Source organism: Chanos chanos, chromosome 1 (assembly GCF_902362185.1).
Source record: "Chanos chanos chromosome 1, fChaCha1.1, whole genome shotgun sequence".
Lineage (NCBI taxonomy): Eukaryota > Metazoa > Chordata > Actinopteri > Gonorynchiformes > Chanidae > Chanos > Chanos chanos.
This window is the reverse complement of record NC_044495.1, coordinates 50,903,660-51,027,688: the sequence shown is the minus strand read 5'-3', so window position 1 is coordinate 51,027,688 and position 124,029 is coordinate 50,903,660. Positions and strand designations below refer to the sequence as shown.

General features: G+C 41.0%; 3 protein-coding genes across 6 annotated transcripts; 1 reads left to right on the top strand and 2 right to left on the bottom strand.

Moving 5' to 3' along the window:
• Positions 1-10,981: 10,981 nt before the first annotated feature.
• On the bottom strand, positions 10,982-70,493 carry sema6a (sema domain, transmembrane domain (TM), and cytoplasmic domain, (semaphorin) 6A). 2 transcript variants are annotated; one of them, XM_030768179.1, is made up of 19 exons: positions 70,324-70,493; positions 43,469-43,615; positions 42,907-43,024; positions 38,012-38,072; positions 37,381-37,443; positions 36,689-36,790; positions 33,268-33,358; positions 32,339-32,458; positions 31,909-31,997; positions 30,478-30,695; positions 29,676-29,807; positions 28,650-28,805; positions 27,287-27,460; positions 26,252-26,392; positions 25,878-25,955; positions 23,734-23,792; positions 23,256-23,276; positions 19,816-19,971; positions 10,982-12,400 (listed from the first exon to the last, which is right to left on the bottom strand). In XM_030768179.1, the coding sequence occupies exons 2-19, from the start codon at positions 43,566-43,568 to the stop codon at positions 11,274-11,276; spliced, it is 3,006 nt and encodes a 1,001-aa protein (XP_030624039.1). In that variant the 5' UTR covers positions 43,569-43,615; positions 70,324-70,493; the 3' UTR covers positions 10,982-11,273. The 2 variants fall into 2 exon arrangements, with proteins under 2 accessions (XP_030624039.1, XP_030624047.1); XM_030768187.1 differs by lacking the exon at positions 19,816-19,971.
• Positions 70,494-80,374: 9,881 nt separating this feature from the next.
• Positions 80,375-110,615, top strand: dmxl1 (Dmx like 1). The gene is given in 44 exon segments (XM_030769356.1): positions 80,375-80,475; positions 81,000-81,125; positions 83,772-83,855; positions 83,960-84,026; positions 84,128-84,260; positions 84,391-84,457; positions 84,636-84,814; positions 85,104-85,308; positions 85,952-86,120; positions 87,525-87,731; positions 88,552-88,787; positions 89,174-89,843; positions 90,040-90,161; positions 90,255-90,344; positions 90,623-90,725; positions 90,847-90,972; positions 91,117-91,338; positions 91,568-93,229; positions 93,588-93,698; positions 93,939-94,108; positions 94,414-94,511; positions 94,627-94,792; positions 95,405-95,666; positions 95,946-96,976; positions 97,893-98,084; positions 98,302-98,378; positions 99,480-99,601; positions 100,646-100,888; positions 101,140-101,333; positions 101,625-101,773; positions 101,895-101,980; positions 102,280-102,481; positions 102,763-102,880; positions 103,694-103,756; positions 106,023-106,109; positions 106,238-106,359; positions 106,735-106,876; positions 107,312-107,372; positions 107,682-107,809; positions 108,108-108,185; positions 108,514-108,605; positions 108,939-108,991; positions 109,126-109,343; positions 109,779-110,615. Coding segments are annotated over 44 exon segments (9,045 nt in total). The 5' UTR covers positions 80,375-80,388; the 3' UTR covers positions 110,004-110,615.
• A 1,960-nt stretch (positions 110,616-112,575) lies between these two features.
• On the bottom strand, positions 112,576-123,776 carry hsd17b4 (hydroxysteroid (17-beta) dehydrogenase 4). 3 transcript variants are annotated; one of them, XM_030768375.1, is made up of 24 exons: positions 123,639-123,776; positions 122,922-122,975; positions 122,523-122,630; positions 122,170-122,229; positions 121,956-121,977; positions 121,806-121,852; positions 121,643-121,727; positions 121,137-121,324; positions 120,344-120,435; positions 120,227-120,251; positions 119,874-120,002; positions 119,098-119,204; positions 118,552-118,788; positions 118,211-118,262; positions 118,038-118,109; positions 116,933-117,036; positions 116,565-116,630; positions 114,969-115,038; positions 114,769-114,875; positions 114,484-114,570; positions 114,181-114,267; positions 113,902-114,040; positions 113,591-113,718; positions 112,576-113,420 (listed from the first exon to the last, which is right to left on the bottom strand). In XM_030768375.1, exons 1-24 carry the CDS (start codon positions 123,694-123,696, stop codon positions 113,331-113,333), a joined length of 2,214 nt encoding a protein of 737 aa, XP_030624235.1. In that variant the 5' UTR covers positions 123,697-123,776; the 3' UTR covers positions 112,576-113,330. The 3 variants fall into 3 exon arrangements, with proteins under 3 accessions (XP_030624235.1, XP_030624245.1, XP_030624253.1); XM_030768385.1 differs by having other exon boundaries at positions 118,552-118,782; XM_030768393.1 differs by lacking the exon at positions 122,922-122,975 and having other exon boundaries at positions 118,552-118,782.
• Positions 123,777-124,029: the final 253 nt, after the last annotated feature.

Sequence of the window (124,029 nt, the reverse complement as noted above, 5' to 3'; positions counted from 1 at the left end):
TGATCAGCTATTTTGTTGCACTGTCCTGATGTAGCCTTGATGTCATTAATGGACTCTCTCTTTGTTTCTGTATGTACAAGCTGTTCTGCTTTTCAGTAGCTGAAATGTCAGAGTCGAAACAGAAGTAATCTCATTCATATTTTACCACCGCGAAGAGACCCTAAAATTAGGACAGTCGCATAAATTCTTAAAAACTTGTGGAACCCATTTAATTCTCTAGATCCACATCCCTAATGCCCACCTCCCCTTCTTCACTCCTTCAACACACACACACACGCGCGCGCACACACACTCACACTCACTCACTCACACACACACACTCACATACTGCATGGCAAGGATACCCCTGCAGCACCCATATAATTACACACTAGTTAATCCTGTTTCACAAATCCAGCTACCTAGGGTTCCATGGAGAAAATCCCATTGCAGATACACAGTTCTCCATCTGTTTACCATGGAGACGTTCCTCATATAAGGAGATTCTTTGTCTTTCTCCAGATCCCATAAACACTTAGACAGTAACTGACCTCAAAAGCATTTTCACATCTTCACATAGTTTGTCTTATATGATAAGGAGTGCTTTTATTTGGACAACTGCTTTATCTAATCTCTCTCTCTCTGTCTCATGGTCTCTGTCCCTCTTTGGCCTTCTCTTTTCTCTGTGCTCTCCAGTAAATCTCTCTATTTGTTTGTTTTGGTTTGGTTCAAGTTTCTTATCAGGCTTTAAGCATTTGTTGAATGCCGTTACAACATGAAGACGATTTCCTATTCTCTGTGCATTTTTTCTAAAAGTTAAAAAAAAAAATCACTAAAAACAACGGATGCTAAATTTATTGAAGAGTAGGAAGATGAAAGCAACAAGATGTACCAACGAAAATGGTCCGTCCGTCCGTCCGTCCGTCCGTGTGTGTGTGTGTGTGTGTGGGTGGGATGAGGAGCGGATTAAGGGGGTGTGTCATTGCCTGTGAGCAGGGAAGTATGCTTGTGCATGTGCGTGATAATGAGATTGACTGAGCTGGTATGGAGGCGTGCTGCTTGCACGCTACCACACATGGCTACTCACCTCCTTTAGCTCTCCACTTAACTAACCTCCCTCTCTCTCTCTCTCTCTCTCTCTCTCTCCCTCTCTCCCTCCCTCTCTCTCTCTCTCTCTCGTCTCAGGTAAACTTGCTTCGCTCCCAATGGCGCTACACATTTAATTAGATTTGTAGCCATCCCGAGTCAGGTTGTGATTTGACGTAATTTATTTAAGGATCTGCAAATCAATTGTCAGTCATATAACTATAATGAAGTTGAAGCTCATTATCGTTCATTAACAGGTATGAACTCTGATTTATGTGCAGCGTACAGCTCTCTATAAAATTCGCCTCATACATCATCACTGTAGCTTCGGTTTTATATTAAGAGAACTCGCACCTAACTTCTTCCCCAAGGTTTGCATAACATCGACATAATTTGCATATTTAAACATGTTAGCCTGTTCAAAACCAATAAAATATTCAGTGACTTCTGCATAACAAATACATTGGCCAATAATCACTCCCTTGTTTTGCATGCGGTTGTAATGTTTGCGCTCGCTGAGGGCTTAACTAGGCCTGTTCTCCTCCGGCTAAAGTGGGTTTACATTCAACATATTGCATTATGGAAGCATAACAAACATCGAAAGACAAATTCATTACTCTGCGTTAAGAGATTTCAGTCGGTTGTGCCTCGGACCAAGACTGACATTTCCAGAGGTAACACCATGCTGTGCTCCATTGACATTAACGCAAAAAAGTTTGTCATTTAATAACGTGCTCGGCAGCAAACTGTCACCACCATGCACTACATCAGATTACACGATTTGACCGTGCATGATTATGACATATCATTTAAGAGGCTTCAATTACTTTAAAATTCAATACACCCCTCTTGTACTGATGTATTTATAAACCTCTGATGTATCACTTTGTAGTTAGATTCTGCGGTTACGTTTAACATGGAAATGGTTTTAGATTTCGTACCTTTTTCATCAAGTCAGATGAAAGGAGAACGTGCTGATACATTCCCAGACCAAAGCTTGGATTTCCACTGCCAAATTTGCTTGGAAATGAACATATCAAATTATTTTTACAAGCATCTTGTTTTGAAAATGATTATGTAAACAAATCGCCCTTTTAGACAGAGAACGCTAACGGGTGCACTCATCAATCTTCTCAATTTCAGAGTCATTAAAATGTACACCTCGGCTAATGTGACAGTTTAAATGTCTTAAACGTATGCTCAGTTAGGCCCCCCCCCCCCCCCCCCTCCAAGTCTGTCATCAGTTCTTCTGAACGCTCTAAGGATTTCTGTGTACTTTGGGAGGAAAAAAAGAATGTTTTCTTTTAAGATTAATAGTTGCGTATATATGCACTCTCAGAAACCAAGAAGTACAAATAGACGAACACAAGTGGGAATATTACACGGGGAATTAATCCCAGATTTACATAGATTGCTCTAGAGTTTGTGGGTGACAGTAGCCAGGAGCTTGGAATATGGAAAAATCAAGTCAAACAAGAGTCACATGTTCATGCATTTTTAATGTTTAAATTGAAGTTGTTTTCATTTATTTAGTTGTATTTGTGGGGCATTTCACCACTTCACCATCTGTAAGAGCAAAACATATTCTCAAGGGAACATCTATAGCAATTCTCCCCCTCCCCCCCCCCCCCCTCTCTTGAGCGCATGTATAGATTCCTTCACGTCAAAGTAGACTTGGTCATTGCTCACAAAGTACAACTGCTCTGCAATTTTTTTTTTTATTCCAATTTGCATAGCCTCGGAGAGCAGAAATTACATTAACTTCATTTTCAGGCCCCGCCTGTGGATAATGTGTAGGTCAGAGTTGAAACGTTCCGCTTCATTAGACTTCAGAGCTTGTGAAACTGGCACAGTAATGAGATATGTATCGGGGAGATATCCCTAAATACCTGTTCAAAAGCATGGGACTGACTCTATTAAGGAACCAGCTACCTTTAAAAAATGAAGTGCTTTACTGTGCCGAACGAAAGCGGGCAGGCTGGATGAGATAAGTGTCGTGAGTGTAAGTGAAGGGATTTTTTTTTTCTTTTTTCTTGTGCCTTTTTGCCTGTTCAAACCTCCTGCACTGTCAGCATGATTATTAAAAGTGGGTGGGATGCATGCAAATGGGGGCCCCTGCTTGTGAACAGCTGGGAAGATAGGGGAGGGCCCATGGGATACCTCTCCTCCCTCATCTATTATGGATGAAGGTGCTGGGACAAGAAGACTTGCAGCTGGGAACAAGCCTTGGTCTTGGATCCGCAACAAACCGTAGAACTGAATGGTCTTTTTTTTTTTGAGTCCATCGCCTAATACATCATCCATTTATTGGGTCATACTTTGTGTTCTGATGGATGAGAAATTATGGCTGTTCTTGGTTATTACCATGGCAACTTCACTAGTTTATTTGATGATGCAGGGCTAGAGAGCTATTGACATAAGAATTATGCATGTTCCCCCTACACATATTTTATGTTTATTTTGAATTACAATACAAATAAAATACACGACAGAAGGTTGTGACCTTACATTTTGGAGTTAATGAATAAAACATTGGCATCTGTGGTAATATTTTGTCGTTTCAACTGGTCACCAAAAGAGCAGCACTTTTGAAACATGTGTCTTTAAAACACGTTCGCAACCATAGTGATGTTTACGTTAAGTCGTCAAGTATTTCATGTGTCAGAGGCACAAATTGTGGGTTCCGTGCCCCTGGATTCTGTTATTTTTTTGTTTAGCTGTCACCTGAGTCCATTCCAACCTCCCAATCCATCCTCCGACGGACACTAAAGAGACCATCAATACTGGACGTCAAGTGTGATTGATGAATAGTTGAGTGTCTGTTTGAACCCTTGACCTTTGGCATAATGGGGTGAAATGAAATGCATTAAACACCGTTATCTGACATGCATTAGCACAGCTAAGATCGATGATAGGGTCAGCCAATTTGTACGTCTAATATGTATGAATGCATATACTATGAATGTCGTTTCATTTTTCCTTCGTCCTGAAATCCTCTCATCAGAAATGTAATGTTTATCCCGAATATGATATCCTCATTCTTTCTTTCTCAGTCATGTCTATGCTCAGTAATTGTCTTTTTTTTTAAATTTGTTTATGAGATTTTTTTGTTATGTCTAGTGCCATGTAACCGTAATTTCTCTTCCAAAGTCACTATTTAGTCCTATAAACATATCTCCAGTATGGGTTCTTCTCACTGTCCAAAAACAATCTGTTTTGCTTACTTTGAAATACTTTACAGGACACCAATTTTTTTTTACCTTAACATATCACATATTTTTTAGGATCTCTCTTGAACTGTTAAGAAATGATGCATGCAATCATTCAATAAAATGTATTTTCACCGCTGGACTTTCCCAAATTATTAACCTAGAAACATTCTTCTAATGTAAGAGGAGTTGATTTAATGTCTTTTTAAGATCAGAGCTACTTTGACGTTCGATAGCAATATCATCAATAATAATGTGTACAGTAATTATTGCCATGATACAGTGCAGTCCATCAGAACCTAAAATAATTTCCAACCTGACAGAAAATCAATCTAAGTGCTCCACACGGCGTCCATGTAATCAGACAGCCGAGATGGTGCGGGTGACCTTCAACATTTTAGAGAATTGTCGTTTAGCAGCAGTGATCTCGCCCATCCCTGCTGTGCTGGGTCACACCTGGGCCCCTCTTATTTAGAAAAGAAAGAGAGAAAAAAAAGGAGATGACAGCCACAACCATAGCCTCAGGATCAGTTGAAAGTGATGACAAAATGATGCTTGTCATGTCTCAGTGTTAATTTACAGTACGCGTTCCCTACAAAGACTGTCCCGGAAAATGCCTCAGATACGGTTGGCACAGAATTGACATTAGAAAAAAAAAACTCTGCAAAAAACTGTGCAAAATATATTATCTCGCAAATACAAAGTAAGGTTTTGCCAAGAACAGAACAGAACAGAACAGAACAGAACATTTTATCCACTTTGAGAAAATAAATATTCGGTTAGAAAAACAGGCCATGTGAATGGACAAACTTTGGATTAGAAATACCTGATACTCTGCCACTGGGCCATGAAAGCGGAGGAATGAATTCACGTTTTTGTCACAGAAATAGGATACACGCCAGCTAAGACAAAAGAACACCATGTCACAATAGCAACCATTTTAGGGCTTAAAAATTGTAGCTGAATTAAAAAGAAAGCTTTCTTCATAGCTGCCCCGGAGATGAGCACGCGACCTTGAGGACAGCGTACTGGGGGCTCACATCTCAGTCGAGCGAGAGCTATAACATGACCACAGGGCAACAGAGCGGGACGAAGGGCAGTCGCAACGGGCATCATCTGCCACACATACATAGGCATGCACACGCACTCACACACGCACGCACACTCACACACAGAAGAACGGCAGAGCGGAACAAGACGCCACAGTAGACCTCACACCGAAGGCACTGCTGCACGGTTTCATCATTGTGTACAATGATGCTGCAAACTCATACTGTGCTTGTCAAACACGGTCTGGAGCTGACTGGAGTGCTACTGGAACAGACAGAGGGATTCTTTTACCAGAATTTTACAGTACAGATTAATCTGATTGAATATGTACTCCAGAATATCAATATCCAATATCAAATTAATCATAGCATTACCTAACCACGTAGCACCTGTTTATGAATGAGCAAAAATAAATTTTCTGGGCACGTCATCATATTTTAACGATTAGCATCACTCCAAATTACCTGTGCGCAAACTGCAGTTGAATAACTGAATTGTCAGTGTTGTCATAATGTTATGCGATCCGCGAGTTCAACACTCATATTTTCATTATGTGGATTGAACACATGTTGCCGCTGATCAAAACTCTTTCAATAACATTGTTTAAAAAAATGTACATTCACTGAATATTTGAAATAAGGGATTAATTGAAATGAGGACACCATCGCATCCTGGCTCCTACAGTAAAATGATGCAACACTGGTCGCAAACATTGTACTCCCAGCTAAATCTTTGGCGTAGTAATATAGAGCTGCATAAATCAAAAACGTCATCACTCTAAAACGATCTGCATTCAGTAGATCTTTTGTTTCAAATTCCAGCCTTTTTTGATGAATAATTTGAAGGGGTACAATGAGGGTTGACAGCCTTTTATGCTAAACTCCTAACTGTCACTAAAAATTTACATAATAATTGTAGAAGTGTAGAAGTGCCAATTTATTCCTTAAACAAATTAAGCATTCAAAACAGCTAATACAAACATGTACCCAAGTTCTAAAAAAAAAAAAGAGAGAGAGAGAGAGCGAGAGAGAGACTGAATTGTTTTCTTTTCTCAGTTGGGGTTGTTTCTAAATGATTTAAATAAGTGTTAGTGACTTGTCTGCCACTGTTAGCAATTAAATTGAAATGAATTAGCATTAATGTGACTAATGCCTGATGGAGGGAGACAACTGGAGCATCTCCCAGTTCATTTTGGCTTGCCTCAGACCACCTGAGCACCGACTGGGACAGAAGATGAAAAGGGGGAACAGCTTAACTGCTGTGCTAGCAGCAGATTCTGTCATATCTTACTGTTTCCTCAGTTATGCCCAAGAGTTTACATGCAGTGCTCACTAGCTGAAGCAAAAAAGAAACATCTTTGTTTTGATCTTTGTGCCAGCATAGCCCTGCTCTCTTCTTTGTCCCTTTGCTCTTAAGATCTTTGCTTTAATGCTTTTCTTTTATACCCAATACCAACACAAAAACAGCTCCTTCTTTTCCTGGATTTGGAGTGTTGTAGGTGGTGATTCTTTTAGGGGACCGTGACTGTTTCTGTTTTTTTTTTTGTTTGTTTGTTTGTTTGCTTAGGGTACCAAATGCATTGTCAAATGTGTTGTCATGACACCATTTGGAGGTACATTGCTTTGTGCTAATGGTTAATACAGCGCTTCATCAATCAAAACACTTATAGATCAATGTTGAGAGGGAGATTAGCTGTTTAGAATTTTAAAATTCATACAATTTATTACAGGAATTTAGTTTAGAAAAGACACAAAAAGGGGATTAAACCCTTCAGTGGAGACGAAAACCACAGGTATTTCATCAAATTACCTGTCTGAGTCTAAACCTCGTAGCTGTATGGTAGGAAGGTAGGATAGGATGATGTTAAAAAAAATAATGTTTGGTTCTAACTTCAGTGGCTTACCGATGTTAATCTCCAGTACTGGCAAACAGACAATGGCTTAACCCACCTAATTCAAGTTCCATTACTAACTATGTCATAGTTTAGGATTTTCTATGCATGGTTTCTTGGCAACTGAAGGATCAAATGAATGAGATCCTCAGTCAACCTGGCCAGTGGCCAATAGCAAGCAAAAGCAACTACAATCATGCATTTTTGGACACATGTATGGCACAGAGGCAGGAAAAGTCACACATTATAAGATGATGGCTGTTATTACCTGATATCAGCTGTTCGTCTAGATGGCTGGAATAAGGGTCAGGGATTATTTGACTAAGCTTGTTTTGTCTGCAGACTGTGGTACATTCAGAATGAGGCTGGCCAAGAGATTAGCGATAGAAGCTGATGGGAACTGCTCCGAATATGTGGCGATGAGCTAGTAGTGGACGTAAACAACGCTGACCTTTTCGTTTTTTGTCTGTAGAAAAGGTCCCTAAAAGGTCATCTTCTAATTTGTGAGTAAAACAGTCATTTGGATTCAGCATCGTTTTGGCTGAGATTCAGTGCTAAGACGTAAACATTTCCACTGGTACATTAGCGACGCTGGTTTAAATCTATGTTCTGTGGTTTTATGCCAAACAAAGTCTGGGTATGGATTTCATTTCTCAGGACGGCTTTGAAGCATTTTTCTTCCAAGAGAACAAAGTTGAGGAAAGACAAAACAAAGCAAAAAAACCCCCAAAAAAACAGGTTATGCAGAGACAAGAAATCAACGCGCTCTTATATTTCTGAAAGTCTATATTCACGCTCTCACCTCACCTGCATAAGCGTGTCAACAAAGTGTCAACTGACTCCAACTGGTGCATCTGTGAGAGGCTCCAGACTGATTTTTATCTCACTGTTTATTCACAGTGAACAGGGCTGAACAACTCATAAACATGTCTGCGATCAAAATGTACTTTTGTTTGAGGCCGTCTCAACAATTGTTCCTTTGTCCTAAATTTATATCATCACCTGTAATCTCCCTCTAATCTTAATCTTGATAAGGAAACCAGTCATGGTGGTTTGAGACAGCAGTTTACAAACTGCCAACTTTTATCATCTACCATGACAGGCAAGGAGCCATCAATATGCTCTTTGTCTAAAGATACCTTTCCCAAAAAAATAAAAAATAGAGACACCTTCCCCCGAAAAATAAAAAAAGACATCATTTACAACACATCAAGAAACAACATGGCGCAATCATTGTGACAAGAACTGTAATTTTTTTTTATTACACTTTTTTTTCATTTATTAAAGAGAATTTCTTTACAACATACATTTAGTCGTGAATCAGTTGTTAAGGAGGTGAAGGGCAAGAGAAACCTTGTGACAACAATATCTTACAAGCTTACAAATATTTTTTTTTTTTTCGAAACGCTTTTGTTTGAGATTCTTGCCTCAGGTTTTGCAACTAACAGTGAATGGCAAAAAAGGGGCAGGGTTAAAGACAAAAGGCACACTGAAAAACAGCCCACTGTCCACAAATGCCATCAAAACTGTGGGCAGAGATGCACTAGGAGAGAGAGAGAAAGAGAGAGAGAGAGAGAGATAGAGAGAGAGAGAGAGAGAGAGAGAGACAGAATGACTGTCCATATACTGGACAGCACTTTGATCCATGACATGGTCAATGCAGTCTGGCCCTACAAGTATTTATGTACACGTTAGTCGAAGTTACCACATACTACAGTGTGCTCGGAGACTGGGCAAACCCCACACGGTATTCCCTTCACGCTGGCTGATGAAAATGACTGGTTGTTCGTCTGTGTTTTTCCTTTTTTTTTTGTTTTTTTTGTTTTTTGTTTGCTTGTTTTTTGAACAAAATAACTGCAAAAACATAGAACTCACCTATCTACACTGACAATACTACACAGGTGCTTGGTTCCTTTGGGGATGTGTGATCAATAAAAATATGTGAAGGAAAACAGCAAAAGAATCAAATTGGAAATTTCAACAATATTCCTTTAATTACAGACACAATTATATTTGCTGAAATTCTTCCATAGACACTGGAGTGTCAATGCGTTTGCTAATGATATTGAAGGGCTTCTCTTCAACAGGAACCAGCCTGCTTTCCCTGCGTAGAAACTGAGATTTAGTGAAAGCATTAATTTAAACCTGATTTATTTTAGGGGGATGCTGTCGCTGGATTGCTAACTGATTAGCTTATTCTTATTGCAGTGTACTAGTCAGAACCAAGGAGGCCTTTTCAAGAATATACATCACTCAATGGTCACCTAACAAACAAAAATATCATCAGGACTTTGTGAAGAGTAAAAAAAAAAAAAGTTCAAAAACAAAACAGAAAAAAATCCAACAACAACATTTTTCAACACAGCACAAAAAAAGGGCTGTTTTAAGCGTTATCATTGGCACAATCAGAAAAATGACCACAGAAAGAGAAGTTTGTAGGTTTTAGACTTTCCCACTTTGTCCAATATTCCAACAGACCAGTTACAACAAGAACACCTACATTCTTTAATTGTTTTTTTTTTTGTTTTTTTTAATCAAACAAGGGAAAAGTCAAAGTCAAATAAAAACTATATGGAAACAGTTAACAGCTAGAGAACTTGTCACTACTCAGGGGGGTGTAAGGCACAAATTTACACGTGGAAAAAAAAAAAGACAAAAATAAAAAAGAGAAACAGATGTAATCCAATAAAAGGACCTGTGTGATAAGACTAGAAAAATGATACGTTTCAAAACTTGCCAAAAATGAAGCTTTTTCCCCCTCCCATTTGTGGCAGGACTGCCAAATATCCACACATTTATCTCGTTGTGTGTGTGAAGTGTGGATTATCCTTTTTTTTTTTCTCGTTTTTGCATTCTGTCATGCAAAAGTGAGCCAGAGTGGCACGCGGTGAAGCGGTAGCCAATCGGCAGAGAGCTTTGCTGACACGGTCCACAGTGCTGGATGTAGATGCCTATGGAAAAGTGAGGGTGAGTTTCAGGAGTTCCAGTTTTTTTTTTTGTTTTTTTTTTTTTGTCCTTTTTCATTTTGTTCATTTTGTTTTTTCCCTCTGATTTGTTATCACAAGGAAGATTCGGTTCCATGTGCTGTAGGTCCAAGCTCTACCCTTTGAGCCCCTCTCTGGCACAGTTAAATAAATATCCCCCTCCTTATGGAGGTTTTTTAAATCTCTAAGAGTTCAGTTACCACAGTCCAAAGAGTTAGTGGACCTTTCTTTCTTTTCTTCTTGACAAAAAGTCGTACTGGCTCCAGTTTAATGACTTTAAATAATTTTTTTTCTCACACTCGATTAATTAAAATTAAAAAGGAGATCTCTTCTCTCTGAGCCTAAAAAGAGTCAGTCTTTCTTCGAAAGCACTTATTAAAAAATAAATACAACAAGCTATTAGTATTAACAGTCATGTGTTATTCAATAACCAGTACAGTAGAAGGTTTCAGGCCTTGTATGAGGCAGAATTTGATTGCTGTGTCCAGTAGCTATAACACTGAAGAGGTCTTTCACAGTTTTCCATTGTAAACTCCAGCTGTTGTTCCAGTCTGAGCTTTACTGTGTCCAAGTGCTTACTTTTCCTGGGTAAATCCCAGAGCAGACTATACAATTATCCCACTCCATGATGTGCTTTTGGCAGTCTGTTGAGAAAACCACAAAAAAAAAAACCAAAACAAAAACAAAAAAAACCAATCAAAACATTGGTCAATTCTCTGCACTCTCTGCTCGAAAAAAAGAAAAAAGAAAAAAAAAACCTCTCATCTTGAACGCTGTGTGATGATATGAGTCTTACTGATGAAATATTCAAGAGAGAGAGAGAAAGACAGAGGGACAGTCACGTTTTTTTGTCAGTAGCAGGTGTTCCACTTTTTGCTCGACCGGTAACTGGGTGTCGACCGCCTGAGCTCAACATATACATATATATGAAAACATCTGTTTGTTTTTGTTTGTGTGTTGGTTTTTTTTCCTTTTTTTTTTCTTTTTCTTTTGAAAGACGCATTTCCTGTACACAGATGTACAAAAGCAGATGCATTTGCGTTCCCCTTGTTATTCCCCCTGCGCGTGAGTCGATTATGTACACGAGTCGCTGGACTTGACTTTCGTGGAGAGAGACACAAGGGAAGGCTTGGGAGGAACGTCAGGCTTGAGGTGTTTGGATCCGCAGCGGGGCAGCGAGCCATAAGAACTCAGGCTGGGGTGACGGGAGAGCGAGACGCCCTGCACAGGTGACGTCACGTGCATTGAGTCTACCCTCTGAGGGGCAGGTGGCGGTGTCTCCACACGGCTGAAGCTGTGATTGCGGGCCAGGTGAGAGGAGTTGGAAGAATTGGTGTTGTGCTTCTTCAGGGCCGCCTGACCTTTGTGAGAGCTCATGGGATAACCGCGCTTGTACTCGTGGCCGTAGACGTCCAGGCGCTTGCCCATCTGCGGCACGGCTGGAGGGATGCTTAGCGACGCCTCTCGCTGGGGCACGCGGGGCGGCACCACCCCGTCATTCTCGGCCAGGCCCATCCCGTGACATGGGCTCTTCATCGCCTGGTACTCCAGCGTGGCTGCCTGGTCGTCAGGCATCCCTGGGCCCAGCTCCCCTGATCCTCTACGGTGAGGCTGCTCCACATACTCATGTTGGTAGGCCTGCTGGTGTTGGGGAAGGGGCAGCACCACGACACTGGGGATGTGACCCGGGGAAGCTCTCAGAGGCAGGTCTGTAGGGATGACTGGGGAGCCCATGGACGGTAGGTCTTTGGTGCAGGCGTTGATCAGGTTCTGGTTCCTTTCCCACTCGCGGCTGCCACGGCTGGGCTTGCGTCTGGGCTGCATGGGGGTAGACTCTGGGGTGGGCAGAGCAGCCAGGTCCAGGTGGTGCTGGTCCGCTTTGATCAGCATCTTGCCGTTAGCCAGCCGGCCGTTATGCATCAAGGGCGTGAGGATGGCCTCAGGCCGCCCATCTTTAGACTGGGTCTCAAACAGACCGGTCAGCTTGGTCACGCTATTCATAGAGCCGCGACGGGAGTTGACTGAGTCTTTGTCTTTGCGGCTGGACAGTTCAAAGTCACGGCGGCGGTGATCACACACGCAGTACACGATGATACCAGAGAAGACAGCACCCATGACAAAGGCCAGGATAACTGCTATGGCCAAGAGTGTGACAGGAACCATCTGATCGCGGCCTTTCTGGTAACTTTCACGAATCACCCCTGGAATGAGAGTTCAAACAACTTTATAAATGTTTCCATAGATATCAAGAAGTAAGCTAGAAAACAGGTAGCACTTAAAAGGTATCACTCTACTGCACATTTAACAATATCAATAGGTCAAATAATTAGATGTGTTACTGCTCCAAACTTGAGATCTCACATACTGTAAAATCAGAAATGACAAAGCACCCTTCTTGCATGGGTTAGTCCAAAATCCAAGCATAAATACAGTGATGCATGCACATTTGAGCTTTGCAATTGGTTAACCACATCTGCCAGCACCCAGACCAATAGATCTATGGCTCAAAATTCTTACCTAATTGCATAACCATTTGAGTGAATGACACTTGTAATTAACCAATTAAAGTGTTGCTACTACTGCTCTGTCAGTGGTAGCTGGAAAACCCCTGAGAATGTTTTATTGATGTAACATCCTCAATGATCATCAGCTGCAATTAAAAATTTTGCAGTGAACCACATAATTACATGGTTACGTTAAATTACAGAGCAAAATGATCTCAAATCATAAAAATGACACGATAATGCAAATCACTATACAGTGGGAAAACATTAGTGACACAAAGAAAGTAGGTTTTTGGATTTTATCTGTATTGAGGGTATAAATCCCAGCAGATACTGCGAGGAAGAGTAATCCCTGAGAGAGGTTTCAGATGTCCGTTAATATCAACAATGTAAAGGTAGAGATTCATCAATTTGCAGCGAGGATTAACCAAGTGGTTTTTATCCTCCATAAACACAATCTGTACTTTATAGCAAGTCGTAGTGAATGCACATTCTCATCTGACTTATGCTGTCCATTTAAATCTCCCTTGGTCATGTTTACATTGGAACTGTCGCTGTGATCCTTGACACAAGAGATACAATAGTCTTCCTTTTACTAAAAGAAACCCTGAAACCAGTGGCACTTCTGCCTGAGATTCCCCATAACCTCAGGTTTAGTCTGGAGTTCACGGTTAATTTACAACACTAGCCGCAAATTCTCCTTTTGTTGGTAAGAGCGTCCGTTTTTTTTTTTTTTTTTTTGGAGGCTAAAGGGAATCTCTGGCTTAATCTTGTGAAGTTTAGATGAATGGCTGCCATGTTCCCAGCATGACATCTCATGACAAAGTAACCTGTCTGATTTTCCTCTCTCACATCTGCTTCTCTTCTAATGGCAAGATCTAATGAGGATTTCCTTTTAACCACTGTGCCCCCCTTTTTCCCCCATCGGGATGAATCGTACCCCACGCCATTTGATGTGTTGGAAGAGTTGACTTTTACGGTATTATACTGCACATTATGGATTAAAGTGAAAGCTTGCTGAAGTTTTTTTTTTCCATCTGAGCCAAAATATGGACTGTGTCTCCAGAGAATCAAGTGAGCCAAGTTATGGAAACTTATTAAACGAATTAATTTGAAGGTAATGAGAGTCATTCTGGCTGCGCATCTTTCAGGTCCAAATTTTTAGTACATAATTCTGTACACAAAGAATCTTTCAAACTGCTTTTGGTTCTAAGGATTCTCAGCATGATCTTCACAGCAGGAAATTATAGTTGGCCTTAGAATAACAAACAGCTAAGCCTGAAGGCAGACACACCCAGGCTAGACTGAGGATAAGCAAAAACCACTGATCAATTACAGTTTATATTCGGTAACATTCTATTGCAACATTTACATGTTCACTGATTTGCTTGAACCAGAGTACAAAGGCTAATGGGGACAGCTCTGTATCACACATGGGTAAATACAGGACCTCGCTACTGTTACGGTGTATGAGCAAGACATTTTAAAACAATATGCTCCTTCTCCTGGGGCCTGTCTGATGGAGAGAAGATTGCTTGTTGGAAGCCAGGCTTTGGAACAGCCCCTTACCATGAACCCCATGGGGAAGAGAAAGGTTAAGGTCTTTCTCCCCATCCCATGACTGGGACACCCCTTAAACCGAGGCCCCCCCTCTCACTGTCCAAGATGATGGACGAGGAAAGGGGGATGGGGTCACTTAAATACAGCCTCTAGGCTTCACTGAACCTTTGAAGATTTTCGAACTTTCATGTATGAAGTCAATTGTTTCTCAACCCAACTTCAAAGCAAGGACAAAGTCATAAAAAAAAAAAAAAAAAAACCCCACAGACCATGGACAAACAGAACACAGTTAAGGGACCGAGACGGCCCCTTCTCTTCTTTCTTTTTTTCCTTTGCTTAAATAGAAAACTGCTTCAAATGTGACTGTCTTGATTAGTCTTAAATACTGGACTAAACCGCATCTGCTGCTCGCACGACCCTGTCAAATCACCTTGTAAAACTTATGGAAAGGAAACAAAATGATTTCTGACGGAACCTTTCCTCTCACAGGTTGTTAAAAGAAAGGCAGCCACGGGAACAAATCTCTGTGAGGTCGTTTAGCATTTGAATTTCATGAGGCATCGCTCCTTGACGTCTGGATGTTTTTCAAAAGATGCTTCGCTGCAGCCTATTTAGCTTACCTATGTTTGCAGGCGTTTGCACGTACCGGGGCGAAAAAAAAAAAAAACATCCTGTGTGAATGTGATGTGTGAATATTCTCACCAACACCTTTGTAAAATATAAAGAGCAATCTTTAAGGCCACAATACCAGCTCTGTTTTCTGTGACTTCAAAGCAAGCGGTGCATTTGGGCAAAGCTCTCAAGGGGTCTTTGGGAATCGCTGAAATCGAGGGCATTGTTTGATGGGGAAGAATAAGATTAAGGATCTTGTAATCAGACAAATACATGTGCATTCTGGTGGGAATGTCTCGCGAAGATATTAACACTAGTGTGGATTGCGAAGAGAGAGAGAGAGAGAAAAAATTGCAAATCCCTTAAGGTTCTAGTTCCAGTGACAAACTGATCCGATGATTCTATTCAAAGCATCTCCCTCGTGAAAACAACCACATCTTGTTTCATCACTTCAAAAAAAAAAAAAAAAATATCAGCACAATTGCTGACACTCGCACTGCGTGTTTAATTTCGTTTAGGTTTATTAGCACCGCTGCAGAAATGAAGACATGCATCAATATTATCCCTCACAACAGAGAGATGAGCAGCAAAAACAGAAGAAATAAAACTAAGCGAGACAAGAACAGTCTATGAAGTCTACGACATAATATCAAACATTAATAGGGAGTTCTATCATCTGTTTACACAAATTAAGAAGTCAAACTAAAAAAAGACACAGAGGACGTGACAGCTCAGCTTATGGGAATACTGCTGTTTCTTGCACTCTCTAAGCTAAGAGGGTGTTAAGAACATGTGCAGATGAATGTGAAGTGTTGTAACTGCCTCTTAAATGTTTCAACTGACGCTTCAGCCGCCCCACTCTCCAGAGGTGGGAGCAAGGTGATTTGGCACTATTTAATCAGACATTATACCCCCAATGCCCTTGAGAAAATAGGTGTCAACACTTCAGTCAGTTGTAGACATACCCATATTTTCCCCCCACATACGTGACATTATGCTTGCAACGCTTTGCAGTATGAACCCACGCTAGGCCTGCAACTACTACGAAGGTATAAATAAATAAAATCTAAATCTAAATTCTGTATTAATTAACTGCTTTTTTTTTTTTTTTTTTTAGTAAATCCTCTCTCCTTCTTAGTAAACCAAATACCAGTACAAACAAAACAACAACATTTCTCTGATAAGATTTCCAACCAAACTAGCGCACAAATTACTTATAAATCATTTATGCCTCATGCTATCATGCAGATATATTTGATTCAGTCCATCCTCTGTATTCCATTTCAGGATTTGATTAGAGCCACAGCTGAGAGAGGCTTTTGGCAGTCTAAGTCTCTTGACAGGACTCTCTAACCGGTTAATTGTACATTCGCCTGTCAGAGGCATGAATACCTGATTATGCACATGCCCTACATCTGGAGAACCCTTTAAAACGCTTTGTCCCCTCAAACATGATTGAGGTCATCATACACAGTGTCTGTTTGTGTGTGTGTGTGTGTTGGGGTGTGTTTATAGAGGGTGAGGTTGGGGGGAGGGGTGGAGGTGTTTACACCAGGCAATTTTTTTTTTTGGAGCAACAACATCTGAATCCTTATTTTCTATTAGTGCTGTTTACACATACTAACACATCAATAATATCAATAATTACATTGAGTAATTCAAAAGGAAAATGAGACTAATATATTACTGTTCTGTTTGATCCACTACTGTGCATTCTTTCCCATTTAACCAGACAGCCAGAGAACGTCATGAAAAGAAATGACATTTTTTAAAAAAAATTTGTTAAATATTTTAAAAAATTCTTTTTTTTTTTTTTTTATTTTGCAGTGTAACATTCTGACAACAGTTCTGCATTTTCATATCCATTAAAAACATCCATTTAAGAAACTAAGGAAAGCTATTAGGTAAAACCATTTCAGCTTGCTATGCGTATCAGAGTATCAGAGCAAAGGTGAAGGACAGCAGTTCCAGTGCTATCAAGACACCTTTGGTGGAAAATAGCAATTTAGTGAAGACAGTCATTTCTCTATAACTGTCACGGTGATGAAAGGCTGGGCTGAAAAATTATATCCGGTGTGCTATTAAGTGCTACTAATTTGATAATGAAACCTCTTTCCATCTTATTTACCCTTCTTCTAGGATTATAATGAAATCATACTATTATATTGTCATATTGAACTATTCAAATGAAATACCATCACCAAATGTATACACTGGCTGAATTCCAACCTTTACAATAAATTTAATCTATAGAGTGAAGGATGGATTCCCCCACAATAGGGCTGACCTTATCGAGCCAAGTCGTTAACCAGCCAGATACCATTTCCCGTTTTTTTTTTTTTCGTGGAAAGAGACACCTGCTGCGTAGCTGAGAGATGGTATTGTTACAGAACCAAACATTCAGTCATAACCAATTCATATTGCGGGTGCTGGCTATGCAACGCCCTGGAGAACAGCCAATCCAGGTTAGAGTTAATGGTGAACATACACCATGCAGTGAAGAGATACTAGGGGCAATGAAGACACCTGAGGCCTCGTAGAGAGAGTTCTCTCTCTCTCTCTCTCTCTCTCTCTCTCTCTTTCTCTCTCAGTCTCTGCTCATGTCTGCATTGCTTTTGTTATTGACCCATAAATCTGAAGACAGACTGCCACTGCTACAGGTTGGCAAAGGAAGGGTGTGAAGAAAGAGAAATAGAAAGAGAGGGAAAGAGAGAGAGAGAAAAAAAAGAGAGGGAGAGAGAGAGAGGGAGAGAGCAGAAGGAGGGGGGAGGAGAGGAGGTGAAAAAACCAATTCTCACAGACAAGGCAGAAGATATGATCTCCAATAGGGTTATTGGGACGCGCCGTAAACACTGTTAGTAATACAGATCTGTGCGACATTAGGTAAGAGCCTTGGAACATTCCATCTAGACAGATGAGGAGAGGTCCTGTGGAAGGGAGACTACTCACAATGGCAGCAGATGGTGGAAAGGGGGGGGGGGGGCATGGAGGAGAAGAGGAGGATCGTGGGGGTGGGTCACAGGAGAGGTGGGAATAGCACACAGACTGATGAGCCAAGACACACAACAAAAGTGCCTTCAAAATGTACTGAGAAAAAAAAAAAAAAAAAGCTTCGCAAACCAGCCAGCGTCGGCGCGAAACTGATAAATATTCCTATTTTGAATATTCATCATTCGTTTTTTTTTTTTTTTTTTTGAGTCGTGCTCCTGCGTTAACGCTCATGAATCCCGATGCAGAATTATCAGAGGATATGTGTATACAGCATTTGGTTGAAATGCCATAAACGGGGTCATGCATCTAATGCAGATGTATGACATGTGGTTTTACCCGAATATTTGTGTACTGTTTGCATATTAATGACCATCACGCTGCATTCTAGAATGTGTGAGGTGACAATTTCTGGAGCACTGTCTCTTTGTTTTTTTCTTTTTCAGAGTACATTGGACACTTCAAAATAATAACAGAAAACAGTAGGCATTCAGAGGACAGGGGAGAGGATTAAGTGTGGAAGGAATTCCAGGGAGACAAAAGCGGATGAATATTTATTATGGTGCTGTTAAAATTGTTAGGCAGATATGAATAATACTGCAATGAGAGAGAGGAAGAGAGAGAGAGAGAGAGAGAGAGAGAGAGAGAGAGAGGAAAATTCAGCAAATCTGCAAACAAAGTTTGGTTAAAAAGGAAACCAAAGCCACAGTGAACAAATAAAAACAAGCCATGCAACACCAAGTGAACTTATAAAAACAATACTGTCATTTGCATTTAATAAACATTGCTTAAAACTCATTTAAGAAAAGCTGCAAATGTCATAAAGAGAAAAAATAAATAAAAACAAGTAGAAGAAGCTGGATTTAAATGTATGCCTTTTGCCTCTACCATGAGCGCTTTGAATAAATCAGCACCTGGTAAAGGCAATGAAGACAACAACATTGCAGTGATGTCAAATAAGCATGCCTTACTCTGCTACCATTGTGTACAGACGTGCCGCTTCCAGTGACTCTTGAGAACAGTCATTCCCTAATACCTAATTTCTATTTTTAGCTAAAAGATATACTTCAGAGAGCCAGAGAGCCGGGGAGAGAGAGAGAGAGAGAGAGAGAGAGAGAGAGCTAGTTACAGGTGATGTGTGGACACACTTCATCTCTCTTAAGTCTATCACATTTTAGAGTATTTCACTTCACTATTACACTATTTCACTGATGTGTCTGCTATTCTACACTCTCTAGAGCATAGCGGAATACATTAAGACATAAATTTCAGCACTTTTACTTCAGAGTTTTTTTTGTAGCACACAGGAGCTCACGCTGTACTGCTTCAAATGTGTTGGAGAGGCAAGCAGTAATTTACCCATGATGATGATGATGATGATCATCATCATCATCATTGGTAAGCAGAATAAATTAAGATCAGTGCTTTTCTAACGAGTTTACTAATTGAATGTGTCTAAATTTCGTTAGGATCTGTTTATTGGGATTTACAGCGGTTATCCTGGTCAGTGAGACAGCATTGATCCGGCCTGCATAATAACTCCACTGTTGTTTATTGGTTTCTTCAGCATACATTACAGTGTTGCAAAGGACCTCTAGACTGGGCGTCGTTTCCTATCACAAAAGGGCGTTCAATGTCACATCTCGCCGTAAGATAATGACAGGGGGACCATCTTCTTCTGAGGAAATAAAAGCATCGCAATCTTCCGTTTTGGACGATGATAACCTGGATATTGCCTCTCCCCTGAGAAAGGGCAGGTCTTTAGTTTAATAAATCTCTCTCTCTCTGGCGCTGTGTAATTTGTTCTCTTGACAGTGTTACACTTTCTGGTCACCTGGAAGCAGCAGGTCTATTCTCCAACCCCCAACCTTCCACCCCTCCACACCACCACACCCCACTCCACCCCACCCTTCCTTCCACAGGATACTAGACTCCTCCATTCCAAGGCTTACCATTGGCGTCCTGCTGGTTTTGAGAGGACACAGCGATATAGGGATCCTTCTTATCGGTCGGCGCAGGGGGATCCTTCGGGTTGACCATGCGCCCTCGGCCCAAGGGACCTCCCGCGGGAGGCGCGGGCGAAGTGGGGAAGGGGAGGGTGGCATGGCCTGTCGGATACAGTGGGGGGTGGGGGGGTGGGGGATTAGAGAACTTTCTCAGAAGGTGCACAGGCAAGATGGGCAGTACCACTGTCCACTGCTTTGCTGTTTAAACGGCTGTCTGCAGCTCCTCTGGAAGCCTGACTTGTTAATTACTGCGGTCACAAGGACGAGAGCGGCGACCTCGCTATTTCTGGAAAAGACACTTTTCAAAATAAATTCCTACTGCGGGCAGACTTTAGAAATCGCCGGTCTGCCAAAAAAAAAAAAAAAAAAAGTCTCCTAAGAACAGCCCATAAAACCCATTGTTATAATCTACTGTTTTTTTTGTTTTTTTTTTATAAGCATGCAGTATTCTCATCAACACTCGACCTCCAGGAAGGTCATTTTCCACAGACTCAAAAAGACTAATGATGAAGAAATTAAAAAAAAACATGCTTTTATTCCAGGATCTCACACTGCTTCACGCATGCACCTGTTTACTGTTTGCTGTATTAGCGACACACACGCTGTCGAAATGACCTGAACAGAAGCTTCGAATGGAGGAGAGAAGAACGACAGGACAGACTGAGCTTTACTATAACTGTTCTGTCATTCACTGTTTGTATTCAGCGGCAGTGCATTAGCTACAATTAGCTGAGTATTTCAAAACAGCAACTACACCACACAATTAATCAGATGATGGGCCATTAAGATGATAAGTTATTAATCTCTCTGAACCCTGAATGAAATGTTTGATCACACCCTCTCTTCTCTGCTAAGTGGATCAAAGCAAAATCAATTACAAAATGGAAATTGATACCGACGCTGCACAAAGAACAGACCGTCTCAAAGAATCTGTTTCTCCTATTACTTCCAACATTTTTCCAACATTTTTTTTGCCTTCACACTGATTCTGTACATGATTTTAGCTGCTTTGTACTGGGATTAGTTTAAGACGCAGTGCTACAGGTGCATGAGTCATGGGAGACAGCAAACAGCCTAAGTCTGTTTTTGATCAAAACAGTGGACTTAAAAAAAATAAATAAATAAATAAAATAAAAAAGAGCTGAAGCGACACACACGGAGACTAACACCACAATAATTAACACATCTCATATCTCAGTCTAGCACTAAAAGCATCCTAAATGGCATTCTCCCACGCCTATAAGGAATATTTGGAGCTGGCACTGTTGCTATTGGTCTATCGTGCTGGCATCCCCCCCCACACACCCCCCCCCCCTCCCCCCCACCCACCACAACCTCTCCTTCCCTCAGTCTCCAAGTCACAATCATTAAAATGATTTATTTAACAATGCGCCGTAGGCTGAGAGATTAGTGTGACAGGGCCATTTTATAATTCATTTTCCACAGTGCAAGAAGTGCAGTCCAGGCAGATGACACACATACAAAATGGGGGGGGGGGGGGGGGGGTGGGGGGGGGGGGGCGATAGCTCCTATGGAAAAAAAATAATCTCTTAACTGCCAACTTGCACATCCCATTTAACTAAACTAATAGAATTTGAAAAAGAAATTCCAGAGAGAGAGACACTCCTTTTAAAACGAATGCTTATCCTGAGCTGAAATCTGGTGACTTATGTAGTTTAACCTCATAACACGTGTGGTCCTGGAAATGTACAGGTAATGGAGGTTTGAGAAATAAAATAAGTTTAATACATTATTTTTTTCATGTATCCATTACCGTACTATGCAAAATCAAAAATATTTCTGTACCTTTTAGTTTTATTGTCAGGAACGTTCATGTGCTATTGTTTATCTTTTTATTCAAATAAATGGACATTTTCCCATAAAGAGACATACGGTCAGTTTGCGCCCTAAAAAGGAGCTTTTAAGAAAAACAGTAATGTCAAGAGTCAATTCAGAAAAAAAAACCCGAATAACTAACATGGAAATAATATTGATCCATACACTGTTGATACTAGCTCTACCCATATGCTATGTCTCCAATAATACTCAAATCCACAAGCATCAGTTCGTCATTATCATAACCAGTCCACATTCTGTCCATATGTCTGAGTGATTTTTAGCAGCACGCAGGGAGGAACCAGAACAGTAGGGAGAAACAGGGGGGGAGCGAAAGAGAGAGAGAGAGAGAGAGAGAGAGAGGCGAAAATGGAAAGATAAGAGAGAAGCATTCTATTCCTGTCAGGAAAAAAAAATTGTGACTAAAAAATTGGCGCCTATCAAACTGGGGCGATGGTGAGCATGATATGTAGGACGCGAAGGCAGACGTTCTCACCCCCCCCCCCCCCCCCCCACCTCCCCAACCCCCCCCCCCCCACGGTAATCAGAACTGTTTAGAATTCCACCCTGTGCCAGAGGGCCAATAGCATCAATCAACCAGCACCAGCAAATTGGCATATACACACGTTGTGCGTATGTGTGTGTGTGTGTGCGCATGTGCATGTGTGTGTGCGCGTGCGTGTGTGTGTGTGTGTGTGTGTGTGTGTGTGTGAATGAGAGAATGATTTTTCATTTGGTTGAAAGAGAACGTGTGTGTATTTACGAATGTAGGAGGTTGGCTATGTGTGCATGCGTGTGTATTAGTGTGCGTGTGTGTGTGTGCACGCACGCACTGTCGATTCACGTCCGGATTGTATTTCATGAATAATTTGTGCGGGCTGGTGATGGTGAGAAGGAGCTTGGGTTTTATTCTCTGTAAACATCTTCTGTCATTTGCATTTTGCCACGTCTCTCACCCTCAAAGCCTTCTTCCATTAACAGCTAGATCCATCCAATTAGGAAATCAAAAGGTCAGGACAAATCAATGCAGCCCTCAAAGAAGGCTCAGAGGAGGGCTAGGGAGAGGGAGCGATAGAACACTAGAGAGAGAGAAAGAGAGTGAGAGAGAGAGGGAGAGAGGGAGAGAGAGAGGGAGAGAGAGAGGGGAGAGTAGCTGGTGGCAGGGGCCAGGGCTGTCTGAACTCTAATTGACAATTGAGGGAGAGGATTAGCACGGCTGGAGCTTCTACAGTCTACACTATTACACAGGGATGACTGAACTCCACACACAAAAGAGAAAAAAAAAAACATTGTATCAAACTGACCATGGGGAGTGTTCTGAGATATGTCAAGGCCATGCTGACTTGAATGTATCTCTATAAAGAAAAAAAAAAAAAAAAAAAAGCAATGCATGCAGGTAAATGGTAGGCTATATGGTTATTCAGCCAAAATGAATAATTAGCAAAGCTGATGGGTAAAAAGTGAAAGAAAGAAATAAGCCAACTCGGAGAGGGATGAGAGGAATAATGTTGAGTGAAAATCTCTTATGTTGCCTGTGTCTTGTCACTTACCATTTAGGGCCACATAGGAATCTGAAAAGAAAATCATTGTAACAAACATGTTAATGCTATGGCATGTATTAATGTAATGGCATTCCCTCTCTATTTGAACAGTTCAGCATCATATATATCCTCATACATATCCTCATACAAATCATCATATGCACAATATGTATTGTATCGGAAACCCGGTGATTTTAAATCAAGAACTACGATTCCAACATGGAGTTTTCTTCTAATTTAACTCAGTTGTGGTTTTCCTTTACGCCTGGCACATCACATGATTCAATATAATGCAAATGAGGCGATGAAAACAGGCTTTTGATTGGCCTTGGCATGGCCCACTGTCTGCTGCCACTTCAGTGTGGCAGTGAGTGTCATTTGGGGCCTGTGGGCATTAGGGTTGGGTCCAAACAGAGAAAAAGGGGAGCGGCTGCAGCATGACGGCCACGCCGAGCCCAGATAAACAGAGGGAAGAGGCCTTGCTTACTTTGGCAGTCGCCCAGTCCATCTGTGTTGCCCTGTTCCACGTCCTGCTCGAAGGACCATCTGCGGGAAAAAAACCGAACAGAGACATCGGTGTGAACGGCTGCAACCTTCCGCACGCACGAAAAAAAAAAAAAAAAGGAGGAACACACACACACTCAAGACCGTGACCAAACTAGGTCTAAGTGGTGAGAAGAAGAACCTGCATTTGATAGTAGATACCAATGGTTTCGGTATGATGTTCATTGCAATTAACAACATTTATCAACATACATTTACTGCAATACGCGCCAAAGAACCATACACGTAATTGCAATGTTACAGAATGAACTCTGTCAAGTCTTTGAATCAAAAAGTGCATTGGTGAACAAAGCCAGGTCGCATTGGAAAAACTTTCTACTGTCAAAACTTTTGATAGACACTATCAGAGTACTCTAAATAAGAACTCATTCTGTATCAGACACATCTGCTCTTTCCTGCCAAAGATTCACACGCAATTCACAATCAAATGGAGAAGAGAGGTGAGAGACGGATAGCAGAGGAATTCAAGGTTGCTATGAGAGACAGAAAGATCTGTTTTTAGTTTCAGGTTAGGCGTGATACTCCTGACAGACAGCAATCACACAATCAAACGAAACAACCAACCATCAGGGAGATTACATTCGCAGTCGTTACAGCTGAACGATCAGACGCCTAGTGCTACAGCTCACTACGGAGGTAAGACAGCGGAGAACGAAAAGTCTCCAAAACTATGGCAAAAATGATACTTTTCCACACGAATGAACCCATTTTCCCTGCCGAGAGCATATAGCAGAGACTTCTCAAACACAATGGTGCTCTTCAACTCACACTTCAATACACAGCAGATCCCATCTCTATGTGTATGTTTCTGTATCTTGTGATTCAACTGTCAGTTTGATGCATTGTACATCTACCTGGCTCACACAATACATGAAAGTGACCTGGCACCTCAATTCAGCTATCTCATCTCTATAAAGATACAGATAGGAAAATGTCAAAGCGCTATTATGAAATATTTCTTCCTGATCACAGAAACACAATGTGAGAAAAAAAAGTGATGAAACTTAAACGAAAGACAAAACTGGTTGTCACGCAAAGCCAACTAAAAGCCGACAAGTTTTGGATCCTGAGATTTAAGCGATTGAGCGATAAAGTCTTGTTCCATTGGGGTCATTTCAAACTTTGCGCTGTTCATTTTTCGTCTCATCACATGCTTACAAAGCTCTACTTAGTCCAAAGAATTCTCAACATATTCTCTATGGCCGAGAAAATGCTTTTGGTTTTGAGCTAGAATAATACATGACAAAGCATTCAGACAATATTACCCATGAATGCTTTACGAACTGAAGAGAGTGGAAGCGAACACATCATCCCCCAGAACCAGATGGTAATAAAGAGAGGGATAGAGAGAGAGAAAGGATCTGCGCTATCCTTCCTGGGCAAGATTGCAACAGAGCTTTTCATTAAACATAGGCAAATCTCAAGCCAAATGCTTTTAGTCGCTCACCACAAAAAAAAACAAAACAAAAAACAACAGATCATAACAGTGTAATCCTCACTCATTCACTTAGATGTATTGTACAGTAACAAAGTGAGGTCAGATGACCTCTGAATGCCTCTGTCTGCTCAATTTCCAAAGTGGAAACTCAATCAGAAACAGTCTGGGAGCTCAGTTATGGAAATCATCATAATAATAACAGGATACAAATAAAACAGCATGCGAAACTGATCGTTTTCGCTCAGATCAAATTCGCTTAGCCTCAGAATCCACAGCTTCATAATGATCTCATCTGTAAAATGCCTTATTCCTCGCCTCAAATGACACGTTGTTTGTTCGGCGTTCAACCACTGCTTTATGGTAAATACTGCTATGAATCATGGGAAATTCCCCAAACCCCTCACACTATCCTGCTAAATATCTGTTTTTTTTTCCCCTCTCTCTCAGCTTGTCCTACAACCTCATCCAGAATAAGAAAAAGGAAAAAAAAAACCCAAAGCAAACCACAATTAAACAAAGCAGTTAGACAGCACATGTGCTAAGGACAGACACTGGGCTGGCTTTCAGTCAGGGCTTGGCAAAGATTGACAGTGATTACAGTAGCCGGGGAAGAAGTATGATTAGCATACTTTGTGTTTGGCACCACCTCCTTGCAGGCACCCTCTGCCACCCAGCCACAGTAGGGGTCCCTGGAGGCAATGCAGGACCTGGGCAGAGAAGGACCAGAACATGAGTTGACACAATCAGTAGCTGGAAATGCACTGTAGCATATTTATTTTCCCTTAGTCTCTGTACTGTTTGCAGAATTTAGCGCATGATTATTTGCACTGATACAACTTAATGTGGTATAATTATGAATGCTACGAATAGAATATATATCAGAAACGGATTTTCAGGATTATATAACTAGAATAGTGCTTCTGATCAAATTTACTTTAGCTGTTTGGTTTGACAAAAAGCTAACAGAGGAAGAGGACAGTTGCTAGTTAACCGTGCAACGTACTTTTTGCATTTGCCGTGTCGTTCGCATCGTGACAGCGGCACTCTGACGACACACGAGGTGAACGCCACAAAGAGGGAGTGGCTCCGGCTGTCAATCTGCATACCGATGATGCGTTTGTCCTCCACGCCATCGATGCTGCACCTACACGGTTGTCAAGGACACACGCACAAACACAAGCAGTCACATTACACTCTGTCCAAGTGTCCGGATGGCACGGAAAGCCAGGCTAATCCCAAGCGATTCAGACATACTGGGTTGGGTGGGGGGGCGGGGCGGGGCGGGGCGGGGCCTGCCGTGTGGGTGGGGATTTACCTTAATGGAGCAGTCACTCTGCATTAGAGCTCTCAATTATGGCTTATGGTCCATCCATACTATGTAATACAGACAGGCTAGCCTTGCCCTGATCCTTCTCTGTAAAGTCACTTACGTTAACCGCTAAGCCGTATGGCTCCAAGCCAGAGAACTGCTTGGACAGTGACATGCGTGTGAGCGTGCGTGTGACTGTGTATTTGTGTGTGTGTGTGTGTGTGTGTGAGGGAGAGAGAGAGAGGGTTTGTGTGGTGTGTGGGGGAGCTATGTCATTTTTGCCAGCGGATGACAACTCCTGTCCAAACTCTCATTACCAATGACTTGCCTCCTTTCGCCTTTGTCCACCTATATATATATTCCTCTCGGTCAGAGAGAGGAACATGTTTTCTCGATTTATTCTCAACGCAGAGCGATCCAAACCCTCAACATGTATCAGAGAGGAATGGGAGGGTGGGTGGGTGTTCATCTAGTAACCTCATTCTGCCTTTCTTTTAATCATCCCCTGTCGTTTGGCTGTGCAGCCTTTGTGGTCTGAGCTGAAGCTACAGAAGTTCCATGCGCTCTCTTTAATTTGCTAACCACACTTGAGCAGAGTAACTGGAGAATAACTTTTTAAATAACAGAGCGGCAGCTCTGAGGGCTTGGATGGGGTTGCCAGTTGCATTAGAAGGGGGGTGGGGTGGGGGGCGGTTAGTCGTGGGTAGTGGGGTCTGATGAGGTACACACTTTTCGGGATTGTAGACGTTGAGCTCCTCCAGAAACAAGCTGTCATTAAGAAATCCGGTGCTCATCTTGGCCAGAAACTTGAGAATGATCCCTCTTTCCGACCCGAGGAAAACAACCGTGTGGTTGCGGTACGGTCCTGCCGCGTTGTCCACGGCAATACGTGTCAGCCGGTACCTGGAGTCAACAGAAGGAACGGAAAGAAATCTTCACTTCATAAAAAGAAACATAGAAGGAAAAAAAAAGACATTTGCCTACATTCCCTCTCCAGAAAAATGAGACCATTATCCAGCTAACTCAAGTTCCAATTAACATGGAAATCTTGCTGCTAATAGAATGTGTGTATAATTTTGCAAATCAGTATGCAAATACATTGCCAAGGTAATTAAAATGGGTAAGATGAAAACACTGAGATAAATAAATTATTCTGAAATTCTTTCATCTTTTTGACTCCCATGAGTCTTCAAGGGTGGGTGGGGGGGGACTACGGTTTAACGTGGGGAAACAAAGACATTAGACAAGTATTCAACAAATGTGCTTTCAATAATTCAGTACGTCTTAGACAAATTTACTCCTGGCCAAACAAACACTGATGAACAATATCACAGAAGCAACAAAGGAGTCCTCTCTTTTACGACACTCTTTTTTTTTTTTTTGTTCCGTGAAAGCTGAGGATATCTGTAAAATGAGATACTTTTTCTTTCAAAATAAGGCCAAGCTCAGCAGGCATGTCCTAGGATAGACGCGTCTCTTTATATGGTTATTGCCTTGTAGGAACGTATTCTTATGCTGCTAGAAAAAAGATCTCCACTGCTCCAATTTGTACCGAAAGGGAAAAAAAAATAGACTGGTTTCAAACATCTTCCCTTCAGGGTACAGCTAAGATTAAGTCTAAATGCGGACTAACTGGTTTCTAGTTGACTTCCTGCTGCAAGAGAACAGTGTGAATAGTAATTATGAAACAGATCTTTCCAAACTGCTTTTTGCCCCAGTTTTGTAATGAATCAATATGAGGCAGAGCTTAGTGTCTTTATCTGTATTCCACTTGCCACTGCTCTGCATTGAAAATAGCAGGAGCACATCTCGAAAATGTGCAACGACAAACCATTTGAAACGACATCATTTTCCCTCACCTTTCATTACAGACCTGTAGACTGCCACAACCAAATCAATTTTTAAAGTAACTGTGGTGTGACTTTTTATCCTTATTAAAGATGTGGTCAGGTCGGGCTTTTTTAGCCTAAGCTAACCATGCCGCTTTACTGAAACCTGGTTCAAATGATATTGCAACAGTACATGAAATGAGAGTGGTCTCCTTTTTGTTAAAGGGCGTCTAATGATATGCCCACACACAAATTGCACTCACCGAACCATCGTTTTGAGAAACCAGGGACGGTGGGCGATAGAGGGCACTGCTTCGTCCATCAGAGGGTGCATCTTGATAAAGTTCAAGGTGTCGTCAGGGAATTCGTTGGACACCTTGTATTTCTCTACTGACTGACCGCCAGCACAACAGCCTGGCCTGTGGATAAAGGAAACCAGGAGAATAAAAAATAAATGAATAGAAAGAACCTAAGATAACACAGCACCACACATGCCTCTTGACTGATGGGAGGCATTGGACAATGAGACTGTTAAAAAAAAAAAAAAACAAGGACAATGTACGTGTAGGTCGAACACTTAACACTTTGAACACCTCACTTTGCATTAGACATCAGACTGTTTATTCAGAGTTTCAGTGTTATAAAATGAAGAGAGCACTGTATGATTCAATAATGCCTTTGATTATTTAACTCCTTCAAACTGAATAACAAAAAAACTACATGAATGAGGAGACGCCACATGGTACGTCGGCAGCAGGAAAAGCCACACGCACCAACAATCTGACATCTCCCTTCTGTTTACGTGTGTGCATCTGAGTGTGTGTTTGTGTGTGAGTGTGTGTGTGTTTGTCTGTGTAATATGTTAGAAGAAATAAAAAATGAAATTATATAAAACAGTTGTGGATCTAATTAACACCTGACCTTGTTTTTTTTCCGCGGATACGCAATTTTATGCTAATCATTGCCGGGCGATATCTTGTCGCTACACGATTGCAACCCAGAACATATGGAGCCAGACGTCAACTTTAAATTATCCTCTGCTGGAGGAGCTTTGGTTTTGGAAAGCTACGTTCAAGAAGAGGGACCGTGCGACGAGATGCTTGTGAAGGATAATTAGGGATACTTCTGCAAAGATCGATCGGGCTGGCTGGGTAGTGTGAAATTAGTCAGCCATCTGGAAAATAATCAAACGCCCCATTTGCTGATATGCCTTTTTCCCCCTCCCCTTTTGTTCTTTCTTTGTTCTTTCAATTGTATAAATTAGCGTGGGTTTTCATACGTTACCCTACCTCGGTTTGGGAACTCTCTCCTCGGGAAATGGCGTCCAGGTGGAATCGGGCGACTTCTGTTCTTTGAAGCGACCAGTGAAGGCAGTTGCCACTTCTGCCATGTCGTAGGCGCAGACAGCCGAGCCGGGAATGCTAAAGCAATGCCAGAGTCACATATTTACTCCCTCAGATACCAGCTACTGTGTGCATAGCAATACTCTGAATCACTCGCTTCTCCTTAGCCCATCTCTTAATGGGCCTATTCCAGCCATTTTGGCTCTGATGGGAAGCAGATACAAGGACAGGATTGTGACAGCTACAGTGATGCGATTCTGTCAGACCTCAAGGCCAAAACTGTAAATCTCTTTAATAGGACAGAAATATATGGACTCTGAAGCCATGTTGTGTTGTGTCGAGACACTCGGTCAAAAAATGGGTGACTAATGCACCCCCATTGTACGGCTGCTGTCTGCAAGTCGATACTGCTTCATTTTCTTCGCTTACGATAATGGGAATATGTCTCTTATTGAAATTCTCATTGAAATTTCGAGTTGCCTCGCTGACTTTAATGCCCATTAACCAAGCTCAATTGCACTGTCACACGCAATTGCCTTATCTACTTAAACCGCCATAACATGGGAATTGTAAAATACGAAAGCTCAGCTGCCTTTTTGCGATTCTCATTTAGATTAAAAAAAATGAGCTCCTTAACATATTCTCAATTCTCCAGTATTAATACTCTGAAAGCAGAAAGCGAGATTAGGGTGAACTCATGAAATAGCTGCAAACTATGAATTGGATATTGCTCAGAGGTAGTATGGACCTGTTGTACGGCGTGGAGAAGGTCGCCATGACGACATCCCGTCCGTTGATGTGTATGACATCTGTGACGGCCTGCAGGATGTTGAAGTAGAAGTGGGAATCTCCAGGGATGGAGCAGTTGAGTCGTGTCTTCAGGAAGGAGGTCCACTGCTTCTCCAGCACACGGGGTGACCCACCCCTGTCGTTCTTACACACCCGCGCCACCCGAGGGAACACCACCTGACGGGTGGAGGCACATGTTCATTTGAATGCACGCATACACACACACACACACACACACACACACACACACACACACACATAAACACATATAAACACACCCAAACACCTATACACATACACACATGTGCGCACACACATGCACACACACACACAAACACATATACACATACACACATGCGCGCACAAACACCTATACACACACACACGCGCACACACACAAACACACACACAAACCTGTTGCTTTCCTGAATGTCCCACACATAATAAAAACCCCAACGCAAAGAACATTTCTCTTGCCAAATGCTCTGCTTTAATCTAGAGTCCTTGGTTATACGGGAGTTTGAGCTATAAAAGGGCCATTTGTGTGGATTGTACATCCAGAATGAACAAGAGGTTAAGATAATTATGTTTATTTTCCTCATTCAACCTTGGTTTGCCGTGAACACTGCTTTCTTAAGGGGATGCTCACTCCACAATTACAACTCAAATCACAGAGCAGGTTAAATGCGTGTGGTGCCACGTAGGAAGCCATTATCCAATATATGTGGCACAGAAGATGAAAGTGCCCTGGTGAATTGGGGAAAATTGCGCCAAAGAGCATTTACAAAATGTGTTTCTGTGTCACCTTTCCATTTCTTTTCAAATTCACTAATTTTATATTGTGTGGAGCAGGGAACGTAGCTGCGTCACACTCTGTAATGTGTAGCCTGTCTTTTTTTTTTTTTTTTTTGGAGGGGGGAAAAAGGTAATACCACACTGAGAAGAAATAAAACAATCAACCAACATAATTCAGCAAAATTATATCCCTTCTACTAACTCATCAAAGGGCACACTCATTTTTTCCCTATATTCTGTTTCCACGCTTCAGTTAAGAACGGAGGACATTGGGCACAATGTGAAAGGGCAGTGAATGTTCTATACTTGGAGTAGCAAAAAGTGAGGGGGAGTTGAGAATATTTTAAGACTTCCAGCTGAGGTCCCAGACAGCACCTATTGGCCTTTTGGAACTATTTTTAGAATCTACTTCCTGACTGTGCTTTCCTTTTTTTCGAAAACAGCTGACAAATGCCGTCTTCCTGACCTCTGTTTTAAGGTATTTCATACACCCACTTCCTGTTTACCTCCTAAACCACATCCTGTCTCGGGTCTTAAGTAGGTAGAGCTCCTTCGGCTAATCAGGAATAGCATTGGCGAAGAAACGTGGCCTCACCTTTCCCATACTGTTGTACTCCATGGCGATTTCCCGAAAGAAAAAGTAGATGAAATCCCCATAGTCCACTGCTTGTACAAAGTAAGGCTCTGGAAACAAGGTAGATGCACATCACAGCTGAACTTCACAGCTGGGCAAATAGTATTAATGTGTGTTGTATTACAACATTAATATGTCTTGTATTACAATGGATTTGTGATACAAAACATGTATGATATCTAGAGATGATACATTCTTATCATCTTGTAGAAGGAACACACGTGATAATATATGTAAGTGTAAATTTTGAGAAGTCAGTATAACTTAAACAATAAAAGGTTATGTTTTTTTTTCAGTAAGGTGGATAAGCAGAAGAAAATCTTACTTCAGATGGTCAAAACATCTCTGAGTTTTGACCTTTGAATGTGTATGAGTCGTATCCCTGTCTCACCTTTGAGCCATTTAGAGTCGTGCTTGACGGTGCGTAGTGTTGGACTGTCGCCCAGGCTACGATAAATGACAGCGTCAATTGCTAGGAAGTCTGTTACTGTAGCTGAGTAAAGCTTCCCGTCTGACAAAAAAGAAAAAGAAAAAGAAAAAGAAAGAAAAAGACAGAATCATAAACTCATTTCATCAATTAAGGCAACCAGCACACACAAAAACACTCATAATATCCCAGTCCCTAATGGCAAAATATCCTAATACTTCCAAAGAAACCCAAACCCTACAACTTGGATACATACAGAAAACCAGGCATACTGAAAGATTATTCAAGTATACTGTTAGCATGAGCCAACATATACCCACGGTTACAATCACACACACACACAAATACACGCAGAGAGTTGCAAGTTTCTTCTTTGGCAGAAGAGAAAATATGATTGCAGTAATAACACAATAAGATTTACTGGGACTATCAATGGAGAGAAATCACTTTAACAGCTCTCCAATTGGAAGCCTCGCAACCCACTAAACGGAGCAATGACTCACTCGGGTTTTCCATTTTGAAGTTATTTTTAATCCCCATATTTTGGAGAAGATTTCATGTTTTTTTTTCTTCCAAGCAATACCACAATAGCTTCATGTGTTTCCAAACTGGCCACAGCTACAGTCTGCCAAACAAGACACCCTTCCCAGTAACAAGGAACAACTGTTGCCGGGGACGTCTGTCTGCGTATTCTGTCTATGATACGGGGGGGGATCCTTGTATTCCTGGAATACTTCTGTAATGCTTAGAGTGTATCAAACAGCCACACTGCTCCGATTTCAAGGGTGTGAGCCCGGTTTTGTTTTTCAGACGCCATTATTAAAGCGTAAATTCTAAAGCTATGAAAACAAATTAGTAAAGTCATGTTTGTGTGCAGTATATTGGTAGCTTACCAGCAAACAAGGCAACATTGGCATGCTTTGCGTCATACGGGCAGCGCGCCATTCCGCTAATCTCCTCCCCAAGGGCATCCAGGGTGTCCATCTACAGTGAGAGATAGAGGGGAAAGGAAAAGGTCAGAGGTTAACCCCACCCACATAGCTGTAACCGATGCTTCCTCGCATCTCTCTGACTTCTGTAAATTCCACAGACAACTGGTTTACCGTGTGAATTCATGTAGAAAAAAAAACCAAAACATGTGTCTGACAGAGAAACTAATTGAAATACCCAATTTGTCCATGTAATAACCTGGTCTCCATTAAGGTTGTGTGTACACTTGTCTATATAAGGGAATGGTGCAGCATTGTTCTATTCAAGGAGTTGTTTCAAAAGCTCTCTCTCTCTCCCTCTCTCTCTCTCTTTCTCTCTCTCTTACTCATTCAACAAAAGCAGAGCCTTGCCAAGACGCATAACTGCTTATGCCACCATTTTTTTGGCTTCTAAACAGGTCATTTTGTTTTCTATTTCGATCTCAGCAGGAAAAAGCTATCATCTGCCCACTAAAAAGGTCACCCAAAGTCTCTCTGAATGCAGAATTTCTCCATTACAATATGAATTATTAGTAACTGACAACAAAAACCTCATTAACATTTCTCAAATAAGAATCAAAGCGGTGGAGAATAGGAAGGTTTCTCTTCTGAAAATGAATTGTATGGAGTTGCGTGTCATATAGCATCCGCAAGGCATTCACATTCTAAAAAAAAAAAAAATCACTTGATTCTCATGAGACCAAAATTCTAAGAGTAAGGACGGCCTACTTCTGTTTATTTCACCCTGGTAATGATCTTTGCCCTTAGTGGGTCTGGCTTTCTGTCATGGGTTTATTCTTGCCTTTTCAATGGGAGGAAGAGACTCCCAGACAATCTGGAGATATACGAGGTCAACCTTGTATCAAACAGCAAGGCAGGGAGTGAAAAAAAAAAAAAAAAACATTTCCCCAGTTGTTTTGTTCCTCTAGCTCCCTTTCTTTCAATTCCTCTTCTGGGGAGGACACTGACTGATTTAGTAATTAAATCCTTGCACCAGGGTGACATTTTTAGAAATGTGAAGACAAGTTCACACTGACCAGTTGAAAACATAGTTGAAAACTTGGAGGTCGGGTGGAGTGGGGTGACATACGATCTCTTCTCCCAAGGGTTACAGTATACATACAATTTTTTTTTTTTTTAACAGCTGCCATGTTAGACTTTTGTCTGAACTGCAGTAGCCACAATTTGAACTGTTTTAATCTCATTGCCTGTAGCTGCAGTTGCTGAGTCAGGGGTAAGCGACTTGAGGACTCTGAGACAGTTCGTCCCAAGTGTCATCTCATATACGTGCTTGTTAGAGTTATTACTCCTTATAATACTTCTGGAGAGCTCCACTTTGAACTGACTGTGGGAAACATCTCTGTTGTAAGACATTAGATGAGGATGTATGGCTTATCGGCATCACCTTCACCTGTGCCTTCCCTGCGGCGCTACCCCGCCCACCCCCAACTCCGCCTGGCAACAGGTGATGTAATCGACACCGGTCATATATCAGGCAGCTGAGAGAAAGGCGTTAATACAACAAAAGCTCTGCTCTGCTCCTTTCGGCTCTGCTCGGGGGACTGAGCCTTAAGCTGCCAAAGTGTCTGTCTGCGAGGCCCGGGAAACGCAAGTGTCGGCGCCGTCGATTGGAGGCCGACTACAGATGGGCCCGCGGGAGGAGTGAGGAGGGGGAAAAGGGGGAGTAGTTACTGCCGTTGACAAGAGCATTTGCACAGTGCCCCCCCCCCCCCCCCCCCCCAACCTCCAGCAAACACACACACACACACAGCCCTCCCACCCTCCCATTTTCCCCATTGCTCTGATTAATGTGGGATGAGTCTAGGCCCCCTGAAACAGTGGCTCTTTTCAGACCTGTCACACACAGGGGAGATGAAGAGACCGACTGGGGCCAAGGTGGAGATGCAAGTGTGCACATGCGCTGGCTCTCTCCTGGTCTACGTTTTTTTTTTTTTTTTTTTTTGAAGACACACCAGAATGGGCAACGCCTCAGGGGAGGGGGGAGCAGCAGCTTTTAGAGGCCAGAGAGCCGCAGGGGAAAAATCTGCCAGGGAGCTCTTCTGTACCCACTGTCAGAGCTAATGCCTTCGTCTCTTCTCCAACAGACAATTTCACAGTGTTATTACGAAGTCTTTAGGATGGACGCCTCCATCTACAGCTTAAGAAAAACTGCACATCACTGGAAGCATTTTTATATCAGCTTTGCTCATACTAGGACAAACAATTGGCTGAATATCTGCTAGTTATATATGTACCATCCTCTGTCACTGAAAACTGACAAAAATGTTGTGTTTGTCTGCTTTGCTCACATGGAAAACTGAATACTTGAATCTTTCCTCTAAATAGCCAATACAGATGCTACAGACAACCCAGATCTGTTGCTGTATGTTTTCAGAAAGATAAAAAGCATCAGTATGATGCTTTGATAATGCTTTTGTAATGATAATAGTCATTACAATCTTTCTCTTAATCTAGAAAACAAAATGACAAAATTATTTATTGTTTTGTTCTTAGTTTCTGTAGAAAATGTATTATGGTTTTGTTAAAATGTTCACTGGAGAGATGACATTGTGAGAGAGACCACAACGAAATCTAAAGGTTTCAAGGTTCAGTCCTTCAGTGCTGTCAACATACTTTGCTTCAGTAGGTCAGGACAATGTCTTTTAAAACATCCATTCAACGCTAACAAAAAGAGAGGCACTAGAGACATCTCAGTGACATCCACAGACGCGCAGGCTAAAAACCACATGTTACAAACATGCTCGTTAGCATTATGAGCTAATATGTGTGTCTCCTGACTGCTAAAACACACGCTGTGCAGAAAGTCATCAAGAGTATCTCTTTGTAAAAGCGGGGTGAGTCTCCTTTTTTGGGGGTCTCTAAGCTTTGAGTCCCTCCAAAACAGAAATGAGTCTCAACCACAACGCAGCAAAAACAGCACTTTCATCACAGAAAATGTTAAGTTTAACCCACTGAGCCAAAAAGAAAGAAAGAAAGAAAGAAACCAAACAAGCAAAGCCATACTTCTAGCAAAAACAAATCAACAAAACAAATCAATCTAGCAAAAACAAAAATCAAGTCAATGTACTCCTGTAGCATTACCATGAAAAGCATGCCATGAACCATTCACGCACAGCTGGAGTCTATGCTGTGAATCAAAAAACAAGAGCTCACACCTGCAAATCAGTCAGCGAGGTGCTGAAAAGTAATCCATCACTGTCCACAGCTCCTTGAGTTTTCTGCTACAGTATGTCATTTCTTTATTGAGCCGTATGCATTCCAAATATGCAACAGATCGTAGGAATGGAGAGTCAGGTCAGAAGTAATGGAAACTGAAGAGCCCTACCTTGTACGTTCTACAGGAAGGGTTGAAAGCATTTGTTCCACACACAAATAAGGTGTCATCATTTTGTTGAAGGAGGACCTTGATGAAATTGTGGCATTCATCCTTGAGAGGAAAAGGGAAAATAGGTTGAGTTTTTAGACACGCATGTAATTTTGACGGATGAGAAAACACGGGGAAAATATGATAAATCTGAATGCTATGGGTGAATTGAACTGACATTTTCAATGATTTCATATAACTGTGAGGTAATGTGAATTTGTCAGGCTTCTTATTGTACGGCTGTATCTCTGCAAGCCGACGTTCCAACCCTCCACACACGCACACACACACACACACACACGCACACACACACGCACACACACGCACGCACACACACACACACACTCACATACTCAGCAAACACATACCCCTTGAAGTCCCACCCTCCCTAAGGCTGTAGCATAAAATATCTCTCTCTATTAGATTTCAATCCATTATCATTTACATCATTACATTTCCAAATATACAACCAAAGTAACACAACACCATGCTGTCGGGACGCAAAACGACATTAGCTCAGAGTAGAAAGCCTTTATTAGATTTCATCAGCATTAGAATTCATAAATCTCTAAAAAAAAAGCCGTAGTTTAGCAAACAGGGGCAGCATAATGTGACAAGGCAGGCCCAGTGTAAAATGGATGTCGTCAGAATACCTTGTGTTTGCCTTTCATCCGACAGGTGTCCACGTCTGCCTGTCTGGACTTCCACGTCAGTTTCTGTGGAGTGGAAATCAATGGGTGAAATCAATGGTGATCTACTTAGTTACCGCAGTGAGGATATCTCTGTAGGGTTGAGGTATGGAGCAAAGGCACGTTTTACTAGATTAAAACTACCTACTACTGCCCTACAGGTCAACGTGATACCGTTGCTTGGAAAAGCTGCATAAGCAAGTCTTTACAGCTCTCTAACAAACTGGCTTCTGATTAAATGCTGCAGGTAATCAGTTCCCCTATTAATCAATCCTACAGCTGTAGTATTTTGATCAATTTTTCATATTTCATTCTTCAAAAGTGTTAGAGAGAGTGGAGATGGACAGTGGTCTACATGTGCATAAATTCCTGGATTCCAGCATGTTCCTCTTTTTCGAGGAAGATGACGCATGACGTTGATTCTGGATGGGATAATGCTCTTATCCCATCACAGAGTCAGAGCGATCTCTGGCCAACGTCCTGCTTCAGCTCTCAGAGCTGCCAAGCAATTAAGAGGCAAGCAAAGGTAGTTTCCAAGACAATGGAAAAAAACAAAAAAACAAAACAGTCAGGGCTTTCCTCAACAACCACTCACCTTGCTGAAAAAGATTTCCTCCGAGTTAGCTGTGTCAATGTCCACAGTGTATACATGATCCCTGCAAAATATAAGAGGGAAAGTCCATTCGGATTTGAAACTGATTTCAGTCCAATTTTGCACACTTTCATCTCCAACATGCAACAGCAAGCACCAGGACTATTTGTTCACTCTGACAGAAACAGTCAACAAAGCTTTTAAAGTTTTCTCTGTGTCAGACAAAGCTCTCTTTGTTCTGTTTAAAGGTTTGTTGGATGGGGGTGGTGGGGAGGGGTGCTGACTGGGGACATTGGGGGTAGTGACAAGTCATTCCGTGCTGTTCAGGTCAATTAAGCATGGTAGTCAACCACAGGAAATCTATACTAACAGTCATTAAAACGCAGACAAGATTCATGTGTTTCATTGCATGTTATGGACCAACCTTCTAGCATATGGTACACATAAAACTGGCAGTTAAACAGGCCCTCTTTGATGCCCTTGTGCAGTAATGCTGAAAAAAAAATAACCTGTTTGTCTCTTAAGGGAAGTAAAACAGCACAAAAATGTTGAAAAAGTGGTCATTTCATTTAAGATCACTTACAATATTTTGTAATCAGTGCCTTGCTGATGTCTTCTGAGTTTGGTTTAATTATATCTCACAACCTGCACGGTGGCTTATATCCTCATTAGCCAAATTTAATAAAGTCTGGAGGAGCACTTTTGAATTACATCTACTCTCCCCTAGGCTCTGTAATCTTCACCAATGATAAAACACTTTGGAATCATGTTATCAATCTTTGAGACGAAATTGAGCGATTAATCTTAAAAGCCGTAAAAATTTGGGAAATCCCTCTCGTCTCTTAGATGTCCTAAAGACGCAGATGTATGTTTACGCTTATCTACCCTGGTTGAAAATCGTAGGCAAAACCGTGAAAAGTTCCTGCCAACAAATAATCTCCTCAAAAGTGGTTTCATTATCCACAGCTCAAAAATGATTCACGTTCATCTCACTGGAAGGCAGCTGAGGAGGACACTACGCTGATTTTCTGCAGCTACAAAATTCATTTATCTTGCCTCCGCCAACAGTTGGGTAGAAAGAAATCCTCAAACCTGTTTACATGAATTATAATATCGCTCTTCAAAAACTGGCTCACCACAAATTCTTAATTTCCGAAACACTTATTGTGTAGGTATATTGCAGAGGATCAGACATTTAGTTTCTTACTGAACTAAGTAGGAAAAAGAAAGCAGTCAAGATTCCTGACACTTCCAAGATTGCTGTAAGTCAAACCTCATGTGACCCTGGATTGTGTTTCTTGAGAGTCATCTTGCTCTCTAATGAATTTCAATGAGGAAAGGTAAGGTGTCATCTCAGCTTACAGTCTGTGTGCATTAGTGGAATTCCAATTAATTAAATGACTGGCACGTTACATGAATCTTTGTTCTTTCTCACAAACATTGCTGGAAGGATGCTGTGATCTTATCTGTAGCAAATAAAAGGATAGATCAAAGTAATTTTATGCTGCTGTGGGTTTACCCTTACGTAGGAGTCTGTATTTTTTTTAAGTGTTTTTCATCTGGTCAAGATGACTTATTTGCACAAGAATCCAACCATTTTACAGCCACCTTCTCTGTTCAAACATGCTTGTGTTCGAGTAAAAGCAGAGATAAGATACTGCCCAGTGATGCATTGAACAAACATCCTGGCTGCACAACTCTGAGAGGTGACTGTGCAAACACGACCAGTCAAACATTATCAGCATCTGTGACCACGTCAAGGCAAGTCCAGACGTGTCTCTTCCTGGCGCAATCTCTCTCGTTTTTCCTGATGTTAGTGACCAGAAACATACATCTACACCTGTCGTGTGGCAAGTATAGGCTGGTGAGACACAAAATTGCTCGTCTGAATCTTAAAAGGGATGGTTTGAATACGGTTTGGATTTAAACTAATAGTAAATTTGTGCAGATATATCGTCATGTCCTTCTAGTCTAGACCATAACAGGCCCTTCTAACCACCACAAACTGGAGGTAATTAAAGATTGTTACTGAAGGTAACTTGGTGGGATGCTTCGCATACAAGTACATGCTTGGACCTAGATGTATGAGATTAGGAAGCACTTTGGAGGGTAGAGAAGGGAAGAGGACTTGGACATCAACCAAGGGAACAGAAAGGGCTTTGTGCTATGGAATGTCGTTTTCATAACACCCCATTTTCTTGTGGGGGTGACCGTGGGCCAGTGCGGTCCATCTGGTGGCCTTTTGTAAAACAATCTCTCGTCCGGGGACAGCAGAAAAGAGACCCGTCATTAGTATGCAACCCACACCTATGGGCCTCCAAAATAGGACAACTCTCACCCTCATCTCCCCTTTCCACATATTCCACCCTCTTCATAACTGGATCATGTATGGCCAGGGCCTCATTGTACATTGTTTGCTTGAAACTCACATGACCCACACTCACAGCGTTCTGTGAATGAATGATTTCTGATAAGAGAGATTTGAGCACCAGTCCACTGAGTATGGTAATGGAGCCTCGTCCAGTATTTTCTGGCTGTCTACCTCGCAAACACTCATTTCCATTTTTTTGTTGTATGGGTTACGCGAATGCAAACAGTGGCTGGGGCAAGACTGTCAATTGCTCACTGAGGGAGCAGAGGAAATGTAATCCGTGTCATTAGCGAGGCTTTAACTGGATTTGACGCGGACTGAATCATTGAGACTCATGTGCCTAAAGAGCAGCCCTTGTTTATTTCAGCAAGGACTCAAAGAAGGAATGGACATGTGTTCCCAACGTTCCAGCCCCAAACAACCCCTACCTCAACCCCCCCCCCCCCCCCACCCCCACCCAAACCCAACCCAAAGGGAAAAAAAAACTTCCATTGAGGGCTCGTAATGGTAACGGTTGGTGCCGTTGCCATGGTGAAGAACAGTTGGGGCAAGGGAATGTCGACAATGCCCTGCATGTGGAGTGACCTAGGGGTACCCGCTGGCTGATACCTATTGGCAGGCTGGCAGCGGCCGATTGGATCTCCCAGCGGGCAGACACCAGGAAAAAGCTTAACTCTGTTAAGCTGCAGTATCTGCTCTCTCTCTCTCTCGCTCTGTCTTTCTCTCTCTCTCCCTGATCAGAGTGTCTGACCTGGCGAGTCGGCAAAAACATAAGGAAAAACAACCCAAAGGATCTGGTCCCTGCTAGCTCGCACAGCCTAATTACAAGCGGATACTGGTCATCCCGTGCTAGCCACAACAAACAAAGCTAGAGGCACCGCTTATCGAACTGTTCACATCTAAGCCTTTCATGACAGGAAATACAACACTTCACGAACAATGCAAAGTCTTTCATGTGTAATTATTGTACACTGGTTGTACACTGATCTCTCGTGCTCTGTTGGAATCTATTGTAGTTTGTTTTCACTGTATAGATTGTAGGGGAGAGTACTGCAATTAAATCTGGGATCAATAACATAACATTGAAAGTCTTGTCATATGACCCATTCATTCCATTGTTCTTAAATATAATTAATCTACAATGAAACTTAAACAATTTTTTTTTTCCACAAGCATATCAATACTTTAGGACTCAACAGCAAATCTGAGAATAGATCTGTCCAGCCATGTAACACTAAGAGTTTTCTAGCAACTGAAAGCAACATACAGAAATAAATGCAAAACTTGAGTAGAATAATTGCCAGCATACTAATCAAATTCCCTGTAGACTTGACATAAACTTCATAATTACAAAACAGACCACTCATAGCTCTGTTGATATAATTACAACTGTGTAAGCCAAGCAATGATTCTAACCCACACACCTGTGTGTAAATTATACACTGTCTCATTCAAAAATCTGCTTTGCTTTGTCTGTCGATACCTCGACGCTGCACATCCTGTCAAGTTTTTTTCTGTCAGACTAAAACCAGTTTTGGAGGGTTTTGTCAAATAATACAACTGTGTCCTTCTGTGGGGCTGGCTTCACATTTCATCACTGGAGTTCAATAACAAGACAAAATATTGGGAGAGTCTATCCACTGTGCCTCTGTGAGCCGAACACAGTAAAACCGAACAGAAACAAAAAAAAAAACGAGACTTACATGATGAAAGTGGATATAAGGCATCAGACCATGTAAACCATGTGGTTCCAGGCTACAGCGGGCAGTCTGACAGACAACCCCTCTCTTTCTGATGAATATTCCTATCTTGTTAGCTAGATATCATCGGGGAAAAGCGCACCTGTATCAGCCTTCATATAAACTGCATATTTTGTTAATCATCTTAAGATGACCAATCAAATTGTAGTATGAGCCATCACAGAGTATCTCAGAGCTCCGGAACTAATACTGCTTCGGCTGTCTGTTTAAGCTGCTACGTGTCACTCCATACAAGAACAGCTGGGCAAGACATATTTGATTTGCTTCATTATTTCTGATGCTCTGGCCTCATGAAGCAGATACCAGGATAGAGGGCGATAGAAGATGAGCATTTGGTTTTCATTTTAGGGTCTGAATAACATTTGCTAATCCCTCATAATATTTATCACAAATCCATCCTTGTTTTCCATTACTAATACAAAATGACTGTATGTATTTTTTTCATATATTCTTTGTGGTATAGCTGTTATTATTACTATTCGAATCACTGTTCTCTAAGTATTTTAAAAGCCCTTAGTAGATACACAAGAACGATTTTGACATTCCGCCTTTTTTTGCAGCCTCATTGTGAATGTGTACTTCAGTCAATTGAGGAGGAGTGGCAGTAGCTATGGTTTTTTTGAGGAGGGGCCAAAGTTTTTCACTCAAGTACTACTGACTCTCTGGCTCAAAACAAAGCAACGTAACTAAAAAAAAAAGAAAGAATGAAACAAACAAAACAAAACAGAAACCCCCCCCCCCCCCCCAAAACAGGAAGTTGAACTGACCTTGCTGCAATGTAAAGGGTTCTGTTCATTATGATTATCAGCTGAATGTCCAGTTTGTGCCGTTGTGTGTTGTTTCTTCCTGGTTTGTGTCCAACAAATGCTGGGTACTGTTTCGTATCTAAGAGGTGGAAGAAACAAAAGAAAATTCACATGAGGACAAACTCACCAAATCCCCTGTTCAACAAAAGTTTTGCAAATGACGGGTAAAAAAAAAAAAAAAATCTGACAGGTGCGTATAGAAAAACTAAGTGAGTGGGAGTGAGTAAAGGGAAGCGTATACTGTATCTCTTTGCCACATGCTGTATTTAGCCTATCACACAAGGCTTTAAGCCCTGACAGGAAAATAAAGGATTATCCTTTGATGTGGGAAAGACTCCATTTCAAATATCATTTTTAAAGTTCACATTTTCTGTGTTTCCCTTGGCACCAAATCACATTTCACATTCCAGCAGCATACAGAAGACACAGAGAGAGAGAGAGAGAGAGAGAGAGAGAGAGAGAAAGAGACAAGAAAGAATAGAGAAAGAGAAGGGAAGCAGCGGTAGATGCTTAGGGTACTCACAGTTGCCATGTGAAATACTGATTGGCTCTGAGTCGTCCGGGAAGCCAGCCCCTGCGATCTGCAGCAGTGTGAAATACAGCAGCAAGGCCTCTGACCTCATTGTTACGCTGCCGGGTCCCTTCCTTGATTACTTCTCTTTACTTTCCCCTGCAACGCAATGAAAAATAGACCGAGAAATGTAACATTTTATCTGAATTACATTCATTTCGCAGCGGCTGCCCACAGCCATTGAATGCACTGGTCCTGAGTACAGGATCCTGCCTCACAAGTGAAACAAATTTAATTGGATTAGTGCTGGAATATGCGTCATAGATCGATGGCAGAGATTGAAGCAGACCTGTTGTGATTAGCTTGTTAGTGTTGTACATCTGACCAAGTGTTTACTAGCATGGACCACAGCCAATGAGCAATTTGAAAGGGGGAGGAAGGCTTCAATGCCCACAGCTGAAAGAATTAATAAGGAAAGAGCCCTGTTTGTTACATCATTGACCTGATCCGAGAACAATTTATACCCTTCCTTTTGCTGATTACAGTTATTTACGATGACCTCTGAACACACTTATGTTTTCATATCCCTTCAATGTCTCTCAAACAGTCTAGCAGCAAATGACCTCCACAAATCAAGAAGGATGTTTATTGTGATGCTAAAGTAATCAAAAATAATAATTCCTCTAACAGATTCTTCGTTCAATACGGAGCCACAGTGGGTACTTACAGAATTCTATATCAGAATTCTATATAGTCTTTATTACCTGCAACACAACCCTGAAAGCTGTTTAATGTAACCCACTGATAACCTCCACATTAGAACGACGGGGAGAGGAAAAAGGAAGAAAGAAAAAAGAATGGGGGAAAAAAAAGCAAGATGGAAGGATTCTCTCCATCGGTTTGTGAATCCCATTCAGAGGCCGAGCAAAGACTCTATTCAGGGTAAGATTCGCTTAATGTTGAAGGGCGGGCGAATGAAAACCTAGGAAACAACCTTGAATGGAGTGGGGTTAGGATTTCAGAATGCTATCAATGCACTTTCCATGTAGCTGTATGCATCCTCTGAGGCTAGAGGTTCACTGAAAAGAAGCCTGGTGATATGGGCCAAACATCCAAAGACAACCTCTGTGTGATGTATGATTCTCCTGCCCACACTGATTAGTGTAAACCAGTATGGTGTCAGTGAATGTTCTGTTTCCACAGTGGATGGTCTAGCTGAGGGCTTGATTGATGACCTGGATAAGGTACAAGGCATATCAGACCTCCAGCGGGACAGTTCACTGTAATTAAATCATGAGGAGGAGAGAGCAGGGATAACGCCAAAACAAGAAATAAAACGACACTCACTTGTTCTTAATCCTGACAAATATACAGGGACTCACAGATTCCCATCACTAGACGCATAACGGACTAACTGCGCTATATGGAGTCAATACTTGCGTAAATAATAGGGAAGCCTAGGGTATTTGAGTAGTCAACCCTCTGTGACATCTACTACTGTGCTGAAAACATGCTGGTACTTTACGCAATGTAATTACTATCTACACAAGATAATTATGCAGGGATAATGGCCTCCAAGATACATCTAACACACTCTAATTTAAGGCTACATTATGCTTCCTGCACAAAGGTAAAATAAAAAGTGTGTAAGCAGTTTCATCGTTTTCAGTCACAAAAGAGAGATAATTAGCTGATTTTTTTTTTTTTTTTTTTTAAAAAGGCAAAGAATCGTTTGGGCAGGAATGCAGTTGTCCAATATAGGGGCTTTTTTTGAGTGGTTATGTCCTTGTGTGAGCTGTGTGAGATACAATGTCACACTGTTGCCAGCTGATGAAAAAGATTAATGATTAAATGGAAGCCAACTCTGAGAGTGAATTACAACAGGGCCTGTCTTTGTGTCTACGTGTGTGCATGGGAGTGTGTATGTGTGTGTGTGTGTGTGTGTGTGTGTGTGTGCCTGGGGTGAGCTGGGGGGCAGGGAAAATGCTGGATTGGGGGTAGGGATATAAATCCCCTCTCAAAGATGGCTTCAAAAACAAACACAGAGGGGGTTGCCTTATCTAATATCATAGAAATATCGCGTTATCTTGTGCTACACTCAGGGCACCATTCTGCATCAGCACCAGCACACTAAGCAACGGGGCAAAATAATCACAGTCTTTGAGAATAAGCACGACTGACTGATTAGACAAGAAGAATCTCCAGTAGTCTGCAGCTGCATCATGTTGAGCGCACAGCATATGCAACACATTTGCACGGTTTACTTTAACATTGCATCAATAATCACCGTCTTTTCACAGATGTCATAAAATTAAACCTACACGATAAATCTCGCTCCACTGGATTTATAGCTCTGTTTTTTACGGAATTAAAACATTGTCTCAAGTGCAGTGGCTTTCTCTGCCAAAAGAGATACTGTTTGCTTCAAAACCGAGTGCAAATGAACTCCTGTTTATGCACAAAATAAATAAGGTTTGGTTAAGCTTCTCCAGATGCCAGCAGGAACAGCACAGCAGGTAATAAACTTAAGAGGAAATGACAAATCCCTGGGAAAAACCCAGGCTCACACCTATGAATGAGCTACAGATCTACCAATTGCCAAGTGGCATTTGTTCAGTCAAAGAGAACTGCAAAACCTCTGTACATAAACACGCTGACGTCATTCGACTGAAATGCCACAACAAGCTTAAGAATCCTGGAGTCTGGATTCATTCTAAACAAACCCCCCAACGAATTAGTGAAGTCTGACGAGTAGTCTCAGCGCCAGTGCGGCAGGTACCGAAGTGAACGACTGCAGTAAAGCCGAGTTTCTTTCACACGCTGCGTTTGAAGTCAGCGTGAGAGTACTCAGATGATAAACAACTCTCTGGTGACTGACGGTCACGTAATTTACAGCTCTGTCTGCAGTTTCGCTAGTGTGGGAATACGCTCGCACTATCCTGGCAAAGGCAAACCAGAACTTCTCTCAGAGAGAGGTGAAGTAACACTCACGTCCACACAAAACATCCTTCCAGACTGTCAGGGGTAGAAGCAGGGCCTACCTGCAGATTCATTGTGGATGCCAGAGCATCTTAATTATTTGGTTCATAATCAATCAGCGCACCAGAGGCTTTAAGGCAGGTGGGCGTGCCTAGTTCTTTCCAACAGGACCCCAGATTTAATTAAACTACCACTTGACTGTGGCCTGGTAATGAAATGTCAAATAAATTATACTTTATTTATTTATTTATGTTAACAAAAGGCAACTGACTCTCATTAACAGCATAAGACGCCGGTGAGCGTGGTTGCTTGCTTCATGAAATAAAAAAAAAAAAAAGTATTAACATAAAGTCAATTACCTTCCACAGGCTTTAGAACCGTTTTAAATGAAAAATGAAAAAAAAGAAAAAAAAAAAAAAGAACTACAAGTAATGCCAATTCATTTTTGTCTCCTCTCCTTTCCCCGTTATTTCACCCCACAGAATAATAAAATGCACTTCCCTACAAAAAAACCCCAAAAAAAACCCAGGGCCGGTTCTCTGCTTTGTCTGGAAAATCATTTGTGAGGGCCCCCGACCGGCACTGCTTATATATTGGAGCCCCTTGAATAGAATGAGGTCACATATTTAAATATTGGAACCTTTACCAGGGCCGTCAATCACGGGAAGGGATAGAGGCAACACGGCTTAATCAGTCTGGGGGCTTGCTGATACAGTGACGACGTGCAGAACAGAATATTATTACAGATAAGGCAAGGCTGGTGTCATATCCTGTTTCTTCTCTTCCGTCTCTGATCCATTTATCAATCTATTTCTGCTCTGTTCGCTGCCATTCTATTCATCTGCTTTCAGTCTTTCATTAAAAGCGCTGAATGAAAATGTCAGACATTCATGTACGCATGGTTGAATCAACGCCCCTTATATTTAAAAAGGCTGAGGAAGCTAACTCAGAAGAGATTGCGATTAATTAAAATCAATTTGTATAAAACATACAAATTGGGAACAAAAATGAGATTACTGTGATATTTGTGAAATATAATTGGACTACAACCTTAGTGTCTCCTGGTGACAAATATATATATAAATAATTAGGTGCTTGAGGAGTCTTAGGATAAAATCATGCCCAGCACTGCATAATACAATTAAGGCCCCCCACCCCCTGACCCCCATTCTACGAAACAGTCAGTGTTTCTCTTTAACTGTGCGTCAGCAAATCATAAATTTGCTAAACAGGGCATGGAAACTTTGAATTTGAGTCTTAGGAACAGCCATCTGTTTTTATCTTTTGATAATGTTTTCAGCGATGATAGATTGAGAAAAACAACGACAAAAAAAGGGACAGGCTAATGTGCTTTTAATATGCTCATCTACGAGTCTTGGATTTGTATGGCTTTCGCTTAGCTTCTCCGTATTAATGACCGCCGCTCTACACACAACAACAGTGCCGGTTCACTTGCATGCCACCCCGGAACAGAGCAGCATCCTAATCCACCGATGAACGGAGAGTTCAGAAAGTTAGCATGACAGCATTGCCATTCTACTCAGTTTAATGCTAATGGGTTCTTAAGAGTCTAGCATTCCAATCCCAGTCTCACGACCCCGTATCCATGTGAGATTCTTTTAAACGACTCTACATTATTGGTTTCATAACAGATATGTTATATCACATATGAAACCAGTAAGCTTCTCTCTACATGTGGATTCCTTCAGGGCAAATTAATAATACATATTAGAACCAATATGTACAAAGCATTGTTTGAAAATGCATTTAGCCCTTTGGGTTGCTTGAGAAAAGACAAAGCTGCTTCGAGACAAAAGCATGCACATCATCCTCTCCTGTACTGTGTGCTGACAGAACTCTCCCTAATTGGATATAGTGCTTTTAAAGGCTGTCTTTGCTTTGGTGCTAACCCTCTGCTAATTGAGCACAAGTCAATGAGTAGCTCACATGCCATTTCCTGACAACATCAATGCCTCTAACAACCTGTTTCATTTAGGGCCGTATGGGCAGCAAACACAGAACTCTGTTAAATTGGATAATTAGCATTCATCTCAGTCCTGGGTCAATATAAGAATGATATATTTTTTAAAGAAATCTATCACAAAAAGGAGGTTGCTCAAAAGGCTTGACCCATGTGGTCCCACCTTGAATTAAAAGTCTTGCCAAATCAAGTGATATGATTTATGATAAATTTGTGTAATCAATTACGATACAGAGAAGGCCACAGATAAAGAGTGAGGTTAATAGAAGTTGGGGGCAGCTTTGTTTCTATTAGAAAGCAGTTGAGGCACTCTGGGTATGGTCGTGCAAGACCGCCAGCATAATTGCATGCTTGACTGCATTGTGAGAACCTCCTTTACAGGATAATTGCAAACGTAACCACCCATGACACTAATTACGTATGCAGTTGACTAACGTTACAACAAATAAAGCACGCTAGAGGAGACACCTCAGAATCCAAACTGAAATTCTAGCACGCCAGAGGATATCGGTGACCGGCGACCTCTCACAAGATTTCTGTTGCTCAGGTACGTTATAGCGTCTCCAGATACTCTTGGCGACATCTCATTTCATTTGCCTCCTCCTTCTCTAGCGAGAGTAACAATATATCTCTTTCCTCGAGGGTATTTCACCTAAAGGGGGGGATGGATGACGGTTGTTCAATATCTAATTTTCTTTGCTGTGTCACAAGACATTTTTGATTACCCACTTCTTATATCAGCTGTGTCATGCAATTTTTCTAATGGAAATTTCTCATTAATTTAGTCACTGGATCTATATATCATGAGTATCTGTTACTTCAGACGCTGAAGAACTGTTGTCTCACTCCAAAGAGAAATACGAAACACACTCGCATACACTGAATCATGAAAAAAACATAAGAAGAGATATCAAATTAGAGACATTGATAAGATCTATTCATTAGAAAGCCTAATTTAATTTTACACCTTTGTGGGGGGAAAAAAATTACATCTAATTTATACTACTTTGAAACCACTAAGCTCATGTACTGAATATCAAATATGATTAATAGCTTTAAAAAAAAATGCCTGGTAAACTCAAGGACACAAATATACTTCAATCATAGAAAGAAAACTACAGTAACTGAAGAAAGTGTACCACAGACCAAATAGTCATGTCCTTACAGAAATGTATAGATCTCAGTCTCTCTTCAGTTTCCTCACTCTCCCTTACTTTTTCTTCTCTATTATCTTCAAATTCTCACTACGCCTACAGAGAGACACTTGTATAAGTCATTCCTCGCACAAAATGCACCGAGACTTGCTAAACATCAAGGGAATTTTTTTTTCTGTGAACTCACTGTATTCTGTACATCTACGGTGATGAGGAGATAAGTAGACCTGATTTAAGTTTGATGCTGATGTCTTTAGCAAAAAAAAAAAAAAAAAATAGAGTGTCTTTAAGCAGACAGAGCAAAATCCTTGCTCTAGACCTGTCTCTCCCAGGCACCACTCTTCAGACACAAAAGCAACTTGAACCTGTCAGACACCAACTCTGTGCCTATTGCCTGGTACGAGGATTACGGCTCTTTTCAGCTAAAACCCTGCCTGCTGCAAAATAAACATCAGGACTAAAGGAGCTTACTCTGGCCTCAGCAAACTGTCCTGCAATTGTATAGTGGAAATTTCAACTTCCACAATGGGGGGGGGGGGGGGGGGGGGAGAAAAAAAAAAACACATGCTCGGAGTGTTTCCTTCCACAGGGTGCAGCATCTTAAACGTGTTAGCTCACCGTGAAAATGATATTATGGCCACGGGCATCTACAAAGCATTTCACATATTGTAAACGGCGATTCATACCATTACTGTGTTCCCTCATTAGTTTCAGTGCAACGGAGCCACTGCTGTGTTAATGCCAACTGAACAACTGGCTGACTAAAGATTTTAGCATTTATAATTTCTACCGCCACATTATATTAAGTACGACTTTCTTACTGCTAGTGGTGACATAACCATTCTCAGACACAACCATTCTCAAAAAAAAAAAAAAAAAAAGAGAGAGAGAGAGAAAGAGGGAGAGAGAGAAACTTCCAACAAAGTGAATAAATTTGACACCTCGCTTGAAAATGTCACAAAAGCAATACATGAAACAAACATAAATTTCATTTCTGTGATAAATTGCTTTTCCATGTGGAAAACTCACCATTCGGAATTGCCAAATGAGTCACAGCCACAAGCAATCCACCATTAACATTTTCTTTCAATCTCCTTCGTCAATGCAATTTATCATTGGTGACCGAACGCAGGAGTTTGTCTTGGCCTTCAGATAAGCAGACTTGGTTCACTCAAGCAGACACAACATTCTCACAGATGAGCTCCATCTCGCTGAACTGGGCTGCCCTCTGCTTATTTTGTCATGGTCATTCTGATGGAAAGATCTCCATAGTTTCTTTGCCTTCATTTATTTTCCATTCTCAGTGTGTGTGTGTGTGTGTGTGTGTTTGTGCATGTGTACCTTTGTATGTTTTGGTTTTTTTGTTTGTTTGTTTTGGTTGTCATGTGCTTTAAATCCGCAGGAAAATGTGATTAATGCATTATCTGAATAATGTAAAGCAAGCAATGTAATGGAATTGAAAACTGACTATCTCCTTAGAGGCTGATTGGGTTCAAATATCCACTCAGCTAATGAGCAGAGCTAGAGAGCATCAGCTGATCCCAGCTGCCATGGCTGGCTTTGGAAAGATGACATCTTCTGTTTCTTCAGGAAGCCTCTAGGTATTGTCCTACCCATGAAACCAATATATCCACAAACTAGTCAGATATTCAGTGAATGAGTGATCCAGCTTAAATTTTTAGATATCACTTAACGTCAGCTAGCATTGAAACTTGTGTTTGTGTTGGCGTTGGTGTTGGTTTTTAAGGCCTCAGACCATCAGGGTGCTATTCAAACCTCTTACAACATTTAACTGGTTGTGCAATCAGTTTTAAGGTCTTTTTTTTTTTTTTTTAGTTTAAACAAAGCCTTTGCAGTATCAAAACATAACTGACTGACCCTGTCAAATTAGCCAAAGTGGTTTCAGTTGTATGTTCAAACAGAATATGATCCCATTTGCCTCCTGACTGTCACAGAAAGATGAAGACGCACTTCTCTCCTCATTAACCAACTGAAAGAACTGTTCCTTGTTAGCGTCTCACACCTTAAACAGGTGTAATCTAGCCATTAAAATTACATTAACAGCAGCGCAAGGCATATGCTCCACACTTACAGGTGCTGAACATGATGTGTAACTAAGCGTTGCAGCCAACTGAATGAGTATGAAACAAAACCAATGTTTGACTTAACCACAGAATGACAAAAGGTTATGTGAGGTTTTCGTTTTTTGTGACTGTTGTTTAATGAGAAAATGGCAAATCAAAACACTAGAGACCGACATCTACATACACACATACATACATATATATAAAAGATTAGAGAAATGACCATTTCTCTAACTGTAGGATCAGGAGTATTATCTTAATAGCAATTCAATGTCCAGGGAAAAGCAGGGTATGTTTCATTGTTCATACAAGAAATTAGACAGATAAGAGTTCCAAAACTTATCAGTATGAATATTCACAAGAAATGCATGGGAAACTAACCCTGTTCATATGTAGCAATTTAAAAGGCACAAAGAATAGGCCTCTGTTTTTTTAGCTGGTTAGCAAACCAGGTTCTCTGTAATAGCTATTTGCATGTGACTACATAGTCTTTACTTCCTAAACGAAGGATGGTGAAGAACCATCCTTTCTTTTCCACTATAATGTGAAAGTAATTAATAGCTGACCTGCAGAGTTGTCAGTAAATACTGGGTTTTTACCTCAATGTTCTAACAACGTGTTATTGTGTGTACAGTGTGTTACTGAATAGTTACTAGGTACTGGTGTTGGACACCTCTATCGAGTGTCCAAACCTGTAACAGGCTCGGAGGATAGAGATTATGCTGGCCATTGACTGCCAATATAACATTATCTCTAAGTGACTACACACAGATGCATAAACCATCACCGCCCAGGTCATATTTTCTCACTCATAATGGGAGACAGCACAATTTGTGCAGTCTGCCTCAGGCTAATACGTTTCTGCTGACTTGAGTATTCTCTTGTCTGGTCGTAATTCTGACTTGGCAGTGGTAACAACACTGTTCTAAGGTGTGTAAGGTCAGATCTAGACTTAAGGACAAGGTTAGATGTGCAATGCCAATCTGACCGGTTACATGCAATATGGTCCCACAGGGGGACAGGAGAGGCATGAACTCACTGAAATCTGGTGTAAGACTACAGACGTTGGAAGGACATTTATTGTGCTGCTGTCCCCCAGTTTTTTTTATACTGTGTGTTTTTACTGCTTCTGTCATCCAGATCTGAATAATGCTGCCTTCATTGTTCTCAGCACGCTCAATTACCTGTGTACTCAGTACATGATTTGGTTGTCCATCAACATAAAATCAATAATACAAAAAAAAAAAAAAGTCTTTTTTTAGGTAAAAGAGTGCATTGTTTGGGCATTCACAGACAGAGCATGCCTCCAGAGCCCCAAAGAAAACATCACAAAAGCAGAAGGAAGGACGGGAGACAGTCTGTAAAAACGTATAGGTGCTTACACAAACACTCTGTTTTGCCGGGAATTGTCAACAAGAAAACAAAACCTAATAAATAATTCAGAAGAATATTCTTCCAAAAGTTTGTGCCTCGCATATGCAAAGCAGTGCAGGGTTACAGTACTCAGTAGTTCAGGTAAATCCTCCTTGGAGTGGCTCATTGAAGGGATTAGTCAAAGCTTTGCTCTGAAACCCGTCGGATATATGGCTCTATCTGGTGGGAACAGAGGCCCCCTCCAGCCAACACTACAAATCAAAGTAGCTGCTCTTTATTTGACTCAACAAGATTATGGCCACCTCCGCAATGGCAGAATTAATTAGCATTTTCAGTTTGGAGCTTTATAAGCGCTGTTTTAGTCTTTGGACCATTTTTTTCTGTTTGTTTGTTTGAAATGTCTTCTTATCGACTTGTTGACGACTAGCCAGTCAACACACATTTTCGTCATGCGGGGACAAGGCTCACAAACATCCTTCTGACAGCCATGCTAGCTGACTAGCCTGCTGCAGAAACAGTGGGTAATTGTGTCTGATGATGTTGGGGTGGTAGGAGTTTTTTTCAAGCTGCAACAAGGGGTTATAGTCTGTGTATAGACAAGGCATATCAAAAGCAATAGAGTTTTAAGTGGTAGTGACTGATGGAAGCCAGGAGTCTGAGCAGAGCTTTACTTGAGAGTGCAAAAGCGCTAGAGACGCTTGACTAAGAGAGGAGAGTTGACGAATGGGGGGAGGTAGAGAGTTAAAGGAGTCATTGTACTCCGATCCCAGATTAGCTATTTTAAAAAAAGGGTGACGTCGACGTCTCCCCGCAAGCTCTCTGTCTAATCAAGGACTGACATAAGCTCATTGAGGGCAGTTCCGCAGCACAATCAAACCATGAGCAAAGCAAGCCAAAACTGTAATGAAATCCACTACGACCAGAGCTGCCACTGATTAAAACTCATTACACTGCTCTCCTGTAAAGGACGAGAAGAGTTGAGAGTTGGTTCCTTTCAAGCCGTATGGCATCAGACAGTGTTTACCTAAAATGTAATTATGAAACGAAAAACAGTGAATGAGATGAAACGAAAGAAAATACACACTTCGCTATGCATTTTTCTTCCAGATGTAATGAGGCACAGAACATTTAGCATGTGTAAATAATGCTTTAAGCCTAATTTATATCAATAACACCACCAGGTTTTTTTTTTTTTTTTTACATTATACATTTCATACATCAACTACTTCTTCAGCTGTTGTTTTTAGCGCATGCTAACACATTTGTTACGTGTGAGAGGTTTCAGAAAATCTAATCTAAATCAATTTAAATACTCTCTTTACAGCCAGGGTAACATTCACACTCTGGGATTCAGTTTTCTTTTTTTTTTTTAATTCTGTTCTAAAGTAATATTTTCTTAACCCTCCTGATAAGCTCAACATGACCTGCAGAATTCATAAATTCCTCACATCCCACTTGACTCCTCCACAAAACAAAGATCAGCAGTATTGAGGAGGAGGCCTTCATTTAGTTTACAACTCTCCAGAGTCCATTTGCCTTCCCCCTCAGTGCATAGCTGCTGTGTTTCAGCTGGCCCAGTGGGAAAAGCCTATTGAGTTTATCCCAGCTTCCCATTCAATCCCTTGCAGGCTGGCATCAGGCTAGCTCCATGACTAGGGCAGTCCAGTCATTTTCACAAAGTAATAAAAAAAAATAATAAAAACCCTCAGCAAAATTATTAAGGTTAAAATATTCACAATACATCAAAGAGAAATATCTGTTACAGTTGAGTATGTCTTGGCAGGTATTGTAAAGCATGTAAGAATATGGTTTTTTAGTCCATATTTGAGGAAATCATCATATAGCTATTCATATTTGCAATTCATTCTTATACATTGTATCGCTGGTAGTCCAAACAGAATGATTACATTATCTCTTTGTTATACATTCACTGTTCAAGACTGGCACTTAAGTGCCATTGAGTTTGAATGAAATACTTGCTTTGAGCTGCTCTAATATATTGACTGTGCTAACACCAGTATTTCTTGGTTTGTACATTTAGTGCAAATTGTTAAGCTTCACAAGCTTATAAATTAAGCTTATAAATTATTACATATAATCATATAAATAATTTCCAGAATATTATTATTTACCTCTCAATGTTTTACCAGAATGGGAGCGTTTCATCCCTGAAGGACCACATTGAGGGTTAACTCAAATTTTACAAATTTGCAAAAGGCTGCATAAAAAGAACAGAGACAATAGCAATAGAAAGACAGAGAGAGGGAGAGAAATGTGTGTCTTCTCACTCATCTGACATTTAATCATTTGTTTTCATCTTTTGGATGTGTACTAATTTCATGAATTTGCATTTTGTTTTCTTTTGCAGCCTATCAGGTTACAGTGCATGTGTTGGCTCAGTCTTAAGCTGGTGTTGAGTGTTGTTCTCTGATGAGGCAATTACTATAAATATTTACATATGCTTCATGAGGGTCACTAAGCAACAGCTGGATTTCATAGGCCTTTTGGGGACTAAAATGAAATGTCACTATATTAGATGTCCTTGGCTGTAAGATTCTAAGCAACTTGTAATAGAAGTTCTGTGGATGGAAACAGAAGAAACTACATACAGACACAGCCCATAATGCACAAAGGCACTGAGCCATAGCAGCTCCTAAACCTACTGCAACAGTAGCTAATGGGCTGATGTTTCTGTGAATGTGTTTGAACTCAAACTCAAAAGGTTTAAGTTGATGGAAATAATTTCCCATTGTAAAATGGTGGAAGGGATAATATTCACTACAATGTACTGAAAATGCGCTTAATCACATAATCACATAAATGGATTTTTCAAAACCAAAACAAAAAAGAGCAGATAGTTTTTCTTAAGACCATCAGAGACAAAATTAAAATGCCTCTGTTTTACACAGGAATACTTTAAAATGGCTCCGCAAATGACTGGTTAAGTCCTAAGAGTAGGACAGCAATGAGGAATTTGAGAAGTAAACAGAGCTCAGGTATAGTTTCCTCACAGTCACTGGACCTTTAGGTCTCGTCTCGTTCTTCAGCTGTGGTACCTGTAAGACTGTTCCTTTGTAAACCAATTTAATGTTTTAGTTTTAAGTAAGTCTTTCTGTTGAAAATTGGTTGAAACTACTTTGATTCAAATCACGCATACGATAAAGCTGACGTCCTTAAGAGAAGTTAGCCGTTTCAATCTCATTTAGCACTCTGTAAGGAGGCAGATACTAATTACTTAAGAAACATTATCGCCTGAAACATAAAGTCCTTATCTGAGGAAAATCAATCAAGAGTGTGTTAAAGACCCACTAATGTCTATGGGTCCATGTCTCAAGAAAAATAATGGTCTCTCACTGTCACTGTAAGCAGCTGAAGACGTCCTGAACCGAATAATCGAATCTATGTTCCCACCGCAGTACATTCTCCACTTTAGAAAGCCGACAAGATTGATAGATGGATTCTTTATTGAGTTCATTGTCCTTGTGCGGAGGTGAGCTATGTCAACCCTCAAGCGACCTATCCAAACAACTCATCTTGCTCCAAAGCTACAACTAAGAGCACACAAGAAACAACGACCAGTTTATTGTCGCGAGTGAAAGGAGAAAGGGTAAGGAAATAAAAAAAAAAAAAAAAGAAAAAGAAAACTCACACATGGTTGAGTAAGTGGGTCAGAGATAACTTGTTGAGGCCCGGGACTGAGAGGAGTCGCTCCTGCAGTCTCCAATGGGCTCCTCGGCTCTCCTCAGCGAACACATTGTTCGGACGACCTCTCCCCTCAGTGCACCCCTTTTTCAACCGCCACACCACGTGATTTTGACCGAAGGCTTTTGTGAAGAAAGACTCACAAAAAAAAAGGACCCAGTCAGGGCAACCAATTAGCCAAACCACATGGGGTGACATGGTCAATGAATAGAAGGTCCCTACAACAGTCTACACGTATGACTTCCTTGGGTGCTTTCACACGATAAAGTTCCATCTTTATGGTCACGCACTCGCACAATAAAACAGTTTGGAACAGAAGCACCGCTGGCATTGCTAGGAACCGTAGCATTCCTTCAACATCCACAATTAGAGCAAGGTTCAGCAGGCCCTAACAGCAAAATTTATCTCCACATTATCTCTGTCTCCATCATTCAGAGCAGGGGGATTCTAACAGATTAAAAGTGGATTTGCTCATCAACTGCCAAAGTGACAACAACCAAAGTGCACCAGGATGTAAGGCTTCAGTAACTACAAAAAGCCCTGTCTTTTTCTTTAATGTATTTTGGACATGGAGACAAAGCCACAAAAAAGCAGTTTCCACACAACATTCTGACTTGTTAGGGTAACCACACAAGAACCTTGATGAAAACATGAAAGAGTATCCTTTAAGTGTATGTCTTAACAAGCTCAAGCTTTTAAACACTTTTTAAGTAGAGCTGATAATGTTTCAGCCATTTACAACAACGTAACATATGTATGAACACACATTAAAATAAGGAAAATTGAATTTGAAATAAGTATATTCAAGATGAACCAAATGGTGGAGGGCTAATGCCATTTTTTGTCCTAGTACAAATAATAACGGTCCAATAATTTGACAAGCATCTGAGTAACACATTTTATCTTTTGCACCTTGTATTAACTTCTTTAGTAAAACTTCTCTTTAAGCTTGATTCATGGAATTTATGTCACATGCCATGTTTTTCAGGCTTTGCAAAAACCATATAACAGTCACTGATTGGTCAAGATTTTTGTGAGTTATCTTGCTGGTTTCACAATTGTAAACAATATTAACATATGCAAATGTACTTAGTCTGTTGTTAGTTACATGCAAATTGCAGCTAAACTCCAACTTTTACATGTGAAAAAACCATCATATTCCAGTTTGGTATGACTACTCTCTTTACTGGAAAAGAGAACGATTAATCACACTGTCATCATTAGACGCTGTACTGAATCTCCCTATATAAATCTTTTTGGCTTGTGCTGTATCATCTTGATTCAAGACAAACATTGTTACCTATTAGCTCAGACTTGCATCTGCCTTTGGTCTCCGCTATCTGTACAAGCTGGCAGATCACGTTTTATTTATACCACAAACGGTCCAGCGCTCCCATTCCAATCATGTAAACATAATCTTGAGTGAACTGAGCAGCTTTCCACCGGTTCAGCCAGTTTTCCACTCGCTCTCCAGGGATCTGCACCAGCACTCCTGCAGTTACACTTGACAACCGTCTGGTGCCATGCACTGCGCAAATGTGACCTGCAATATCGTTAATCTCTGCACTAATATTAATGGAGTGCCTTAAACAGACAAATAGACACACAGAGAGATGCACACACTCATACATACACACACACACACACGCAGACACTCACAGAGTGACCTTGATCTTTTTGCCCTTTCACCCACACTGACATATGGGCAAGGTTTCAGCTCTAGCTCTTTTTGCTTGTCCTTTAATGTTGCTGGGCAAACACTGAAGCAAACCCTTTCCTTTCCTCTGAATGATGAAAACATGTACGAACTACAGACAGTTGAGTTTCATTAAGAGAATGAATGTTGCTGAATTTCACAAGCCCGTAGAAATACGGAGCAATCTTTCATTAGGTTTCATTTTACTGCTTCTTTATTCATAGGATTTGCTATCCATTTCATTCTTTTTTCCTTGATAGCAGTAGCCTACATCTCCTTTGTAAGCTACTGGTCGTACAGTGCTTTGCTACTGAATCAAACTTAGTTGAAACCCATAGAAATCCCTGTTCTTTCTTTGACTGAGCTGTTAGTTTGAAACTTCAAGAGCTTTGCCTCGGTTCTCATTCAAAAGGCTAACTCCTCAGTGCTTTTCTTCACTCTTGTCTCCAACAGATTAATGATCCAGGGTTAGGCCTTGCAAAGGAAGTTCAACTCTTGCCAATAAGATTGAGCCCAAACCCAAATAGAAGGAGACCTCTCAGTCAGGAAGGCTTGTGAAGGTCTTGCTATCTCAAGTCATCAATGTGTTGTTCCAAACAGTGGTGAGACTAGACAGTCTGTACTTCCTTTGACCATGAGGTCCTTGTGATCTTGGTTTTTTATCTACACAAACCCAACACACACACACACACACAACCACACAATATACACTGACACTAACAAATGAGATGTTCTTCAGCTAACAAATGGCAAATGTAGCAAGGAACCAATTAATTCCTTTATGAGCTCCTTTCGCCTCTTAGGGCTTTGGAAAACATAGAAGCCACATTCACAAACTCCTCTAGCCCTGCAGACGTTAATTTCATCCAAATTCAATCAATTATTCAAATTACCATGATCTAAATGCAACGATGAAAAATCCATTAGGAGGTGCATTTCACTTTTGCCTTATGACAATTTTAATATCCGCGCGAGAGCGGGTCATTTCTCTGTTTATACCCACTTTTGTTTTTCTCTAAAAAATTTAAGCAGCCGCAGTCTGTTCAGTGGAAAACATTCTATTGTACGTAATGATTGTTCTTGACATGCCAGCCATTAAAAAAGGGAGGTTCAGTGTGAATTCAACTTTTGTTATCTGTTTAACTAATAGACAATGGCTTTTATATTAACCAGAAATGTCAGTGAAGCGTACAGACTCTGCTATAATGAAGCCCAATTCTCCTCTCCCGACCCTTTTCCCTTTTTCCTCTATGAAGGGTCAATTAAACCACCTAAATACTACACACACTGTCACATTCCATACAGTGAGAGCACCCAGTGAATGACTACTTTCATTAAAGCAGCCTAGAACAATAAGTTCAGGAACAATTACCATATGAAAACGGCACAGTAATTTATGGCCTATCGACGGATCTGCCTTGGTCTTGAACTGCTAGAGCTCATACCACATCACTTCAGTTGTACAATAAGCGCTTATGTTTACATCTTGAAATTCCCCAGTTCCAATGGAATCTTTGTATAAGCTTTGTCCTGTTATTACAGTGTGACAAGAGCTATGGGTATTGAAGCCACGTTCCCTCATGTCGACACTTTGTTTGATGGGTCTGGAGAAGTCTAATAATTGATACGTACAGGCTAATACTTAAAACTCTCACTGAATGAGATCAGTGGGTAGAGAAGTATTTTTGAAGCATCTGAATGACTATGGACCGTCCCAGTTGACTTAAGAGCTCCATTTCCTCATAAACTTTCTCGCCTCATCAACAAGAAAAATGTCAGTGATGTTGAAGCCTCTGTCAGACTTTAATATGATGCCTGTTTGGCGTTGCCTCAAAAATGTTTGATATGTCGTAATTTCAGAAAAAAAAAAAAAAAGGTAGAGCCATGTTAAAGTATTAGGGCAAGGTCTATCCACATAAATGCTTCAAATAATTACTCAGCCAAGGTTTAGATGATATACATATCATAGTTTTAACCATTTTGAGGTAAACAAACAAGCAACTTAACAATGACACCTTCAATTTTGTGTATATGACAACCCCATTGGAAAAAAGCCTCATAAAAAAAGTTCTAAAACATTTCCTATGTTTTCTCTTCAAAAAAAAAAAGAAAAAAGTTGCATTGATGTGCAGTTTTATGAATAGGACTCAGTGGTCAGCCTCACTGAGGGTCATTCAAATTACCTGTCATTACTCAAATGAAAATCTGCCCTCACTCATTTGTCTTCATCTGCTCATTTGTGACATTGTGGTTAGGAGTTCGGAAATGCGATACAAATCTCTCTGAAGCCCTCTAAATAAGATATATTAAAACAGCAGGCTTTGAAAATTTGGAATAAGAGGCAACAACACCACAGAAACACACTCTGTGACAAAAACACCACAAGGCATACTGAACACTACAAAGTACACGCTGAAACGTATAGCTCTACCTGATAATGCCTCAATAAAACCCTAACATACGTAATGAGTTTCCAAACCCACCCTGCATTTCAAGTTAAGCCTTGATTCCGTAAACATAAGGCCTCCAAGATATCTGAGCGCACTAATGTGAGAAACCTGATCAGTATTACGTCTTAAGAGTCGGACACTCATCCCACCAAATGGTCATCTGACCCTAAGCGCATGTCCGTAGGACATCCGATAGTTCAAGAACCTGAACCGTTAGACACCAGGACCTATGTCATGTGCAGCTGATTTCTCATCACACCTCCTGGACACTCACACACATCAGAGCAACTGTAACCATGGTGTTTAGATTGAGTTTCTACCACCCAAATATCTTTAAGCAGCCCTGACTCACAATGGAATCCAGTGAAGTGACAATATGAATGAGTATGAAAATGAATCAAAATAAATCAGTTTTCACTCTGTACTGCTCTTACATTTTCATATAGCGAGCGCTACAAAAGCCTCATTTCATTGCCTCATCACTATTTTCTTTGCTCAACTGAAATTTAACCACGACAGTAATCGCCTGATTCACAAAATTGCGTCTGAGCCGTTCTTCCAAAACATTCTGGACAGGCACAAACAATTCTTAGTCTGCACAAGCTATGCACCAAGATAGATTTACCACTGGCCTATTTTAGATTGTCCAAATTTCTTTGCTGAAGCTTGGGTCTCAGAGGGACTTTGCAAGAAGCTGCGTGTTAATACAGGACAAACATCATATTAATGGTTTCATTGATTATAATCTAAGTTACCACTCAATAACCTCCAAAATGTAATACAATGCATCTGTGTGAATAAATAACCACTGCTAATAGCTATAAAAAGCCCTTCATAGACAGCTTCAAAAAAATCAATAACCCGAACCACAGCTTTCCATTGAGATCCAGTGTGTTAACCTGGAGAATGGAAGCCTAAGACTGCAGGGGATAATGCTGGGGCCCATGGAGAGCCATGCAATTCATCATCATTTTGTGAGAGAGATACACTGCAGATCGGTCTGTGGATGCAGCAGTGGCATGGGTGGGGGGTGGAAGGGGGGGGGGGGGGTATGCGACCATTACTGTCCCGCAAAACCCAACAGACCAAAGTGATGTGCAATAAAGTAGGAGTCAGCAGATAATTGCACTTGCTCTAGCCTGTCAAACCAACCAAACAATCCTTCAAAATGTCATGCAGATTTCCTTAAATAGAAAGTTATGGATGTGAGCTTCATCAGGGGAAATTGATATGGCTTGGGAGAATGTTTTTTTCCCCCTCAAAGTAAGTTCAGACAGGCTTTCTGAGTTGGTTGTTTTATTTAAAGGAACACTTGATTTAATATTTCCAACAGCCTGGAGGATTAATGGTCTCTTGATGATACGTCCATCACAAAGATCTTTACCTAATAAAACTGTCCCTATGTGAATCTCAGGACTAGGCTGGATTATGCTAAATTCAGCACACCTTCTGAATTTTTTAACCACGATTTTATCGCACTGAGGCAACAATTACCGCGAAAAGGCGCCAACAGTCAGCATAGAGGACATGTCTTATCAGCCAGTGACTATGAAGTCATGTTTGTTTTAGACTCTCTTGCACATTAGGACATGCTGGGGGAATTTAGTTTGGCCTTGGATGACTGCACCTCTGTAGGGGTTTGGGGAGAGCATAAATCCATAGAATCCAGAGGGAGAAGATCAAAGTGTCAGGTAGGGAAATGTTACAGCAACAATAGCAGTGAATCCTGCTTATATGTAGGTCAGTTGTGCAGAGAACAAGAGAATGGTTCATCTGACTAACGTTTCCTCCTTCCTATCAAATTACCTTGCATTAGCTCTTATATACTATACAGCAGCAGAACAAGTGTACAGAAGCCCCAAAATGGCAGACTTTTAAATAATCACTGACATAGTGATGTTTTGAAAAACAACAGAAAGCTAAGATGGATGACAATGGAGAGGAAAACCTTTCTGAGGTCTCTGCCCAGAATGAATGAAATTCTTACTAACCCAAATATACACAAGCAATCTAATGTTTACTTGATATAGTGAGTGAACTGAATTACTGTGGCTTATATGGACACATGTACAGGCAAATGAACCCAATATTTTCTAAAACCATTGATACAGTTTACAGTTGCCCTTGGGTCTCAATGAATCTGATATATTGCCAAGGCTGCCCTGGTTTCATACCATAAAACCCAACGACACACAGCATAAAAGAAACAGCTTAAAAGCAATCAACAATTAAAGAACGAAGTAACCGCAAAACCAAAACAAACAGATTGGAAAAAAAAACCCAAAATGAAACACACACACACACACATCATGAACAAGAACTGAGTGAAGCCATGTATTCCTAAGGCTCTGAGTCACAGTTCCCTGTTAAGGCAGCGGAAACCTTGCCAAAGAATTGAGCATAGGTCCTTGGAGAATGACAATAAGTGCTCCTGTCTCCCCTCTACACACGGTGCTGACTGACAAGCCGTGGTTGAACACTGGGGGCCTTGTGGTTGTGCTTATGTTACCAGGCACACGACGCCACATGGCTGCAATTTGTTCATTAGATATGTAATAAATGTCCACAAAGGACCATTATTGTTTGCCTCTCATTAGCTGAGCTTGAGAGGTGAACCAGCCCACGGACAGAAACTATAGGTGGACGTATGCCAGCAAGAGCTACGGTGAAGTGTTAGTAAAGTTAAACTAATAACACAGTAAGACTGTATTTGGGATTTCTTTTGTGTCAATGTGACTTAAATTCACCATCAACAATTTAAGTTATTTTGAGTCATTCTATATCTGAAATTATTGATTAAAAACATATTTTACCTGTTGAAGAAACATGAAATTCCGTTTGCGTAAAAGTAACAATTCACAAATGAGAAATTTTGACAGAGCAGTCAGTCACCTTTCTCCTAACCTCAAACCTCTCTCACACCTGAGAACACCAACAACCGATGTCACTGAAACTATAACCATGTCACTTCAAAAAGCCATGAAAACACCTCTAACAGCATTGCAAATTAGAATTTCTTTTCCTTTGTTAATCCACAATGTGACTCTTTCTGGAGAAGGTCACAGATGAGAGAACTGCACAGAGTCTAAATCATCTAAGGCTCGCATTTCAGCCCCAACGGCACAGGCAATGACAAGGCTCTTTCTTCTTAATGTAGCCACATGAAAGGCAGAGAGGAAAACCTTATGATTGTAGTGCTGCTGTCATCGCCCTACCGCTCTCCTAAAAATACCCACAGGAACAGTAATACGATGAAACCCAGCAAAGAAAATGACCATTCAAAAAAGGATAACATGGATTATGTATAACACTAAGGCTTCGAGGGTAAACAGATAACTTAATCTAATTTTGTATTTTAGATCAAGTTTTATTTTTGAATCACTTGTGATTGTTGGATTTGGGGGAGGGGGGGGGGGGGTGTATTTCCACTGTCTGCACTGGATATGTTTGTTTATACCAGAAACTTGCTTCTGCCAGCTGTCAAACAACAACTGAATAGTTCAACACACTGAACAAACCCTGGCATACAAATATAAGCTTGTTTTCATTCAGATATCATTGAACAAATACCTTGTGTTAATATGCGAATTGCACAATCAATTCCTAATCAGCAATTATGTTATAAATAACATACTTGAGTATGAACCAGTGCTTTCCACTTTTATCTCACAACTGAATAATCCGCTGCCTCTCCAGGCACTCCTCAATCAGCGTGCCCCCCCCCCCCCCCAAAAAAAAAACAATGAGACAAATATTTAACCCAAACTCAAAGGAAAATCTGAGTGAGATTGTTAAAGCGAGAGGCTTTTTCATGTGGTTCTCAACAAGCTGAACAAAACCACTTAAAACAAAATAATTACACACCAGCGAGGGCTAAACCCGATCCATGCAGAGGGTGTTATACCTCTTCTTTGACACAATCTAAAATCCTCAACCATCTTAGAACCGGAGCCTCTGACAGCATTTTGGACTCGTGAGCAGTATTTGCACATGTGAAACCAATAAACTGAGTAACAACTGGCGTGTTGCAAACATCTTCGCTGGTCCGTGACCGTGTTATTGGTTTTTCACGAGCAAAAGACTCCAGAAAATATGAGACCCCTGGATTCTTTTTAAGGAAGCCTATATAAGATCCATAAAAAGCGGCTGGGGGGAAGTGGATGGGGGGAACCATTGAGCCCATTTAAGTGCGCTCTCCGCTGGAGAGGCTGCAATGAAGCACTGCCCTGCAATCTCCCCGGCCCTTCTCCAGGCACCCTAACACTGTCTAAGGCCCTGAAACTATGGCAACGGAATAAGAAAGCAGTCTCCATGATTAATAGATGAGAAATGCTGTGCCAATCTCGGTAGGCCCAGGGATGGGACAGATGTACTCCCGTCCCTTCGAGCCAGCACCTCACACAGACGCGCGCGCTCGCGCACACACACACACACACACACACACACACAAACACACACACACACACACACGCCGACGGCATGGTTACCATCTCCGTGATGCACGCAACACGCACCCCCTCACCAGAATGTCACAAAAAAACTCTCTCCCAGAACCTGTGAAAAATTAAAAAAAAAAAGTCTCATTGAAAGTACTAGCCAAGCTTTCACACATCACTCAGATCACCAAGTGACTGCGCAAATGAACTTGAAGCTCTTATGTTAATTCACTTAGGTATTGTCTATAGAGATACTTTAGACATTTTTATGACTGAATCTACACTGTGACCAGCACCACAAACTTGTATGGAGTATGACCCTCCCCCCACCCCCCCAAAAAAAACACCATTATGTGTCTGACTCAAGTGTATCTGTCTCAAGTCAGCATATCACTTCTGGCAACTGGGGTTCTCAGAAACTGGTACACTTATGTTCATTTGCAGACTACCAGAGTAGGGGCCTCTACTGAATTCAGAATGACAGGACATCTTTGAAATGACAGAATGCCCTTAAAATGACACCATGACAGAAGAGAGGGGTCATAGATTCATAGAGGGTTAGGATCTGTACCAAAATCTATTCAAATCAGTGTCTGACATTTAATTTATGATAATGTAACCTATGAATATACATATGTACACACCTATGAATATATATATGTATATATATATATATATATATACACACACACACACATACATACATACATACATACACACACACACACACACACACACACATACATACATACATATATATTTTTTTCCCCCACACGCACTGAGAGAGAGAGCGAGAGAGAGAGAGCATTGAATACTGAGTTTTGCTTGACATTTTGATATTTTGAAGACAGTATATACATAAAATCTCTTGCCAGCAGGATAGGGGCTTTATCATACTAAAATCACCTTGTGTTATCAAAATATCAAAATGTCAACTCAAATGCTCAGCAAATACAGATATGCTGCCACCAAGTTACAGTCACACGGACTTCACAAAGAAGACAAGTACATCAGGTTGGAAATGCACATAACCCAGAAGTCATTTTTCCTCCTTTTTCTGAAGCTGACATGAAGTATGCTCTGAATCACAGTCAAGCACGTCTTTCAGGAGAATAACATACACGTGTTTTATAGACCACACAACAAAGGGTAATTTAAAAAAAAAAAGAAAAAGAAAAAAAAGGCAATCCAAGTCACTGCCGTTAGGATCACACCTCATAATAAGCATAAGAATCCAGAGCCCATGCTTGCTGAGAACATCGCCGTGCTATTGATTTGAAGCATGGCTAAGGCTAAGCTCTGTGAATATGCCATGTTTCTGTTGGGGGATGGTGTGAAAAAAAGCGGGTGGGCTGCGGGTGTTAACAGTGTCAGAGTGCAATGCCATCTGGCAGCAGTGATGCTGGAAAGATGATCATTTATGGTTTACAGGGAAACATGCAGTTGAAACTAGGATGGAGTGACAGCTTAGTTTTTATTTCCCAATACGGTACAGGGTAAAGGTATAGAGCACCGAATTGTTGTCTCTATTGAATACCAGTGCTACGTTGTTTAATCGTTGCTTGGTTGTAATCACTGGGTATTTCGACCACATTGTAGTTGTGATCTGTTTAAGGTTTATTTTGCCTTTGGGTCGTCATCACGAACAGCGCTAAAAATATTCAATAAATCATTCCTTCCAACACTCCCTCTGTACACCAGTAAATGGAAATCTAATGATAAGTCTAAGTGAGGCTTGAAAATCTATTGGTCTCTTATTGGCAGCGTGTTTGAACCAACAATTTATGCTTGCCCTGCTTATCATAACAGAATACAATTCATAGCCACTCATCAATTATTCAGACTGAGCAAATCTGTCCTTGACAGGGAAAATGTAAATACACCCACAGCCAGAGTGATTCAAGCCCACCAGTGTGACAAATCTCCATCAGTCACACACAATGCCAGCCTCATTGCTATTGTCAAGTGCTAGAGATCAAATACCTTGCAGAACATTGCTCCAGATAAAGATACCACATGGTGTGCTGCTGTTTTGTGCTCTCTGTAACATTCTGAGAGGTAGTCATCCGCACAATACAGCAAATTTTCTCTAAAGCACGCCTGTATACCAATAGAAAAATTGGTCACATTCAGAGGTTTGTGTTCTGTGACCATGTGAAATCTGAGGCACAAAATATGATACTAAAATCCATCATGATCCCTTGTAATAGCTTGTTTTTCTCTCTGCTTGTCGAAATTAGTGACACATGGTCTGTCTTAGTTCAGCAAATGTATTTTAAACAAAATATGTTTTTGAAATATGGTAGATTATTCCACAATTGTAAATATGGAACAGATTTTGTTGTTTTGTCAATCCTATTGTTTCACATTTTCCATAAAAAAAAAACATCACTGCTTAGAGCCTGTGGTCGTCTTCCACAAGGAAAAGGAAACCTAAACAAATTCTCCAAAATACATTTGTCTCTAAAAAAAAAAAAAAATTACGACGCAGGCATAATCATCACACACATTTTCATTACTACAAACATGAACTACCACACATCCATAAGTTACTGACTGTACTGACAAATAAGATATACTGAATACATGTGAGCCTCATCCATGTAAATGTGAAATGATGTGACATCCTTTGAAAATGTGAAACATAACTTGAGTTGTACGAGCTGCAGATACCAATTTGGCTCACTGGTAGGAGGGATACAACACAATTGCATCCGTACAGCGGGGCACAACCAATCAATCCACAGCATGAATCGATATGTGAAAAAGCAAAAATACCCATGCGCTCTGATGAAAAAGCACTGTCAATAGTAATTGGCACCTCGCATGATAGACACAGAACTAAATAATAGAAAGTCTAGCATCTTATTTATAGAGACTGCACTGGTGCTGTGAATGTATCACAAATCAGCAGCCTTTCGGTAGATGCATTATGTGAAGTGTCAAACCAGACAGAAGATCCGGACACTGACTATTCATACTCTGGCCCTCTAACACAATAGTTCAGTTCAGCAGTACATACTAAAATCACTGATGTAAACTGTTGCTTCCCGGATCAGAAAACAAGGTGAGAATATCATTTTATTTCACAAAGGTGCATAAAGGGATGCCATTCATTCATGGTTAGCTGCTAAGCATTAGGACCCTCCCATTCAATGTGGTAGGCTACACGGGAGTGGTCTTAGGTTAGCCTCTCTGTTTATTCCCTCTTAAATAAGCCAAAGAACATTTCTACACAGCTTTCCGTGCAAAAAATAAATAAATCAATTCATTTTTTTTTAAATAAAAAAATCATAGCAATGAAAGATCTCAATGAAGTATTCTTATTATAATGAAAACTTTGAGATTCTTTGGAACAAGCGTGCATCTGGACATCTTTGGAATCTTGGCGAGCTGATCCTCATGGCAACAAGCCAGAAAAAAAAAAGACAGGTTGGAAAAATTCTAAGCAGTGATCTGAAGGAGTGCCATGAAACGTGCGCTTCCGTCAAATTGCACCTTCAGTATTTTTCAACAGAGCATCAGTAATTGTTCTGTGCATTTATAGATGTCTCGTGCTTTGGCAAGCTTCTGTCATGCTGTTCACTTTGCAGAAACAGATGCCGCTCTATTGTTGTGGTCAGCCTCTCACAGCCAGAATAGTCTCATTCAATAGCAATTATATAGCTGAGAGTGGCGGGACAAGGGTGGTCACCCTATGTAACCTCTAGGGTCAAGCAGAGAATTCGACAGGTGACCGACCACCTCGTTCCCCTCTGCTGAGAACCATTCACCACGTCTGCATTTAGTTTGATCTTGGAGGAACCAGTTTGGTACGCCAGAGCATCAGCTAAGCAAGCCTGATTCAAACACATAACTGAAATATATATTTACTATATACCATGACTTGAAAGAAAGTAACTTCGATTTTTAAATTTTGAACTTTTGTGTTTGTGTGTGTGTGTGATATACATACATACATACATACATACATACATATAGGCCTATATAGATATAGATCTAGATCTAGATCTAAATAGGCTTTTTGTGTTTTTATTTTAACCCTTTTCAGCTTTCTATTTTTCAGACTTACTCCTTGCTGTCACAAAGTAGCCTAAAACAGACAAAGTCTATTACGTGACAAAAAAACTTTTTATTTTTCGGAGAAATCGCCACAGATTTGAAAAGTATTTCACTGCGGTCACCAAGAGAGAAACAAGCTGCCACTCTCCACGATGTCAACCAAGTTATACCAAAACCGTGAGAAGCGCTAGTTGACGGGGCGAGTCGCCGTTGTACAAAATCTGGGGTTATTCACAACGCCACAGTTAATTATACCGACTTCATTTATTTGTATAGCTTTAGAAAAAGATAATAAGTTGGGCATCGGTTCATTCTATATTTTAGTTTAACCTATATCTTATCCATATAAGAGCAAATAAGATTGCCGGCGGAGACCAGATAAAACAACGAACATACGACTGTACCAACTGAAAAAGATCAGAACAAATAAGCCTACAAAGCATGCAAAGCATCACTTAAAAACAATTAAATCATAAAACAAAATGAAAAATAACACATCCGCCGAGTGCAGTTTGACAGAAACACTGACTGTTTTAAGCTACATAGCCAACGCATTTAGACTTTATACCGCATCATTAGTATGCCCCAGCTATTTCTTTCAGACAGACAATATTAATATGTCAGAAATTCAACTTTATATGCGAAAAATGCACTGCCACAGAAGTTTTACAAGTGTGACGTCAGCTTAGCCTATTGCTTCAATAGAAGTGCACTTGTCCATAATCTCTGGCACCTACGGTCACGTCTACTGCCACATGCAAAGTAAACTGATAACAAAACAAATACTGTTTAAACTAAGTAACATTTGGAAATTATATCGTTTGTCTAACTGTCGGAAGTGTCAGTTTGTTCTCTAAAATTTGCTCAAAGAGTAATAGTTTAAATGTAAGAATAACAATCCGAAATGTGTGCCACTTCTCAAGACAGTGGGTGCTTTATCATTACATACCGTGCAAGCACACCTCTCTTCAAATCGGAATATCCATTGAAAATCCAGTTGAGGTTCGATGGTATTCAAAAAATCCGTGAAAATACTTGAACGGATCCAAACTGACGTCCAAGAACTAACAACAATGGAGTGGTCCGAACCATTCGCGGCAACAGAACACGGCTCCTCCACAAAAGCGGCTGGTCATCCTATTTGGGGATGAAGCCTTCTTACTAGTACACAGCTACCCCAGCTGTCACTCGCTACACATTGGGAGGAGCTAAACTAGACTGGAGCGTGGTGATGTGGAATAGGATCTTTTGTTTCACGGGGTGCTGGAAGGAGAAAACGTTAGCCTGCTTGTTCGGGGAAATTCTGCAATTTACTGATGTAATTTTTAGCTTTAGTTTTAAAAACATTCTGGCTTTAAATACGCTCGCTTGGTTTTAGGATTCTTTGTGTTTTCACTGAAAGTGGTAAAAAAAAATCTGAATTCACGCACCAAGCCATATCAGGTTATAAATGAATAAGAACCCTCATTGCCATGCAATTTCACCCCCCAATAAGACAGAGACAGAGCGAGGGCGAGGCGCGAGGCCTCCCGGTCTTTGTCTGTGGGAAAACCACTCCGGTGGTCCCGTCATCTCCAGGCACAGGCTTTATAAACGCCCCTCAGTACGATCACCATAATAGCCAATGAGTTTAAAGAATAAACAGAACATCAAATGCCTTCGAACTCATTTGCTTTACTCGTTGCTACAATGCAAGCCTGTCTCAAAGATTTTCAGTGTACAACTATCAGTTTACTCAAATAGTTGCTTACTCATTGGGAACCGTTTGAGAGATGTGGTGAGGTGCTACTCAAGTTCAATAACACTACCCATCTACCCCCTTGTGAAATTATCTCACCATCTGAGTCCACACCAATCAATGCTGATTGTGTAACAGTATTATTCAATTCCTTTGCCACATTCAGTATAATCGCAAAACAGGGTTTGACCCATCTACTCCACATCTAGGGTAGATAACATATTGCCAGAAACCAACAACTGTCTTTAATATTAACAGGTACACTTAGTCTCAAAGTGCCCTTGTGTGTTTGTGTTTGTCTCTCTCTCTCTCTCTCTCTCTCTCTCTCTCTCTCTCTCTGTGTGTGTGTGTGTGTTTCTTCTGTCATGGAAAATATAGCAGAACTGACAAGCAATGACAGTATTTTCAACACATTTTCCATCTACAGAATCTTGTGAAGGTTTTTGCCATTAGTGGAAACTTTGGAGACATGTATCAAATATCAGTAAATCCCATCTGTGTGTGTGAAAAGGGATCATTGCATGAAATGGTGTCACACTATTCATCCCTCCATTTCAGTGGCTCAAAATGGGATGTTCCACACAACGTAATTGGTCTCTCAGAGTGTGTCAATATATCACTTTTCCCTTATGGCTGCATTGCATGTTCTTTGTTTATTTCTGTGTCACACAATTTTTGACTCTATATGAGACTTGAAACATAATACATTTATTGTGATTTCCATAATGAGGCACTAGTCTGTAAACTGACTTCGACCAGAGGATAAAATTGCACTCAAATAATTGCCCAGATTGATTAAACTGCATTACCAGGGAATGGCTTCTGTTCATTTTTACTTTTGATCATTGTACGTACCACAATGTGGTAACTTTTCTCCAAATCAATTAATCACTCAATAATCAATCAATTACAATCCTCTCTGGATTTGCAACACACTGCCACATGCATTAATGAAAGATCTATCTTCATTATGCTATAAATGAAAAGGTCTAGAGTTCATTTAACTCATAGTTGATATTCTGAATTAGCTTTGTTCATCCCAGCATATTTAAATGAAAATTTTCCCAAGAGTTCCTTGACTTCAAGATTGCTCATAAAGTTTATTTGCATTGCAAAATTGGGTTATTTCTGTCCCTCGTTTCAAAAGCCTCCGTTTTGGGTATTGACTAATTATAGTTCAAAGTTGCAGACACACACGTCAGCATTTTTAATGAGAGGCAGACTGCTGCTCTATAATGGCATGATGCTGTCATGCCAGACCCAAGTGATAGGCTCAGAAAATGTCTCCTCTACCCCGAGCGCGGCCCTTGGAATGCGGGAGGATTTGCGTCAAGTCATGAATAAGTCAGATTCTCCGCGTTGCTTCACTGTAATGGAGAGTGACAGTTTAAGAGCACACTGTTGGGGACCTTGTCGGCGACCCGCCACCGAGCTTCTGTCAGAAACGGACCTCATGCGAAACGGCGAGGTCCGTTTTACGAGAAAAAGGACAGGGACCTTGCCTAGCATTATGCGCTCAAGACGTGCCGTCCGAACGTAGTATATTCGACCTCCTTCCCCTCCGGTCGAGCCAGAGAGTTCAGCACTAGGTAAACTCGCTGATGTAGTGTCAACCTAGCACAGCTACCGCTGAATAAATAATCCTGGCACTGGCACATATTAGATAGAGTTCATCAATTTTTCATCTCGTTCATTCCAGTTACTTACTGAGCGTGCATGCGTAGGCCAATGTGCGAGGGTGGCATTATCCACCTATCGTACGCTTAGATTTTTATGCCTCGAACTGTGTCGTTGATTCGTATATCATGCTTTCCAAGTGCGGCAAACGACCTGCTTTTAGCTCAGTGACCTAAGATCAGGCCTAACTGAGCGTCATATGAGTTGTAACCTGAGCAGAATCTGAAACAAACATGGATTCAGTTGAAAAAATCTTTTTGCTCAAAATGGAGTGAGACAAGGTTAAAGTACTGGGAGGTAGTACACGTGGAACTGTGAACTGCCAGTCATGGTCCTGGAGGAAGATTACACGTCTCCTTTTCCCCATTGGGGTTGTTATTGATGGATATTGTCCAAAACACTTAACACACAGTTTAACCAACTTCTCTCTCTTTACTCAAATAGAGACAGGAATTGACCCTTTTATCGTTATACGCAAGAAGCGCACAAAATTGGCTTGCATTACATTATATTCGACGTCACTTTGTAATGACTAAAGCACTTTGTAGCTTAAATCTGACCAGATTAAAGTACACATGTACTGATCAACATGAAGTCCAACTGCATGTTACACACTCACAGGAAATATCAGCCTTCACAGTACGACGAGAGGATGCACCTACACTCACACTCACATTTCCCAAGGAAACACCCACAAGGCGTTGGAAAAAAAAAGAAAGTGATAAGCAAAGGAACTGGCACAGTGAGGGTACAGACTGTGTCCTTCCTCTATGTACACAAAATGAACACATAAGCAAATTTGCTGTAGCAATTTTTTTTTCTCTCATAAATCCACAAATGCAGAAATTATACATCCATATCTCTACCCTGCATGTGCTGATGTTTGAACCTATTTTTTTTTTTTTTTTTATTTGGATTATTCGCGAAATGAAAGCAAGTTCAGTGGAGACTGGAGAGTTTTCTTCAAGGCAACTAATATGATAAATGCCAATAAGGAACTATTTAATGTCATAAAACACATTTTAATATACTGTAAATGAACATGATTTTCAGTCAGCGTATCAGTGATGTTTTAAATCACAGTTTAATTAGTTTTATTAGAAACCCCATTTGAATGAACCAAATCCAATTTTCTGAGATCTTCCAACATCTATCAAAAATTATGGTTATCTTTTCATAGTAGTTACAATGCAGTCATACTATCACATATGACAGTGTCACAAAGTGATATGCCAATGTTTATCTTACAGTGAGGATTCTTTGTTGTGAAATATCATGTATTTTAATAGTAACCCTTGGGGGGGGGGGGGGGGGGGGGGGGGGGGGGGTTGCAAAACATCTCTCTCTTGCTTTTACCATCACATTTAATAGCACTATTTGTCATCTTGGATGTTGAGAGGATTTAAACAATTGGAAAGTAGAGATATAGAAGGTACAGTGAAACAGCAAGTGCCCCTAACCTGCTATTAACACTAAGAGGCTCTCAAATATTTTATGCAAGCATGGTGAATCTACTGTGAGTGCTTGTTAGAATGGTTTTTCGTTTCAGTAGTTAACCAATGTAAAAATATTCACCACTCCTCATTAAACCTGTTTTTCAGACGTCGCATCTTGAATTTTCAGGGACTGAAAAACAGGTGAGAGTGAACCAAGGGTGAGAAAAGGATTTGTCTTGGAGGAGTAACACCACTTAAAATATATATTCATATATGAAAATAAGATAACACACAGTTTTAACACACACTTAGAGGACTGGATCATCATTCAGGTTTTCAAAAAGAAGTGACTAATTTAAAAAAATGTAAAGATGCGATATAATTGCTTCAAAAAATTGGTTCACAAATTGCACTGAGTCTAGTTACAGTTACTGTTGAATGCATTCCTGGACTATCTGCATCACTTGCAATTCTTTATATGTGTCTCAAACACATTGCTTAAGAAAGGAAACATTTGGAAAGTGGAATCAATTTCTGTGCAGAGAAACACGCGCTGTATTGACCCAAAATATGAACTACAAGTTCTCAGGAGCCATTTTTCTTTGTAGCAGGGTGTGGTATATTAGGATTACACAAATACGAAAGCAGCAAAAATACCACCCAGACAAGAAGATAATGTATATCGATATTTATCTCCAAACACATGTGTATTCAGACGGCACTTCAAAACAAAAGAAAACTATCATTTTATTTAACGCTGTATTACTATGCTGTAAATGCTGTTATAAGGGAGAAGGGCTGAGCAAAGGACGGATGGACAATTCTCTCATCAGCTCTGGCACAGGTGTCGGAGAGATAATGACAGTGGGAGGAGGCTGCATGACCTCTTTTACCTCTTTTCTGGACGTGGTTGCTGGGAAGCCCTTCAGGAAGAGGGTGTAGTTAATGTGATGGGATATCCTGATACATCCCCACCCACCGTCCCCGCCCCCCCCCCTTCTTTCCCCTCATAAAGTCATTGTTTCCCACAGCCTTGATCACCTTTGCAGGATAGTGCGTGCTGAACATTTATTCAGATCTGGTATGACAGACCACACAATGGTGCAACCTGGATGTTTGCTCTTGAAGGACATCAATGGACAGAAGACTACAGAATGAAGACAAAGGGAGAAAAAAAATAGATCGGGGAAAGCAAATCACAACAAGCTGAGATTCAGGCCAACCCAAACAAAGGAAGAGTCATCTTTAGTGTACTGCTGTGATTTGGCCCTTAATCTTTATCCAGAATTCTGAATACAATAGACCTCTTAGACATTGCTGGGGGAACAGCCGGTGCTGCGTGATTGTTTTTGATACTTGTATGAGGGGTTCAACTAAAATACACTATCCACCTCCCTAAGACTGGTGTTTTGCCTCCATACAGAAATGATTTATGTGCCATTATGTGTCATTGTGGTTTGGTATGGTGCATAATTCTCTCAGAGATGTTTTGTGGTCATGATCTAATGGAAATCTTTTTTTTTTTCCAATTCCCCCCTAACACCAAGCAAACATCTGAGAGATGGCCACACTTGAGCTTCAATAGCTTTCTAGTCCTGTGTGCTTTTCTGTGATCCTATAATTATGGTTTGCAAAAGACATCAACATTATTACTCATAAGGGCAGGATACAACAACATCATAAAAAAGACACTTCAAGGTCTCAGATTTTGGAGAGAGAGAGAGAGAGAGGGAGGGAGAGAGAGAATAAAACCTTTATGCATAGTGCATCCCAGATCATTTCTTCCTCTCCCTCTCCAACCATTAAATACAAAATATTGAATGCACTGCACCATAACCATGGTTTAAACCACTCTGCAAGTGCGAATACTCACTTCTGCACAATTTCACAATCTGAACTTTTTAACCACCAAATCCACACAACCACTTGCAAAGCTGTGAAGTTGCTGGCAACAAGTCATTTGTCCAGCTGGAGGTTTCATTGCGCTGCATGAGGATTGACCTATGTTTCAATACTGCCCCCTTGTGTATGTTTGGCAAGGTGCAAGTGTTCGGGTAAAGAGCCATTCAAGGCCACAGCAAAAGAACAAGATCTGACAGCACATGCCAGACTTTTAAATATTGATACATATTCCAGACTGAGAGCATCTTGCATTGAGATCATTCAGAGAGGGAGAACCAGTCTGCTGATTAATTTTAATATGCATTGCATGTCAGATACAGTGGCACAACAAATTTAATCATCAAGAATATCAAGCCTTAATTACAAATTAGCATTAGAATTAAATGTTGTAACCTGATGGTGGTTCCATCAGTATTACTGATATGTCTAAAGAATCAAATGAGATTTGTCAAAAAATGTAATACAATTTATACTGGCAACAGTAATAGATGTTTTTGAAATAATATTTTGCAAGCTGAATAGCATATCTGTCTTTCATTATGCCTAATCTAAAATTGCAGAAGTGTCTGGTTTCACGAACAGCCTGCTATGCATACACAGAGTGAAGGCTTAGCTAACATCACATCAGTTTCGATTCTACCCTAAAAAAAAGTTCCTTACACAAATTATGAGGCAGTTTTCAATGGCAAATAGTCTTTAAATCGTGTATATTGACCATTTGCATTATTACTGGTGTAGTTCTGAAACATCAAGAAACAGTGCTATCACATAAAACCTTGAAATAGTTTCACATAATAGCTTTGCCTGCAGAGGATATCAGTGTGTGTGTGTGTGTGTGTGTGTGTGTGAGTGTGTACTTCTTAAACAGATAATATAATATTTAGTGTGCAGCACAACCTACATCTTTCATAGCTCTGTGACCTACTTCAGCCATAGTCAACTATTTTACCGGCTGCCAAGGAAAAAAATGTCCTTAAACCATCTTAATGTCAATGACATGTCAGTCTTTTAATTATTCATGGGAAGCCTGTCTGTCCTACTTATCTCTGTACCTCTTAATTGAGCTTGAAATGCCCTTTCTGTACATACTCTATGTCAGTTCTGACAATGAGTACAGCAACAATGTCAGACTGTACATTTTATACTCTAAAAAGGCTTTTGACTATGGTATAGTCTCCTTTGTAACTGTATCAAGGCTCACTAAAAAATATGAAATTTGAGCCCTAAGATCTTAAACTGATACAAACTGACTATATTTACCCTGTCTATTTATTCAGTGTAGATAACGTACTGTTATATACACATAGATTTACTTTCACATAGACTTACGTTAAGTAAAATAGATTTATTTGTCTGTCGCATCCATTGTGTGAATTCTCTCCAGTCTCTCAGGTGGCCTATGCCTAAATCACAAGATATCTATGTTTATTTGCATCTTTTAGCCACCCAGCACATGCATTCTCAGTCAAGAACATATCAGTTCTAAACTGCAGTTAATAATCATTTCAATTGGTTAATGTTTAAGCAAGAGCATTATTACAAAACAAGGGAATATATGCTTATTCACGAATTTCAGTGATTGCCAAATTTTTACCATCCCAACATCACGGCCTCCCCACATTGCATCATCTGTGAAGTTAAGTAAAGCACAATGGTTCAAGGCACTGCTGTGACTCCTGCATCACAATGACAAGAGCTATAAAAATGACTTTAGCAACTCTTTTTGGTAACTACATCAATTAGTGAGACGCATACATGCAGAGCCATGCTTTTCTCTTGGATGGGAAAACTACTGATGTTTCAGATAATGCTAATATTATGGTTGCAATCTAAGAATCAGGGGACTGCTCGTTTGAATTGCAAGTAAGGATCAAAATTGGGGAAAATGTAAAGCAAGCACCAAACCCTACCAGTCCTTCTCCTCTGTGCCATGAGCTTGCTACACAAAAACATCATTTGGTCTCATAAAACTTTCTGAGTAACGACTTGGAAGACAGTGACAGAAATCATATGGAAGCCTCACAAGAAAATGTTAAACGTTTTAGGACTCGTAGAATTCAGACTCAGTCATCCGTCAATAGCACCTCATTATCAGTCAAAATACTAGGAACTGCTAATGCCTACTGTGAAAAGAAAATTTGTTGACTTCTGGGCCCCAATTATGTCATGTAATGTGAAACAGGTGCAGTTACACTTTTGTTCAAAGGCAAAAAACAAATATCATCAAAATTGCAGATGTTCTTCACCTGAGCTGAATTAAGAGGCTCTAATGGTCTCCTATTACAATGCCAATAGGCTTAAACTTGTAAGGTCCCACATGCCAAGGTGAAAAAAAATGTGTGGAAAAAAATATTCTTCACTATTTGCACCATTAATATTAAAATGAAAGTTGAGTCTTTTCTGTGATTAAATATCTGAAAGGTAAACAACACAGTTTACCCAAAGATGTGAACCAGCATGCAGCTCAGGGGTTGGTACATTTGTTCTAAGTGTCATTGTTTGTTCTAGTTTCGTGGATATGATAGCTTGTGTTATGTCTTCTCCATCATCTCAAATGAAGAAGAAGAAGAAGGTGGTGATGATGGTGTTAATGATGATCATGAGTAAGTATGACAGGGTCTTAAAAAGATATGTGCAATCTGCCATCTTAAAAATAAGCTTAAAAACTGTTCGAAAAACTGATAACATGTTAGTAAAAAGCTATATTTCTCGGCACACTGTATAAAATTAATCCAGGTTACATGACAGTCCTAGGAACATTCCCTGTTCGGGAACGAGCTGCCTATGAACTACAACGACCACAATGCACCGCACCTGGAAGCACCTTAACAAACATCATGCAGCTGGCAAGCTAACGCCAGCGGTACATTTAGGAGCTAACTGAGGTAGCGATAGCTCTGAAGTTATGACTGACAAGCAGTCAGCTTATCTCTCATAATGGAATTGCTAACCAACACTGTTGGATCGTATTCCAAATTCAGCAAATCCGTGAGGTAAGACTGACACACTTTACTTGACCAGCTGGGAAATACGTCTCAATATGAAAACTGAAGTCATATCTGAGACAGCTAACCAAATAGCTTTATGCCAGGTTTGGATGCATGAATCAGCCATGTCAACATGCATAGCTAACCAACGTCCTATGGCTAGCTAACTAGCTTAATTTCTGTTCCCTGTTTAGACTGCATCTAGCTCCAGAACTAACTTAATGCCATATTAAAGAGGTTGTTTGGCAGCAAACTGTTTCCAAATTACTGTAGATGCGTTCATTACTGCTGTCATGTAAACTGTGACACAGCTAGCTAACTAGCTAGTGGTTCAGTCAACGTACACAGCCCACAAGTTAACGTAGCCTGACAAGTATTCTAAGACTGTCTGACCTGGACACTGCTAACGTTAGTTAGTAACTTAGTCGGCATACATTAAGTTAACAGACACAAATTAAAATCATTGTTATTTGATTTAATGTGCACGTATCAGCGCTTCCAGTTTAAGCAAACGGGTTTCATTCCTCTGCATTGTTAGGAGGACTGTTAAGCTTTATCGTTAGTACTGTTTGCCAGTTTTCGCACCAAGTGTTCGCTGGTAAAGCTATCTAGATAGGCGGCTGATAGGAGAACTTCATCCTGTTTCCGTCATCACGTGAGGTAACACACGGAACTTGTTCAGCTTTTTAGTAGCTACGCTGGTGTTCCAGATTGCACAGTGAAACGAGTTTGAAAAGGTCTGTTTCTGTCGTATGTGTGAAGCCGTGTTGAAATTGCTAAGCTGCATTATTCTGTGTACTATGAAACATTTTGTCTCAACGAAACATCACTCATTTTAAACTTTTCTCTTGGCTAATAGGAGATGAAGATTGCTAGTTATCATGTTCTGTGTAGTCATTTGCTACTGTACGTCTGTTCAGATATTGTCCTCCGAACACTGAATCATTGCTTAATATACAGTATGTTAGTCCGCATTGCATTACATCAGAAAAAGATCGCGTCGTAGATACATCATTGACATAACAATGTGTAGTATTGATTGATTTATTTACTGAAAGTAAGTCAATCCAAGTAATGCACGCAGATGCCTATGTGTCCTGTGTCTCAAAATTGTTTGTTTCTAACCACTCTGGTTTTGGTTTGTGTTTTCTTCAACAGAATGAGCTGTTAGTAACATATGTGTTGGATGCACAATGACCAGGTTGTTACTCTGGTCTTTCCTGAGTCTCAGCTGGTCCAAGAGTTTATTTTAAGAAAGAGGTGTACAGAGGACCATGAATCTCCACCAAGTTCTCACTGGGGCAGTCAACCCAGGGGACAATTGCTTTTCTGTCGGGAGCATAAACAACGAACCCTTCACGGTAAGAGAAGCCTTGAGAAATACAACAAATACTCATGATTCCAGAAAAATATAGCCTGCCACGTTGAAGGCTGGTGTCATTCACATAACTCACTGCTTTAGTGCCCTGTGTGTTGAATTGGATTCTGTAGTACAGAGTCTCCTTCACCATAGATCAATACTGGGTTAGTTTCATTTCTCTGCCCTCTGTACTGTTGCAGAGGTGAGATCATGCAGATTAAGCAGTGACATGCTGTGCACATTTGTGCATTTGTCCTTCAGCATGCATCTCATTGAGCGTACTGTAATACAATAACCTCATAGCTGATTTTCCAAGGAATCCTTGACGTATTTGTGTTCAAGCAATGACAACAAGTGCACCATAATTCCATGGAAGTCTTGATAATGAAAGGAATGTTTAAACAAATTACAAGTGTTTTGTTTATTTTATTTATTTTTGAAGAAATATTCATGACCCACAAAGTAATGTCTCATGTACCCTATTCTCTAAATGGCTTTCATTGTTGCCTGTGTGTCATATGGCAGGCATACGCTTCTGGCTGTGACATAGTGATTTTGGGTAGCGACTTTGAGAGACTTCAGATCATCCCAGGAGCAAAACATGGGAATATTCAGGTGGGATGTGTGGACTGCTCTCTCCAAGGTGGCCAGGTAGGAATCTTCGGTTTGTCATTTCAGCCCTATCATGCTTTTCATTTAGTATGAACAGTAAGGTAATATGGCAGCAGTGGAATTTTGAGGCTGACGCTATTTTGTTTTTTGTTTTTTTAATTGCACCTGTTTATATAAACCTAATTCATGTACCCTGGCATGACCCCCCCCCCCCCCCCCCCCCCCCCCCCGCCCCCACACACACACACACACACACACACACACACACACACACACACTGGATTTAGATGCTTTGGTTATTTAATGCACATCAGCTCAGTCGGAAATGTTAAGAAACAAGTTAGGCCAGCTCCGCTTGGTATTCAAATGAATAGACGGTCAGGTGTGCCTGAATAAGAATTAAGACTATCAGGAACTCATTAAATTAATGAGTAATCCTCAGTCTCGTCGGTCTTCCTTGGGGGGTTCCCTGGCTATAGCAGTGTGCAGCTGAGAATCGCTGATTATTTATTTGGCTTTGTTTTGCAAGCACTTTTATTTGGGTTTGATCACGTCTCTGTTCAAAAGATCAGTTTGGCGGTGAAAGAAAAAAAACAAAAAAAACAAGACATGAATGCATTGCAGCTTCACTTTTACTTTGGTCCAGACCATTGGTAATTTGGCACATTGTTGTAGCTGTTTGTTGAGACTAATCTAGTTACACACCGCTGAGTTTCCAGCAGATCTTGATTTGTGAAAGAAAGGCGGGTAGCCGCACTGCTTGTTGCGTCATTGGTCTAAAGCTGAAAGGAGGAATGTGTAATGGAACCGCTGTGGTTCTGGTCCGCGGGATAAACAAGGCACGCCACGAGCGTGCCATACCCCGTTTCATTTCTAATTGTTCTTCTGATGTGCAATGTTCTTGGCTATGAACACAAATGTTTAAGCGTGAACATCTTAACAAAGGTACCTGGTGAAACCTATTTTTATATCATTCAAACTGTGCAGTTACATCATTGAATACAGATTGTGAAATTATCATAACAAAAAACATCATCTGACCGTTTGGCATTAGCTTCATCAGTTAAGTGTTTTAGCTGTAGGGTTTTTAAGTAAAATCAATATAATGGTTGTTTTATACACTGCGCTGATGCTGGTTTATATAGACCTGCATTCACACATATGTGAACACTGGAGTCCGGATCATTTAGAGTGCACTAAGTACTTGCTGTTTGGTTTGGTTTGGTTTGGTTTGGTTTGCACCTGAATTTGGGTGGAGTTTTCTGAAGATTCAAAATTAACCAAGTGAAGTGGCTAATTATGCCTGAAGTTTGGATAAAAAGCTCTCCTCACTAATAAGTTCTTTTTTGGAAAACTATGACTAATGTTTTTACTTCATTTCAGACAGCCAGAGCCACCTCTGCTTGTTTTCTGTTGTGATCTAAATGCCCTGGGGAATCACGCTTTGAAAAGGTGTTATTCCCCAGAGGTATAGATGGGATCTTTTGTTTATTCGTTGACACATTTTCAAACAGAGCTTAAAAAACCCCCCCCCAAAAAACAATCTTGCTCAGACTTGACTTTGTAGCTGGGCAGTCATGTGAAGGACATGTGCTGTAGACATGATAGTCACTTTTGGTTTTGTTTTCCATCTGCAGACTTCAGGCTAAGGTCCATAGCCTAAGACAAGCTTTGGCTGTGTGCATAAGTATGTTACTCAGTGTCATTTGTCTAAGCACGTGGGCAGTGTCAGAAATGATTCATTCCTGCATGATGCTAACTCACGTCTTTCAGACAGGTGGAATGTTTTGTTCATTAAACTTCATGCGTTGGCAGCTGTCATTTTCTGACCTATCTGTTTGTTGCACGTGCTCCTGATTAGGGCTGCAAACAAATGACTATTAAGCATATCAGTAATTCACTTTCCCTGGTCCAGTTTGGCCCATTCAGTTTAACAGTAAGGCAGCGGCCAGTGCAGATGTCTACGCGTTTGAATGTGTACATTTGTGCAGTTGCCCTTGCACATGTGAACTGTTTCCTTTGTTGAAATGAAGTAGTCTATGTATCAATAATGCTCTGTTGCTTGCTCTTGTATAGTTAAGTGGGATTTTCATAGATTTGATCTAAAAAAAAAAAAAAGATTGAAATATAGATAATTAGGGAAGAATAGTTGAAGATTTCTTATACAAACACATTTTTACACGCGGTCTTATCAAGCATGTAATGATGATTCAAAGTGTGGTGCAATGAAATGTGATAATTAATTAAGCTTCCCTGGTTTTTCTTTTAGTAATAAGCAAAGGTGTGTTAATGAGTTTATCCTGAGGAAATGCTCATGGCGGGAATGCAGGAGCCCTGATGTAGAGCATCATTAAAATAATTATTAAATTGGTTAATTAATTAAGGACAAAAATCATAGATTAACCAATTATTAAAATAGTCATCAGTTGCACCCTACTCCTGAGTGCAATGTATTACAGGTTCAGTTAAATTTTTAAAAATAATCTATTTGTATGTATTAAAAGAAGAGGCTATTTCTTGACTGTAACTTGTTAAAGGAAGAAAGTCTGACGAGCTTTGATTCCCTCAGTTAATCTGAATGTTACCCTCATTGCGCCACTCAAAATATTCGATATTTCTGCAGACAATAATATCGAGAAAACGTATTTTTAATACCTGATTTCTGATTGACCTGCTTGCTGACAGATCGCAGCATCGTATGGAAGCATCATCTGTGTCTTTGAGCCTATGCAGATCATCAGTCAGAAGGAAAAGCCGCAATCTGTGAGTATATACAGGACACAATAAATTTACTACAGAATGTATGTTTTTTTTATTTTCTAAGCCTCATGCACATTGCATTTTTCAAAAATATTTTGTAGAAGCTGACGTACCACTGGCAGAAAACAGGCCAGTTTGTTTTGCAGTCAATAGCACACAACCTCGCGTGGAACCCCACAGGTAAATATATCACATTTTCTGTCTTACAGGGTTGTTTTTTTTCAGTTGACTTTATCCGAGTTGTTGAGTGGTTGATGTCATTCCTGTTTCCATGGTTACAGGTACTAGTCTCTTGACGGGGTCTACTTCATTGCAATTATGGTCCAATGTAAGCTACCACTGCGACACAGAGCTAGAATCAAACACAACAAATAGTGACCCTCCATGCTCTTGGAAGTGTATATGGCAGTGCAAGTAAGTGTAAACCTTTTTTTTTTTTGTTTTTCTTTTTCGTTTTGGTCTCTGGTATGAGCTCTTAGAAATAACACTATGCCTCTATGTAGCTGACACAAGCCTCACAATTCCTCTTCTTTCTGGGTCACAGGACTGCATCATCAATTCACTTTATAAAGTTCTCTCCAGATGGAACGTTTTTTGCTACTGCAGGACAGGTTGGTATGCAAAGCATGATTTGTTTGCATTTACGAGGGTAATGAGCGGATCTCAGTATGTCAGCTATGTGTTGCTTATACCATAATGAATATTATTTATCAATAGACTGTTGCTGTTGCTCTGTTGGGATATGTTTTTTTCACTACTGAAACACTAACAAGACAATATTGCTTGCAGGATGACTGCCTGGTCAAAGTGTGGTACAGCACAAGCAAATGGCAGTCAAATGTCACTAAGCTTTTCACACCACCAGAGCAGAGGTCACAGGGTGAGATCAACTTCTCCTTCATCTATCTGGCCCATCCTCGCTCGGTCACGGGCTTCTCATGGAGGAAGACCAGTAAATATATGCCAAAGTGAGTCAGACCAATGCCGAGGGAAAATGACATTTCCGTTCAAGTCCTCTGAACTCCCAAAGCTACAGTCCATAATGCCCAGCTAATTGACTCTGTGGTACCAATATGTTTTACCTCATTCTTCATAATGCTTTGTATTTCTGTATTTTAATGCTTTTTTTAAGAACTTCAGATCAAAGTAATAATAATTACTGACCACTGAATAAAGATACTATCTGGTTGACTAAGCTTCGGTTGCTACACGCAGCGAAACCATCTCTGAGCACAACACCTTTCTGGTTTCCTCCAGGGGTTCTGTCTGTAATGTGCTGCTGACCTGTTGTAAAGACAGCGTGTGCCGCCTGTGGGCAGAGACTTTGCTTCCCAGTGACTGTCTGCTGTCAGGACTTAAGCACAACCACAGTAACAGTCACAACACCGAAAGTCTCAAGACGTCAGGCGACGCGAAGAAACTCTCCCCCAACATGAAAACGCAGAGCCGGAATACCCTGGAGGTGCGCGCGCGCCTTGCTTTTTCGCCGACACTCTTCAGTTGCACTGCTCTTACCACGAAACCATTAAAAAAGATCAAACAGAAGCCACACTTGTAGTGTTAAAATCAGTTTTTAAAAATCCATTAAAATCAAACAGATTTCTTAATGGTGTTTTTTTGAAGTGGTCCTGGTTTGCATTTGTACCTTTAATGAGATCGAAGGTGTTCTAATCCAAAGCAGAAAAGAAAAGGCATAGCACATCTGGCATTTGATGTGTCTAGGAATGATGAGTAATGGAATGAAGTGTTCAGGTATAATCTGCAGATTGAAATGTAGAATTCATTAACTCCTTTCAGTACATCAGAGCAGAGACCCACAAAAGATTCCTGTTCTCCTGTGTAAATTAGAGTCAAATTAGAACGCAGTGTTGACTGACGGAGTGAGTGCTCTTAAGTAGAGGAGGGAGACTTTTCTGGTATGATGTGGAACTGTACTGAGAACGCTGTTGAAGATGTGTCAGTTTTATGTTAGGCCACATGCTTGCATAGGCTAATTGCGGATTATAATAGGTATGCAAACTTCAGCATCACTGGGTAGCAATATTCTATAAGATAAGATTGTCTGTAAATATGTTATAAACTTATCTTTTGTGTTTTGACCCCAGCTGAACTTGAAGGACTCATGGAGAGGACAGACAAAGTTTTCGGGTATTCCTTCACACAATAGCCTGTTCCCTCAACCGCAGAATAAACATCACACCCACAGGACCAATACGCCACATGCCAATGCACTCTGCCATTTCCACATCGCAGCCAGTATCAACCCAGCCACAGGTAAGGCCCTTCTGGTGCCTTGAATGTCTGTTTCAATTTGGTGTTCCTTCTGATGTCTTATGGATGTGTGTTGAGAATTTGGACCTTTTCCAGACTTTCTCTGGCATGTTCTTTAGCCATTCTTTGGTCTTTATTTGTTCATCTAATGCTTAGGACAGTTTATATCCAGTAGTATTAGGTAATGATTTGTGTTCAGCCAGCGGTTTCTTTTTTATTTAATTTAATTTTGTTTCACTTTGCTCTGAAAAAATTTTTTTAGACAGATATCATACCTTTTCATAGGCTTATATGACATTAATGATGAATAGCAACACAAAACACAAAAAATACAAAGCAATACAAAAATCTTTTCTTGTACTCAAGCAGGAACTGTAGCGGAATTTGAATTCATCGATAAACCCTCACTCAGAGAGAACAGACACTTTGTTGCAAAGATTGCATTGATATTTCACTTTGGGCTCTGGAGGAAATGAATGAGCTATTAAAAAGTCAGGTTAAAAAAAAGTCAGTGTGTGAAGAAACCTATAGACCACAACATCCTGCTTGAAAAGTGTTTGCATTTTCTAGAAAGCTGAAAGCATCTGTTTAATATAATTTGAGTGAGGATCCTAAACTGAACACAAAGTGCTCTGCACATTAAGCAAACATTTTAAATTTCAACTCATCATCAATAAAATTGTTGACCAGTTTCCCTGTTAATGCATCAAAATCTGGCTAAAACACAAACAGCTCTATGTTGAGGAATAGAAGCTAGCTATTAGCTTTGAGGGCTCACAACATACCATCCACCCCAGTAATTGAGACCTGTGATCGCTGGCCTTATTTAGTGCAAATCACTTTCATTTATGAATTTAATTAAGTCAGTTAGATTTAAAAGTTGGTTTTATTGCTTAATAATTAGATGTAATTACTTTCTTGTTAAGAAAGTAATTGCATTTATTTATTTTTTAATAATAGTTTCAATGTGATTCGTGTTCAGAAGTGTCATTATCAGTATTGTATCGGCATATGTTAATTTGTATTACTACATTATACATTTATTAATTTGTATATACATTGCTAATTAAACATTATTATTTTGCGTATTCTATATATATTAACTTATGCAGACATTCAGTAGGGGTGATTTCAAAATAAAACAGCAAAAAATTCCAAAAACCTCAAGAATGGTTAATTCAAGGCATTTACAAAATGCTAACTAACTACAAATGTAACTTTTAACTAGCTGACAGATGACCACACTTAGGGATGCTAGTTACTTCAAACTCCACTTGCCCCGAAAAACGATTTCATATCAGTGCCAAATTCATCCTACTTTTGCTCTCTTCTTGCGAGTCACCCACATGTAAGAAATGCAGTCAGTCAGAGGCGCTGGTTGTAACTGAAGCGTGTCATTTGGCACAGATATCCCCCTTCTTCCTTCTATTTCCTCTCTGAATGGCTTGGATGAGGAGGAAACTGGCAGCTTGTTCACTGTGCACTGGCTCAACAATAAAGAGCTTCACTTTACCCTGTCCATGGAGGTGTTTCTCCAGCAGCTCCGGAACACTGTGGAGCAGCAGAACCCTCCACAGGCCAGCCAGGCAGACGACGGTCAGTATCAGACACACTGTGTCCAGTGCTTTCTCTGCTGTATCTTTGCTCTGTACATTTTGCTAAAACCAGATTTTCCAAGGGCATCTGACTTGTAATGCGAATGTGACTGCATATTTTGATCTCGATATGCATCAGAGGGCTAGAGTAGATTAGCTCTCGATTTCCATCATGTGAATGTGTAGTTAGTATAACTCTGCTGACAGGTGCTTTGATATATGTCCTAAGTTGCTTTTATGATGGTGAAATGGCTTATTGACTTTAAGTGAAGGTAACAGGACTGTCTTTCGCCGACTTCAAAGCATCCACATGCTTCTCAGGTCAAGGCTCTTAGTATTCTGAACATCACAAAGGAAGTTTATTTATTTATTACAGAGGCAGTGTTTTGTTCGTTTGTGCATCGCCTCTTGATGCAGTGCTGAGAAGTACTCGTGCATTCAAAGTATGAAAATGAACATTTTGATGGAAAAGTTGTCTGAAGTTTTTTATGTAAATATTCAATATTTTTAGCTATATTTCTGAATGAAATGGAAGCGGAATCTCTCTTCAGAATCCATTTTAAACATACTTCACCTACTCCACCCTCCACCCATACTCCAAACTCAAAATATTGGAAGAAAAAAAGTATAGTGATCGTGGTGCTCAAAAGTTCATTTCAGACAAGTCTGCTAGAGCAATATGATGATGAATGTTGAAGCCTGTACTGTTGAAATCTGGCTGAAGTGCAGGTACCCTTTGGATGAATGAAGTCAGTCCATTTTGCCAATGATGGTACTTCTACTTGCAGTACTGGTAATGCATAACAAAACTTACCTAAACCGTAATACTGGATCCACAGTCGGCGAGGAGGCTGTTGCAGATTCGCCTGAAGGCCGACAGGTGGAGACAGGAGTGGAGGCTGCTGTCGTCCCCCTACCTGTGGCCGCTGTGGAACACCAGGTAGATGTTTTGCTGGAGGATTGGAACAAGGCAGCAGACATGTTATTCAGCATCCATCCAATGGATGGGTCTCTCTTAGTGTGGCATGTTGACTGGTTGGACGAATACCACCCCGGAATGTTCAGGCAAGCACAGGTATGCACAGTGGGGAATTCTTATTCTTTTGTTAGGTCTTCATTAATGTGAAATTTGTACGCTAATCTGCCAGCAGGACAACACATTTTTACTGTACCCATGCAGAGAGTTGGTGTACTCACCTAATGCAGGATTTGATATTCAGTGGCTTTTTAAATCAGGTGTTCTTGTGGAGGGCTAGAAATGAAAAGTGCCATCAACTATGATTCAGTGCAGTTGATGTGAAAAATACTTTTCTCCGTCACACTTGACACTGTGAATATGATAATAGAATATGATAATAATGCAATCCCAGAAGGATTTGCTTTCGTAGAAAATAAATTCATTTTTCACCACACATATAAGAGCAACTTGCATCTGATAAATAATTCATTCCTTATTGCAAGGTGTCATTTGTATCCCGGATCCCTGTGGCCTTCCCCACTGGCGATGCTAGTTCTCTTAGCCGTAGTGTGGTAATGTATGCCTGCAACAAAAATGTGGACCTGGCCATTCAGCAAGGTCGCCAGCGACCTGCAGGCCTTGCTCGTTCCTCCTCTGTTCTGATTGGCCTGAGTCAGAACAAGGCCTCCAACAGCCTACGCTTGAGCATCTTCACCCCAAACGTGCTCATGATCTCAAAGCATGACGACGGCTCGCTCAACCAGTGGGCTGTAAGCTTCGCCGAGGAGTCAGCCTTCTCCACCGTCCTCAGTGTCTCGCACAAATCCCGTTATTGCGGCCATCGTTTTCACCTCAACGACCTGGCGTGCCATTCTCTCCTCCCGTTGCTGCTCACCACCTCCCACCACAACGCACTTAAGACCCCAGAGGTGGACGGCCTCCTTGCCCACACGCCGGGGCCCTTCCCTGGCCGGAGAAGCAAGGTATCCACGGGTGCAGTGTCGCAGGACCCCAATGCTATTTACAGTGAGCTGATCCTCTGGAGGGTGGACCCGGTGGGGCCGCTCTCCTTTTCCGGAGGAGTGTCAGAACTGGCCAGGATCAACTCTCTCCATGCTTCTGCCTTTTCCAATGTGGCCTGGTTGCCCATGCTCATCCCTAGCAACTGCCTGGGTAAGAATCTCCAAATCGTCTCTAAATAGTATCTTAGATTGTTCTGCTTTTCCATGGAATGTGTACAGTGACATACAACCTATATTAAGGTATTATAGTGTTATAACATAGTAGTAACAGTTGTGAATTCATCCAGAATAAATGTGCCATTTTGAGTAATACGTTCATAAGAAATATTTGTTTTGATTTCTTTAAGGTGTGTATGGCAACTCGCCAAGTGCCTGCTTCGTGGCAAGTGATGGTCACTCTTTAAGGTTATATCAGGCTGTTATTGAGGCCAAGAAACTGCTGAGTGAACTCTCCAACCCCGACATTTCTGTAAGAAGTCTTTGGTAATTTCTGTTCATATGTTCATGTAATTTTTTTTCATAAACTGTTCCATTACTATTTTTCTGTCCTTCTGCTTCACAGAAATACTTTGGAGAAGTGTTCAATATCATAAGTCAACAGTCAACTGCAAAGCCAGGCTGCATAATCGAGCTTGATGCTATCACTGACTTTGTATGTATACCACTGTTTCTCTGTCTATTTGGTAGCAAGCACAGATCAGTACAAAGCAGAAGCTGATTTATCCCATTTCTGAACCTCTGTTTTTTTGGGGGTTTTTTTTTTGTTTGTTTGTTGTTTTTTTTTTTTTGCTGTCTTCTTTCAGCTTTCAGTTGACTCAAATTGACAGAAGAAATGTTGAGGCACAATATCTTATTTCCCATGTATCTATTCAGTTTAATACATTCCACAGAGCGCTTTGGGTTAACACTGCATCTTAATTCCCTTCTCAGCAGGGGAAGGAGACCCAGCTGCTCCATGTGTTTGAAGAGGACCTGATCTTGGGAAACGACAAGAAAGATAATTGTGCACAGGACGTTCCGCCCGCAGAGCCTGGTACGAGAGCCTCTGAAAAATTCCATCTGATGTTACTCTGGTTTTTCTTTCTGTCTTTCTTTCTTTCTTCCTTTCTTTTTTGGCTCTGTGAAATCTAATTTGACCATTGAACTTCATTTAGCCCCAAGCCCGGCAGTCTTCTCTGCACGCTTCTTTTTGGTGGTGGTAGAGTTTTCACAAAGCGGGAGATCACTCCTACACATGTGGCACCTACAGCTGGCAGCCATCCCTGTAACAGTAGGTGAGTGTAAGGTTCTTTTTCACCTCAGGGAACTGTAGTCGTCTTCTATTGTACAATGTCTAATGTTAAATGTTTAACAGTGGCTTGGTAGAAATTAACCTTCATGTTCATTGGTTTGATGTTAAGTCTCATTTTTGTATCTTTCAGGAGGAATGTCTACTCCAAGTGAACGAGAACCTGTTACTCCAACACCTAATCACTGCACACAATTTAGTTCTGAGACTTTCAGCTCCCCTCCAGCTCACAGAAGCAAATTAAACACGTCCAACCTGCAGAGTGCTTGTCGTCTCACCCTGACCAGTCAAAGAGTGTTCAGTCAGGAGCTAAATCTTCCTGAGGGTGTTGAAGTCATTCGGGTAACACCTGCAGCAGGTAAGAGTGCACAGTGGCCTGTCACTATCAGGGATTGTGAGATACCTTCTATTCTGGAACACACAGTAATCTAAAATCTGTATAGAATCTCCATTTGAATGAGTTGTGTTGCTTGCTCATAATAAATGTTGTTTAGAAAATGTCTATTTCATTTTGTACTGCCTATTGCATAACAACCATTTACAAACCAGCCTGTTTTTGCTTTCATTCATAATTTTAACCAATACAGGACATTTGAGTTCGTCATCCTTGCAGCCAGCTGGACGGGCGCCATATCTTCTGGCCACATCCTGTTCAGATGGCAGTGTAAGGTTCTGGAGGTGCGTCACAGCTGCTACGGAACCAGATGCCTCTGGGGAGCTGTCTTATGTTTGGGAGGAATGGCCTTTACTCACGGAAGAGGGTCTGGCCAATAGTAGTTTAGTAAATGTCCCAGGCAGGCCAGTGAGCATCAGCTGCTGCCACACCAGCAGAGTGGCTGTCGCCTACAGGAATTTAGACTCTGCCAAAGACTCATTAATGCACGTGAGTATTTTCCAGTGTGAGTCTACTGGAGGCTCCCAGTGGGTCCTGGAACAGACTCTTGGCTTAGATGGATCCAGCCCCCCAGGCTGTAGCCTGACCACTTCTGATAAAAGCTTGACTGTGCCAAGCAATCAGGATGGTTTAGTGATGAAAGAGGACTGCTTAGGCTCTGGAGGCAAGAGCCTTATTCATTTGGACTGGGTCTCCAGAGAGGATGGCTCTCATATTTTGACAGTGGGGCTGGGCTCCAGACTCTACATGTATGGGCTGCTGTCCGGGAAGCCTCCTGAATTGGGCTTGTCGGATGGGAAAAAGGAGGGGTCAAGAGAGCAACACTCCTCTCGGCTGGTTCTGCTTCGTGCTGTGGATTTGGTCTCCTCTGTGGAGGGCTCCCTTCCCATTCCAGTCTCCCTGTCCTGGGTGAGGGATGGCATCCTGGTTGTAGGCATGGACTGCGAGATGCACGTCTACTCCCAGTGGCAGCCTCCAGCCCCAGTTGGGTCAGCAGTAACCACAACCTCTGATACTGATGTTGGCAGTGTGACGTCCCTTATTGCTGCTGTGAAGCAGAGTCATGAAGACAGCCCAAACCTCCAGCCTCCAAGGAAAACCTTGACCAGATCTATGACAAGTCTGGCCCAGAAGCTCAGTGGAAAGAGAACCATGTATGACCTTCCTGCTGAGATGGAAGATTCTGGGTTGTTTGAGGCTGCGCACAACCTGTTCCCTACCTTGCCACAGTACCACCCAGTGCAGCTGATGGAGCTTCTGGACCTGGGGAAGGTTCGGCGGGCTAAAGCCATCCTTTCCCACCTGGTCAAATGCATTGCAGGTGAGATTGTGGCACTTAAAGATGCCACCATCAACCAGGAGCGTCGCTTGCGTTCTCTCACCATCTCCGCCAGTGGTAGTACTTCACGGGATCCTAAGATCTTCAGCAAAGCTGAAATCTCTGACTACATTGAGATCGACTCCATTCCGCCTCTTCCTCTGTATGCATTGTTGGCTGCTGATGAGGACGTGACCCCCCAGCCCAAAGACCAGATGGCCAGTGCAAGCGGGGACAACGGCCAAGGCTCTGGTCGCACAGATGCCTATGACGAGCTGTTCCAGGCTTCCCACCCAACTCTGGAAGAACTAGACCCCTTGGATGGCGACCAGGAAGATGCCAATGCCAAAGTCATTGACCTGTCTCAGTATGGCCCTACCTGCTTTGGGCCGGAACATGCCCAGGTTCTGTCCAGTCACCTTTTGAACTCCAGCTTGCCGGGCCTGACCAGGATGGAACAGATGTCTCTGATGGCCTTGGCTGACACCATCGCTTCAACCAGCATAGACATTGGGGAAAGCCAAGGCAAAAGTCAGGGTGATTACTCCTTGTTTATTTGGCTGTTTTTGTGAAATAATAGGCATTAGACAAAACTGGTGATTTGTAAATCAGAGCTCATAATCTGTGTCAATCAAGATATCCTACAAGATATAAGACAATAAGAATCCTTTTGTTCTCTTGTGTTTCTACTCGACTGCCACTAATGTCTAGTTGCCTCATTTTTATGTATCATAGTCAAATCACATTCTTGCTCGAGCTGCACCGAAAGGCAATATAGGATGTTAGTTTGAATTTATTTCATCATGTAAATTCAAGCAATCTAGTCATTATCATTTGCTAAATTACTCAAATGAAGGCATAAACTTTTTACATACGTTATGATGTTATTCGGTAGGTGGAGAGACACTGGATGAATGCGGTTTGAGATTCTTACTGGCTGTGCGCCTTCACACTTTCCTGCTAACCTCACTACCTCCTGCTCACCGAGCCCAGCTGCAGTGTCAAGGTATGCTGAAAAACAAAGTCCTAGCACATAACAAAATATATATCCTAAAGTAAAGATGGCATCTGTGTTCATTTCTAAGCGTTTCATTGCCTTTCTCCTCTGTCTTGGTGCTAAATTTCAGTTGCTACGGGTTGGCTATACTGTTGCTGTTATACTGTCATAACATTGGGTGTCATAATGTGAATGAGGGTGTCTGAGGATGCTTGAGGTTGATCCAGTAACCTTTGCTCTGACTCTTAGGACTGTCCACATGTCACTATGCCTGGGCCTTCCACTCGGAGGCGGAAGAGGAGCTGCTTAACATGCTGCCAGCCATGCAGAAAGGCGAGCCAACCTGGCCAGAGCTTAGAGCTATGGGGGTGGGCTGGTGGCTCCGGAGCACCAATAAACTTCGCCGGTGCATGGAGAAGGTTTGTGTAGATAAGACAGTATGTGTGCATGCTTCACTAGTGTAACTAACAAGGATATGTCTTGAAGAGAAAAAAAAATGAATGGGTAATAAAGTCAGTAGTCAATTTTGCCTGTATATTTCAATAAGAGAAGGGTCTTAGAAATTACTATGTCCTTCATCATGTCTGAAAGAGATATTTTCAGTGTGAATAATCTTTTTATTTTTGTTGACCTGAATACATTCCTAATAAACCTCAGAAAAAGTAGGCTTTTACTCCAGGCAATTCTAGGTCTTTTAATCAACCATAGCTATGTATTGTTTCAGGTGGCAAAAGCATCTTTTCAAAGAAACAATGATCCCTTGGACGCAGCGCTCTTTTATCTTGCTATGAAGAAGAAAGCAGTGGTTTGGGGACTGTACAGGTATTTCTTGCTTTGTGAATTCTTGTGTCGTGTTCCTGTCAGCAAATATAAACCAAACGCGGTGTTCCGTCTCAAAGTGTGTCAAGTTTGCTGAAAAAGTTCTGTTACGTTGAAGGTCCCACAAGAACGTGAAGATGACTGAATTCTTCAGTAAAAACTTCAGTGAGGACCGGTGGAGGAAGGCTGCCTTGAAAAATGCATTCTCTTTGCTTGGCAAGCAACGTTTTCAGCACTCGGCTGCTTTCTTCCTTCTCGCGGGGTCTCTGAAGGATGCTGTGGAGGTTAAGTATTCAGAAGCTCACCAGTATTTTGCACAATACGTTTTTATTTTTCTGAAATCCTAAGATGGGCCATTTTAAAGCTTGAGAGGTGGACTTTTGTTTTAATATATTTTTAGGAATGAGTGTTCTAAAGTTTTGTGAAGGATATACTGTTTGATGTTTTTTGAATGTCTTTTGAGATAAATGCTGCTATCATTACTGAAAAGTGACAGGGCAGATTTGGTAGTGTGCTAAAAAAACAAACTTCTCCATAAAGTTTTGTTTCCAGTTCACTCTGCACAAAGGAAACACAGAAGCATAAAAGTTCATGAAGTTCACTAAAAGTCTGTTGACTATTAACTTTAGTGCTAAAGCAATGTTGTGTTTGTAACCTTTGCTTAAAGCTCTGCCTTTGCCTAATGCATTTGTAATATTTGAACACTAGACAATAATGAAACTGGTTATTACCTTAATTAGATTCTCTTGCCTCATTTGGTTTTTTCTTCGGGGGATTATTAAAATTGTAAATTCACACTAGAGGGAGATATTAATATATACATTGATATAATCTGAATTCCTTCCCGATGTGGAATATATTATTGAATTGTTCTGGATGGATGTTTATGCACTCAGGTCTGCCTTGAGAAGATGCAGGACTTGCAGCTAGCCCTGGTGATATGCAGGCTGTATGAATCTGAGTTTGAGACCTCTTCCACATACAAACGGATCCTCCAGAGATATGTCCTGGGACAGGACCACCAGATCCCGACACATCAGGACCCCTTCTTGCGCAGCATGGCACACTGGGTCTTGGATGACTATAGTCGGGCCCTGGACACACTGCTGGAGCAACCTAGCTCCTCTTCCAAACCTGGAGGACATGCATCACAGCAGAGTATGGAGTCATTGTCTTTATATTCAGACTTTGTATCTCCATTAATAGTATTAAAGACTAATCATTTTGCAGGACTACATTTGTTTATTCATGAATTGTTAAACCTGCCTGATTTGTCAAAAGGTTTTTGGTGCTGATTTAGACTGAAAAAGCAGAGTTTACACCACCTTGATTTGTTACATTTCACAGTGAGTCTGTGTCTCATTATTTGACTGCATTGTCTGCTTGACCGTATTAATGACTAATGTTTTCTTTTGTTTAATGCATTTATCACTTCAGGTACCACGGCCATGTCTCCCTGTAACCCTGAGGTTTTTAACTTCTATACCTACCTCAGAACACACCCCCTGCTGCTTCGCCGCCATTTTGGATCATCCGATCGTGCCAAAGTAGGGTTGACTGCAGAGAGTCGAAGAGCTGACTCCATCAGCCTGGTGGAGCGGAGGCTCTTCTTCACAGCTGCTTACGCGCATCTTCAGGCTGGCTGTCCCATGCTGGCTCTTGAGGTCCTTTCCAAGATGCCCAAAGTTGTGAAGAGGTCTAAAACTCTCTTCAACCAGGAGAATCCTTCCGATTTCTCTAGCGGGAGCAAAAAAGACCAGGCATCAGGTCTTGACTGGTCCCAACCGGTTCTTAATGGCTTTGATTCCATTTCCTCCCTCTCCTCCCCTCGAGAAGACCACAGCCACACTGACTCTGTGCTCAGCTTTGACTGGAGTCAGCCTTCCTTGACCCTGCAGGATGAACCTCTGGAGCTTAAGTGGGACAGTGACAAAGATGGCAGTGAAGATGAAGAAGAGCGAGGCTTGTCCATGAAAGCAGTCCAGCCTCAGGAGAGCTCTGCTGTTCCTCCAGATGCTACCTCAGTTTCAACGGACGCATCTGTGTCCAATGAAGACGACGTTGCCCTATCCGAGGACATACTAGCCGCCCGGCTCAAATTCAGCGCCTGCCTGAAAATTCTCACAACCGAACTGCGCACGCTGTCCACGGGCTACGAACTGGATGGAGGAAAACTACGTTACCAGCTCTGCCACTGGCTGGAACGGGAGGTGGAGGCACTGCAGGGGTGCTGTGGCTACAACCCAGACCTCCAGCGTCCACCTGGGGGAATCTCAGTGGACACGAGTCCAGACAAGGAGAGCATGGACCAAGCTAAGGAGCTGCAGCGTGGTCGTAGGCGTTGGCTCCAGAGGAACCAGCCTCTGCTGCGCATCTTCCTGAGCTACTGCAGCCTACATGGGTCACATGGCGGCGGACTGGCCTCAGTCCGGATGGAGCTCATCCTACTTCTGCAAGAGTCACAGCAGGTAAGTTACATCAGTCTCCTCTGGCTTGCCAAATTACCAGATGCACCTTGTACGCAGTTTTCCTGTCAAATAAGAGCTTAATAATCAGTTGATCTGGAAAATTTAGAAAGCATTCTGATAGTTGTGAAATGCCTCATGGGCTATGGAGTAGTGAAGGTTGAGAAATACTCTTGTTTATATTTACTGTGTTGCTGCTACTTGTACATGAATACTCACCTGTAATAGACAGTATAAAAATTTTGTTCAAAAGAATAACCCCTGAGAATCATCATACGCTACAAAAACGGTGATTTTACACCCCATGTATCAATGTGGATTTTTTTTTTTTTTTTTTCAAGAAAATATTTTGGATAAGTGGTGTGGAATTGTGACTGTAGTGTCTTGCGTTGAAATTTGTCACAACAAAAACATCATCAAGTCCAAAAACACATCATAGTGATCATAGCGTGAGGGGGAAATATGCTGGTCGAAATGGTGTCTAAGTCAGCTGGAGGCTGACAGTCTCCGCGTTTGCAGACAGATGGAGCTGGTGCACTGGGGCTCTGTAGAGCAGAGCTTATTTTTGTCACGTTGAAGCTTCAAACAGCCTGAGAGAGAGAGAGAGACACAAACAGACACACACACACACACACACACACACACACACATCCACATAGTTTGCTCTAGAGTTTACTGAGCATCAGGCCCAGCTGTTATAACAAGTGACAGCTTCTCTCTGCAGTTTTACTCTAATTTCTATTATTTCCTTTGTACTCAGCATGAATCCGTATTGCATGCAAACATGTTTTTTTTCCCCTCTCCTGTTGTTTCTTTCAGTTAGCTGTTTGACCCACAATTTTTCCCTTTAAATGGCAAATAGCCTGGTAGGATGTTGAAATTAAACACACTGGTTTGCTGTGTCGCTGTCTCTCATCAGGACGACAGCGTCCAGACTTCAGCCCTCATTACTCAGCAGCAAGCCTCTGTTCCCCTTCTGCTGGCGTATACGGCAAGTTTCAAAACTGTGGTTGCCAACCCCATTGTCCATCTGACCAATCTCACCCATGACATCCTACACACGATCAATGCCCTGGACTCGCCGCCACACCCGGACGTCATCAGTAACAAGGTCAGAAAGGGTTTTTTGTTTGTTTGTTTTTTAATAATTGATTATGCAATTGAAATGCTCCTAAATATCCTTTGTACTCACCCTTACACAATGTGAAAAATCGATTTTTTTTCCTATCATTATTATTGAAACGATGTGAAAAGCAGTGCTTCTGAAAATGTTAATGAGCGTTGTGGGTCCAACAGTCATAATCCATTTTGAACTGCTGCTCTGTCAGATTTATGTGATGCACACATTGGCTGCCTCCCTGTCTGCCTGCATCTATCAGTGTCTCTGCGAGGGCCACAATTACAGGTGGGTTAAACCCTTGGCCTGCCGTTTTTATTGTTCTCACACTTCACTCTGCATCCGCATTCACAACAGCCATTTAACTGTCAGCACGCCCTGTACTTAGACAAACACGACAACATAGCGGGGTTTTTCTGACCTCCTTTGCATTCCTTTGTGCAATTACATATTTTTTTTCGTTTATAGTACATTCACATTCTGCCATTTAAACCTTTTTTTCTTTTTTTTGTGAGCGAATATTTGATGTCGTGCTGAAAATATTCAGGCTAGAGTCTGTGAAATATGTGTCGCTTTGGGATTGACCGAATGACCTTGCTGTGTGACTGTCATGTGATTATGCAATGGCCCTGGGCTACCACATGACTTTTTAGAGAGGCTAAAAATTCTTCAATAAGATGAAAGAAGTCTTTGTGTCAGGCCGTGAGTATATTCACCCCAACAAATGCCCAGTTTGACAGATTAAAAGCCTCTTTTAAAGCAGTTAGAATTACATTAGCTGTCATGATTATTGTTAAATAAATGACTAATACGGCAGCGGTTTAAGACATTGTGAGGGAAAATAGCTGCTCCTGAGCAGAACTAAGGATAAATGCTTTTTGATATTAGTTGGTTAAGACCTTCTTCATCTTCATTTTCAACTATTTATCATACATATCAATATAAATGTAACATTAATGCTGAATCATCCAAAATATAACAGTGAGATGGAGTGGCCACTCCAGGGGTGTCAGGCACAGCTCGCAAAACCCCAGAGTGATGTTCTCCCTGCCCCCCCCCCCCCCCCCCCTTTTTTTTTTTTTTAAAGCAAAATGCATTTCCTGGGGACAGATCATGACCATAAGTACATAAGACATAGTCATGATTGCATTAAGCTTCACTCTGCTAGATGTATTAGGGAGTAAAGTAAGTGCATTAGCCAAAAAAAGAAAAAAAGAAAGTGTCATAAACTATAAACAGAGTGTGCTGCACCATATTATGGTTTTCTTTTTTATTGGTCCCATTGATCATCCATTATGAGGGCTCGTCTCTTTCAGTTCACCTAAAACAGGAAACCAAGAGCTATATGTCTTTTCCTTATGGAAGTCATCATGTCTCTTTTCTTTCTAGCCACATCAACCAGTTCACTGGTATTGCCTACCAGAGTGTCCTGCTGGCCCATCAACACCCAGTCAGAGCTCAGAGTATGGACGAGACGATCCTTCCCAACACCTCTCCTGCACAGTGGCCTGGTAAATCCATATATGAAAGAAATGCATGAATATGTATCTGCTGTAAGAGGACAGGCTTTGGGTCCAGGGCTCCTTGTGACACTGGACTGAGCTGGTAATCATAAAGCACCATCACAGGGTAGGAATCAGTCCTGAGAAATGCTGAGAGGGTTTCTGAGGGCTGTGCATTTTTGCTTGGGCCTAAAAGCTGTTCGTAAGACTTGTTGCGTGTTTTGGCAGGGTTAAAATTTAGGACACTGCATGAGGTTTCCTAAGTACTTATGAACTGACGGAGGAGCGCAGGCATGGCAGCGTCCAAGGACTTTTTGTAACAGGAACAATGTCTTTCATTTGAACAATGGTGCAGCTTTGTTGTGGAGGTATAGTTTTGACAGAGGGGATGTTCAGTTTTTGACGAACTTAATTGGAGCATTTCTTCAACCGTATCCAGAAATTTGGCACGCTCTGTGCGGAGCTTAATGTTTGAATCTAAAAGAGAATAATTCTCTCTGATATGTCATACAGACATTGTGTCATTTGAGCAAAATGAACAAAATCCATCAACGTCGACCCCCATTTCACTACTTTAGCTGTTATAATCTACTCCGAGAAACACTGTAAGAAGCAAGTTGTCCTCCTTGCTGTAAGCAGGAATGTAATGCTTTATGAATACCTCCTGTGTCTGACTCTGACAGAGGAGAGCTTGAAAAGGTACTTTTTCTTCTGTAGTTCCTGGCTGGGTTACTAAGACAGTTTATGAAGACTAGCCCTGATTTCTCCTTGCAAAAATAAGTGCATGCACTCTTTAGCCAGGCAGTGTGTAGTAACAACAAAAGCCATCAAGATTTCTTCTAACAAGGAGTTGAATAACACTGAGCTTGATTAATCAACTCATCAGAGGCTCTTGAGAATTCTAGTTCCTCATTCAGGTATTCTAGGAGGTTCAGGAGAGTTCAATGGAAATCCATACACAGGCTGCTATGAGTTCACCTACATACTGCAGTCTGAAGGAGGTGCTGAGATATATTTTCATTCTCTTTTCTGGTCTGTGCCCGGTTGCTGTAGGTATCGGGGCTCTGATTCGGCTACTGAATGTGGCAGGTGAGGAGAATCAGCCAGGTTTGGCGGTTTTGCTCTGTGAGATCCTGACTGCTGTCTTCCTCAGCCTGTTTGTACATGGACTTGCTACCCACTCCAGCAACGAGCTCTTCCGCATAGTTGCGCACCCACTCAACAGCAAGCTGTGGGTCGCTGTATTTGGCGGTGGAGCCCGCATTCCTGTGGTGGAGAAACCCAGTGTGTCACCAGGTTGGGTATTTTTCAGTTGTTAATTATGCTAAGTTTCACTAAAAGTTTTCTTAAGCACTTGCTTAAAGACACTTTTGGTCAGTTTAAATTCAGCAAAAAAAAAACCTAACCTTACACAGGAATAGGGTTGTACGTCCATATTAAATCACCTTTGATACATTATTAATAAACGTCAATGGCCAGATTAGTCAGCGGAAACAGTGAATCACAATCTGTGCTCTTGTTTATCTACATTTGAATATCAATTTCAGTGTCGGCTGGGAGTGAGGAGCCAGGAGAGAGGAGACAGAGACGCTTTAGATTGATGTCATCCAGGAGTGGCTCCAAAGAGATGCCTGAGAGTCCATCCAGTCCTGTTAACCCTGTGGTAGAGCAGGAAACCTCCATTTTTAAGGAGCGGTTTGTCCCCCCGGAACTCAGCATCTGGGACTATTTTATTGCCAAGGTATTGACTACCTTTCAGTGCCAGACTTTTTTTTTTTTAAGCTTGTGACGCGACTTCCCTTTAAATGATATTGAAGTGCTGTGAGGCCACCTAACTGAGATTATATTTAAGGTCACGAGTTAAAAATAGTATGATAAAACTTTGGTCAAGGTTTAGTTTGGCATGAACTTTGTAGAAAACAGTCCATTTAGTACTTTTAGTACTTCCGACGCGAAGGACTATGATTGAAAGCTATGTTTGTGTCATCTAAATTGAATTCTCTTGTTGTTCTGACTTCCTGTTTTCCTGCAGCCGTTCCTGCCACCCTCTGAGAGCCGAGTGGAGTATGACTCAGAGGAAAGCCAGGGCAGTGAGGATGAGGATGACGAAGAAGATGAATTTGGAGACTTTTCTGACTCAAGCTCTCCACTACAAGAGCATTCTAATAACAATTCTTACAGGTACGACAGCTTTTGAGAATAATGAGACTTTTGGCCCACTTTGGGTTTTTTTTTCTGAGGTTAAAGCTAATGATGTCTCTTCACAAGGTCTAATAAAACGCCCATTTGTCTTTGTTCTTAGTTGGTGTCTGATGCGCTTGGCAATGGTACAAATTGTCCTTGCCAATTTGAAATCATTCTATCCCATGGCTGGACATGACTTATTGGGTAATATACACAGAGCTGCTAAATCACACACACACACACACACACATTCAAACTCTGCTTTGTTGAGGATGATTGGTATTTAATGAAACGTTGTTTGTGTAAGGTCGTCTTGAAAAGGACACGCCGCTTGAAAGAAGCATTTGCCATGAGCGTTTTGCACATATGTTGCCATATGTTGTTATTTATTGCAAGGCAGTAAGTTCTGTGTGTGTGTGTGTGTGTGTGTGTGTGTGTGTGTGTGTGTTTGTGCGTGCGCGTGGGTACTTGGGCTGGTATGCGATGGTGTGAATCCGATTCAGATTTGCCGGTTGGCTCGCCGCTGTGCCACGCTGCGTTGAAAACCCTGCAGCGGTGGGAGCAGGTGCTGCTTAAACGACTTGAAATTTTTGGAGGTCCACCCCCAAAATATATCTCTGCCCATCCCATGGATGACGCTGCCACATCTGGCCCAGCTCTGCTTCGACACAAAGCGCTGTTTGAACCCTCTAACACGCCCTTCAGGTCTGTACTTAAAATAGTTTTTGCATTTTGTGATCTTTCTTAGAGAGGAAGATGAGGGACATGTTCAGTTTGAACAAAACCGAAAACTTCAGTAATTGTGTATCGACAGTGAAACTGAAACTTAGACCTGTACTGTGTGACTTCACCCAGTCATGAACATCAGCATCCAGTGAGGTGGTGTCCTCTCATCCATTGGGGTATCTTGTCTAGTAATAACTGTTTTTTAAGCCTGCCAATCAAGGCCTGACAGACTAACGGTGGGAGGCCGTCTGTGCCTTTAGGTCCCGACATCGCTCGGCTCTGCCGGTCAAACGACTCTGGCAGTACCTGGTCAAACAGGAGGAGGTGCAAGAAACCTTCATCCAAAACATCTTCACCAAGAAACGTCAACGTAACGAGGTACCTTTCTACTTCCTCCATAATCATTCTTCTCAGTCATTCACCTTTCCCAAGAGTAATGGCACACTGGTGACTTGAAGATTTACTGCACTTGTAAGACTTGTTTCACAGCCTTTTATCTAAGATAAAAGTGCCATTCTTAATGTCCTGATGTCTGTATTTTAAGTAAGATTCATGGCTAAATGCCATCGGCTGTCTTATTCCAGATTCTTGCCAAGAGGTTTAAGAACCTGGAATGGAGTTGTGTGATGGTTTTAGCTTGTATTTGTGCCATTACTTATGTCCACTGATGTTAATGATTGTTTTTCCTTGCATGACTATGTTTTGTAATTAATATCCCTGTAATATGTCATAATGACTGTTAAATGTGGTCTAACATTTTTAAATCTGTCAAAATTACTACTAATTGTGCTCTCTAAGGCATACTGGTGAACACTGTAAATCAGACTGTTTGAAAACCAATACCCAATGCATTGAATATTCCCATGTGTGTGGCTCTGTGTTGCCTTTATTTATTCCTGATTACAGACCAGTACCTGGAAATTTTCAATGCAATGTACTGCAATTTAGTGATATTCCAGGATATGCATTGTCATTTAATCTGGTTGTCTGTCAGAAATAACTTCAAATGTATATTATTTGACTTTTTTTTTTTTGACAAACAGCCAGATGTAATCACATTTACTGTAATCGCACACCAGTTTGTTCAGACTGCCTTCTGACAATTAACCGAATTTTCTCGATTCGAATGTTCCCCATTGTCTTGCATGTTTCATCACATTTCTTTGTCTTGTGACTTTACAAATTGTTAAGTCGATTGAGGACAACAATGAAAATTTGAAATATTCACTGGTGGAGGACCCTAGCTTCAATCAGGTACTGATTACCGAAATCCTGGGGGGAGGGGCATATTAACTGAAGATCAAGTTGTTTAGTCTTTTCATGTTTTATGAAATCAGTTCTTTTGACCTGTATGTCACTGTTTAAGGCATGCGAGTTGCACTTAATTATGTTGGTCATTTGTTTTGTTTTTCATTTTGAAAATCTGAGTCATTAGTCATTCAGGGGTGGGTATTTTTGTAAGGCGCGCACAGTGTGTTTTTCAATGTGGAGATTAGGGGTGTCTCCCTAAAGTGCAAAACAACATGACCATGAATGCACTGTGCTTTATATAACTGTTCTAATGTTGATTAGGAGGTGAGCAGTTTAGGAGCTAATATGATATTTATAGTATTTACTCGCAGAAAGAGGATGCTATTGTCTGTGGCAGACTGTGTCCTGAAGTATTTATACAGAACTTCTGAGAATCTTGAATTATTAAACTCATGTGTGCTCATAACTCATGAAATACTCGGTGGAATTATGCTTTGCCAAATCAACCCCGCTCTGTGCCGTCTGCTGTCCTGCCTTCCAAGCATAGGCTCATGCATTTATGTAGACCTGTGATTCGGAATGTGTACGGAGGAGAAGAATCAATGAAAGTAACTGCCAAAATAAGGGAAACACTGGTGTAAAGTGTTTTAATGGGATGTTTGGGCACCACAAGCTGCTTTAACAGCTGTGCCTGCTAGTGTCTGGAAGTCTTTGATCCAACACCACTCTTTCATGGGAGATTACATCATTTGGTGTTTAATTCATAGTGGTAGGAGACAGCGTTGCAGCAGAATTTCCTGAAAGTATTCAAATGGATTGAGATCTGGTAACTGAGATGTCCTTGTTTTCGAGCTCATCGTGTTATACTGACATTCTGAAAGACACCGACCACATGAGAGACAGAGATGTTTCGCCATAGTATGAAAGTAGCCCTTTTAAAAAGGAAAAAAAAACCTTCTATGTATTAGCGTTTACTTTGCTCACCAAAGGGTTGAGTTTACCTAAACCACATCACAGAAATGCACTTGACTGAGTACAAAGATTCGAAAGGAGTCTGCGGCTTAAAGATTTTTTTTGTCCTTGTTCAGAATAGGGTAAAGGATGACTCATCTGACCACATGATTTTGCTGACGCTCAGTAGACCACTGCTTCTATTCTTCGCATGGTGTTATGCGCAATGGTGCATCTTTAGGTTTAAATAAGGATTTTTTTTTTTTTTTTTTTTAACTGCAACCCCACTTTTTTTTTTTTTTTTTTTTTTTTTTTTTTTGTGCAAACTTCTTATCAGACTGGTTTGGATGAAACTGCTTGCTCAGGGACTGGATTTCGTATTTGCGGTCTATTGATTCAGAGATTCTTGTCTATTTTTTTTTTTTTTGCCGCGTGCATCAAACCAAAACACGGGTATCGCGTTCGAGGAGCTTGTCCTTTCAAACACAGTTGAATGTAGTCGGTGATTTTAGTTCTCTCATGCTTCCATCTCACACCTTAGCAACTGTTTGTCGTAGAACGTTAGCCAGCTGGGCTGTCTGTACCGTTAAAGCTCATCTCAGATGCGCTGCAACACCCTCTCCTCTCTCAGTGTCACTATGATCTCTTCCTTTTGCCATGTTAGCCAGCACGAGGGATGACAGTGCAAGCCCAGCATTTTTCCCATATGAGCCCAAGCACAGTACTATGTTAATTGCCGCCAATGGTTCATTAATTGAACCATTATGTATGCTAATCGAACCATTCCTGTCTAGAACCACCGGCTTTAAATATACTTTGTATCCTTCGTGTGGTGGACCGTTTCCTTTATTTTGGCAGATACTGGTATCTGTATGGAACACGCAGTGTAGCAGCTTGGATTCTGTACCTCGATGGTATAAAAGGACAGATTGCTCAGCCCTCACTTACATATGCAGTGTTATTCAAACAAAAAAAAAAAAAGGGTCAAGTTGTAGTTGACTCTTTGATGAATGGGCAGTGCTACTTGTGCAAAAAAAAAAAAAAAGCCATTGACTTCATAAATGTCATATTCTTCCACAAAAGCACATCATAAATTGATATATGACTGCTGCCATGCTTGTGTTGAGGCGTTGTCATACCTCATGCTAACCGTTACACTAATTTACATAACTGCTCTGCATTTTTGTCATGCTGACCCTGTGGCTATGAAAGATGAAGGGAGAACTTGTACATACTTTTAGTTTCTCATGTTTTCCTGTAGCGCACGCGTAAACACTGCTGTTGGCTATGATCCTGATGATGAGTCTCTTCCCTACAGATAGAGGCAGATCTGGGTTACCCTGGAGGGAAGGCGCGAATCATCCACAAGGAGTCTGACATCATCACTGCCTTTGCCATAAACAAGGTGAGGACAAAGCGAGGGAGAAAAAAAAAGAGAGAGAGAGAGAGAGAGAGGGGGAAGAAAGGCCAAGGCTGCTCTTTTCGTTCTGTTTGGTTGAGTGGGTGAGACGTAGCGAATTCTTTTTGTTGCAGGCCAACCGTAACTGCTTAGTAATCGCTTCGACCCACGACATCCAAGAGCTTGATGTTTCCTCCATCCTGGCCACTCAGATCCTGACCTGGATTGATGATGAAGCAGAGACGGAGGCCAAAGGGTAAGTTTGTGGGATGCATTTTTAACATTTGGTGCTCTAGAACTTTTTTTTTTTTTTGGTTCGGAGGACAAAAATGTGGAATAACAGTGAGATATTTTAAGACGGCATTCATCACGGAACATAATTAGATGAATCTTGACAATGGAAGAGAAAAGAGATGCTAATTCTTGTGATACCTTCCGTGTTTAATTAACGTTACTGCCATCATAACGTTTGGCTTAAGTTCTTTGTTATTCTTTGAAACCTGAAGCCTTCAGACATTAATTTCACTTGATAATGTAATACTACCCTGTAATATTAAATGTGCCGTTGGCCTAAATGGCACGATTAACTGACTTTGTAGCTAATCTTGTGTGGAACGGTTTTGTGTTTCAGGGGTGACGATTTCCTGGTCGTCCATGCCCGCGACGATTTCAGCATGTTACATGGCACTACACCCTACACCCACAGCAGCCCTGGCACCCCCATCAACATGCCCTGGCTGGGCAGCCTTCAGACGGGCAGGGGCGCCGCTGTGGTGAGCGCTTTTCAGTGGTGTTCTTTTCATCCGTGCACATTTACTGCAGTCTCACTGTGTCCGTCTAACAGCATTATGCAGTTTAGATAAACAAGTACTTGGTTATGGGGTTTTTTTTTTTTTTTTTGGTTTCTTGTTAATTATTTAAATATCTGCTCTAAAAACATCTGCTCTGACTTACTTCTTCAGTCCTCGGGACACGTTGTTGACTGGCTGATACAAATGGCACTTAAAATGAGCTGTTTACGGTGTTGATATTTGTGTTCCACATGCAAATGATGACATTTGTTTACCGTACCGAATGAATGTCAGAACTTGTTGCTTAGTCATTAATATCATAATTATGCTCTGAATTTTGACATTTGATTGAGCCAGCTTCATAGGCCTTGTCCTTCAAGCGCAGATGGACTAACAGTGTTGTAATCTCTTGTACAGCTTATCAAAAGGAACATTAACAACGTCAGAAGAATGGCCTCCCACCCGACTCTACCCTACTGTAAGCGACACTATCCGTTCTGGATTTTTAATAGGTTTGAATGAAGACTCAGCGTGAGATTCCTTTCGTGTGCCATGTAGAGCTAATCTTTTTTTTTTTTCTCCCTCCAGTGTGAGGCACAAATCCTCTTAAATGGTCTCATTATCCTCTCTGTCAGAATATTGCGGATTTGGGATGTTTTGGCTGAAATGACTCTGCTCACTGAGCAGACGGTGTGCAGTAGTGCTGTTGCAGAGGCGTTGATGTGTCCTGTGTTTCTCCCTTGTTTTTTTTTTTTTGTTTTGTTTTGTTGTTTTTTTTAAACTGTAGACCTAACAGGGGCTCAGGATGGTAGTGTGAGGATGTTTGAGTGGGGTCACTCGCAGCAGATCATCTGTTTTAGGAGCCCAGGCAACTCCAGAGTCACCCGGATAAGATTCAACTACCAGGGTAACAAGGTGAATGTGTGAGAGGGCCCCCGAAAAGGCATCGTTTCTCAGACAAAACCGTTTGTGCAGAATAGATCAAATGCTAGTCAGAACAGTGTTTGTGTGTATTTGTAAAAACCGAGATGGAAAACCGAATAAACCTGCATGAACCTGAAAGCCTAAATAAAGGGTTTTTTCTTTTTTTTTTCTTTTTTTTTTTTAAAGGTTTTAAATGCTTCATGCTGATTTGGTTTCAGTTTTTTTTTAGAAGCTGTTAGTGTTAATGTCCAACATCACAGACTAATTTAGTGTCATATTGTTTCCACAGTTTGGTATTGTAGATGCTGATGGAGCCCTTAGTCTTTGGCAGACCTGTACAACAGGAAACACACCTAAACCATACCTGGTAAGCATGGCACCCCTGTTTCAGACCAGAACCATCCCCACTGTTCACCCTTAAACCTCTGAAATACTGAACTCAGGAGAAGAGCTATTCATGAAATAATGGGTAGAAGTGGTTTTTTTATAAAGCCTGTTGGCCAAAATTATTATTCAGGGAAAATTTTTTATATATGTATATGTATATATATGATGTCTTGTTTATTTTCTTCTTTATTACTGATGCATTGTGATGTCTTGCAAATCACCAGTGTTTTTACTTTATCAAATTATAAATATTTAAAAAAGGCAATCTGTGACACAGTATTGACTGTTGTTTTCTTACTCTGTTCCAGACGTTGCAGTGCCATAATAAAACAGCTAATGACTTTGTGTTTGTGGGCTCGTCTTCCCTTATCGCCACTGCAGGGCTTTCCAGTGACAACAGGTAGGATACCTACAATAAGGAATTAAACTTGACATCCGCAACCAATTCAACAGTATTAAATGAGTTTTGTTTTTAATTAGGCAACGCGCTGAAAGTCGTTTACTTCATCCAGCAGCGTTGACGACGCTAGTGCTTTCATTACAGCGTGCAGCATTTGAATTGCATCATTTAACAGCCAGTGCCGCTGATTAGAAACTGAGACGCAATTTACCTAAACACGGTTGACCAGATGTGAACTTTTTTTTTTTTTAATTGTTGCTGATGTAACCTTAAGGTTTTTTTTTTTGTTTTGTTTTATTTTTTTTTGTTTTTAAATCTTTGTTCCCCCCAAAGAAACGTGTGTTTGTGGGACACTCTGGTCACTCCTGCGAACAGCTTAGTTCATGGTGAGTCAACATTACAGCTTTTCCACTGCCTCACTTCCAAAACCGTTTCCCCTGGAGTAGTGCGTGAGTGTTAATAATAAATCAAACAGACAGTACAAAGGCCCATGTATCATTCTCCTCACTTGTGATTACAGCCTTCTGCTGCCACGACTCCGGTGCAACCGTGCTGGCGCTGGCGCCCAAGCAGCAGCTGCTGATCAGCGGGGGCAGGAAGGGCTGGATCGGCGTACTGGACCTCAGCCAGCGGCTCCAGCGCCAGAGCTTCCAAGCCCATGATTCGCCAGTCAAGGCCCTGGCCGTGGACTCCACCGAAGGCTGCTTCATCAGCGGCTCGGCCGAGGGCAACATCAAAGTAAGCGTCACTCGCGTTGTTGGCTCGGTCGTGAAGGAACTCTGGGAGTGGCTCGCACCAGGTTGAACTGTATTGAACTGCAGACCCTCGTTATGAAGTTAGGTGATGTTAGGTTTCTGACGATTTTGACTAATTTGCGGCTTCCTGTGCGCATTCATGTGGCATTATGGTACACTTTCAAATGTTGCGTTTCAGCTTTACGAAACTGAAAAGAAATTTATAGTGGTCACTTCAACTAAGTCGCCACGGACGGTAATTACATTTGAGATCAGCATTACTACTGGCACAGGTTGTCTTTGTGACTGACACAAATGAATTTCATGTCCACTAGGATGTCATTTAGGTGTGGAGCTTATTCACTCAGAGTGGGCTACACAATTTCCCTAACGAGCGTGTCCACTGTGTGTCCTTTCATGTCCACTGTGTGTCATTTAGGTATGGAGCTTATCCACTCAGAGTCCGCTACACCACTTCCCTAATGAGCATGCTCGACAGTCCATATTCCGCAACTTGGGCACAGGCGTCATGCAGATCGAGACTGGCCCGGCCAATCACATCTTCTCTTGCGGCGCGGATGGCACCATGAAGATGAGAGTGCTGCCCGGCTGCCTGGGCGCGTACAACAGCAATGCAAAGATCGACGTGAAGTTCATCATGTAGCGCATTCACTTGTAGCGATCCTACATTTTTTTTGCACATGGTAAGACAAGCAATATGGCACGCGTCGCAATCCCGAATGAAGAGATTCACAGTAGATGTACAAGCAGCAGCGCAAGCTTTGCATTAGAGGTCGGATGAACCGGGCAATCATCATTCATTTGGGACTCTCTCCCTTGTGAGTGAACGACACAGGCACGGAATAATTGATGATTGTGATGTCACAGTACAGCCCTCCCCACTTTAAATTTTCCCAGCCAATCAGGACTTAAAAACAAAAAAGCATCATGCTTCTGAAGCACACTGTAAGATCAAAGGATTTTCTTACACGCTGCACATGCTAAGACCTAGTTACGAATCATGACGGGAAAGCAGGCCTTAAAATAACCAAAATTATGTTACAGTGTTGTTGTAATTGTGGTCTAGATTTGAATAGTGATAAGTGTCCTTAGATTTTTACCTAGAAAAGGCTAGGCCTGGCTCTCATGTCATTGGATATAACCCAGTGATAAATTAGTGCTTACACTGATGTTTATGAACTCCTTTATGTTGCATATGTGGCTTAAAACATAGAAAGGTCCTACCCACTGAAAGCTATGTGATATAGGATTTTTTTTCTCCTTGTCGTATTCTTAATAATAATAATAATAATAGTATGTTAAGTTATTGTATATATTAGTACAAAGCTGAACAGTATTTACCAATGAAAAGCCTGGTGAAAGTAGGGTTCTGATCTCTACATTGTAATACATAGGAAGGTGTATCTCAAAACATGTAATCTCATATTAGTTCAGACTTTTCTTTTTTCCAGTACACTAAGATGAAGTAAACTTGAAAAATTTTAATCACGAAACAATATGATATTGTCATACAAAGCACTTTTTTTTTGTATAGAGATCAGGCACACATAAACCATTTCTCTGCACATTTTATAAATAAAATGGCTTCCAACTAATCTACTTGAACCTCAGATAGCTAGACTAGAAGTTTTGTCAAGGACCTAACACAAGAGCAGCAATCTGTATAAGTCATACTGCCAAAGCAGTCTAATATTGCCTTCAGCAAATCATTTTGTGGCTTGCATCGAAGCTGATGGGTTCGTGATTAGCCCAAGTTACCAAGATGACACGCCGTTGTCAAGACAGCCTTGTAGTTCATTAAGAATGAATGCAGTTAGCCTTAGCACAAGAATTACAAATGATATGGCTGTAAAAACAAAACTGGAGAAACTGGAGAAAAGCATCTTGACAAAAAAAAAAAAAGATTTTATTTCCTGTTGTAAATAATAGTAACATTAAAACATTTGAGATTGATTTACTGTTTGATTATCCTTAATGTATACTTTATGAAGACCATTTTTGTTTAAATGGAAAAAAAAAAAATATTTATGAATAGGATGTCAGTCATATTAAAATTCACAGTTGAAGTTTGGCATGCTGTTATGGTTTTAGAGAGGCTTTTTGCTTTCGGGGTTCTGTTTTTTTTTTTTTCGTCGATTTTTGTTTTAGCACGTCATAACATTTATCACAAGCACAAACTGAGCGCAGATGCCAGTCATGGAATAGGTACATTTTAAAAATGATTCAAAAAAAGTGCTGAACGCTTCCTGTTTCTTTTTTATTTAAAACATTCATCACTATAAGATTTTTCTATAACTTTTTTTTTTTCGACATTTATCTCCTGATTTTGTATTTGATCAGTAAAATACTGTATCAATACCATATGTAGGGGCAAAGTATATGAATTGCATAGCTAGGTGAAAATACAGAATCAGCTTGCAGTTATTACGCGTAGTTTCTAATGCTTTTTTTTGTCCCCTTTAATCTCTCAAATGTGAATATGCGCAAATAAATCTAATTTTATAATGAATCCATATATTATTGTAAATTTGACTGTATAATAAACATATAATGTAATGATATAATAAATCAAACTGATTGAATCTTTCGAATGAAATGTTTCTGAACATAATTTCCTTTTTTTTGGGGGGGGGTAAGTCTGTATCTGTGTGAAGATACAGTTGCAGTATCACACAATGAGTCATACGCAGTTTTTTGGATTTTAAGCTGACAGCTATACAAAGACTGGAAGTGTGAGAAGTACCTGCTCTGCTGTTTTGTTGTAAAATGGCTCTGACTGGCAATCTTGCCAATCACCATCAATGTTATTGACGTACAAGTTTGCAGTAAAGAAATTTTTGCAACTGTAGCAAGAGACAGGTCCTCTAGTTGTAGGTAGTTGTGGGGAATGTAGATGTGCTGTGTTTGCTATGTTTGTTTTCATCGAAATTTTTAAGGAACTGTTTGAATTGTATGACTCAGCACAGGCAGTGGACGGGTTTTGTACGAATTAGGGAAACTCAAACCTTTTGGAGACAGCATTGTACTGCCAACAATACTTTTCTGTATCTTCTCTCTTACTGCACTCCAACACTTAGTCCTTTTGATTTGGCCTTCGTGTGCATTATTCAGTGTGTTTGAGTTGGCCTAGGGCAAAAGCCTGCATATACTAGAACTTCAAGAGGACATCTGGCCACTTCAACGCAAGGAACATTCAACAGACAAATACAACAATATTTCGTGATAAAAATTAGTTGCCATATTTATGAACAAAATTTACTACAATGAAGTTATTAATATACACTGCTGTATATTAAACATATTCAGAGGCCCAAGTATCCCTCACAATGATGTATATTACTATGATCAAAACATGACAATGGCAAGGACCTACACGAGGGACCCGGACATGCTAACATGGGGAGAAAAAAACAACTCCAGCAAAAAACAAACGAACAAACAAACAAAAACCCCTCCGCAGGCTTCCATATCTCAAACATAGCTCTATGAATTGTTGAGAAATGTGAGCGAATCACAAGTAGTGTTTTAAAATTTGGTAATGTCATATTGAAATAACACACCTTTCACTGAGGAAACAGTGTTAGGAAATCATTTTAGAAAACAATTTGTTAAAAGGTGTTGTGGCAATGCAGAAAATCAAAATATCATGAACCCAGAGTCACAAACGGAATATGTTAACTGTTACAACACTAGAGCTAGAGTCAGGGCCAGTGAAGCAACGTTACAATACAGATAACACTCGCTGACACATGATTAGAAGAGAAGACCTACGGGAACTCAAAAACCTCTCTCCTTGTTCCCTCCTTGCACCTGACAGAACATTCATTACTGTTTAATCCGTCCAAGTTTCTCATTGCAAACAATGATTCTACAGTATCTGGCCCTAATTACCGCGCCCGGGCACGTCATCGACAAAATGAAATCTCAGGTCGCCCTTCATTTGTTTTCCTCTTTAAGCGGGAAGAGGGCTCTACAGCTTGGCGTAGTCCTTCAGAATTGTCTCCAGCTTCTGGCTCAACATGATATTCCCTCTGATTTTCAGCTTTCCAGCGAAGAACGCCTGCGGAAGCGAGAAGCAGAGAGACCTCGTTGATCTTAGAAGAAAAGGATTAGCGTCTCAGATGAGTCGCGACACCCGCGCATTTGCATGAGTCAGATTTGTTTCTCAGAGTCTCTCTGACCTTTTCGGAATGGAACAAAACAATAAAACAGGGGGGGGGTTGGACTTACCTTCTGAGGATTGAGTTTCCCCAGTACAACCTCCATGAAATCCTCATCAGATACTGTAAATGTCACGTCGGCTTTGCCGCTGTACGGACCCTTGTGGAGGGCACCGGACCCCGTCTTCAGATCGATGGCTGAAAGTAATCATCGGAAAAGAACAATGCTGTGATTACACATGAAGGATAAAGCATTATGAAAAGTCTGCCAATCAGCATCTAATTCTTTATTATGTGAATGCATTGTACTTATATTTGTGACTCTACTTGCCTCTTCACAGTTATAGTATATATGTATGTAAACACATATATATTACTTACTCCACTGTGCAGCTATCTTGCCCTCTTTGATGATTTCCCACCCAAAAATGGCATTGACTTTCTTCACGAGTTCAGCTCCCATGTCCTTGATCCGACGCCCGATCTCAGCGAACACCAGTTCGCTCTGGAGACCCCCGGCCTGTGTGATTCCAGCAGCGGGTTCAATGACAAAATTTCGCTCATTGTAAAATGGTCATTAGCAAGTCATACTCTTGGCACATCATGTATCGTGTACAGCTAAGGAATCCTACTGTCAGTGTATTGGCATGACTTCAGTACCTCCACAGAAGCGCTGGGGGAATCCACTGGGGCTCCGTGTAAATCTATATAAGCTCCAGCCAGAACAACAGCTCCTGTCTCCTTAACCTTAACAACCATAGCATAAAAAAAAAGAATCACTTCAATAAAAATATTAAAGGAAAACTGATTGATGCAGCTTCAAAAAGACGCAGCACTAAAGCAGATTAATAGTGTGTAAAATTCTTAGCAATCTCTTTGTCACGATGTGGAAGTGAAAGGCCTGTTTTGGGGTCATTATCATTAGATTAAAGTTATATGGAAGAAAGACCACAGGCTCCTCACTTTGCACTGGAAGTGAATCCTGCTGCCCTCTTTCCACATCTCTGTCAGCAGAGACTGCCCTGGTAGCACTGGCTTCACAAAGCGCACCTACAGATTAAAAAAAACAAACAATCGAAGTGTTTATCGAAAGTCAAAACAAAGGAGAGGAGATGAGTATAGAAAATAGAAATGTTTAAATAAAAATGATAAAAATAGAATTTTTCATACGCTCAGAGCCTGATCTTTGTTTACAATACAAAGACGGTTACTCGGCTCTGAACGTACGAACGTATTCGCACGTCCTACTTTTATCGACTTGAATCTGGAGACGTCGTTGTCCGCGTACTGCTTCAGAACGTGGCGGGCGGCGAAGCCAAATGAGCACAGTCCGTGAAGAATGGGCGATTTGAATCCTAGAACCATTGTTAATTATATTAGCAAAGGACAGTTTTAAAACTAGTGCAGTTTAGAGGTTCTACTTCATGGTAAAACGTAGCACCACTCACCTCCCATTGCTGCAAAGTTGGGGTCTATGTGGAGAGGGTTCCAATCTCCACTCAGTCTGTACAGAGCAGCCTAAAAGTCAGAAAATAAAAAAAAAAAAAAAAACGGTTTCATTTACCTAGAAAGCTCAATGAAACAGAAGCCAGGACGTAATTCTCTATATTGTATTTGTGTTTAATAATGCGGTAATGTCATTAATTAGACTCATTATGTGCATGATATTTACATTCAAATACTAATGAGATTCATCATAAATGCCACACAGAGTTTGGATTCAATTACTATTCTGTTGAAGTCTAATCTAGAGCTGTAAAGTTTTTATTCCAATATCAAATATTTTTAAAATGTGTTATTTACTATGCTCTCTTTATTACAGAGGCTGTTTGCCTCTGGGTATCTTAAACTTGTTAGGACTGTAACTGCAGTGTAACTATAGTTACAAATAATGCAAAAGAACCAGTAGCATTTCTGGGGCAAACTAAAGCAAACCGTTCTGACAGAAAGACCGGCACTTAAGAAACAGCCTTGGAATACAGAAACAATTTCCCTCACAAGTATCCTCTACTTATCTACCAAAAGTCTAGCGGATAACTGCCCATATATGCAAGCCACAGAACTTTTGTATTATTACTGAGCTGTTATCATAATCATTAATAGAATAGTGGCTATGTTTCTTGTTGTACCTTCTGTTCTGATTTATTTTTAATCTCCTTAGCTACGTATTACACATCCTGCTTGTTGTGCAAGAGCAACAGATATTTTTAATTGACTACTTTGATGTTCATGCCAATAAATATTACAATACAAAGATGGTTACTCAGCTCTGTCAGAGACTTGGTCCATGCTGCATTGGGTTTTTTTTTTGCTTTTATTGAATAAGAAACATTGGTTTAAGTGAAAGATCTAACAGAACCTGAAAAAACATAAACACATCTAATTTATAAGTGTAAATTATGAATTATAGTGTTTGGCCCCTGCACAGGTGGAATAAACTACTCTAGCCGCAGATAATTATGTGACCGCTTCCTAATTCATCGATTACCGATTTATTTTTCACACTATGCTAGATTTATTAGTCTCTTTTGACACGACAGCACGGTGGCTCAATGGTTAGCACTGTTGCCTCAGAAAGGACCTGGGACGGCCAGGATTCGAACCCAGGACCTTCTGTGTGGAGTTTGCATGGGTTTCTGCCGGGTGCTCCAGTTTCCTCCCACCATCAAAGACATGTATGTTAGGGTTAATACTCCTGTCAGTGCCCTTGACCAAGGCACTGGCAAAAGAACTGGAGTTGGTCCCCAGGTGCTGCACTGCGGCTGCCCTATGCTCCTAGCATGTGGGCTCATTGCTCCTGGTGTGTTTGTGTGCTCACTGCTCCTGGTGTGTTTGTGTGCTCACTGCTCACTGCTCCTGGTGTGTGTGTATAGTGTGCGTATGGCTCAAACGCAGAGGATGAAATTCCCCATGGGGATCAATAAAGAAGTATTAGTGATGCCCAAAAACAATGTCATAATAAATGATTGGTGCACACCAAATACGCTGACCAATCACTGGCCAAGTTGCTGGTTTTGTGCAAACTAATGTAACAGAACACTTGCCTGATCACTGGTGGTTGTGTCCACCATCACTGCATCAGGAGGCCTCTTTGGAGGATCGGCTGTACTCTACGAAAGTAAAAAGAAAGATATTCATGTTTCTAAAAAGCAAGAAAAAAAACTTGAGCTAAACTTGAGCTAACTCTACCCACCCCCCTCCCCCCCAAAAATATAAATCATAAGTTAAATATGTATGATAATTATAGTGTAACAAGACAGCAAGTGACTAGAATGGTTTAGAGAAATGACGTAATGCTTCTAAGAAAACATCTTTGAAAACCTGCAGAGTGACAAGGGAAATCTGGCCCTGTTGAAGTAATTACTAAATCGAAATAAACAAATTATTCGTAAGGAAAATATAACGGTATTACCTTTGCTTTATCAGATGTCCTCTTCCCTCCAAAACCTCCAGCCCCCACAATGAACAGCGAGAACTGATTGTAGCAAAGGAGCTCTTCCCCGCTGTAGGTGTGGACTATTAACAAAACGCGAAACAGGCTGAAGTAACAGTGAAGTATCTACACTAACGTTGCTGATTAAAGGTTATTTTGCATGTCATTCATTTTTTCAGTCTCATTACCTTTTTAAATATGTAGTCGTTTAATTCATTGTTCTAATAAAATGAGGCACGACCCTTTTTCGTGAACCTGAGAATCAGACCCAAGCAACCAGAGCAAAGCAGAGTAACCTGTGGTGTCGCTGAAAGGATGACTTTTATTGAAACGTGTTATATGAACTGCTGTAAAATGGACAGAAACTTTTACGAGGGATCTGACAAGTGAACGTTCGATAATTGTCTGACACTTTGGAGAGGGATGCCGCTTCGGCCGCCGGAGCCTTCTCAAGGATGTCGGCTGCGTCGCGGTAATTACAGATGAACGACGGGGAATTTTTAAGAGCAGATGTGACCTTCACATCTGACAATGACCTTCAGCGGGAAGTGGAAGCATTTTTCCCCATGTGTGCCTAACCTATCTGATATAAATCATATAATTATGTAAGCGCAAGAGTGTTTTAATGTACAATTAAACAAACTGCTCTAATAAAACACAAATTAAAACCTCAAAACCCAAACCAATTATCCACAGTAATGGAATTCTGTCTTCAAAAGAACCAAAGGCAGAGTTCACAAGCGACTTAACTATTCTATATATGATACACCAAGTTTTTTTTTTTTTTTAAGAAAAAGCAATACAGAGAATACGCTTCCTAGTTTTTTTTTCTTTTCTGCATTTAGTCATTTGGCAGATGTTTTCGTCCAAAATGACTTGAAACTGAAACACTGAAAACAGGCTTAAAGCAACACATTTCAGTACACAAAACTAGAGCCAAGTACCACTCCAAGAACCGTGCACGGTTTTAGTTAGACCATGTCAGGGTGCAAAATTCCTCTGCTACGGAATAAAAATGCCAAGAAAAACCTGCTTATGTTCAAAATCCATTCCAATTACAGGTGAAGAAAAAATGAATTCTCACCATCCAAGAGAATGACAGCACCCGATCCTTTATCTAGGACATCCGCAATTGTCGCTCGTGACGTTAGCGTCCCTGTAAATATGGTTTTTTTTGTTAGTGGTCATGTTAAAATGAACTATAACGTCAAATTATTATTGTGGTAGTTAAGGAGAAATTCACAGATAATGGAATACCTGAAGTGGGTAGTGGTTTAAACAGCTCTAAATACTGTTCTCCATGTAGAAGCTGGAAGAACATGGTACAAGAACAAGTAGGAAAAGTTTTGTCACATAAAGCAATCAAAAAAAAAAAAAAAAAAAAGCATCACTTCCATTATGTCATACTGTCCTTACAGATACAGGCTGGGCGAGATAGCTGTAATAAAAATAGAATAATTGCCATAAATCTACATGTACTAGACGCTCCACAGATAGAGGGGGGATTCCAAACAGATTGATGGCAGACGTGGTATAACCAATAAACGGGTCTTAAATCAACACGTGCACATTATCTCGCTTTGCTGGACGTCCCTCACCCTGGTAAGGTCAAGGTTGAGGCCGGGAACGGTGCTGAGTCCGCCCTCCATCATGGAGGCTTGTGCTGGAATGACACCAAACGTGGGGAGACAGCTGAAGTCCTCGTGGCCTTCGTATAGAAACTTGAGGTGGTCGGGTTCTTTGGTGGACATGCCCACTCCCAGAGCATAGAGGATGCACTGCATGTGTGAGTAGGTGAACGTCATTCCTGGCAGCTGCTGTCCAACGGCCTCTCCCTGCCAGAACAAAATGCGGGAGACGCCCATCACTATGACTATAACTTCTACTCTGACATTACGTTTTTTTTTTTTTTGTTCTGCTCTGCAAAGACTGAGGCAGACTTTTCTATTGTATCAAATTTTGATTTTGGGATTTGGGGAAAAAAAAGGATTCCAGCTACGCTTCATATACAAGTTGAGCACTCTTATCTAACTATGACTTCATATTGAGCTTTCATACCATACACCGAACAATATCAAATCACAGTTACTGATTTTCTGGTGTTGAAATGAACTAGATACAGCTCTTATTAATTCCATACTCACAGGGTTGATCCCTGATGTTGTTGAGGCCATAGCACTGGTTGGATTAGGTGCTGCTCCATCTCCAGCATCCACTTTTGACAGCACCTCCACCAAAGACTGCAATGATTCTAGATTGGGGGGGGAGGGGGCAAAGGATATTAATTAACACCTCAGTGCTTTTCACGAAACAAAGGGAGCAAACATGCTCATACAATAAGACACACAAATGATGAGCACTTCAAAGATATTTTAATGAGCTTCTCCTCCAAGGATTCCCACCCCCTCACATCACATCCTGAGGGCGGGCAGAGAGCGGATACAGAGAGAGTGATGATGATTACGTGTTGCCAGTATTTCATCTTCGTGTGACCTCAAGCACCCTGTTCTCCCACTTACTGCAGATTCCCTCATTCCCCCCCCCTCCCCCCACCACCCCCTGAGTATTGTGTTCAAAGTCAACCAAACTGATGAGTTTGGTATTCTTCATGTAATAATGCTGCCAATGCTTTTATGTGGCTTTATTGTTTTTCTCTTCGGCAGGGCATAAGGCTTTTCTCACAGGTGGAATACCAACTAGCGCTGGCATTACCAAACCCAACAGGATTTTGTGGGGGGAAAAAAAAAAAAAGATTAGAGGATTCCAGAAAAGCTTTCATAATGCTTCATTTCAGTAAAATGCTGTATCTAAAAAATACAACCTTTTGAAAAAAAAGTACATTTCAACATTTTTTTTGAAAAAAAAGTACATTTCAACATTTTTTTCCTTTTTTTTTTCAGAAATTTGACTTTGTGGTTACCTTGGATGTTAGCTGGCTTGCTGGCGTTGCTGAAGTCACAGATCTGATCCCAGTTGTCTCTCACAGCCTCAGGGGTCATTTTCTGGTTTTTGTGTCGCAGGATGCCGCCTTGGGTCCTCTCCCAGCGCACTGTGCACACACACAATGAGCTGAGTCAATAGTGTCTGCCATACATGCCGGACCCTTGCTTTCCAACTCCTCTGTTTGAACTCTGTCTCACAATGGAGGCACGCCATCAGACAAAAACTGTGCCTTTTTCTCTGTGTATGTCTGCTATTTCTGTTCGGCCAAACAAACACGGGGAAAAACATGAACGACGCAGCTGCCCGGAAAGGCAAACTGAGGACACTTACGTTTACCGATCCAGCCGGCACCGACCTGAGAGGAGTAATTAAAAGAACGGGGTGTGAGTATATTGGCAAAGCACTTTAAAATGATTGAGTCGGACTTGCTGTTGAAATGTTGCGCACCTCGAACAGGCTCCCGTTTTCCCGACACTGCTCGTGACAAAGCCAGAGCACGAGCGGAGCAACGTACTCCGCTTTCAACGACGCCACGAGATCTGAAAAAATAATCCATTTACAAACACTGACAACATGCGTGGGACAGACAGCTCAAAAGAACACACATCACTTGGTATAACTTCACGTTCTTTTTTTTGTCCTCTATTAAATCTGCTCTTTCACATACAAGCTGTAAAAAGGTTATTTGACACATTCTATTACATCCAGTGCAGCTCTGCTTTGTTTGAGAGGACGTGCAGTGACAGCTGCTGAAGAGGTTCGGACAAAGAAAAAGGATGAAAATCGAAGTTTGGTAGAGGGGGAAAAAAAAACAAAAATAGTGCAGCACAAGTCGACCATACCCAGGAGCATGAGAGGAAAAAACGTGTACGTGTATTTCCGCAAAACCTATCAATTATAATCCATCGTTTTCTGTTTCTGTTCTCTGCGCTCAGCTGTGTATCTATATGCAAAAACACAACTACAGCACTGAGCAGTTAAATAAACTCACCTTTCATTCATCACATCACTGTGAGGAAAACACATCTCAGGGTGGTTTTCTAGTCTTCTCTAGAAAATTCTAGTTTTCAAGTTTTAAGTCTCACATAAAGCAAACAAAATATACCAGAGGGTGCTCGAAAAACTCCTTCAGTTCTGTTTGTCCTATTGTCTGCTTTCTATTGCTGAGCCAAACAGATTTTTATGCACGCGCTCACTGAGGAAGAAATATATGTTTGACAGTTGTGCGGTGAGACCTGACCTGGAGGCATGACTGTCTCCGTGAGGCGGGAGCCGGCTGTTGGTGCAATGGTGTTACAGTGGATGTTGTATTTCTGGCCCTCGATGGCCAGAGTGTTGGCCAGCCCCAGTAATCCCAGTTTTGCGGCGCTGTAATTGGCCTGACCAAAGTTCCCATAAATCCCAGCAGCTGATGATGTCATGATGATCCTGGAAGAAGAAATGCCAAACTGTCGGAGCGTCCTCTCAAACACACACGTGAACGTCTTTTTCAGTAAACAAACGTAATCGAAAAGTTGAAAGAGTCAGAATCCGAAAACAAAGCATAATCCTTCCAAATAACAAACAAAAAAACGAGAATACATGTAATTGCTTAGTCTCATTTAATGACATGGACCTTTGATGTGTCTTGGATTTCTGCAACATCGTCTACAATTACAACTAGTACAAAAAGTAGCACAGCACATTAGCATCAGCCAATGATTACGCGGATCAGGTTTAGTACCCAGTAACTGAGCATAACATTACCTTCCAAATTTCTGGTTCTTCATGTGGTTCCATGCAGCTCGAGTGACTTGGAAAGAGCCCCTCAGGTGAACTCTATGAATGAGGTCTGATGGAAAGAGATCCAAAGTTACAACCTTCATATGACACAAAGGGTCTCTCTTCATTAACTTTCCTCAGAACTTACCCCAGTCCATGTCACTAGTTCTAGCAAAGGATCGATCTCGAAGTATCCTTAATGTTGAAAAAAACAAAAAAGAAATGTTAGGGTATGTCTCTTGCAGAAATGAGAATGAATTACGCTATTAAAATACAAAACAAAACAGAAAATACATACCCAGCATTGTTTATTACAACATCTGGAAAGGAGAAAACAAATATATATTTAAAAAATTAAATGTCATGTCACAATTTGTACAATAACATCAGCAGTCTCCATTTGGTTTATGACTCCAAATGAATATTCTTTTGAAAATACTGATATTGTGACTTCATATTTTATCTTTCATAGTATTAATGATACTTTCATATTTGTGAAAGCCAAACATTACCTATCCTTCCAAAAGCATCTAGGGCAGTTTGGATCAGTTTTTCACCATTCTCCACTGAGTCTGCACAAGTAGAAAAGTTGAAAAAAAAAAACATGACCACCACATTTCTAAAAAACACTTCAGTAACTGTAAACAGATCTCCGACAACGAAATGACACACCGTTTCAGTTTTACCAGACATTTTGCTTGATCCCAAAGCAATGCTCTAGGTCACTCTGACCCTTATTCCATTTACTCTAGTTTTCAGTTACAGATACCATGACATATCACTGGATCAGTGGTTTTATATTAGCTAAAAAAATACACATTAAGCCAAACAAATCACTGCTCCATGAGTCAAATCAAACACCCACCATAGTTTGCCACAGCTTTGCCTCCTTTGGCCTTTATCTCCTCCACAACCTTATCAGCAGCTGATGTGCTTTTCCCACCTCCCTTGATGTCTCCTCCAAGGTCATTCACTGCGTAAAAAACAGTGATTAGTATGGGTGTAATGTTTTGGACTGAAACCAGAAACAGTGGTTCTGTAGTGCTCAGTTCAGTTCACACTATGTGTCTCATGAACTGTTACACCTCTAGTGAATAGGTTCTTGGATCAAGAATAAATTCTTCAAAACTGCATATTACTGACTGAAACCTTTACGAATGTAGTAAAATACAGAGATTAGAAGGAGGGAAGATTTCAAAAAAATAAAACAAACAAACAAACAAACAACAACAAACAACCTGTCACTTAGACAGTCTTTGCTTACCAACTACTAAGGCACCCCTTTCTGCAAAGGCCAAAGCATACTCTCTCCCAAGTCCTGCAGAGGGAAAAAAGACCAAAGGTCAAGGCCTACAACAACACTACCAGACAAGTTACTCAGGCTTTACCAACACAACACCAATCCACTGTTGTCACACTGATATTAGCTGTACTGCAGGTCTTACGTAATCACTGACCCACTGCCTCTCGTAATCTTAGTGAACTACAACTCATAAGAGCTCGAACATGACTGTTTCGCTATAGCCTTGACACATGTGCTAACAAAAAGACTGCATGATCATTTCACCTTTATCTACCAGCTAATACTTTACAACATCAGCCGTTTGGCGATATGTCAAACCGCACAGCCAACCTTGAGTATTAACTGTGTATGGTTTATCTCGTATTCTTACTCTAAGGACGCATCACAGATCGAACTTTGATCTACAAAGAGACTGCAGCTCGTGCTGCAACCTTTGACATTGAAACTCGCAACTTCTCACAGTAATCTAGCAAAAATAAGTGGAGACACATTTAGTTAAACAGCACAGAGTGAGCATTATGTTTAGTTAACATTTTCTCTAGATATGCGATGAAATACAAGCCGCGATGAAGTACAAGCAGCTAACCCAGCCAGGTTAGCAAACACAGTATACTTTAGCAAACAGCTAGCCAGTTCAATAAGTGGAAACATTTCTCGGCTGGCGTTTACTCTACTCACCCCCACCCGCTCCTGTAACAAGCACTACCTTTCCATCAAAGGACAAAGGCACAGACATGGTAAGTGTGATCTCTTTCTTCAGGCTACCTCCAGGGAACCAACTCTGTCACACAGGTAAGGTAAAATAGTTTACTTGCCTTGACACTTGCCCTACTTCCGCTAAAGGAGGAGCTTTTTGTCTCTGGAAGACATACGTCTTTGTATCAACCAATCACATATGACTATACAATGGAGCAGGCACAATAAACCAATCTGCTCATACATGTCAGTCCCAACCATCACAATGGTAGAATATACAGTAGTTTTTATTTTACCGATTTATGACGAAAAATTTATATAAGTGTTATGCAGTTAGTTTTCATGTCACTACGAACTTCATCAAAGTGTTGCA

Excerpts from the sequence above, each read along its gene's own strand:
- sema6a (XM_030768179.1), bottom strand. The coding sequence starts at position 43,568 with ATGAGGTCAGAGGCCTTGCTGCTGTATTTCACACTGCTGCAGATCGCA. Across the intron at positions 28,806-29,675 it reads GAGAGAGTTCCCAAACCGAG|GCCAGGCTGTTGTGCTGGCG; the intron begins GTAGGGTAACGT and ends CTTTATCCACAG. Across the intron at positions 19,972-23,255 it reads TTCCTATGTGGCCCTAAATG|GCCATGCCACCCTCCCCTTC; the intron begins GTAAGTGACAAG and ends TGTATCCGACAG.
- hsd17b4 (XM_030768375.1), bottom strand. The coding sequence starts at position 123,696 with ATGTCTGTGCCTTTGTCCTTTGATGGAAAGGTAGTGCTTGTTACAGGA. Across the intron at positions 121,325-121,642 it reads AAGAACCAGAAATTTGGAAG|GATCATCATGACATCATCAG; the intron begins GTAATGTTATGC and ends TTCTTCTTCCAG. Across the intron at positions 113,719-113,901 it reads CAAGATAGCTGCACAGTGGA|CCATCGATCTGAAGACGGGG; the intron begins GTAAGTAATATA and ends GATTACTTTCAG.